Source organism: Capra hircus, chromosome 4 (assembly GCF_001704415.2).
Source record: "Capra hircus breed San Clemente chromosome 4, ASM170441v1, whole genome shotgun sequence".
Taxonomy (NCBI): domain Eukaryota; kingdom Metazoa; phylum Chordata; class Mammalia; order Artiodactyla; family Bovidae; genus Capra; species Capra hircus.
Genome location: NC_030811.1, coordinates 28,418,910 through 28,540,805, shown reverse-complemented (window position 1 = coordinate 28,540,805; position 121,896 = coordinate 28,418,910). Strand labels below are relative to the sequence as shown.

General features: G+C 39.4%; 1 protein-coding gene across 2 annotated transcripts; it reads right to left on the bottom strand.

Annotated features, from left to right (window-relative positions):
• ZNF800 (zinc finger protein 800) lies at positions 14,063-64,549 on the bottom strand. 2 transcript variants are annotated; one of them, XM_018046969.1, is made up of 6 exons: positions 63,892-64,537; positions 63,302-63,420; positions 58,145-58,240; positions 47,585-47,728; positions 43,743-45,435; positions 14,063-15,126 (listed from the first exon to the last, which is right to left on the bottom strand). In XM_018046969.1, the coding sequence occupies exons 2-6, from the start codon at positions 63,360-63,362 to the stop codon at positions 14,940-14,942; spliced, it is 2,181 nt and encodes a 726-aa protein (XP_017902458.1). In that variant the 5' UTR covers positions 63,363-63,420; positions 63,892-64,537; the 3' UTR covers positions 14,063-14,939. The 2 variants fall into 2 exon arrangements, with proteins under 2 accessions (XP_017902458.1, XP_017902459.1); XM_018046970.1 differs by lacking the exon at positions 14,063-15,126 and adding an exon at positions 40,743-42,529 and having other exon boundaries at positions 63,892-64,549.

The window sequence follows — 121,896 nt, the reverse complement described above, 5'->3', positions numbered from 1 at the left end:
ACACCACAACAAGAGAGTCTGGGCGCCACCAGGAAAGATGCAGTGAAGATTCAGCATGCCACAACTGAGACCCAATGCAGCCAGATAAATACTATTAAAAAACAAAATAAAAATAAATAAAACAACACCAATTCATTATCTTACCATTCTGGAGGGATGTGGTCCCAATAGAACTGTGTTCCTTCTGGAGACGCTAAAGGAGAACCAGCTTCCTTGTCTGTTCCAACCTCTAAAGCCTTCCCATGTTCTTTGGTTCATCACTCCAACCTCTGTCTGTCATCCCACCTACTAGGCACTCCTGTCTCCTCTTTTACTTATAAGGACCACTCTGACAACACTGGGCCCACCTGGAGAATACAAAATAATCTTCCCATGAGAAGACCCTTAATTTAATCATCCCCCTTTGACACGGTCCTTTTTGCCACATAAAGCAATTACTCTCACAAGTTCTGGGGATCAGGTATGTATATCTTGTAGGGGCTTGGGGATGGAGGGCTCTCAATTCTGTTGACCCCACCTGGGGAGTGCCTGTGGGCTAGTGGCCGGGAGGTGAGCAGGCAGAGGCAGCCCCACTAGGCAATCTGTGCTCCAAGAGCAAGTCAGAGCAGGTGATGCCTCGTGTCTTCCATTGGCCGGATAACATAAGCAACGTGAGTGAGAGAGAGAATATTCAGGTAGCATGAGGGGAGGAGGCCTCAGAAGAAAGAAGTCAAATGTCACATTTCCCAGGTACAATGGAAGAAGCAAGGAATAAGTTAGATTAGTGCTCTTCGGTCTGAGGACTGGTGCTGGGATCCAGTCTATAATGTTGAAAAAGGACAGAAATTGAAAGTAAGCTTTAAGGAAAATTTTGTAGCAGTTTAACAGAGTAATTTCGTGTTGCAGAATGTGATTATTTAAAATGCAGCTTTATATTTTGCATGTTTTTTTTCATTTTACTAGCAATTCATGTTTATCATATATTTCAAAATTATTGAGTCTATAGCAGATGGGAAATAATTGAAAATTGCTGTTCCTGTTCTCTTTCTCTTTCTTTCACACACACACAAAAAAAATCCTAGTTCTTCATCACAGATTTTTCAAAAATTCATGACTAGAGGAAAGTGCATGACTTACAGAGGGGAATTCCAAATGAGACGGACCCTGGAAATCTCCAAGGAGCTAGAATCAGTTGTAAACACTTGCCAGGCACTCCAGTGAGCTCCACACCAGTTTACAGCACTATTAGTTCACTAAGAACTGCCCCAGTCCCGTCCCCCTTTCTCTGCCCCATATTCCAACCCCAAGGCTATACAAGCTTTGGGGTGGGGGGGTAGGACCACTAACAGGAAAGAGGACAGAAGCCTGCCACACCCTTGTCCTTTTAAATCAAGCTTGAAGTTTTGATTATTACAAGGGACTAGACATTCTAATTAGACATTACTCTGCCAACAAAGGTCTGTCTAGTCAAGGCTATGGTTTTTCCAGTGGTCATGTATGGATGTGAGAGTTGGACTGTGAAGAAAGCTGAGCACCAAAGAATTGATGCTTTTGAACTGTGGTGTTGGAGAAGACTCTTGAGAGTCCCTTGGACTGCAAGGAGATCCAACCAGTCCATTCTGAAGGAGATCAGTCCTGCCTGTTCTTTGGAAGGAATGATGCTAAAGCTGAAACTCCAGTACTTTGGCCATCTCATGGGAAGAGTTGACTCATTGGAAAAGACTCTGATGCTGAGAGGGATTGGGGGCAGGAGGAGAAGGGGACGACCGAGGATGAGATGGCTGGATGGCATCACCGACTCGATGGACGTGAGTTTGAGTGAACTCTGGGAGTTGGTGATGGACAGGGAGGGCTGGTGTGCTGCGATTCATGGGGTCGCAAAGAGTCGGACACGACTGAGTGACCGAACTGAGACATTATAATTAGTAAATTTAGAATATACTCTGTGGTTTAAAATGAATAAAAGACATTTTTCATTGTATGCCAGTGACGAGAAAATTCATGAGATGGGCCCAAGTTTTCATCCAAGGCCAAGGCCAGGACAAGCCCCATGGAACCATTTTAAAGGAAGCGTTGACAAGAATAGAAGCCACTTTATGGTATCATCCCTCGAGTCATGATTGTTCAATCTAATAATTATGTAACTCAGAGATAGAGCAAGTCTTAATATAGAGTCACTCATGTCATGGTTTAAGGCAAGGTTTCTCAACCCTGGATACATTGCCTTTTGAGCTGGGTAAGTTTTTGTTTCAGGGTGGGGAGAGGAATTCTCCTGTGTATTTTAGCAGCATTTCTACCTTATCTCTAATCCCTAGCACTCCCACCCCAAGCTGTGACAGCCAAAAACATCTCCAGACACAGCCAAATGTCTGCTGAAAGGGCAAAATTGTCCCTAGTTGAGAACCACTGTGGTAAGAGAAGCAAGGAAATTCTTTTTCCTTTTCCCACCCAGTAAATACCTCCCTACCAAGATCCAAAGCATCTGAAGTCCATCATTCCACATTCATTGCCATTCCAGAGTATTCTTTTTTTAAATTTATTGGGCCATAGTTGATTAACAATACTGAGCTAGTTTCACATGTACAGCAAACTGATTCAGTTATACGCATATATATTCATTCTTTTTCAGATTGTTTTTCCCCACACTGAACAGTGTGCAGGATCTCAGTTCCCTGACCAGGGACTGAACTTGGGCCATAGCAGTAAAAGTGCCAGATCCTAACCACTAGACCACCAGGGAACTCTCATACATATTCTTTTAAATTCAAAGTCCTCTGAGAAGGGATGCCCAGCTGTTATCAGTTATTGATACATTACTGTAACTGAGTCATCAGATTCCTTTCTTTGACAGATTGGCCCATTTTTAATATACTGGTGGTCTGAAGCTAAGATGAGAGTAAGGCACAAAGATCTGGGAAAACTAGTTGGTTCCTTCCATGTCCAAAATATCCCTTGATCTTCCCCACACCCCCACCACAAATTCTCTCTTTAAGGAGTTCTACTCCTCTCCTGATTTATGGCAATGAATTTTTACCATGTTCCCCCAGTTTCATGTCTCTCAAACTCTTCCTCTGCATTGTCCTTGGACTGATCTTTCTAATCATGCCCAGTCTTAACTCATAAGTCTTTAAAGACTTGACATCATCCAGAGGAAAACATCCAAGCTCTTAATAAGGCACGCACCCTAATTCCATCCATATGAATGGTTCCTAACCCCATGTCTTTGCCCTTGCTGTTCCCTTTCTCTTTCTTTCACTTCCCTTTGTTTACTGGAAAAGCTTCCAAACTTTCAGTTGTAACTCAGACACTCACAGCCTTGAAAAATCCTTCTCTGATTCACTCAGCAATAATTAAGATGCTCCTTTTCCCAGGATGCCAGATAACAGTGAGCATTATCTTTAGTGTAGCACTTACCTCTTTTTAAGTAAGCTTCCCTGGTGGCTCAGATGGTAAAAAGAATCCTCCTGCAATGCGGGAGACTTGGGTTCAATCCTAGGATGAGGAAGATCCCCTGGAGAAGGGAATGGCAATCCACTCCAGTATTCTTGCCTGCAGAATCCCATGGACTAAAGAACCTGGTGGGCTACAGTCCATGCGGTCGTGAAGATTGGGACACCACTAAGTGATGAACCTCCGTCCGTAGTTCATCAGGCACTCCATCTATCAGATCTAGTCCCTTAAATCTATTTCTCACTTCCACTGTATAATCATAAGGGATTTGATTTAGGTCATACCTGAATTGTCTAGTGGTTTTCCCTGCTTTCCTCAATTTAAGTCTGAATTTGGCAATAAGGAGCTCATTATCTGAGCCACAGTCAGCTCTTGGTCTTGTTTTTGTTGACTGTCTAGAGCTTCTCCATCTTTGGATGCAAAGAATATAATCAATCTGATTTCAGTGTCGGCCATCTGGTGATATCCATGTGCAGAGTCTTCTCTTGTGTTGTTATGATTATACAGTGATTATACAGTGTATATGATTATACAGTGGAAGTGAGAAATAGACTTAAGGGACTAGATCTGATAGAGTACCTGATGAACTATGGATGGAGGTTCATGACATTGTACAGGAGACAGGGATCAAGACCATCCCCATGGAAAACAAATGCAAAAAAGCAAAAGGGCTGTCTGAGGAGGTCTTACAAATAGCTGTGAAAAGAAGAGAGGCAAAAAGCAACGGAGAAAAGGAAAGATATAAGCAGCTGAATGCAAAGAAGAGCAGTGAGAGATAAGAAAGCCTTCCTTGGTGATCAATGCAAAGAAATACTAGAGGAAAACAACAGAATGGGAAAGACTAGAGATCTCTTCAAGAAAATTAGAGATACCAAGGGAACATTTCATGCAAAGATGGGCTTGATAAAGCACAGAAATGGTATGGACCTAAAAGAAGCAGAAGATATTAAGAAGAAATGGCAGGAATACACAGAAAAACTGTACAAAAAAGATCTTCATGACCAAGATAATCACAATGGTGTGATCACTCACCTAGAGCCAGACATCCTGGAATGTGAAGTCAAGTGGGCCTCAGAAAGCATCACTATGAACAAAGCTAGTGGAGATGATGGAATTCCAGTTGAGCTATTTCAAATCCTGAAAGATGGTGCTGTGAAAGTGCTGCACTCAATATATGCCAGCAAATTTGGAAAACTCAGCAGTGGCCACAAAACTGGAAAAGGTCAGTTTTCATTCCAATCCCAAAGAAAGACAACGCCAAAGAATGCTCAAACTACTGCACAATTGCACTCATCTCACACGCTAGTAAAGTAATGCTCAAAATTCTCCAAGCCAGGCTTCAGCAATATGTGAACTGTGAACATCAGATGTTCAAGCTGGATTTAGAAAAGGCAGAAGAACCAGAGATCAAATTGCCAACATCTGCTGGATCATGGAAAAAGCAAGAGAGTTCCAGAAAAACATCTATTTCTGCTTATCAACTATGCCAAAGCCTTTAACTGTGTGGATCACAATCAACTGTGGAAAATTCTGAAAGAGATGGGAATACCAGACCACCTGACCTGCCTCTTCAGAAACCTATATGCAAGTCAGGAAGCAACAGTTAGAAGTGGACATGGAACAACAGACTGGTTCCAAATAGGAAAAGGAGTACGTCAAGGCTGTATATTGTCACCCTGCTTATTTAACTTCTATGCAGAGTACATCATGAGAAACGCTGGACTGGAAGAAACACAAGCTGGAATCAACATTGCTGGGAGAAATATCAAGAACCTCAGATATGCAGATGACACCACCCTTATGGCAGAAAGTGAAGAGGAGCTAAAAAGCCTCTTGATGAAAGTGAAAGAGGAGAGTGAGGAAGTTGGCTTAAAGCTCAACATTCAGAAAAGGAAGATCATGGCATCTGGTCCCATCACTTCATGGGAAATAGATGGGGAAACAGTGGAAACAGTGTCAGACCTTATTTTGGGGGGCTCCAAAATCACTGCAGATGGTGATTGCCATCATGAAATTAAAAGACACTTACTTCTTGGAAGAAAATTATGACCAACCTAGAAAGCATATTGAAAAGCAGAGACATTACTTTGCCGACTAAGGTCCATCTAGTCAAGGCTATGGTTTTTCCAGTGGTCATGTATGGATGTGAGAGTTGGACTGTGAAGAAAGCTGAGCACCAAAGAATTGATATTTCTGAACTGTGGTGTTGGAGAAGACTCTTGAGAGGCCCTTGGACTGCAAGGAGATCCAACCAGTCCATTCTGAAGATCAGTCCTGGCTGTTCTTTGGAAGGAATGATGCTAAAGCTGAAACTCCAGTACTTTGGCCACCTCATGCGAAGAGTTGACTCATTGGAAAAGACTCTGATGCTGGGAGGGATTGGGGGCAGGAGGAGAAGGGGACGACCGAGGATGAGATGGCTGGATGGCATCACCGACTCGATGGACTTGAGTTTGAGTGAACTCTGGGAGTTGGTGATGGACAGGGAGGCCTGGCGTGCTGCGATTCATGGGGTTGCAAAGAGTCGGATATGATTGAGTGACTGAACTGAACTGACTGAAGCGATGAACACCTTCACACCACCTCTTTGTTTTAATTATTGTTTTACTTGACTTTTTCTCCACTAGACCTTGAGTTCATTGAAGATAGAAACCATGGTCTGCTGTTTTCCTGAAGTTCCCAACATGGTTTAGGGAGCCCTGTGTGATCAGGCCTCGGAATTCCTCTCCTGTCTTATCTGTTTACAGTGTCCTTCTTGCTTTCACATGCCATACCACACAGACCTTTATTCAATGCTAATTCATCATGTGCTCTCCAACTTCCAACCTCCCCATACAGCCTTCCCTCCTGTTTGCAATGCCCTTTTCCCCCCTCCCTTGAATGCTGTCCCTGAAAACTTGCTCACTGTTCATCGCTCAGCTAAATGTTACTGCTTCCAGGAACTTAATCTGAACTTCCAGACCAAGGGAGGTTCCTCTGTTTTACACTTCCAAGACAGTCCATGCTTCTTTCTGTACCATTTTGCACATACTGCAGTAGTGTGACTCATACCACCACATTCAGGTATAAGAGATGGTACTATGACTTTAATTTTCTAAGTAAAATTCAATCTGATTCTGAACTTTTCACTCATGAGTGTGGGGGGAAAAAATCAGTCATGTTTTTGCAAGGCTCTTAAGAGTACAAAATTCTGGAGGCCTCTGGAAAGCCTAGGACTTGGACTCTAGTCTTTAACTCATTGTGACCCATGGCCACTGCTGAGACACTCATCATCTAATTGTATTTCATTCAAATACAGATGGCTGTGTTGCTTCATGCTAAACTTTCAGGCTCCATGAGGTCCTAGTGAAAAGTGAAACTCATTCAGTTGTGTCCAACTCTTTGCCATCCCATGGACTGAAGCCCACCAGACTCTTCTGTCCATGGGATTTCCCAGGTAAGAATACTAGAGTGGGCTGCCATTGCCTTCTCCAGGGGATCTTTCCAACCCAGTGATCGAATCCGGGTCTCTTGCCAAAGAGGCAGATTCTTTATCATCTGAGCCACCAGGTAAGCCAGGTTTCATCTATCTATCAACCTAACTATCTACCTATCTATCTATAATCTAACTATATGTATATATAGATAGATAATGCTACCTATCATCTAACTCTCTATATATATATATCTCATACCTCCCTGGGTTCTATCACCAAGTGTCACCCTCCTGCCACTTTCCTCTGAGGCCCCAAGACTTTCCAAGTGCCACTGCCCCCAGGATTGTAACTTTTGCTTCTAGCCATCTGAGCACCAATCTCACTTCTAATATTCACAGGGCCAGGACAAGAGAAAAGTAGAAGAATCCTACATCCAAATATTTTCAAAGTTACAAACCAAGCCAACAAACTGTTAAATGATTTCTATTGCTCTATGCGCACATATATGCCCACATAATTTCCTGAAAGGCTACATTCAAGTTAAGAATCCTTGGATTCCTCAGTGTCCCATACTGGAACATGGTAGCCTAATCATAATTGGTCCTTATACCATACCCCAGCTGCATCCCACACTGTGAGGGGCCCCACATACACTGATGTGGACTCCCATCTGCAGAACCAAGCTGTCACACCCTTCAAATAGCCACCCTTTTGCCATCCTTTAGGCCTAAGAGAACTCAAATGGCATGATAGGATGGACTGGAAGAGGCTCCAGAAGGTGAGGCTGTTTAGATTGAGAATCCTGGGTCCCAGGCACCCAGAATGCAGTCTAAAGAACAGTGCTCAGGTTCAGGTGGGCATATTCCCTTAGATACACAAACTCTTCATAAGTGACTGAAAGAGGGCCAGAGCAGGGCCATGTAAAGAGTGGGTCCCAAAGCAATGGTCTCTCTTACCTGGGTCTGATGGTAATTTTGAAATCAAATTGTTAGGTATTGCTGGAACTAACTTCTCAGCACACAAGAAGAGGCTCCAGAAAAGAAACTTATTCGATATGCTAAATCAGTATTAATTCAACTACTACTGACAAATGGAAACCAAGAGAAAGGGCCATCAAGCTGCTGCTAAGTTAATAAACAAAATCAGTGCTTCCTGAAGTTTTAAGAAATTACAGTTCTACTAGAAAAAAGGACAGTATTCTGTAATGAAATGTTTGAAATACAGATTTTTAAAGCAAAATTTTAATGCAGAACTTCTCAGAAGCTTTAATATAAGAATGTGGTCTGTGAATCCAAAATAAGCAAGTAAACTTACATAGGTGTGTGTGTGCCTAGGTGTGTGTGCATTTGTGTGCACACCTGTACACACATGCATAATATATTTCTTGGCTCTAGAATTCTGAAAATGCTATGAATCAAATAAAAGGAAATCACTATATCAGTCAGCGTTCTTGAGTGCCAGTGACAGAAATAAAAGAATTAAATGGAAGATTATTAGGCGACTCTTTAAGAACCAGGCTTAGAAAGCAAGTAGTCCGGGCAGTAGAAATCACAGCAAGAAGAGCCCAATCCTTATGTTACTAATACTGAAATAAATTAATTCCTAACCGTTTCCACTTCCTTAAAGCACTGGGAAATGCTAACAAATAATAACTAAAAAACAAAACCAGGATGCAAAAGAATGAGCCCAATTCTATCCAACGGAAGAAAGAATGAAAGAGGGATATACAGAAACAATCCTAGAAGAAAATATAACAAAATGTTAACAGTGTTTTACTGAGTGACAGTTATAGGTGATCTTTATTTAATGTATATGAATTACATTTATAAGTATAAAAATAAATATTTTTAAAACCAATCTTCCCAAATCTAAAAGAAAACTTGTTCCAATGCCAAAATTTTCAAACGCCTTGTTCACAATTCTCAGATCCTTCCTGATTTCATAAACTTTGATGAGTTTTTCTAATTTTTAGATAATCATTTAAGTTTCATATTACCTGAGGATTTTTGAGGCGATAAACATGATTAAAGCTCTTTTTTGCTTTTTACATGAATAAATAGGATATTATATATAAATCATAGTTCCAGTAAATTATTGACTCTAATGGCATACCAAATCCCTGTTGTCAGTAGCTACTATAGTCACCACTGGTCAGTGCAATTAGTAGGATCTCATAACAAAGAACTCTAGATAATGCTTGCATATAACTTGAGATAACTCAACTTCAAGGATAATTTCACTTTTTTGAAACAAAATTGCCTCTTTATTGAATTAGCAACATAAATATTAATAAATTTATTCTTTATTTTTAAAAATCAGGGTTAACAATAACAAAACCTCACAACACTATCCTAAATAACACCAGTCAAAACAAAATAAAAACAACAATTATAAATCTATTATTTTAAAAATAGCAACAATTAAGAACTATTACCAAAACCTTTAGGATGCAGTCAAAGCTGGGTTCAGAGGTAAATGTATAGACTTATGTGTCCTATTACTAAATAAGAAAGAAATAAAAATTAATGAACTAAGTCATTAATTAAAAAGAAACATTTTGAAAACAACAAAATAAACTCAAGAATACAGAAGGAATTTTAAAAGATTAAAAGTTATATTAATGATGTAGAAAATAGAAAAAATAATTAAATGTTGGTTCCTTTAGAAGACCATCAAGTCTAATAAAAGAAAGAAAACACAACTGAAAAGATTAGAAATGAGAAAAGAGCTATAACTATAAATATAGAGAAAAATATTTTCAAGTATAAGATTATATGTAGAAGACTGGTAAACTGTTAAATTCTATAAAAATGCATGATTTGCTTTAAAGTTGCTATTTTTTAAATTTGATAAGAAATAGTAGTTAACCTAAGCCAAAACCATAGAAGAAAACTTAAAATTTTTGAGTTACCTTCCACTCACCCTGAAAAAAGCTTGGGGCCTAAACAGTGTGGTAGTAAGTTCCTCCAAATCTTCAAAGAATAGATTCCTACACTCTATACTAATCTAGAGCATGGAACAAGACTTTTTTGAAGCTATTTAAGACACAATTTAAGCTATAATCCAAACATATTTGTGAATATAAATGCAATTATTCTAATTAAAATGTAAGAAGCTGAATTCAACAGTATTATACTGAAAGATGAAAACAAACCCACTATGATGAAACAGGATATATCTCATACAGAAATAATCCAATATTAAGAAAATCTATTAATGCAATTTATTATAACAATAGGCCACATGATCATCTTTTGTTGCCCAGAATACATTTAATATAATTCAGCAACAACTTCCAACAAAATGCTTAGAATGCTTGAACCAGGAAACCACTTCTTTAGCCTGATAAAGACCTTTATTTCAATCAAACAGCTAACATTAAAAGCTGGTGAAATATTACTGGTATTCCTCAACAGTCAGGAATAAGAACAAAATTAACATTAATACCACCATATAACATGTGAGGTATTAATATTATAAAGAGAGAAAATCAGTATTAAGTATACTTCAAGTGATTGTCTACTTAGAAGAGAATCAACTAGAAAAAATTAATGAGATTACAGAAAAGTTACCAATTACAGAAATCAATAGCCTGACCCAACAAGGAGCAACCAGTTATAAAACATAACAGGAAAATGATCCCAACAAAGACATAAAATATCTAATGATACAATTAACAAGAAACACGTACCACCTACAAAATTGCTGAAAAAATATATAGGAAGCTTTCAATAATCCTGTCACGTGACAAGTTCCTGAATGGCAAAATAACTATTACGACAATGGGCATTTTCCCCCAATTAATTTATGAGGTTAAAGCAATTCTAAATAAAATGCCAGTTTCTTTTGGAAACTGAGCAAACTATAACTAAAGTTTATCTGGAAGAATAAAAGCACAAATATAGCTGAAAATATTTTGAATAAGAAGAATAATGCTTACTCCATTAAAAAGCTAATCACACAATAAAGCAAATTACAAAATGACAATAATTAAAACATGGTTCAGGAACATAGAAGGATACTCCTCCCCCCAAAAAACAAGCAGAGAAATAATAAATCCAGAAACCATTCAAAGTATATGTAAGAATTTAATTTTTGATAAATGTAGAATTTTCAAAACAGAAGAGGGAGTTTTCAACAAGTGATGATGCAACAACAAAATAAATATTTAGAGCCTTAATCACATCTATATCAAAAAATAAATTCCATTTGGAATAAAGACTTAAATCTAAAAAAATTGAAGAAAAAAATAGACAAATATTTATTTAACATTGAGCTGGAAGAAGACTTTTTCAAACATATCACCAAAAGCAGAAATCTTGAAAGGACAATAGATTTACCTAAATTAAAAATGTAACATTTCTGTATATCAAAAATACTACAAATTAAATTGGTACATATAAGACAAGGGGCAAAATATCGGCAACATATTGAATAAACAAATGGCTAGTGATTTAAATATATAAAGAGTTCTTACATATCAATAAAAATGAACTCCCAACAGAAAAATTGGCAAATGTGTTCATTTATTCAACAGATATTTACTGTTCACCTAATATATGCCAGGTATTGTGCTTCAGGCTAGAAACACAACGTTGAAGAATCTAGACATCCAGTATGGAATCATCCATACTGGAATCATTCATTCCAGTATGGAAACATAGACACAAAAAGTAAATAAACAAATAATTGTACAAATCGAGGTAAGGAATTCAAAGAAACAAATATGTGAGAAAACAAATGGGAGGAGAGAGGTGAGCACTGTGTGCAAACAATGTTCTGGGCAGGCCTTTTTAAAGATGTTATATTTAAGGAGTTATCTAAGGGTTGTTGTTGGGGAGAGGCTAACCAAGGAGAGGAGCTTGGCAGAGATAACAGTATTTACTAATCTCCTGGGACTTCCCTTGTGACTCAGCTGGTAAAGAAACCACCTGCGATACAGGAGACCTGGGTTTGATCCCTGGGTTGGGAAGATCCTCTGGAGAAGGGAAAGGCTACCCACTCCAGTATTCTGGCCTGGAGAATTCCATGGACTCTATAGCCCATGGGATCACAAAGAGTCAGACACAACAGAGCGACTTTCGCTTTCACTAAGCCCCTGCGGGGCAGAAAAGCATGTTGGAGGAACCAGCGTGGCTACATCATGGTGAGCAATAAGAGAGAGGAGCATAGATAGGGTTGGAGAGATAGGTAGGGGTCAGATTGTGCAGGACTCTGTGAGTCATGATAAAGGGTTTAGATTTTATCTTACAATTTACTCAATTCAATTGAGGAGTGAGGTCATTGTCACCACTCTACGAAGAATGTATTTAAGTGGGTCATGGGTCATGAGTGAAAGTAGAGAGAACAGGTAGTCTGGCTGTCACAATAATCAGGTGAGAACAAGCAGTAATTAGACTTAAGTGATGGCACTGAAAATGAAAAGAAGACATTAAAGATACATTGAGGGACAAAATGGTTGTATTATGCTGGTCTACTTGATGTATGGGAGAGATGAAAAGGATCAAGCATGACACATAGGTTTTTAGCTTGAGAAATTTGTTGTATGGTGGCGCTCCTTACTGTAACAGGGGAAACAGGTTTGGGGTGAGAATGAGGAATTAGATTTTAGAAATGTTAAGTTTGAAAGATCTGAGTCAATCAAAGGAAGATATTAATTAAGCAAGCAATTAGACATGTGAGTCTAAAACTTAGAGGAAAGATCAGAGGAATCATAAATTTGTAACTTATTAGCATAAAGCCAGTACTTAAATTCATGGCAATTGATAAGATCCTCCTGGGAAAGAACATAGAAAGAAAAAAGGGACCCAGTGGAGGTCTTAAAAAAACAAAAACTGTCAACTTTTCAAAGTTAGGCAGGAAATAGAGCATAACATTAGGAGCAAACAGTGAAGCAGGAAGAAAATCTGGACAGAATAGTCTTGAATATGAAGAGAGAACCTTTAAAGAAGCAGGGAGTGGTCATGGTGAAGACAGGAAAATATCCTTTTGGATAGGGTAATAGGGCAACTCCGGGAGATGGTGAAGGACAGGGAAGCCTGGCTGCTGCAGTCCATAGGGTCACAAAGAGTCAGACATGACTTAACGACTGAACAATATGGAAGTGGGTGGCAGCTTTAACTGGGCACTTTCAGGAGTGGGGGTGGGGGTGTCACACTGAAAGTGAACAGAAGATAAAAAAGTAAAGACAATCTATAGGATAATTCCTTTAAGAAGTTTGGTCATGAAGGAGAGCTGAGAAATGGCTAATAGATGGAAAAGATGTGCCTGAGGGAAGGTTTGGTTAAGAATACTGGAGCCTGTTTACAGGCTCATGAGAATGATTCATTCAAGACAGAAATTGACATCACGGAAGAAAAGGGAAAGGCTAAGGGAAAAAGTCCTTGTAAAGGCAGGAAGGGTTGAGATCCAAAGTCCAAGAGGAGGAGCTGGCCTTTGAAACTTCCTCCATAGTCACAAAAAGGAAGTTGGTGGTTACCAAGGCAGCTGGGTTGGGAGTGGAGGGTCTTGTGCTGGGAAGATAAAGTTTGTATGTAACATCTATTTTTCAAGGGAAATTTAAAGTAAACAGGGAGGAGGAGATTGGGAAATTTTAAGGAGAGATGAAAAGGTATAAACAGAAGTGGGAAACTGAGACTATAGTAGGAACAATAGCACCAATTTGAGGTTTGAGAAAAAGGATTCAAAGTAAAACTGTGATTTCCTTAAAGAAAATGTCCAGCTGTCCCAGTCAGGCCAATGGAAGGCAGACAGTAAGGTTCATTCAGAGTTGAGATTTTACCAGGAAAGTAAATTGGAAAAAATTGAAGTTTCAAGGATGATAATAGTGATGGGTCACAGGATCTAGGCTAGACGAGAAAGTGACAAGGACTGATAAACAGTGAGGAAAATCAAGTTAATAAATTGTCAGTGAACAAGGGATCCAGGCTGATAGGAAGATGGTGATCAGAGTGGAATGACTGATAAGGTGTTAGCTCAGGTCCTCCTTCAGGTCCTCCTAGAAGGTGGGAAAGATTGAGGGAAGGAGGTGAAGGGTGACAGAGGATGAGATGGTTGGATGGCACCACAGACTCAATGGACGAGTTTGAGCAAACTCTGGTAGATAGTGAAGGATATGGAAGCCTGACATGCTGCAGTCCCTGGGGTCACAGAGAGTCAGACACGACCTAGTGCCTGAATAACCACCACCACTTCTAGAAGCAGACACGGAGGCAGGGTTTAACTTAGAAGACTTTTATTGAGGGGACATCTGTGAAGCAAAGAGGAAAAGAATCAGGAGCAGGGCGGTCTTCATACCATAATGCAAGTGTGACACCTAGAAAAAGAGAGGGAGGTTGGGCAAGAAGAGCCTTAGGCTCATGTAGCACGGTTCTAAGAAAGTTTCAGTCAGGCTGCTGAGGAGTACGCAGACCGAAGCTGCTCGTTGGAGGAGTCTGGCGTCTCACCCCGACTCTGCTCAGTCACAGACTAAGCAGCCCAGGAGACGCACCAACCTCGGTGCAAACCCAGTAGAGGATGCCCTCGGACGGCAAATTACAACCTGGGAGCAAGGGCTGATTCGGAGAGAAACAAATGGTCATTGGGTATGAAGTTACAGGAGGGGACTGGAGGTTGGAATTCAAGTTTAACCACAGTATGGGTCACACGACTCTGGACAGCGCAGGTCACCAGCCTGTGATGATGGGATTTGAGGTAAAGAAGATTAAAATGGGAGCTAGTCTTTGAAGAACTAATAATGAAGGGGAAGGACTAGGAACTCGACAAATTAGGAGGAGGGAAGAGGATGGTACTCTCTGGTGGCAAGATTCTCAAAGAAGCCCGGAATATGGCAGACGGGATGAGGAAGTCCTCGCACCCGCCAGCCCTAAGGCACACGGTCCTCCTGAGGGGCTGCGTGGGACAGAGGTCGGTAAAGCGCGGGGTGACGGCAGGGCGGCGGCAGCTGAGGCCCCCGGGGAGATCGCCGACACCCGAGTGGACTTGAGAGCTCCGGCGGGTGCGGCGGGAGGAGAGGCGCGACGGGCGAGGCCTGAGGTACTGGGCTGCGCGGGGCGCGGCGGCGGCCGGGCGGCGGCGCTCCCGGGGCCGCGGGCTTCACGGGGCCGCGGGCTTCCCGAGGCCGCGGGCGGCGTGCTGGCGCTCCCGGGCAGCGCCGCCGCGGAGCTTGGCGCGGCAGCTGGCGGCGGCCTGGCGCGTGGTGACGGCGCCCGCGGGCGGGCAGCGGCTCCCCGGGGCGGCCGGGCGCAGGGCGGCGGCGCTGCGGGGCGACGGCTTCCCGAGGCTTCGGCCCGCACGGGCGGCAGCGATCCCCAGGGAGAAAGACAAAGACACGCCGGTTAGAAACAGGCCGAACGCGCCGGCGCCTCCCCGCTAATACAAGGAGCCGCCAACCCCAACTCAGCGCGATGCCGTTTCCGCCCAACAGGTTGTTTGTCGTAGACACAGGAGATAAACCTGTGTTCATCAGGGGAAGGCAGCATCCAACTGAAGTGTCATTAAACATGTTCTTAGCTATTTAGGAAAACGTATCAAAACCCTTACATTCTTTTGACCCAGAGTTTTCCTTTAAGGAATAATTATGAATACATGCAAAACTTTCATAACGGGGTATTCACTGCAGTATCTATAACAGCAAAAAACAGGCAAAATGAAACAGCAATTTAAAGAAAAACTGGGACTATCCTATAACCAACGGTAAGATTAAAGTCTTAAGAGCTGATTCAGTTCAGTTCAGTTCAGTCGCTCAGTCGTGTCCGACTCTTTCTGACCCCATGAATTGCAGCACGCCAGGCCTCCCTGTCCATCACCAACTCCCGAAGTTCACTCAAACTCACGTCTATTGAGTCAGTGATGCCATCCAGCCATCTCTAAGAGTTGATACTAACCTGTTATTAAAAGAATACCGGGATATAGTATCTATTCATATGGAAAGGTATACTAGATAGAATTTAAAAAAATAGCTTAATCCTCATTTGTGGTGTGTGGGAATGGGTGTATACATATGTGTGTACATGTGGATACATACACGACACACCATACATGTATAAAATAATGAAAGCACTCCAGACTGTTAAGTGGTTATCTTCAGGTGATGAGGCTACAGGTAATCTTTATGTATTTCCCAAATTGTATCTTTATAATATAAAATTCAAGTAACCTAATAAAAGGCACTTAGTCTATTCTTATGTACCATTCTTTCTACCAATTCAAAATTATGTTTTACATTGTGTAGCAAAGTGATGGACATCAAAAGATTTTAAGAATGAATGAATGATTTCCACAGAAGTAATTTATCCTCCTCAAAAGTTCTGGGTAAATCACAATATTTCAGAGCAGTTTATGCTTTAAACATTATGCAGTGAATCAAAACCACTGTCTTCTGTGAAGTTATACCTTTACTCTATTAAGTATTCCTACTTCAGGTGAAAAAAAGACTTTCTGAGCTTCTAATGAACCTAATTTGATTTGTAATCTCCATAGACTTGGGAACACAAGGTTTGCTGAAGAAAAAAAAAAAGGTTACCACACTTTTGGAACAAATGCTTTAGATAATACCAATTTTTAAACAATGTATTCAATAATTTGCTCTTCAACTTGAAGGAACTTAGTGGGAGCAAAACTTAAGTATTACAATAAACTAGTCAAAACCTTATATCTTGGTCTTCCAGTCATAACAAATTTAAGTTTTTAGCACTTATTAACTAACACCAAGGGAATCTTTCGGCTGATATAAGGCTTTGTTATTGAACTGACAGAAGATCCATTGACACATAAATTCCAATGATATTTTAGGCCAAAGGGACCTCGGAATTGTGAGATTTTCCTTAATTTTCCTGTAATTTTGGATTTTCATAAATCCAAGCTTAGATGTTTATTGGAATGTTGCTTAACCAGAGGATGAGCTAATCAACCACACCACCCTACAAGTTTCCTTCCCTCTGTAGGTAGGTATGGGATAAAACAATCATGTCTAGAGACATTCATTTCTGTAAAATTAAAAAGAATTATCAGAAATAAAACATACAGAAAGAACAAATACTAAGTGGCCAAAAATTTGTGTTAACCAACTGCTGAACAAAAAGTGTGTATGAACTTTTTATAAAGCAGTGTCTCTCCAAAATCCTTATTTTATACCAAATGATAACAGCAGGATTAAATGCAGATAAGACATAAGAACATTTATTTCTGATGCTATCATGCAACTTTCATTTGGTGTGTTGTACAGCAATTTCAATTCAGCATTTTTGAATGTCTGTCTTAAGCACTGTGCTCAGACCAAAAAAAAAAAAGATAACTTGAGATTCCTTCCTTTGAAAAGCTCTATCTAGAAAATTACCTTCAGATTATTCAGAAAACTCCAACCCTAAGGCTAATCTGAATCCCTAAATCACCCTTCAGTCCTGCCAAAGCTTTTCATCTCATTATTCTTCAGATGAGCTTTCTAATTTCCTGTCATTCCTTTGCTCAGATTCATCCAGAGCATCCCATTGTTTCCACACTAGCGAAGTTATTAGTTCTTAACCTTTCAGGGGAGTCAAAGACTAGTGAGATTCTGATTAGACATGGACTTTGTCTTCCAGAAACATGCACAGAAATGCATACATGCACCATATACTTCACTGCACTAGAAACTGATTTCCTGAACATAAGCAATATACAAAAAGCAATATTTACAAAGAAAGGAATCCCTCCTTCATCCTTTCTTACAGGAAAAACAGGGACTTCCTGAAAGAAATTTAAAAATTTTAACAGCTCAATAGTAAATCTCAGTAAAAACTGGCTTGATTTGAAATTCTAATATGGTCTTTGACATAGTAACACATAGATAACCTTTGATAATCAACTGTAACTTTATTCTCCATGGCCATAAGTGTTGAATTCCTTGACTCACAAAGGTACACGAACCAAAGCTGAATTCCATAGAATGCTTTGTCAGATTAAGGCAGCCTGTGTACTAGAACACTTAATTCCTCCCAGAGTTTCAAGCCAAAGTCAAGTCCCATTATTTCCTCTGCCTTCAATTTCAATTAAGACCTCTGGAAAGGCAGCACATTTCTGTCTAGTAGAGAAAAACTTCATATTCTGTTCCCATCTCTTGGCAATACCTCTTAGAAAGGTGGTAACAGCTGCTGACATGGAATAATGAAGCACAATGACATGTGGCTATCCCTTCCTCATCAGAGAAGGAAAACCATGATGCATGCCTGACGTCACAGGTGCACGTCTGACCTCAGAGTGCTATCAAACTTTTTCTGCCATTTGAGTAGTTATCAGACAGTAGGTGAGAGAGATTATTTTGAAGATGTTGACAGCCTTTCCAGTTTCCAAAGAGTCCTAAAATGGAATTTGTGATGACATGAGAAAGCACATGAAAATGTGAAGCCTGATGTACCAAGAGACATCAACAGTTTTATCCAGTTACATGATGAATGGAAATGGCATGGGGCTCGTTAACTCTGGAGTAAATGATATCATTTGACAAGCAGTGCCTCAATTCCCTTTCATGGACCATATTTAAGAAACTTCGCATCAAACCACTTGACTCTCCACTCCCCTAACATGCAATGTCCTCTCCCTCCTCTCATGTATTCAAATGCTCAAGACCCTCAGCCATTCTAATAAGCTTTCCCTGATTAACTGCAGTCTGAAATGACCTATCTATTTTTTTAAATGAATTCCTGCAATATTTTCTATTTATGACTGTCCTAAAATGTGTATTATGAGACCACCAGCTTCAAAAATGCACTATAATCTGTATTTTTACAAACATTACAAAGAACTGTGGCAATTTCTCCAATTTCTCTAAACCTATTTTGCCATTTTTAAAAGAATAACTTCTCCCCAGAATGATGGAGAGGAAAAAGCTGACAACAATTGCTGCTGCAGTGACAGATTAACTGACCTCAATTATTCCTTTCTGTACTCATTTTCACACACAAAATTTGATTTTTCAAGTCTATATTTGCCAGATCTGTAACGTCATTGTTGACTGTTGAGTTTACCACCATTGTACCTCTACCCCTAGATTGTCCAACCATGCCTCCCAATTCCCATGGTCATCCTACTATTCTAAGAATTCAGACCACTTTCAAAATAACTTTATGAAAAAGAATTTAAGCAGAGCTGAAATGAAGATAAACTGATGAGGTGGAAAGGCCTACAACTGACATCATCTATTCAAATAAGATATAAAATTATCTACATCCTAGAGCTGAGCAGTAACTTGAAGATTATCTTTCAATAGATTCACATTATAAATGGAAGAACTGTGGGGAATGGGGTATTTTGGAATAAGAAATTTGAAGTTTAAAAGTATCAGTATTTCAACAACAAAATGATAGCAGAATCATACAGAGCCAAAAAGGACTGGCCTAATTCATTAGCTCATGGATTCAGCACTAATGATAAATGTAATTAAGGAGTTAAAGGAAAAAGAAATTAAACAATGAAAGTAACTCAAAATGTGAAAGATGAGATTGATTAGTAACCTAAAGAAACGGCCCAAAAGATTGTCTTTGACATTAAAAGTATACCAAGGTAACCTGAACTTAACAACAGTTACACTTATTATTGTTTATTGTATACCAGGCATTGGGCTGTTTGACATACATTAGTGCAATTTTATTAAACTCTAATGCAGAAAAACTGCTAAAGGAGAAAGAAATCAAGAAAGCTGGCCATCTGTCTGGATTGTGGTCTACTAGAAAGGGTGCTCTGAAGATTGACGAATATCTAGTCTGAGTGGCAAGTATATTCCTATGGGAAAACTGAACGTATCATACTACCAGAGCTTACAGATAATGGTCACTAAGCTGATTCAATGTTCATCAAGAAATCTTCAGATTATAATTAGTTTTCCATGCATATTTGTCTACTGGGGGAAATTACACTGAACCATAAACAGAAGTCAGTGTCCCTGATATATCTCACGACAAACTTAAAAACTAGTATCTTGGGCTTCCCAAGAGACAAAGGTTCATATAGTCAAAGCTATGGTTTTTCCAGTAGTCATGTAAGGATTTAAGAGTTGGACCATAAAGAAGGCTGAGCTCCAAAGAATTGAGGCTTTCCAATTGTGGTGCTGGAAAACTCTTGAGAGCCCCTTGGACAGCAAGATCAAAGGAGTCAATGCTAAAGGAAATAAATCCTGAATATTCACTGGAAGGACTGATGCTGAAGCTCCAATACTTTGGCCACCTCATGCGAACAGCTAACTCACTGGAAAAGACACTGATACTGGGAAAGAGGGCAAGAGGAGAAGGGGGCGACAGAGGATGAGATAGTTGGATGGCGCCAATAAACAGGAGTTTGAGCAAACCCTGAAAGACAGTGAAGGACAAGGAAGCCTAGCCTGCTGCAAACCATGGAGTTGCAAAGAGTCAAACAAGACTGAGCAACAAAGGTGGCTCGGTGGTAAAGAACCCACCAGCCAACAAGGAGATACAGTTTGATCCCTGGGGCAGGAAGATCTCCTGGAGAAGGAAATGGCAACCAACTCCAGTATTCTTGCCTGGGAAATGCCATGGACAGAGGAGCCTGGCAGGCTACAGTATAGGCAGTCGCTAAGATGTGACTTAGCAACTAAACAACATCATCATTGTGGTAATTATACTTAAATATTTATCTATAAGACTGGCTAGAATGACACAGTCCTTAAGCATCTAGTCATCTTGCTAGTTGAATCAATAATGGCCCTAGATGAACCAACAGGACCAGCTTTAGAAAGCAGTGACCATGTCAAAGTTAAGAGTGAGGCCTAACAGGGAGGCTAGCCTGCCCTCTCTGTCTTGCTGTTCACATCTTCAAATTACGATGCCATGTGATTTCAAACACATGCATACAAGAAAAATTTAACTTGAAATGGGAATAATGGAAAAAGGAGGAACAAAATATAGCACTGTTTCTCCATGTTCCAGTGAAACTTGTGAATTTAGTTTCTACAGCAGAGAAGGCTGAAGATTTATTTTTGTTTTTCTGGCACCAATAAGTAACTGTTTCATCTATTAAAAGAATTAGTCACCTAAGCAAAAAGTAAATGTTCAAGAACTTGGACATATAAACTTTTACTGAAGAATAAATACCAAAACATTTCTCATGTCCACAAATATATGCATATGCAGTTACTTACGGGTTTTGTTCTGTTTGGGGTGTTTTGTCAGTTTTTGTTTTCTGATGACATCTCCAGAGGCGAAAGATCTAATAATATATACAGCCAGGTCCTAACATGACTTATCACAATTCTTGACAAGATGTTCACAGCATCACATCAAGAATTCCAAAGTCAGAATGCAGTTAGGACCCTGTGTCCATGGTCAAGGATAACACACACAGAAGTTGAACCAATGCTATGAACCTCATGGATACAATTTTATTTGTACTACTACTGAATTTTAACTACTGTGGTATCATTATGAAAATACACTTTTAGTCTGATTAACTTTTTTCCAGTCAATAATGGAGTTATAATCAATACTATTTTCAAACAGAATTAGTAAATGATATGTGGAAAAGTACTGCCATCTTTAGGGAGATTGCAGGATTACTAGTAATCAAATATAAACACTTGGCCTCTATGAATTCTATCATGGACACTTGGTATGGTACACTTCTTTTTTTCAATGGATTTGTCTTCTGTGATACAGTTTGGTCCAAAAGATCTAAAATCAAGCAGTTTTAACAGGCCCCATTAATGTATGAAAAATAAAGCAATAATTGCACTGACAGGTAAGCTAGCCAAAATAAAACCGTGAATGATCAAAATTAAGGATGTATTTTTATACAGACGACATGAGTCATCTCAAGAAGATTAAACATGAGTCATCTCAAAAATAAAACATAAACTGTTTTAAGAAACAAATGAAAAAACTATATTTCTGTGATTAGCATATGAAGTTAAGAGATTTTTAAATTTAAAAAATAAATATTTGTACTTTAATATTTATAGCACCACTGCTTATCACTGGCACTGAGATATAAAACTGTTTGGAACATACCATACAGGTTTTTACACAAGTTTACAAGTAAATGATTTCCCTGAAAATTTCACCTACCATTTCTTTTTCATATAGAAAAGAAAATATCCCAATAAGCTCTTTCTGGTAACTAGCAGTAATAATTATTATGCACATTTCACTAATTTTTTAACTTTAATATTTATCATAAAATAAATCAGTGACCATGATCTCTCTGAAAGAAATGTGAAACACCACATTATGTTGCACATGAGGTACTCAATCTGATATGCTAAAAGTAAAGAATAATACTTTGTTCACATTAACAAAAGTTAGTTGTCTGATAGGCTATATAGTAAAATGGAAAGTTCATGGACCAAGGCATAAAAATATATGGGTTCTACAATTTTCAGACTTAATGCTAAAAAGTGGGAAAAAAAAAAACAGAAAAGTGTGTATAGTATGCTTCCATTTGGTAAAGGTGAATATATACATTTATATGATTATATACACATAAAACATCATGAAAGCCCAAGAAAACTGGAAACTAACTTCTTAACTCGGGGAAGAGAATAAGAGAACCAAGAGATAGGGTAGGAAAAAAACTTACCTTTCACAGTACATCTCTTTGTACTGTTTAACTTTGTTAACATGTATACATTATTATCTACTAAAATCATCTTTAAGAGATGTCTGTTTTCTATTCCTGACTTCTTCATTGACTTCATGCAATCACTTACCTCAGTTTTCTCCATTTAAAATGAGGTTAAACTACATCTCTAGAGTTCCCATCTACAATTCAACAGAATTCTGGCTCAAAAGAAGGTATATACAAAATGTATATACGAGATGGCTAAATAAAATAACTATGAGCCTTACTTTGCAGCCTGCTCTGTTCCCATTAGGCTACAAAAGCAGCATAGTAAGCAAGAGTCTGGGAAGAAAATTTATGTTTGTGAACTTGATAAAAGTTTGTCTTCTTTCTTTTTATTCTGTTCCAAAAGTAAAAATCTGGTTAGTCCTGGGAGTTCCTTGATGGCCTAGTGGTTAGGATTCCAGATTTTTTTTACTGCTGTTGGCTTGGGTTCAATCCCTGGTGGGGGAAATGAGATCCCACAAACTACACCCAACAAATACATAAATAATCTGGCTAGTCCTCCGTTTATATACATGCACACACACACATTCACAATTGCTTCTAAGGTATAGATTCTCAAAACATTTTGATACGAGTAAACATTAAAAATAATTATAAAGAGGTAGAATCTTTGTGGAAGCTTTTTAATAGGATTCTGAGGCAGGAAAAAGCTGAAAAATCACCCCTGTATTTCCCTAAAATTGGCCCCAAAACCTCCTAAAAATCCTCATAATCTTCATAAACACAAGATACCAGCAGACCCAGGGTAGCGCAATAGAAGCTTTAGACCAGTAAAAACAGGACATGAAGAGAGGACACTGACATCTGAAGAACAGAAAATGGGGATAGGCCTGATGACCCATTCATTCATAACCTTACATGCTGCAGAGTAAAACTGTTAGTCTTGAGTCTCAGTGGGTTTAGAGTATAATCATGGGGACCCTTTAGTTAAATAATAATGCACTAATAACAAAGGATAAAGAGGGGGAAAAAAGATAAATGTTCCGAGTTCAACAGAGGAAGAGGTCACCATAGGCTGGAGCTACAAGAAACAGATTCACAGAAGAAACAGAACTTAAAATCTATGTGATATGCAAAATGATGATGGAGACATGAACAAAAATAAAGTTTGTTTAGTTTTAGTTATAGTCTGATTTTAAACAGTAACTTGGCAAAAAAAAAAAAAGAATTATGTTGTCATATTTTCTTGATAGAATACGGGAGTGATGACATGCTAAAGATTTATCAAAAGTGACAAACAGGCTCAAATATAAGATTAATATGCATCTAGATACAATTTTCAACAGGGCAGGGTTCTAAAGTATGAGAAAATCATACCTATTCTGGGACATTTGGCCACCCTCTTCCAGTATTTTCTTGCAAGTAACTGGTATTATTTCCTATCACAACCTTCACACTCAAGAGTCAGCTCCACCCAAAATGCACAAAATGAGGAAGTCAAGAGGTGCCAGTTCTACTTTTCCATTGATTAAAATTGTGAGTTGGATCTGGGTAATTGAAAGAGTGATGTTCACTTTACTACATGAAAAAATGTCAAAACAAAACAAAAACTATCCTCTCAAGAGATTCTGTAACCATATGAACTAAGGAACTAACACAGAACCACATCATAACTTTAGGCAAAATATATAAATTCAAGGTATTATTTATGGATACAGTGTATGTGGCTTCTGCTTGATTTCCTCACCATAAATCTTATTTTAACAGTATGATTCAAACTACTCACTTGGTACAGAAGACCTTTCTTGATTTGGCTGTAATTCTTTTCCTTGGTTTATATGGAGTCTCATGTCCTCTGTACCTACCTGGAAAGTTTGCCTAGCTAACTCTTTCAAAACTCAACTTAAAAATGAATGGATGAATTATGAAAAGCCTTTGCCCATTCCAGTGTGCCTTACAATTCCACTTCTGTGTATCCTTATAATGTGTTCCTCTTTCACAGTACTTGAGAAAAGCAACTGCACTTCTCTCTGTAAACCTAGCACCTAACTCAGTGCCTCACACAAGCAGGAGCTCAAAATGTCTACAAAATGGATACAGTCAGCCTAAGACAGTAAAATCTGAAGAATACTCATGAAATTCTTTGACTTTTGAAACCTGAACAGGCTCCATGGGGAAGGGGAGTTTAATTTGCTTATTGTTTCTGGATATTTTAAAATAATTTTTTTCATTTTCCATCCAATAGAAGTTTGCTAAATTAAAATCTTTAATCTTTAAAAGGCAAACAAATACCTCATATATAATACAACTAGTCCTTCAAGTAACAAACACTTTAATTAACATGTGGTACAAAGGCCTGAATCACTCAAGAGGCTAAAAAAGAATCTGGGTTAACTCAACTTAGCAAATAGCTGTTTGCCTGCATGGCTAGGGCACCACCTATGCATTTATAACAGGTAAACAAATCTTAGCTGCCACCACCCTACAGCCCCCAAATCAACTATAGTCATATCAGTGTTAGCATGAGTGTGGGGTAATGCAACTGTTGACTCATATCCTTAGGGAAATAAACGCAAATGGCAGAAGGGAGAAGCCCATTATTATTTCAGAAAAGCCAGAACTACAGACCAAGGTCCGGGAAAATGTAGGCAGCTTCTAAAGCTTGTCTGCCTTTGCTATCTCCTGTTTTCCTACACTGATAAGCTATCTATTATTCATCCACTCATTCAACAAAGATTTTTTAATGTCCCAAGCATTGTGCTAGGCACAGGCTCTATACAACTCTCCCAGTCTCTTACATGAATCTCTCCAGTGGGAAGACACAAACTAAACAAATTAATAAACGTAACTAAAAATTGTATTAGCTGACAGTATGGGAAGGAACATACTACAGAACTATAAGGGAGATAATTTTAGACTGTCTTTATTTAGAAATGAAATTTAAGCTGAGACCTGACAATGAGTAACATAGTTGAGCAGTGAACATACAGTAACAACAGAGCTGTCTGTGTTTTAGGAAGATAGTTCTGACAGCAGCATGGAAGACAGATTAGAGGTCAGTTAAGAGATTACTGCAGCAGTGTAGGTAAGAGATAGGAGTCCTGACTAAACTATTAATACCAAAGGTGGAGATGGCAAAGAGAAGCCAAATGTGAGACACATCCAAAGGCAGGATGGACAGGCACTGACCACTGATCAGGTAAAGTACAGAAGAAACAGAAAGAAGTCAAGGTAATTCCTAGGATTCTAATTAGCCCAGGTCACCAGGAAGGGAGGAGTATAAATAACTGAAACAGGAAACACACAAAGGAGGAACAAGCTTAAAAAGAAGGTAAGTTTGGTTTACTGAGTTTCTGTTGCTTTTAAGTAAGATATGGAGAAATATCCAGGTGGAAATGCCTGACATGTAACTTTGAAAACAAATGGTCTAATAATCAGAATCACTAGACTAGAAAATAGGTCTGGGGTCATCTTCACAGAAGTAATAAGTGATGCTTTAGGAGAGAGGAATCAGCAAAGGAGTATTAAAAAAAAAAAAAAAAAAACAAGAAAATTGAGTAAGGAAACTCTGATCAAGTTTAAAGGCCTAGAAACAAAATAAAAAGTCAGTACCAAGAAAGGAAGAATCAGAACTCACAGAAGTGTTAGTTCAATAAATATTTATCAGCATCCACCATGTTCCAGGGCTTCCCTGATGGCTCAGATGGTGAAGAATCTGCCTGCAATGCAATAGACTCAGATTTGATTCCTGGGTCAGGAAGATCCTTTGGAGAAGGGAATACTCTAGTATTCTTGCCTGGAGAATTCCATGGACAGAGGAGTATACAGTCCATGAGGCTGCAGACACAAATGAGCGACTAACACACACACACATTCCAGAGTCCTTAAGATGCTTAAAGACACAAATAGATAACTTCAATTTAGTTGTATATGGGGCACTATAGGAATACACAAGAGGGAAACCCAGCCAAACCCAGATCAGGATACACTCAACAACAAAAAAAATGATGTCTGAGCTAAAGTTTTAAAATTAAGTGAAATCATGCAAAGAAAACTTATAAGGACAAAAAATAATGAAATCAAGAGAATGCCTCTAGACTTCTGAAATGCTGAACAAGATAAAAGGTTATAGAAAAGAGCTGGAAGAAGCTGAGAGGCTAACATGCATAAACTGCCAAGTGATTTAAATTGTTAAGAACAGTCATTCTTAGAAAAAAGAAAAGAACCAGATGATGAAAAAAGTGGACAAGAGATTTTGGTAGGGGATTCCCTGGTGGTTTAGTGAATAGGAATCCACCTGCTAAGGCAGGGGACATGGTTCGATCCCTAGGCCTGGAAGATTCCACAAGCATCTAGCAACTGAAGCGTGAGCGCCACAACTATTGAGCCCGAGCGCTACAACCACTGAAGCCCACGAGCCCAGGGCCTGCACTCCACGAGAGAAGCCACTGTGGTGAGAAGTCTGAGCACTGCGATGGAGACCCAGTGCAAGCAAAGATAAGTAAGTAAATAAGTGATTTCTAAAAAGAGATTATACCTATATTTTTAAAAAACGTTTTGGTAGGAAGTTCACACATTTTAGGGGAAATGTTACAGAAGGGAGGTTGAGTGAAGCTGCCAAGCTGTATGAGGATTTGGGAAGAGATGGGAGAAAACTTAAATGAAGTCTGCTGAGCTTAATGTAACTGTACCTTTCCATCTTCTTAGAAGATTTCTGTAAAACTGAAAAAGGTTCATCATTTTCCAAAGCTTTGGAAGTCTGTCTGTTTCTTTTGGATGCAATACCATGCTGAGACCAGCCCAAAGTGATCCAGTTATAAGTGACCATGAAAATGTTGGAAACGTAAATTTTTGACCAGCCCAAAGTGATCCAGTTATAAGTGACCATGAAAATGTTGGAAACGTAAATTTTTGTAAGCATTAATGGTCACAGGGGCTTCCCTTGTGGCTCAGCTGGTAAAGAATCTGTCTCCAATGCGGGAGACCTGGGTTTGATCCCTGGGTTGGGAAGATCCTCTGGAGGGGAGAAAGGCTCCCCACTCCAGTATCCTGGCCTGAAGAATTCCATGAACTGTACAGTTCATGGGGTCACAAAGAGTCAGACACTACTGAGCAACTTTCACTTTTCACAACAGTCACAGAGAGGTCAAGTGAAATGGGAAGCAAAAAGGCATTAGGTTTAGCATTTATGTGGTCACTGATGCCCTTCAAGTGAACTTTCAACAGAAATGTAGGGGTAGGAAAAAACTACAGATGATTCATACATGAAGGGTATAGGCATGGCTCAATATTGTCATTCATTCAATAAATATTTACTGAATGCCTACTATGTACCAGGAACTACCCTAGGTGCTGGACAATCGATGATGACCAAGGCACAGGTCTCCTGAGAGTTTGATGGAGAGGGGAGACAACAAAATAGGCAACTACAGTAGTGAAATTAGTGCTAATGTAAAGTATTCTGAGAGCCTAATGAAAGTTTAAAAAACCAAACTACCGCACAACTGCACTCATCTCACACGCTAGTAAAGTAATGCTCAAAATTCTCCAGGCCAGGCTTCAACAGTACGAGAACTGTTAACTTCTAGATGTTCAAGATGGATTTAGAAAAGGCAGAGGAACCAGAGATCAAATTGTCAACATCCATTAGATCATCGGAAAACCAAGAGAGTTCCAGAAAAACATCTATTTCTGCTTTATCGACTATGCCAAAGCCTTTGACTGTGTGGATCACAACAAACTGTGGAAAATTCTTCAAGAGATGGGAATACCAGACCACCTGACCTGCTTCTTGAGAAATCTGTATGCAGGTCAAGAAGTAACAGAACTGCACATGGAACAACAGACTGGTTCCAAATCGGGAAAGGAGTATGTCAAGGCTGTATATTGTCACCCCACTTATTTAACTTCTATGCAGAGCACATCATGAGAAACGCTGGACTGGAAGAAACACAAGCTGGAATCAAGATTGCCGGGAGAAATATCAATAACCTCAGATATGCAGATGACACCACCTTTATGGCAGAAAGTGAAAAAGAACTAAAGAGCCTCTAGATGAAAGTAAAAGAGGAGAATGAAAAATTTGGCTTAAAACTCAACAGTCAGAAAACTAAGATCATGGCATCCAATCACATCACTTCATGGAAAATAGATGGGGAAACAATGGAAACACTGAGAAACTTTATTTTGGGGGGCTCCAAAATCACTGCAGATGGTGACTTCAGCCATAAAATTAAAAGATGCTTGCTCCTTGGAAGAAAAGCTATGACCAACCTAGACAGCATATTAAAAAGATAAACATTACTTTGATGACAAAGGTCCATCTAATCAAAGCTATGGTTTTTCCAGTAGTCACATACGGATGAGTGTTGGGCTCTAAAGAAAGCTGAGCGACAAAGAATTGATGCTTTTGAACTGTGGTGTTGGAGAAGACCCTTGAGAGTCCCTTGGACTGGAAGGGGATCCAACCAGGCAATCCTAAAGGAAATCAGTCCTAAATATTCATTGGAAGGACTGATGCTGAAACTGAAACTCCAATACTTTGGCCACCTGATGTGAAGAACTAACTCATTTGAAAAGACTCTGATGCTGGGAAAGATTGAAAGCAGGAGGAGAAGGGGATGACAGAGGATAAGATGGCTGGATGGTATCACCGACTCGATGGACATGAGTCTGAGTAAGCTCTGGGAGTTGGTGATGGACAGGGAAGCTTGGTGTGCTGCAACCCATGGGGTTGCAAAGAGTTGGACATGACTGAGCAACTGAACTGAACTTAATGGAAGTTTGACAGTGCAAGTAAAGAGGAACAGATGGCAGTAACTAGACCGAAGATAGTCTGGAAGGGAAGTTCACTTACTGATTGAAAGGAATTTGGGCATGTTTGTAGGTCGAGGGGGAGAAGTTTGGGGAAAGGAAGATAGCATGGGGAGAGGACAGAGAGAAGGGTTGCTGGAGAAAGGTTTGAGGAAGACTGACTGGCAAGGGTAGAAGTGTTAGGTTTGGAAAAGAACACATCTTCCTTCAAAGAACCAAAGACAGAAGACAAAAAAATAATTGTGATGCCAAAGGGGAACATAAAGAAATGTTTCCTACTTTTGCCATGATATAGGCAAGGCTGCCTCTTATTAAGGAAGAAAAATAGGGCTGAAGGCTTTAAGAGCAAGGTAAAAGTTCTGAAGAAGAGATGTGAGAATCGGGTAACTGAAATAACTAATTCTAATTCCTAAGATAACAAAAATAAAAGGAGAAGCAATCAACAACTGTATACTTTGTTTACATGTGGGAGTGGAATATAAAAGTGAAATGTGAACTGCATTTCACAGAATTCCATAGACATGAATTAAACAAAGGCAAATCTTAAAAAAAAAATTATCAACAAGTCACTAAATGTATATCCATACAGTGCGGAACTGGTTATAGACTATCTTTAGGGTACACTAGCCATGAAATTAAAAGACGCTTACTCCTTGGAAGAAAAGTTATGACCAACCTAGACAGCATATTCAAAAGCAGAGACATTACTTTGCTGACTAAGGTCTGTCTAGTCAAGGCTATGGTTCTTCCAGTGGTCATGTATGGATGTGAGAGTTGGACTGTGAAGAAGGCTGAGCACCGAAGAATTGATGCTTTTGAACTGTGGTGTTGGAGAAGACTCATGAGAGTCCCTTGGACTGCAAGGAGATCCAACCAATCCATTCTGAAGTAGATCAGCCCTGGGATTTCTTTGGAAGGAATGATACTAAAGCTGAAACTCCAGTACTTTGGCCACCTCATGTGAAGAGTTGACTCATTGGAAAAGCCTCTGATGCTGGGAGGGATTAGGGACAGGAGGAGAAGGGGACGACAGAGGATGAGATGGCTGGATGGCATCACTGACTCGATGGATGTGAGTCTGAGTGAACTCCAGGAGTTGGTGATGGACAGGGAGGCCTGGCGTGCTGTGATTCATGGGATCGCAAACAGTCGGACACAACTGAGCGACTGAACTGAACTAGGGTACACCGTCAATACAGCATTCCCATGAAACTGAACCTGTCACCATTACTTAGTAGCAACAGCAGAAGTTAGGAGGGTCAAATAAAAGAGTCAGGAAACAGAAGCCATCAGTATCAGAAACAAAGAGAAATACACAGGTAGAGAAGCTATATAGATTAGAAGATGAGGAAACAGGAAAATAAACTTATAAGCGAAGACATATTGTGGACTAAAATAAGCCTGAAAATAACTGATGTAATGTTCCTGCTTTCTTTCTTTCCTTCCTTCAACATTCTCTTAGCACCAATTATATGCCAGGCACACTGGGAGGCATCAGTGATACAAAGACAAGATGTAATTCTTACTTGTAAACTCAGAATATGTTCTTGTACCCATAGCCTAATGTTTACAATAAATAATAAAACTGAAAGCTGTTCTGAGTTTTGCTACTAAAAATTATGCTTTGCTCTATAAGATATTAATCACAAAGAAGCAGAATTATATCAAAAAGTTTAACAATTTCTTGAACAATTAGAAAAAGGTGCTGCCAAAAATAAGCCACCCATAAAATAATATGCTCTAACTTAATAAACCCCTGTCCATCTTGACTTTATCACAGACGTTACATCTGACTTTTTCTTGAACGGTTAGATTAATACCAACGAAAAGGCAACAAATATCAAATGGCAAAGTAAGATAACAGAAACTATTTGCCAAGTGCTGGAAAGTATTTTGGCAGCAAACTCACAGCAATTGTAGTGATCACTGTAACCGAATTAACATATATTTATTGAGCTCATGAGCCAGGCATTGTGCTAAGTATACTACATATATCATTAAATTTTTATAAATTCCCACAACAAATCTATATACACCATAGTTTCTAATACCATCATTTTACAGACAAAAAAACTGAAGCTTAGGAAAACTAAGTAACTTGCCCAAACTACAGTTAGTAAGCAAAGGAGACATAGCTTGAACTCCAGTATGCCTGATTCTTGAAAGTCCATGCTTTAACCACTGTGCAATTCTGTTTTCCCAGAAGGAAATGGTGCCAGATACATGATGACACTCAGTAGTGCCTGTCGTTGAAGGAATGAATGAGACGATATAAAGCAGCTATTGCAGAGTATGCCCAAATGTGGAAAATACAAGAAGAGCAGAAGCAGTACTTTAAGGATTCACTAAATCACCAACTCAAATTGTGCAGCATAATTGTGGGTGTCTGGAAAATCGCAGCAACTGACAGAACGGCCTAATATGCTATTACAGGAAATGGAATGGCTCTTTTTGAGTAGAAACTCCAGGCTGTCTCTGAATCTACAAAGCCAAAGATGGAAACAGCACTGGTTCAGGAAAGGAACTGCAGGTGCTGATCAGAGAACATTTCTCACATTTTTCTCAGCATGCAAAGGATTGTTGATGCTATACTAACAGTCAAGACCAGAGGTTACCTTCAATTCTATCACCTTTAAAGTGGAAGAAAATCATGTAGACTGGAAAGGTTATAACATTCTGAAAGTGAAATACTGATCCCTCTTTTAGAAGACTGGCACCAAAAACTCCCTTTCACTGGGTCCAGGGCCATGTTTTATGGCACTGACTCTGCTATCACAATCACCAACAGCAGGACCAACATTCCCAGGAACAGCCAAAGTATGGCCAGCAACCCACAAAGAGGCCTGGCATGGGAGATTTGCCCAACAAGAATGCAGCTAATGGAACCAATCAGATTGTCTCTTTTAGCAGGCTAAATTCAAGCTATATGGAGAGGGAAAGTAGCTGAAAAACACAGAGAAGACAAGCAGCAGAAGTAACGAGGCAGTTATGTACCACACTAAGATGTCAAACGAGGTAACAGGTTGTGTTTTTTTTTTTTTTTTAAGGTAAAAGCACAGTCTGAGAAGGGCTAATAGCAGCCGAGAAGCCATACTCCTGCTGCTAAGAGGGTAACACCCAGGCACTAGAGTTGCATTACTTTTTCCTGGTTTCTCTAGTACTTAGTTGAAATCTACATGGTGAAGCCAGTCTGTATGATTATTCCTAGACTTTCCTAAGGCCGAGCCATTTCTCTCTTATCCCCACAATGCTCTCAAGGAAACCTCTCTTTACCAGCTATGGATCAATTTTAAAACTCTGCTTGCAACAATAAAAAGAGTAGCATGATGCTTTATAAAGGGTGCACATGGATTCACATATGTGCAATCAGATGACCTGGCAAACTGAGTGGTGGCTGGGTCTCACTTCCATCTTGCAGAATCTGTGGTTTGAAGACATTGTGTTCTTTAGCTCCAGTTAACTGTCTGAGGAAGAAATGACCTTCAAAGTATCTTAAACCTTACAAATTAATAATTCATATCATTACAATTATAGTTAGAAACTGAAAAGAGATCCAGGGCAGATAAAGGCAACAAAACCATCTCCTTTAAAAGTTTCTTCCTCTGGTGTTTGTTTATGTATCCAGATTTCAAGGCAAATAAGTGGTTTTGTCCACTTATAAGGAACAACAGGTAGTTAGTCAAGACAGCCAGGCAAAGAAAGGATAAATTGGAAAATTATGAAAACGTGGTGAGGAAAGTTTAACTTGGGGATATAAATACCGAAGATGACTCACAAATTTCACTAAGTGCATTGATGCCTAACTCTAGACAATCCCATTAGCCCATCTTATGCCCTCAAAGCCTGCCCATTCAAAGGAAAGAAGAATGAAGCTCAGAAAGTCTCAAACATCTACGACTGTCCAAATGTTGGATTCCAAGGAACTCAGTAAATAATCTGAAGAGCAAAAGGCATGAAAATGGCATGGCCACTCTCCTACAGAAGCTTATATAGAATGATCCTAACAATTTATATGTCAAAACCCCAAGAATACTACAAAAAACTCTTCTCCTCTGAAAGTTATTTTTTTCATATAATTCAATCACTTGTTCACACAATGTTCCTAGTATTTGGCTATTTTTTTTTCTTAGAAGTATTCCTCACTTTTTCTTCCCATCCAAAATAAAAACTACCAGACACAACCAGGTACTTCGAAATTTAGATCTATCAAACCATCAATATAGCCAAGAAGAGTCTCAACTTTTTAAAAATATTATTTTTGCACAGCTTAGAAAGAAACTCTGTCTAAAAGCCACAGTTCCATTTCTCAGAGCTAATTTCTTTTCAAGATAATTCCACAGATAGAAGGAATTAACTAATATTCAAAACCTGAGTTGTAAAAAGAGTTCTATGCATTTAGGCTTCACCCTGGTATAATAATTTCTCCTCTGAAAATAACACTAGTACACGCTCTTACACAGAAAGTGTTACCTGATTACATAGAGCAGGACACCCAGGCTGCAAGTTACTCAAGCATTCAAAGTGGGGTTATTTGTTTGTTTGGGTTTGGCTATGTTTTTCAACCACATCATTCTACTGCTTAAACATTACAATGTTTTGTATACCAGGAATATGCTCAGATACCTGACGGAAGAATTTGACTGTCAGAGTCATGAAGCCAGACAACCCAAGAATGGTAACCCTAGCACTTGATCTGTAGTTCAAATAAGAGTTTATCCAAACTGAGGGACAAAGGTTCTCTGGTGTTGCGATTATCCCCATACACAAAAATTTCTAAAATTGTCATCTTATGGTTAATAAAAACATGATCAATAACAGGCAGGTATGCAACTGAAATCTCTCAGCAGATAATTTAACAGTGCTTGGGCCTCAGCTGAAATGTGGAATACTGCCACTAATGACTATCACTGGCAAGACCTGTGAAAAGTACCGGTACTTATCTCTTCACGACACATTCACCAAAGCAATTCCTGACTTAGCCCAAATCATGTTCTCCTGAAGAATCCACTCTTTCTACAACTAAATACTTGCTTTTAAATAATTAGTTCATAATGTTTCAACTATGTTACTCAATATTCGCTCTATGTCAATATTTCACACATGCCCAAAACCAAAATATTGTGTGATATAACAGATACTAATGAGAATTTTAGGACAGATGGGTTGTTCTAAGGAGTAATGATAAAAACAAGCCTAACTTAACAATGAATGTGTTTAAAACTACCAATACCTTTTTCAAGATAAATGAAAGACACAGGAGTAGGAATGATAAGCCAGTAACATCAGATTAGAAGAAAACTGGTAGCAAGTAATAATATAGTTGGTTGTCATTTACCAATTAAACACAAAAGCAGCAGCTAAAATCTAATATATAGCAATGAACTCTCTTCTAAGGAGACATTTTCATTTAAACTTAACTTTACAAGGTAATAAAAAAAAATCCCACATTTATACTGTGAAATCCCACATTTATACTGTGATTACTTATGGCAATCATATCTAACAATTACTGTAACATGACAAGGACCATCCTAAGTGTTTTACACGGATCTTTGGTTTTCTTCTAAGAACAACTCTATCAGGTAAGAAATATTATTGTCAATTTATAAATGAGGCTAACTAGGATGTAGAATGTTTAAATAACTTAGCTTGCACAATATCACATAATTAATTTGTGGATCCAAAAATTTCACCAGTGAATCTACCTCGAGACCGTAACACCAAGCTGCCAACAAGTAATGTAGTCATACTTTGCAAACAATAAAATCTGCAAGTATAAGGTGCACTGATTAAGGCAACCCCATTTGTAGTCATACTTAGAGTCAAGTCTTAATTCTGTTTACTAGCTATGTGAGCTTGAATAAACCTAAACCACTGAACTTCTCTAAGCTTCTATTTTCTATTCTGTAAAGTGGGGATAATAAAGGAATAGTTCTTACTTCATAGAGTTGTTGGTGGATTAGAGGCATCAGGCATGTAAAAGATTAGCAAAGTACTTGGTATATAGTAAGCACTCCATGAATGCTATTTATTATCGGCTAATACTAAGAAATTCTCCTTATTACTATAAACTCTCATTTTAGTGCTGGTGGCACTTTCTAAAATAATTCAAATCTATCAATAATGAGATAAAAGTTTAGGAGATTAAGACCCAAACGTCTCAAAGTATATGACAGCACAATTTAGATGGAAAAGGTTACTACTTACTGTAACATCAAACATGTACTTATAGTGCCTGGGTATATATGAAAACGTTTAAGACACTAAACAAAATTATCAAGATGTAGTTAAAAATACACAGTCAGGCAAATTAATTCTGCTGTGTGCACAGGCAGTAAAACCTCCAAGCCTGAAGCAGATGCATCTTCAGTATTCAATAAATTCCCCTCCGTTTGTGGCATGAGAGTGGTGAATATATGCAGAGAAAAGAAGCCTGAAAAATAATAAACCTGACAAACTGAGTACAGATTGATAAAGATTCAGGAAGAAATGAGCTCTCTTTCCACCCTTTTACCTTCTTAAAAATATGTTTTAGCAATCTTGGTACTAATGATCTGTTAATTAACCAGAAGAGAAAAAAGAAAAGATAAGAGCTAAAAGCTCAGCTCAGTCTATACCCCAACCAGTAATGCTGAAGAAGCTGAACAGTTCTATGAAGACCTACAAGACCTTCTAGAACTAACACCCAAAAAAGATGCCCTTCTCATTATAGGGGACTAGAATGCAAAAGTAGGAAGTCAAGAAACACCTGGAGTAACAGGCAGATTTGGCCTTGGAGTACAGAATGAAGCAGGGCAAAGGCTAACAGAGTTTTGCCAAGAGAATGCACTAGTCATAGCAAATACCCCCTTCCAACAACACAAGAGAAGACACATGGACATCACCAGATGGTCAACACTGAAATCAGACTGATTATATTCTTTGCAGCCAAAGATGGAGAAGCTCCATACAGTCAGCAAAAACAAGATCAGGAGCAGACTGTGGCTCACAGTGAATTCCTTATTGCCAAATTCAGATTTAAATTGAAGAAAGTAGGGAAAACCACTAGACCATTCAAGTATGACCTAAATCAAATCCCTTACGATAATACAGTGGAAGTGACAAACAGATTCAAGGGATTAGATCTGATAGACAGAGTGCCTGAAGAACTATGGACAGAGGTTCGAACATAGTATAGGAGGCAGTGATCATGACCATCCCCAAGAAAAAGAAATGCAAAATGGCAATATGGTTGTCTGAGGAGGCCTTGCAAATAGCTGAGAAAACAAGAGAAGTGACAGGCAAAGAAGAAAAGGAAAGATATACCCATTTGAATGCAGAGTTCCAAAGAGCAAGGAGAGATAAGAAAGCCTTCCTCAGTGTTCAATGCAAAGAAATAGAGGAAAACAATAGAATGGGAAAGACTAGAGATCTCTTCAAGAAAATTAGAAATACAAAGGGAAAACTTCATGCAAAGATGGGCACAATAAAGGACAGAAATGGCATGGACCTAACAGAAGCATAAGATATTAAGAGGTGGTAAGAATATTTCATGACCCAGATAACCATGATCATGTGATCACTCACCTAGAACCAGACATCCTGGAATGCAAAGCCAAGTGGGCCTGAGGAAGCATCACTATGAACAAAGCTAGTGGAGGTGATGGAATTCCAGTTGAGCTATTTCAAATCCTGAAAGATGATGCTGTGAAAGTGCTGCACTCAATATGCCAACAAATTTGGAAAACTCAGCAGTGGCCACAGGACTGGAAAAGGTCAGTTTCGATTTCAATCCCTAAGAAAGGCAATGCCAAAGAATGCTCAAACTACCACACAAGTACACTCTTCTCACACACTAGCAAAGTAATGCTCAAAATTCTCCAAACCAGAAGTCCACAGTACATGAACCACGAATTTCCAGATGTTCAAGCTGGATTTAGAAAAGGCAGAGGAAGCAGAGATCAAATTGCCAGCATCTGCTGGATCATCGAAAAAGCAAGAGTTTCAGAAAACCATCTGCTGCTGCTGCTGCTAAGTCACTTCAGTCATGTCGGACTCTGTGCGACCCCATAGATGGCAGCCCACGAGGCTCCCCCATCCCTGGGATTCTCCAGGCAAGAACACTGGATCACAACAAACTGTGGAGAATTCTTCAAGAGATGGGAATACCAGACCAGCTGACCTGCCTCCTGAGAAATCTATATGCAGGTCAAGAAGCAAGTTAGAACTGGAAATGGAACCAAAGACCGGTTCCAAATCAGAAAAGGAGTACATCAAGGCTGTATTTTGTCACCCTGCTTATTTAACTTATATGCGGAGTATATCATGTGAAATGCCAGGCTGGATGAAGCATAAGCTGGAATCAAGATTGCCGGGAGAAACATCATTAACTTCAGATATGCAGATGACACCACCCTTATGGCAGAAAGTGAAGAAGAACTAAAGAGCCTCTTGATAAAAAAGAGGAGAGTGAAAAAGTTGGCTTAAAAGTCAACATTCAAAAAACTAAAATCATGGCATCTGGTCCCATCACTTCATGGGATACAGATGGGAAAACAGTGGAAAGAGTGTCAGCCTTTATTTTGGGGGGCTCCAAAATCACTGCAGATGGTGACTCCACCCATGAAATTAAAAGATGCTTCCTCCTTGGAAGAAAAGTTATGACCAACGTAGACAGCATTAAACAGCAGAGACATTACTTTGCCAACAAAGGTCCGTCTAGTCAAGGCTATGGTTTTTCCAATAGTCACATATGGATGTGAGAGTTGGACGCTAACAAAAGCTAAGCACCAAAGAACTGATGCTCTTAAACTGTGGTGTTGGAGAAGACTCTTGAAAGTCCCTTGGAATGCAAGAAGATCCAACCAGTCCATCCTAAAGAAGATTAAAATTGGAAGGACTGATGTTGAAGCTGAAACTCCCATACTTTGGCCAGCTGATACAAAGAACTGACTCATTTGAAAAGACCCTGATGCTGGGGAAGACGGAAGGTGGGAGAAGGGGACGACAGAGGATGATATGGTTGTATGGCATCACTGATGCGATGGACGTGAGTTTGAGTAGGTTCTGGCAGTTGGTGATGGACAGGGAAACCTGGCGTGCTGCAGTAGTTCATGGGGTTGCAGAGTTGGACACAACTGAGCAACTGAACTGAACTGAGAAGCTCACAACAGAGGTCAAAGGAAAAGAGTGCAGAAACATTATAAGCGAGAAGAAGAAAGAATCTGGAAAGTTAGAAAAGCCAAAGTAAGTGTTCTTGTTTAGTTGCTGAATCGTGTCCAACTCTTTGTGACTCCACAGACTGTAGCCCACCAGGTCTCTGTCCATGGATTTCCCAGGCAAGAATACTGCTGGGTTTGTAATTTCCTCCTCCAAGGGATCTTCCTGACCAAGGGATCAAAAAGCCTCTCCGGCACTGGCAGGTAGAGTCTTTAATGCTGAGACACCAGGGAAGTCCAGTTTAAATGAAACACATTTTTTCCTACAATTCTGTCATGGGCCAAATGCCTTAGAAACCAAACAACTACTAGCCAATCTCAAGACTGCTGACACTTACTCCTCTTCCATCTTGAGGTTTCCATTAGCTTTGAAAGTCAGAGAAGACAGAAAGAATACCTCAAAATAGAAAAGGATTTTGCCTAACAGCACAGACAACTTCACACTGCCCATATCTTACAGCTCAGCCAGAGGTCAACTACGAGACCCTGTCTGAATCATAACCCTGGTAATCTAAAAGATTCTGTTAGAAAAGTAAATTCTAAAACTCCTAAGGACCTAGATTATTTCCCTAGGCCACTACAGGAAATCGGGAGACCTAATTTCTGCAGTTACAGAAGCATTTCAAATCTTTCTCAGTGGTCATGCCATTTGAAGACATCTTTTGTAACTTCATAGCAGGAAATGATACTTACTTGGGCCTATATCTCCATTATCTACTTGCCGTAACAACTACTGGGAAAGTTCTCTCTCTATACACAAGGTCAAACCCATAGCAAAACCATACAACTCCCCCATTACTGCATCCATAGGCTCTCTGACCATAAAGCAATGTAACAAACACACATTCCTAAAGTAAAGGTACTTTTCAACAATACAAGCAAGGTGTCAACTGAAAATTTGTTGTGTATTGTGTGTATAAATACATAAGCCAAATTTTATATATATGGGGGTGTATCTATATGAGCCAAAATTTATATACGTGTATACATATATATATATATGAGCAAAATGCTATCTTTATGTGTGTATATAAAAATAAAACTAAGCTAAAAATTAAGGATGGATAATTTATTACTCTTTAAGAATGTATACACTGTTTAAAAAGTTTCTGTTCTTGAGGCAGGGAGAAAGCGGGGGGAAAGGAACATGAACCCCAAAAATGGTTACTGTGCATTCAAAGTGTATCTGCAATGTTAAACAATCAACACCTGCTTAGGGAATTCCACGGCAATCTAATGGTTAGGACTCCACACTCTCACTGCTATGGGCCCAGGTTTGAAACCTGGTCAGGGAACTAAAATCCCACAAGCAGCAAGGCATGGTCAAAAAAATAAAAATAAAACCACCTGCTTAGTGTCAGCCATACTCATCCAGTTCTCACTTGCACTTTACAAACTTAAAAAGTTGAAGTCAAGCCATACCTTTTATTGTTTTTCCTCTTCCACCAATATGATTTAGGAGTAAAAGATATCTTCAGGAAAAAAGAAGTTGAATTCTATAGAAAAACTGTTGATCAAACAACAGCAAAGGTAGATATAATTTGTACCCAGAGATAGATCTTAAAGTAAGGCATATTTGATAGTTCTTTACCTGATTAACCACTGCTGCCCCTCACTCCACAACAAAAAATGCTACAAATACTTGCTTATACAGCCTACATGCAAAAAGCTCTGGCACAAATTTCTTAGGCCTTTTCTCAAAAGCCTCATCCTCTTGAGATGACAAAGCCCAAGAGTCAAAATAAAATCAAAAAGTTAAGGATGAAGACCAGAAAGGAATACAAAGAACAAAGACTTTCTAATCACTTCTTACATGTTCATTCTACTCTTCTTAACTGGTCCGAGTTCTCTAACTCCTATGTCTCCCATGATCCATTAATTTAGCTACTATGATAAAATATTCTTATTCTCTCCAGGCCCTTCTAATCTGAACAAGTCCTGACATAGTGGCCTTTTTTTTAAACGCTATGACCCCAATGAGATCTTTTTATAGCCCTTGGAACCCTGATGCTCCCTCCTAAATTCCTGCTCTGTGACCCTAATGTTATGACAGAGGAGACAAACTATGTGAATGGTCCTGTGAAAGCAACTGAGTGGAGGAAGGGGATTGCTGCAATTGGGCTCCACAAGCATCAGGCTATTTCTGTTTCTTCCCTACAGAATTTAAGAAGTAAAGTAGAAAGGAAAAGGCTGGCATACACATGGGAAGTTGCAGCAAAGAGCTACCCCAAGGTTTTTAGGAATCCTCATTATCTTTCCATTTGTTATAGGCAGTTAAGTCTGGAGAAATATCTTTGGAATGTCTTGTGTGTAGGGATGCATAAAAGATAACACCTTGCAAAAGTCAAACATACAGGTTTAATAATGTGCCACTAATGAAGATGGTTTATAAATGAAAAAACACCTACACATTTAGTTCCCTAAATATATTATGCTATTAATCATTAAAGTTAGACCTATAAGTACAAGTTTTCCATATGTGGAAAAGTAAATCTGTTTTTAAATTAAAGAGAAATTATCACTCTAACTCTTAAAAATAAAACGATCAGGATAAATTTCAAGTGTAGCCGCTCAGTCATTGAATAAATTTAAATTTGATAATAAAACATTTAAGTTTCAACCAATGCACCTTCGCTGAAGCACATTTAGCTGAAATAACTTCGAGTCTGGTTTATTTCCATCACATATAGTACATTTTTCCAACAAGAGCATGTACATTCAATATAGAACATTTCCAGCAAGTTACAGTCTTTCTACTTTCCTTTCACAGTATATTTTAGTGCAAAGCACTGGGAAGGGTAAATGCTTTTCTAGCTATAAAATCATTTTATTATGACCTTGTGGATCTTCAACATTTTAAAATTTTATATGAAAAGTATATAGATGGACAGGGTCCCTCCTAAGTTTACATGTGAAACTATATAAAAACACGGTATATTCTCCTGCTGTACCTTTTAAAATTATAATTTGACAAAAATTACTAAAAATTATTTAAAAATAAAGTATTCCCTAAAAAATACAAAATATTGATACACAAAAACCTGCCCAATATTTCATTAAAGATAGACGTACTTCTGTTTTCCCTAAAATCTTGATTACAAAAATGGACAAAAATTTATTATTTTTTAAATTTTTCAGTAGGAATCAAATATTATCTAAAGTGGTCATCTAAGATTTTACTTGGGAGAGGGGGAAAAAGCAGGGTATACACCCCAATCTTCCTTTTTTAGCAATATTTAAAGAAATAAACTAATATTGTAAAAAATGGTTGTGCAGGGATTGTCTGCATCCATAAAATTTCAGTAAGCTATTTACTACTGCCTTCATATTAACATCAGTAAATGTGCGGTCTTTAAAAAAACCTGAAAATTTAAGTTGCATCTATCATTAAAGTGCTTTGAATGAAATTTAAAGAAATACAGGGGAATGTTTAATTTTCATAAAAACCTCAGATGTTTACAAATGAAGAACGTGATGATCCATGGGAGAAAATGAACTGCAACTTTTCTGTAGTATAAATTTTAGAATAAAACCTGCAAACATTTAAGTGCTGTAGAACAAGTTAGAAATAAATGGATGTAAAAATAATTACAAATATTTAGCAGGCTAAATATCTATAATGTGCTGATATTAATTTATCTTTTGGTCCTAACATACACTCACTAGGAAATTATGTATCTGTACAATCCAAATAAAAATTCTGCCAAATGAAGCAGAACAAAACTAAAATCGCTAAGATAAAGTCTTTGTTAATTAAAAATCACCAGTGGTGATATTTTCTTCAGGTTGTTGATCACTTTAATCAACAAACTGTTGGAAAACAAAATTTGCACCATTTGTGTAGAAAACATAGACCAAATGCACAAAGGTGGTTAGTTGATGGATTGTGATGACAGTACTTAATGTCACAGCTACTTGAAAGTGCTGGAAGAGGCAGTGCCTTAGAAACAAGTGGTTAGATGGTTATTATTTTAGTCAGAAAACAGCAGTTACAGTCATATATTTATCAAAACTTTTTCTTTTTCCTCATAGTACCATTTGAAGATGTTTAGTGGTTCTAACACCAATTTAAAGTCTTTCCACAAAAATGAACTCCAAACCTTTTCGTACATCACTTGAAGTTATCTGAGGAGAAATGGGAATAAATGAACACTTTTGAGTTTACCAATAAAACCTTATTTTTAGAATTATACAATAAATGACTTCTAAAGAATGGTTTCATCTCAAGTTTTCCACACACAAAAAAATGTGATAGTCAAACCACATTTAACCTACTCAGCACTCAAACTAAGTATACTGCTTTAGAACCTGAATCCAAAACTACTTTAATACTAATTAAATATATTAAATGCCTTAATACGAGGGACACAGGTACTGAAGGTAAACTTTTAAAAATACAGGGAGATTTACGAAAACAAAAGGGAGTCTACACCTTATTTTACATTGCATTTTAAAAATCTACATTTGTCCCAAAACCCTCTAAAAAAGTAATATTATTTTCTTTTTCCCCAATAGGGATTTTACTTTTCAACACACAACCATAAAAAAAAAGAAAAAAACCCTACTTAATAATATTAACTATGTTGAAATGATCACCAAAAGTTTATTTAAACAAAAAGGTAAAAATAAAGAGGATCTGGGACCTAAACAATCACTTTCCATAGATCAAAACTAAAACACAGTAACTAACACATACTTCCAAGGAAAAGGGAAAATAACCCAAACTTTTCTTTATCGAGTCTTCCCCTTTGCCTGGAAGCACTATGTTAAATGTAACTAATAAATGCTAATTGTTCTAAATTCAATTTGGGGGTTGTATTTTTTCTGAGTGCAGCACTTTATTTAGCCGTCACAGATTAATTTTTACAGTAATTACAGTGCCTCAAAAGACGTTTTTCCTATAATTATCGCCTTCACAAATTCATTCTAATATACTTAACTTTCCCACAATGTATTAATTAGTAGACTAAGTCACTGAATCAAATTAAACCTGTGCAAAGTTAGTTAAACAGAAGACTTCTATTGTAAACATAAGCCAATATTAATGTATATATTTTACAACATTGAGAGGAAATCACTGACCCTGTGCCATCTATCTATGACTATATTGCATTGTCCTGTGGAAGATTAAGTTCTGAAGTTAACTTTTGTTCCCAAGCCACTGGAATAAAGGTCACTGAAGAGGTAAATGCAATATGCACATCACTCTTGCAGTTCCCACTGCCATAAGATATATGGAAGCAAACGTGTTAAAATGGAACCAGCTATAAATTATGGTCAAATGATTTTTTTAGTTCGATGGGGGGAAATAAAGCAAAACTCTGTAACTGTTCCTCACCAGACAAGAGCCTTAGATCTTGTACTTCGGCCTTTGGTTTTGTTTCCTTCAGGTGAATTGGAAGCATTTGCCTTATGAGTTTTCTTATGATGTTCAAGATAAGTCTTTTTGGCAAATGCCTTTCCACATTTATTGCATCTGTGAAGAGAAAAGTTTTTTGTGACTTTTACTTCAATACCAACATCAGCTACTTCATACTTTTTACTAGGAGAGTTAGAAGTGCCATCATGTTTTGCATCACTATGTTTTGCTTCGTCTCTTGAAGGGCCTCTTTTTGTCACTTTATTTAGAACGAAATCAATGGGCTTTTTTATAGCTCTGATCTCTAAACTGGCTGTTATTTTCCCAAGATAACGGGATGACTTTTTATGAACCACAGTTATATGTCGTATCACATCACGCTTCCGACGAGTTTCGTAAGTGCAAAGAGGACACTTGTAGAATTTAACATAAATGTTATTCCCATCTGTGTGCAATTCAATGTGTTTAGTCAAGTTCTGTTTCGAAGTAAACTGACGTTTACAAAGTTTACAGTAAAGTTGCTTAAAATCAAAGCCAGCTGAAAGTTTTGGTTTCCTGGTTTTTTGCTGGCCACCTGCAGCAGACAGACTAGTTGATTTAGGGCTTTCAGAGTCTTGTTTAACTTTATTTTTCTGTGCTGCCGGTGTGTTCTTTTTTTCATTTGAATGATTTGTTCCCTTTAATTCATTCTGTGGAGAATGGGTAATGGAAGGGGGTGAAGATTCTACAGAATCTGCTGGTTCAACTTTAACTTTTATTTCTGAACTGCTGGCAGTATTATTGGGGCCTTTCTCTCTTTTAGAGTTTGTTCCAGAAAGAGTTATCTTGTGGACAATTTGCATATGTCTTTTAAGCATTATTTGTGAACTATATTTCCTCTTGCAAAGAAGGCATTTGCATGCAGTTAAATTGTATTCAGCCTTTGAAGACGACTTTTGTTTTCGAGTCTTAAAAGATTTTTTAGGAGAAACAGAATCCAGGAACAAAGGTTGCCCAGGCTTTGTTGCTATATCAGGAGTAATTGAATCCCTCCTTAGTCCTCTATGAACTTCATCAAAATGCCTCCTTACATTCGCTTTTGTAGCAAATGATTTACAACATACTGGACAACTCCTACTTAATGGAACTAGAACATTCTTACTGCGTCCTTTAGAGGACTGGTTTGGATTCTTTCGTGTTTCAATGTACTTTTTTAGTTCTTCCATCTTTTTCTTGTGTACTTTTCGAATGTGACGACGAACACCTCGTCTGGAATTGAAATCTTTTCTACAAAGACAACATATCAACTGGTGACCAAAATCAGAATTGTCAGAAGTTTCCAAGTCAGCCTGTGATTCCTGCGGTTGTTCATCAGATGGAGGTGCAATGTCATCTGCAACAATTTCAACAGGAGGGGGCTCTACAGTTTCCACCTCTGTGTCTGTAACTGGAACTGTTTTAGACTGTTCAGTGCTAGTTTCCTGTATTTGAACTTCAGGCTGTTCAGGAGTACTGCTTGACTCTGTGACTTCAGTGGGATTATCAGTCCTTGAAATATATTGAAACACTGCATTTTGATTAGTTTCTATAGGTTCTAGTTTAATAATGTATTCTCGCTTGTCCACACTTGGATATATGGCTTCTAGGAGGTCGTTTATGGCTTGGCTTTGTTTATCATTTACATCAGGAAGGTCTGTTAAGGAAAAAACAACATTTTAATCTGAAATAATTAGCCTGCTCTAGTCCTCTAATATTTTTAAATGTATTATTAACCTGTCTTAAAATTTATTATTAATTTGTATTTATTTTTATAAGACTATTATCTACTTCTCAGTATTTTATGAGGCTAAAAAACTAGTACTGATTAAATTAAAATTTGCTTTAATTTAAAATCTCATCATGGTACGCAAATGTTAAGGAATAGATACAATCTGAAGAGCTACTTAATATAAGGGCCCTTAATATAAAATATTTAAGCAGATGGGTATCCCAAACAATAAAAATAATACTTCATATTTTTAGGCTAGCAAAGGAAAGTCAAAAGTTCTCATAATCCAAGATGGATAAAATACCATGAAGTATGTTAGTATAAAAATCATTTTTTTTCTTTTTTTTTAGAAAACATAACAGCATTCCTATTAATTTAATCCATAATAATCTAATCTAATTGTATGGGGACATTTGAACATCTTATGGAAAATGAAAAAGATTTTATAGGAAAACTTAGAAACATAAATGATGATGTATAGAAGTGTTGGTTAAATTCAGTCCTATTACATGTCTTAACATGGCACAATTCTATTAAACCAATGATTAAAAACTATAAATTAATTCCAAAAACAGAGCTAGTTTTATTTTCTTGTGCAATATAATTACTCTGTCTATAGGCAACCTAACATTCCTATGGTAACAGAGTTGGCTAACACTGGTTATGTTCCTACATACAACGCTAAAATCTAGCTACAAATACAGTATTAAATCTGATAACCACTTAGAAATCAAGAAATGACTTATCATAATTCTTCTGGTCTACTAATCTTTCTTTTTAAAATGGATAAAGTAGTGTCTGTAAGAATACTTTCACAGAAGAATTTCTAGAATAAGTATCACAGAACAGTATACAGTAATCCAGCAAATCCATTCATCTATTTCCCTCTAAAATTCAACTAAACTTTAGTTCACACCAAAAACTAACACAGAATAACTACCAGAAAGTTAATTAAATTCCTACTAGTTCCTTAATTGCAAGGTTAGATTTGAAACTCATTTCTAGACTGCCTTTTCATTTACATCTCAAGGATAAAAGAAGTATAGTAAGATCTAACAGGGGTAGGAAAAACTTCAAGACAAATATGAAATTTTTGTTTCATCTATTTCCTATATTTTAAATCACTTCATACTAATAATTAAAGTGGTACTTTTGCTATTTGGAGTTTTGCACTCCATTCCCATCCCCAAAAGGTTAAGTTGAAAAATGCACAAAGTCCACAATGCAACTGAAATATCAAACTGACAATATAACTTCTACATTTTGTTAAGTCCACAGAGTTAAATCCCTGAACAAAAAACAATGAAAGTAATCTATGACTCAATAAAATGTTAAGGAATTTATGTTAGCTCTTTAAAGCAAGAAAACAGTATCATTATATACACTGCAACTTAATCATACACACACAATATACTTAACAAACATTTGGTTACACAAAAACTTCATTACCTTACTACCTGCCTTCATTACATAAAGCTATTTCAGATTTCAGGTTAGCTTGTAACACAATCCAATTTCTGATAAAACTGAGAATAAAACTGATCTTCAAATCAAGACCCAGAAAACATTAGAAACATTATCAATTATTTTTTAATGCTCTCCACAATACCTCCAAAATCAATTTATTTACTCATTCTTTGCTCTATTTTCAACCTTCTCATTTACTTAAGGAGAATCTAAGTAAACAATGAGTCATATCTGATAACAAGCTGCTAAGAAGTAAAAATACAAACACCCCCATCAAGCATCAATATTTTAATTTAAAATCCTGAATATAAACTGTATAGTTCACATAAACAATCAAAAATAATATCCAATGTTTTAGTACATATAAATGTAGTAAAAATCTAACTTCATTTATCTTTAGCAAAATCCAAGGGACAGATATTAAAAAATAGATATTAAATTATCTCTTTTAAGAAACCAAATATATAACACTGAGTCAAGTATTTTATTTTGTTCTCCATCACTAAGTCATCTGTAACCAGATACTGATACCACTCTAATGTGAATGTGCAGCTACAGTATAAGAACACACAGTAAACGCATAAATGAACATATGAATAAAACTTACTGTCATCCATCTGCAGACTTGGTGGGCAGTAGAATTTTTTATGGGTAATTAAATTTGGCAATCCTCTGAAGAGACTGCGGCATAATTTACATTCAAAAATAGTGTCCACGTCTTTTAATAAAATATGCTTAAGTTGTTTAGTTCCTGAGAAAAAAAAGAAAGCACAAAGGTAACTTTAACATGTACTTTTAAACTGGAAAATCACTGCTGACAATCCAAAAGTGTGGTTTTACTCTTTAAAACAAAATGCAGGCACTGCCAGTATCTACCACACTATACTCAAAAATAAGTTATAAACTACATTCTTTTTTTTTTTTAGTTTTTTATTTTTTAAATTTTAAAATCTTTAATTCGTACATGCGTTCCCAAAATAAACTACATTCTAAGCAAAATTTTATCACTTGGATGTTAGGACACCTGAAACTGATGGTCTTTTTCTAATTCAGCAGCCAATCAACTCCTGGAATGTCTTGGCAATGGTTCTAGTATCTGCTTGATCGTCACAATGACCTGGTAATAAAAATGTACATGACCCACTCCTGGAGATTCTGATGCAACAGACCTGGAGTCGTACAGAAGAATTAAATGCCACCTCAACCCAAGTTTTTGGCTTGTTCTTCCAGCTCTCTTTTGTACTACGAAGTAAACATGAAGTAACACATTTCCCCCTGATTACTTAAAGAAGGTCAAAAAAGTCTCACAAGATTATCTGTGCCTTTCTTTTTAAATTCAGCTCAAACTACTTGCGGTTCTGGGCCAACATGGGATTATTATCATTTAGCAGACAGTACAGAATCCTTGGTCCATGGTTTTGAATTTTGCTTAGGTCTCTTAATACTACTAGAAATTTATTGAAAGCCTTTCTCCCTCAAATACTCACCCTAATTGCAATTAATTAAATAGTGACAGAACTACTAGTTTAAAGCCTGTCTGCCACTAGACTATAAATTCCAAAGTGGCCAAGACCAAGCCTGTCTTATTTACAAAGTTCTCAGTTCTAACAACACTGAATAAATATTCACTGAAGAAAAGCCACTTATCTACAGAATCTAAGCATTATGATAGAACATCAAAAGGCAGGCAGAAAATAAACAGCAACAAGCCCTCCTGAAGTATTTAAAATAAAACACAAATAGAACCTCTTTTGTCACTGCTTCCTACTGGTGGTTGACACAGGTAAATGGACAAAATTGATCTCTGTTCACTAATTAATGAGCCTTCAGTTTCTTCAAAGAAATACAAAAAAGGAAAATAATATTGAATTAAATAGGAAAAAAACAAAAGTGTCCTAAAAAATACCATGAAGGCTATCCAGGTACACAGTGACTATTAAGCTTTGGGACTACCAGAGAATAAACACAATCTCAGTGGCATAATTAATACTGTTCAGTTCAGTTGCTCAGTCGTGTCTGACTCTTTGCGACCCCATGAATTGCAACACACCAGGCCTCCCTGTCCATCACCAACTCTTGGAGTTCACTCAGACTCACGTCCATTCGAGTCAGTGATGCCATCCAGCCATCTCATCCTCTGTTGTCCCCTTCTCCTCCTGCCCCCAATCCCTCCCAGTATCAGAGTCTTTTCCAGTGAGTCAACTCTTCGCATGAGGTGGCCAAAGTACTGGAGTTTCAGCTTCAGCATCATTCCCTCCAAAGAAATCCCAGGGTTGATCTCCTTGCAGTCCAAGGGACTCTCAAGAGTCTTCTCCAACACCACAGTTCAGAAGCATCAATTCTTCTGTGCTCAGCCCTCTTTATAGTCCAACTCTCACATCCATACATGACCACTGGAAAAACCACAGCCTTGACTAGACAGACCTTAGTCGGCAAAGTAATGTCTCTGCTTTTCAATATGCTCTCCAGGTTGGTCATAACTTTTCTTCCAAGGAGTAAGCGTCTTTTAATTTCTTGGCTGCAGTCACCATCTGCAGTGATTTTGGAGCCCAAAAAAATAAAGTTTGACACTGTTTCCACTGTTTCCCCATCTATTTGCCATGAAGTGATGGGACCAGATGTCATGATCTTCGTTTTCTGAATGTTGAGCTTTAAACCAACTTTTTCACTCTCCACTTTCACTTTCATCAAGAGGCTTTTTAGCTCCTCTTCACTTTCTGCCATAAGGGTGGTGTCATCTGCATATCTGAGGTTATTGGTATTTCTCCCAGCAATCTTGATTCCAGCTTGTGCTTCTTCCAGCCCAGCATTTCTCATGATGTACTCTGCATAGAAGTTAATTAAGCAGAGTGACAATATACAGCCTCGACATACTCCTTTTCCTATTTGGAACCAGTCTGTTGGTCCATGTCCAGTTCTAACTGTTGCTTCCTGACTTGCATATAGGTTTCTCAAGAGGCAGGTCAGGGGCTCTGGTATTCCCATCTCTTTCAGAATTTTCCAGTTTATTGTGATCCACACAGTTAAAGGCTTTGGCATAGTCAATAAAGCAGAAATAGGATCCATAAAAGTTAAGCATTTCTGATTCAATCTTTTGCAATTTGTTTACCTTTAATTTTTAATTTTCATCATGTTGCATTTTATCATCATTTTAAAGATGTTAGCCTTCAAATTTCTATTGCAAAATGATTACCACATTATCATAACTTTACTAAGTCTTCAGAGATTCCAATTCTGATATCATCTAGCTGTGTGACCTTAAAGCTGTGTGCACTTTGGTTTATTCATCTTATGAAACAAACCAAACCTATCTTTGGAGAATATGAAAGAAAATATGAACCTAAATTCCAGAAGAATTAAAATATATATATATAATGAAATCGTTTCTACCACTTCCCAAATCCAATTCAAAGTTTATTTCACGAGATCATACTACCACAAAACCAGAAAACATATTTTAAAAGATTCAGAAGATAACTTGGGTATTAGTCATTGTGTAAAAGTAAGTTCACACACACACATACACTTCTCTAGTCTATTTCACATTACAAAATATATTGGCAATAAACTGCTTATATATTTAGTTCATAGTTAACCTCATAAGTAATTGACAAACTATGAGAGGTAGGCTGATGATAAAGAACACTTTAGATAAATTTCTGTAATTGATCTACATATAATTCTTAGTAAGTATAGGTGGGTGTATTACCAGACAGAAGAAAACATAGGGAAATTTTGCATATTTTAATCCTAAATTAAAAAACCAGCTAGACCCATACTACAAATTCAATTCTGCCTTTAAAGATACTAAACTGTTTAAAAGGATTGAAGGACACAGAAATAATCTGAATGAGGTTTAGCTATAACTAGAAACTACAACATGAAGTTATACATAAAAAACATTACTTGTAAAAACTTAAAGACTGCACCCCTAAATCAGATATCATCTACCAGGTTATCTCAATCAACCATAACAAAAAAAAAGGTATTTGATTCAACCTTGACTAATTAATCTTAATTATCAAATCACAAAAAACACTCTACCACCCTCACACCACTTATGCGCGCGCGCGCACACACACACACACACACACACACACACACACACAGTTGTATCGATCCAAGCAAACCAAATTTCTTACAGGTCCTTGGATTCACCAAATTCTCTCACTTTTCAGGCCTTCTCCTATGTTTCTTTCTCTCTGCCTATAACATTCTCCCCATTTCCCTCGTCTGGCCCACTTCTAATAATCCTTCAGATTCCAGGTTAGATGTCATTTCCTCCAGGAAGCCTTCTTAGACCCTCCTGTTTCCTGTTAAGAATTCTTCCCCTATACTCCTGGAGTACCCTGTACACCTATACCATATTATCTCACTATTTTGTGACTAGATACTTTAATCTTCATTAAACTGGAAACTCTAAGGGGACAGAAAAGATACCTTTGATGTTCACCACTGTATTCACAGCTTTCAGGATCACGCCTGATGGGTATTTGTTAGACATACTGGTGAGCTCTCTCCATGTTTAAGAAAATCTTCCCTATGAATTTTTTTTAAAGTCTCTATAAAGTTAACCAGAAAATAAAAAATGGGACCTGAGTGATTTTCCAATTCTGCTTACATGTATTACAAATGAGAAAAATAAGATTTGTCCTCATTCCATAAACACAGGCAAAAATTATTCCTTAAGTTGGTTTCAGTTACCATTTAAGGTTTTGCTGGTTTCCCACGGGGACATAATGGCTTTATTCTAATCAGCTACCATTTTCTGATTGCTTTGCTCACTAACAGTTTGACACAGCCAACCAACTGTGCCTCTGGCAATAGTTAAAACCTACTATAACCTGAAAAAAGAGACAAGACAGCAACCAAAGTTCACCCAGACAGCAACAAAAATTCCTCCACAACTCTTAATCCTGAGAGAAAGAGAGCCGTGCTGCCTTACTCCTAATTATTCCTTTTCCTATACTGATAACTCTCTCACCTTACGTTTCGCAGCACTGTTTATAATAGCCAGGACATGGAAGCAACCTAGATGTCCATCAGCAGATGAATGGATAAGAAAGCTGTTACATATACACAATGGAATATTACTTAGCCATTAAAAAGAATACATTTGAATCAGTTCTAATGAGGTGGATGAAACTGGAGCTGATTATACAGAGTGAAGTAAAGTATGCCAGAAAGAAAAACACCAATACAGTATACTAACACATACATATGGAATTTAGAAAGATGGTAACGATGCCCTTGTATGCGAGACAGCAAAAGAGACACAGATGTATACAACAGTCTTTTGGACTCTGTGGGAGAGTGAGAGGGTGGGATGATTAGGGAGAATGGCACTGAAACATGTATAATATCATATAAGAAATGAATCGCCAGTCTAGGTTTGGTGCAGGGTGCAGGATGCTTGGGGCTGGTGCACTGGGATGACCCACAGAGATGGTATTGGGGGGGGAGGGGTGCTCAGGATTGGGAACATGTGTATGTATGCGGATTCAAGTTGATGTGTGGCAAAACCAATACAGTACTGTAAAGTAAAATAAATAAAATAACATAAAAATTTAAAAAAGTCATCTCAGAAGTCACTACATACTACTTACATACCGTTTACATAGATCATCAATTCAGTATCTTTTGAAAAACCAGCCCTCCAAAGAGAAGGCTTTTGATGCCTGTAATTAATTAATGAACATTTCAGATTCTCACACATAATGGGTACTCAATAAAATTTAGTTAAACCTCATCGAAGGTTTAATCCTGTGCTATCAATTAAAGTAAAATACACTGTATATACTGATATAAAGGTTTAAAAAATTTTCTTTTCAAAAAGGATCAGTATTCAATTTCATATTAAGTTGTATGTCAGATGCTTGACATAACATCATATTAATTCTAACTCTTCTGTGCTAAGAGACAATCCTCTGAAGAGACTGTAGCATAGTTTATATTCAAAAACAGTGTCCACATCTTTTAATAAAATATGCTTAAGTTGTTTAGTTAACACAAAGTGAAAGTGAAGTCTCTCAGTCCAGCCTGACTCTTTGTGACCCCATGGACTGTAGCCTACCAGGCTCCTCTGTCCATGGGAATATCCAGGCAAGAGTACTGGAGTGGGTTGCCATTTCCTTCTCCAGGGGGATCTTCCCAACCCAGGGATCAAACCCAGGTGTCCCACACTGCAGGCAGATGTTTTACCATCAGACCCAGCCCATCAGGGAAGCCCAAAGAGAAGCTTTCCTTTTCTCCCTTAATATACTGATATATTGGTGAATGACCCTTTTAAGTTGCAGCAACAACAGTTTTTAAATAGTATATTGTATGCTTTATTGTTGATTCACACATGAACTCAGTTTCTTTAGGATGAGTGTTAAACCACAATATCATTCCCAACACTGCAAGCAAATCTGTAATTCCTGTCACACCTGCTGAATTCCAAGACCAGTATGAAGGGAATTTCTAACTGATCATCCATCCTTAATATAAGAAAACTTCAAAATTGTTCTCTTAAAACCACTACCTACAAGGGTTGGTTAAAAAAAAAATTACTAAATTAATTATGAACACTGCAACATGCTACAATATATTTATAAGCAGAATGAAATTATTTTAGTGCCTATCTGGTGAAACATTTGTTTAGTCTAACACATATTTACTGAACACCTATTAAATACCAGGTATAATATTATTCACTGAAGACACGAAAGTGAAGGATATGATCTATGCCCTTGAGAAATTCCCAAACCAATATGAATGGCTGCTCTCCTAGCAACACAGCCTCAGGTGAGATGCTTTGAAGGTGAATGTAAAAGCAAATAAAATAAAGCTACATTTTTCTTATCTATCCCCAAAATATGCAATCTGATTTTAAATTTCCTACAATGGCTATGTATCAACTAAAAGCAAAAAAATTCCATCATATAATACAGCAGATATGTACCTCTGGTAAGTCAAACTTTCATCCCAAGCTTTTGCTTACAGAATCAGGACTTAGGCATCACCATCCAGTCACAGTTTACATTAACTGAAAGAAATGTCACTTTAGCAGTAAAAAAAAACAAACAAAATCTCTAACAAACTAAAGACCAAACAAATTTAGTTAGATAACAACAATAGCGAAAATCACACAAAGCCGATTCTCACTTTTCACTATAATTTACTTCTCCCTAAGTTGGAGAAGACTCTTGAGAGTCCCTTGGACTGCAAGGAGATCCAACCAGTCCATTCTGAAGGAGATCAGCCCTGGGATTTCTTTGGAAGGAATGATGCTAAAGCTGAAACTCCAGTACTTTGGCCGCCTCATGCGAAGAGTTGGCCCATTGGAAAAGACTCTGATGCTGGGAGGGATTGGGGGCAGGAGGAGAAGGGGACGACAGAGAATGAGATGGCTGGATGGCATCACTGACTCGATGGACGTGAATCTGAGTGCACTCCGGGAGTTGGTGATAGACAGGGAGGCCTGGCGTGCTGTGATTCATGGGGTCGCAAAGAATTGGACACGACTGAGCGACTGAACTGAACGGAAAATTAACAGAGAGAGGAATGGATTTGGAGTTTGGGACTAGCAGATACAAACTATTATATATAGAATAGATAAACAAGATCCTATTGTATAGCACAGGGAATTATATTCAATATCCTATAATAAATCAAACTGGAAAGGAATATGATAAAGAAGGGATATATATACACACATATATAACTGAATCACTTTGCTGTATACCAGAAACTAACACAACAATGTCAATCAACTATATTTCAACTTCAATTTTTTTTTTAAGTTAATAGAAAGGAGGGAAAATTGGAAGACAAAAAGTCACCAACATGATCCTAGAAGGACTGACAGAACTACAGAAAAACTCAAGCAAAGGGCAGGGCACAGTCCAGGTAGTACCTGAATCCTGGCTTCAGAGCTAAGAGCCTGTCTCAAGTTACCCAAGCATTAGAGATTCCAGAGTAGAAAAGCTGTAGGTAGGTGCAAAACAGGTAGCCTTCTAAAAAATATGGGATATTTATATATGGACAGATGTCAAACAACAGTAGAATGTACTGTTTAAAGCCAAAGATACCTAAATACCCAGTCAGCTACCATTTGTATCAGGAAGAAAGTTAAGGGATATATGTTCATATATGGGTAGAAACTCTCTGGAAGAAGACACAAACCATGTATTAGTACTATCTGAGCAAAGACACTTATTTCTATATTTCTGTATATCCTTTTATACCTCTGTATTATTATTTTTAAGCCACGGGTATATATTAAATACTCCCAGGTGGCTCAGTTGAGTCTACCTGCAATGCAGGAGACACTGGTTCGATTTTTGGATTGGAAGATCCCCTGAAAAAGGAAATGGCAACCCACTCCAGTATTCTTGCCTGGGAAATTCTATGTACAGAGCCTGGCGGGCTATAGTCCATAGGGTTGCAAAGAGTTGGACATGACTGAAGCCACTTAGCACGCACACACACATGTATCATGTAGTCCAAAAAGAAAAGTCTATTCAGATTAATTTTTAAGTCAAGCAGATAAAAGCAGAGATTAGAAGTCAAGAAGTATTTGTAATTTAAAGTGAGGGAAATAGTCCAAAGCTTAAGTTGAAGTAGGAAGCAAAGAAAATGAGTCAAAACTGGTCAAGCAGTCAGTACAACCAGTCAGTACAGCACACATGAGGCTGGTGGACCTAAAAAAGTTAAGTCAACGCCTTCCTCAGCCTTTTATGAACGTCCAGCTTAGGTAGGAATTAAAACCAGGTCATAGAGAGCCCCATATAGGCAGAAGACCATAAATCCCTTAAACAGAGCTGATACAGGAGTTGAAGACAACTATCTGAGCTTGAAGATAAAGAGATATCCTAACACATCATTACTGCACAACCTGGCTGAGCTTCTGAATGTTAACAAGAGGAAAAGCATGACTTCAAAGTTCTATCTTCAAATACCTGTCAGATACAAAACACCACTATAGCTCTTTAAATGAAATGTGTATGACCAACCCATAATGGAAACAGCCTAGAAAGAGATTAGTTACTGAGGGGCTGCTTGGGAGAAACTTAGAAGTCTCAGAATGAGAAGGTATCTTAGACCCTGTCATGTGGTCCAAACTTCCATCTCATCCTCCCAAGGTTTCAGTCAGCAGAGGCTTAAATACCTCTCTGCTAAAGAAGAGCTACCTTAGGAGACTTGAGATTATCCAGATAGGTAAGAGATTACTATCCTCAGGAAATCAGAATTACTTAGCTATGAGATACACTAGTAAAGTAAAACAGTTCTTTTTTAATCCAAAATTAGTTTCTTTGTACCATTTAGCATATTTCTAAACCATCTCTAATTAAATAATTGAGTACTTAGAATTTATATTATTTTCAAAATTTGTTAAAAAAAAAAAAAAACTCAGAAGGCAAATTTGCCAGAGACATTTTAGAAAGAGCACATTATCCATTTCACAATCCTTTCCTTAATCTTAGTAAAGAAATGGCAAACACAGAAAACCAATACAATCACAGTGCAGTGAGAAAACAAATAATTTCATTTTTAAATATTCACCTTCCAAGGTTAAAAAAATATATAGATTTTGGGTACAAGATCTTGTTGAAAAGGAATTTTTTTCAAGATAAAAGCACAAATAAATGAAACAATTCTAACTTCTTAATCAAATAACATTGTAATAAACTGAAATACTAAAATTTCAAATTGCAAATTTTTAAAAAAGAAACCTAAGGCAAAGAATATAACTAAGTGTGAAGTTATAATCTTCATTTCCACGATATGAGAAAGAACAAAAAGAATTTTTATCTCTGTACTAAAAGTAGCTAACAGAAACTCTTACTGCAATTAAAAACTAACCATTTTTCTGTTATGCCAGAAACATACTTAAATGTTGCCTCTAACTAGTAAAATTTTAACTGTATTTACCATAGGAGAATTTGACCTATTAGTTATTTCTGTTAACCAAGGGCAATTATCACAAGTAAAAAGCAATAAAAGAACACAATAAAATATGTTATACCACCGTCCAGCATGAGGACAGGTATTTGTTATAGCATACATGAAATACTGATATAAATACATAAAAGCAACGCCATGAGGATTATAGATGAAAAGTGTTAAGAAATGACTCTCAAGAGTCAGAAATTAACTTAAAGGAATAATCTGTTTTTTAGAATCCTAAAATAAATCAAATGTATACTATTTCCCTTTAAAAAGATTTAAAAACAAGCACCTTAAAAAATTTCTGATCAATACAAGTGGTTTCATACAAATTCTCTAAATCTCAAAATTTTTTCATTAAGATACAGTAACCTTTAAAATAATAACAAAAGGTATTCTAATCCTTAAACTTAGGATGTCCATCACTTAGGTGTCCTAAGTGGTGATGGACACCACTTAGGTGTCCATCAGTCATGTGTGTTTGCTAGTTCATACTTGATTTAACACCCTACAATGTCAAAGAAGCCAAATCCACAAGTGGTAGACAAGCGGATATAAGAATCACAACAACCTACTGACAGGACTTCTAATAGTTCTCAACCATTTATACTTAGTGAGCAATACCCATTTTAGAGCGCTGGATTGTAACTGCACAAATATACTTATTATATATCCATTATTATAGTAATATAATGGAAAGAAAAGCTAAACAAATATATCTGAAGATATCAGGGCTAGAATAAGTCTTTTTTTCTATCACATGCTCTACTTAAGATACTGAAACTCCAGGGTTAGGTAGGAGATGGTGAGTTACATAAACAGAGATGATAAAGTAATTAATCTAGAACAAGAGACATCTCAGACATTCCGAGTAAATAATCTACCCTGCCAAAGCTCATAAAGACCTTGTATAATTTAGTACTGTCTTCTGAGAGTTTACAAAGACCATGCCAAAAAATAACAATGAATCTTTAAGAGACACTTTACCAGCAAATATACCATCTATTTCTTTAAATCATTCTAAACACTTTTAAAATTGTATATAATAATATAATACTGAAAAATAATTTCTAATCAAGCAATATTTACTCGTCCACTTTTTAAAAATGACAATCAAAAGTATATTATAAAGAAAATCAATGTATATATTTCATTCTTAAAAAATTATTTCTAAGGACTTCTAGGTAATTTTAAGGTACTATGCGAAGATTGAAAATACATCCTAAAACATTCATACCTGATCGAAAGCACTCAATTATTTGCTGAATACCAGATTTGGATGTCTGTAGTGGTTGCTGTAACAAAGGAGCATCTCCAGGTTCCAGGATATAAACTACATGGAAGACAAATACCCACCCCAAACCCCACAAAAAAGGGTTATTTAAATCATTTACTATTGAAGTAAAACAATGGTTTGCTATAATCATGTTAAATGACAATCACACTTTTTTGTATGTATTTCACCATTAGCTTTTTAAGGCAAAATAAAATAATGGTACACATATAACTACAATTTTTCTCAATTCAAGGTAAAACTAAGGCTGCTGAGGCTATGCATTAAGTTCAACTGCAAAGATCTTACTATTTTGGTGTTATTTAGTACATATTAGTCGTACTTGCTTTTTCTATTCCCCTTGAAGAGGAACTACTACATTTAACCAAAATTCTAGGGCAATAATAGCCTAGCCACCCCTCATAAACCATTCCAAAACTCCCCAGACAATCTAGTACAGCTCTCTGGCACTTATGAGAGCAAAACTCAAGAACCACTGCCTAAGGAAAGAACTGGTCAAGTGCACAATGACAGATGTATAAGAATGTTCACTACAGCACTCTGCAGCACTATAAATAATTGAGAAAAATTTCAAACAACTTAGAAGTCTCTCAAAAGGAACCAGACTAAATAAACTATGAAATATCCATACAACAGAACCTCTCACGGCTGTTACACAGCATGAGCTAGACCTACCTACATGTGCTGACAACAAAGGATGTCAATAATACATTGTTAAGCAACACAAGCAGGTTATAAAATATGATCTCAATTATACTAATATATATTTCAATAGCTACAGAAATAAATTTAATATATATGTGTGTTTATGTATAAATGCTAATATAAACACAAAAAGTCTGGTGGGACAGTGGGATACCAACAAAACTTAACAAAGGTTCTTTCTGTTGGGTCGGGTTTATAGAGGTGAAAAACTTTCTGCCTCACACTTCACTAGCCCAGGCTTTTGGAAGTATGCATTTTAGAAAGAACGCATTTCTTATAATAAGTAAAAATAATATTCCCATTGTAAATATACAGAGGTCTACATCATCTCTGCTTGCCAACACCCCCAGATTATTAGTATAAATATATAATAAAAAAGGTTGTAGTAATAAGAAACAAGGTAACTGAAAAAGAAAACTGAGTTTTCCATTAGCCATCAGGTAGAGACAGTTGTGGTGGAGAAAAAGCAGTCATTTTAACCACCTCTTTTAGACATCAGGTAGAGACAGTTGTGGTGGAGAAAAAGCAGTCATTTTAATCACCTCTTTTTTCAGTATGTTATGTTTTACCATTTTAACCCAGATGATGTTTTACCATCATCTGCTCAGTGTTGAGAAGATAAGGAGGGTTACTTCAGTAATGGGTGCTGCTACTGCTTCAGAGCCTGGGCCTGGAAAGCTCTCAACTGTCTGATAAGGGGGATAAAGCCTGCTGCGCTATGTGTATAGACACAACCTTAAGAGTCTCTTCTAGGCTTCAACTCTTAAGTTCAGTGTACACAAACAGGAAAAACTATGTCTCAGGAACAAATCATTCCATTAACCAAAATTTTCCCAATTTTGAGACACTTTAGGGGTATTTTAAAAAACATACACACAAATACAACTCATTTTGAGAACATGTAACATTGGCACTAACTGCAGTAGTTAAGAAAACATTCCAGACCTGGACTGACTGTGCTGAAATTCTTTTTTTTGCCATTTACTAGATACAGCTAGGGCAAATTACACTCTCTATTTCTCTATTCTCATCTCCAAAATGTGAATATTAAAAGTACCTAAATCATAGAGTTGTGTGAGGATTATATTAGCTAATGCAGGTTCCTGGTTAAATCGGAGCCTGGAATACATGTTTTATCACCATTATCATCATCTACAAGTCAACTGCTTTCCTGACACCAAAAATGAAAAATCTCTTTCAAAATCTAAGAGAAGTAGAATTCAACCCCTCAGAGAAACAGCAGCAAACGTTTGTAAACAGAGTGATGATATCACTTATTTGGATTAGATGGATCTCTTTCTAGTATCTGTACATTCTAACAACCAATAACTGATTACAAAAACTAATAAAAGATAGGGTGGAAATTATACAATTTTTAAAAGTCCCAAGGTCTGACTCTCCAACTGGCAAAAATTCTATAAAGCAAGAATGAAAAAAGAGTAACAAATAAGGGAGAAATATGATTTAAAAAATGGAAACTTCTCTTCAGCACCCCCTTTCCTCATTTAGGTACATGCTCCAGAAACCTTCCACTAATTTCCACTTCCACATGACAACATCATTTTAAAGCTAGAGCAAAATTTTGTTACCCATCACCATCACTGGTACCACCAGAATACATACACATCCTGAGACACCATTCAAAATAACCCCAGGGTTAGTTTTGTTATGAGTGGAATATCCACCTGGTATACACATCTGTATAGGTCCCATTTCTTTCTTCATTTGAAAACATATTCTCAATCCTAAAAAAACTTTTTATGTCAATATTTTATAAAATTTCTTCTTGCATATCTATCATCCCTCCCAAGATCAGGTCACATAACCATTAAGGGAAAAAACAGCACCTCCCTCCAGCCAAAAACCCTAAAGTCTCAGAGGTTAACATCTTTCTTTACATCCTTCCAAGAACACACCTCCCAGAATCACCTACTTGCGTTAAGAGTCTCTCCTCCCTTAAAACAAGCCTCTTAAGATATTCTTCAACCTAAGATGCCTGAGATTTGCTTACAAATAGTAGTGAGCAGGGGAGCAGTTGGAAGAGAGAAGGAACTGTGGTGAGGGGAGAATACAGATCAAAAGTAATTGTCCACATACTCACATACTGATAACCGATGGACCTGTGTGTTGGTTACGTAAGGTTCCAATAGCATTCTACCTTTGAATGTTTGAAAATTTTTCTAACAAAAAAACTTTCTTAAAACATAACTAAGAATATACTTTAGATACGGGCTTATAACACCACCACTCACTACAAATTGATCTAGCCTATCAAGACCTCCCCAGAAACACATTGCTCTCTCTCATTGAGGAACTCACCTACTATTCATAATTCAAACGGAGGACAGATCTCTCAGCAGAGTTCATTAAAAGAACTTCATAAACATAATGTCATCTTCTTCCCTCCATCTGAGGGCACCCTCTTTTTAAAACTACCATTTCTATTCCTCTCAATACTGGAAACATCCTCTCACTTGGCCCTTTACCTTCCGGAGAAATAATGACAATTAAAACTACCTCATAAGTTACACTTCTACCTTTCCAATGAACTAAACCCTCAGAAAGTGTTTACTTCTAACTAAAAAGCAAAGAAATACCAACCACTTTTGACCTAACAGTCTGAAAAATAAACTGCATGGGAAAAGTTTCTGGCAAAATAAAGCTGAATTTTTAAAATTAAAGCAACTTATCTGACTTTGTGTTAATGAGGGAGGAAAAGAAGCACAAGTTTCAACACAAATTTAAAAGTTCATCTCTGGAAAATATCTTCAAAGTATCTAGAAAACTTTATCAGAATACACTAAATAAGGTATGGTCACAAATTACCTTATCTGTGTACTTATTTACATCCATCCCTTTCCACTCAAAGGTTCCATAAAGGAGCAAAATTATCTGTTGTGTTCAGCACTTATATCCACATTGCCTTGAACAGTGCCTAGCACCTAACTGGTACTCAATAAAGACTTGTCAAAGAACTAAATGAATGACAAAATACATCTCTTCCTAAGCAACAAGGTTTAATATGATTTAATTAACTAATTCAACTTAAAGACTTCTCAGAAAAATACGGAATAAAAAGACAGTGGAAGAGACTGTCTTCCAGTGGAAAAAAAAAGAGTGGAAGTATAAGAAATCATTCACAGTTTTCTACTTCAAAACTAGTAAAATCCATTCAACAATTGGTAAAATATAAGGGATATATATTCACTTCAAATACACAAAATGTGCAGTAGAAAGGATGATGAAAGGTAGGCAAATCAGGGAGCAAGTGAATAAACAGTGGATTCCACTCTGGGATTGCCTGTTTTATTAGCAGAGGTTATTATATTCAGCAAATTAGTGGGGATAGGGTCATAGCACAAATTTTATTCTAACATGTACCAAAGTTTCCAGACAATAGAAGTTCTTCCCCTTTAACACCACCATTTTTTTCCCCATTAATCAAAATGTACTCTAAATGAATTTCACTGTGACAAAACCAAGTACACTGGGTGCAGTTAAAATACCCCAACAAGAAACAAGCAAAAGTACTAAAAAGTCCTAGAACTTTTACATCAAAAATAATGCTCAACAACTGCCTTTGAACTTAACAGAAAAGCCTTTTGTTGGTTTAGTGACAGTGTATACTCAAGGATTCTCTTTTAAGCTGTACCTCTAAATGTTTCTAATAATGCACAAACTTCTAACAAGCAGAAAAACTATCACTAGTTTATACATCACATTTTATTAGTGTTCTAATACTCCTTGTGAGATTCCAAAAAATACCTTTTTAGTTTCATAACGTCAACTAAAAAACATCCCTCTGAACAATATCCTAAAAATATTTATCTTAAATAATCAGATTTTGCAATCCTGTGTTCTGTCCAAGATCTTTAAGAGGTCGCACTTAATACCTCATTCTCCCAACGAGTTGACTTCCACAAACTTTCCTTAGCCCAAACTAAACTCATTCTTAGGTTTAAGCATTATTCTCTCTTTCAATACTATTTAAGCAGAAGAAATTTCTAGTTTTTAAAAGTTTAAATGAAACAGCTTTCATAAAAATAAATGGCAGTATTCTAATACTACCTATTTTTTCCTTTCGCTTCGGTTTTAACCATTCACAGAGCATGAGGGTATACTACTAGCTACAAGCTGCCTTGAAAGGGAAGGAAAAGGGATTGAGTAATCGATCTTGTGGAAAAGATTTAAGGTGACACCAGCAGTACCTTTTTGAAGGGATCAAGCAAGGGAGATCTCTTGTTTGTACAAGCTTTTAGCTTCATAACTGGTTTTATGCTAGGGGAAATTATAGCCTGCTTAGTTAGGAATGACTTCTTGGGCAGGAAGAAAAGAAAACAGAGAGCAGAGTGGCTCTGATGGAGACCAAAGCAACTGGAGAAGAAAGGGGTATACCTGGTTCACAGCATCCGTGATGATGGTGGTCAGTCTGACAGTATTTGTCCCTTAAAGGCATTTTCAGTGGGCGCGACCTACTTTCCTTTCACTGTAAGAAGCTCTTCATTGCGGCTTGGCTGTTGAAAGAAGCACAAACCCGTCACTCACCCTGAACTTCCTGGGGGGGCTCTCGCTGCATTTTCCAGAAACGTTCCCATCACCCACCCTCTGCTTCCCCTCCAGCGCCCTGCACCTTCCTCTCCAACTGAAAAATAAAAACGCACGAAGGCTTCACCAGCCCGAACTCCCGCACAGGTTCATCGCCCTACCCGGAAACGCAGCCCCGGGCGCGCAGCGCAGGGCGAGGGCCTGGCCGGCTGCGCGGGCGGCGGCGACGGCCTCGCCTTCCCGGGCGGGCGCGCGCGGAGATGGAGGCGCGGAGCGCAGCGGGCACGGCCAGCGCCGGGGCCCGCGGGGCGGGGGGCGCGGCGGCAGCCGAAGGGTAGCTCCCGCCAGCGGCCGGCCCACACCGGCCCTCCCGCTACGCACGTGCGCAGGGGTCTCCCAGGCAGAGCCCCGGTCCCCCAAACCAAGTGCGCCCAACTTACTGAACTCCTGGGGCGGGCCGGCGGGCGGGCGGAAGGAAGAAAGCAGGCCGGGCGGCCGCGGGGACAGCCTGGCGTGGGAGGCGGCTTCGGGCCCCACCTGGCGCAGCCTCGGCGGACCGCGCGAAGGGACCGGGGTTCGGGCCCGACGCGCTCCCAAAGAGTCCCCGCCGACGCTGACGCGGAAGCGCCACAGCTCACCACGTCCCTCCGCGGCCCGAGGCGACGCGGCGGCTCACGGCGTCCCTCCGCGCTGTGGAACTGGGCGGGCGGGCAGCGCGCGGGCGCAGGCAGTTGACAGGAGGAACCGCCCCGCAGCCGCTGCTGCCGCCACCGAAGGAGCTGGAACCGAAGAGGGCAGGACCTGAGGCGCCCCTCGCCCGGGCAACGGCTGCCGCTGGAGCCCGGCTCCCCCCCAGCGTCGCTCCACCTGCAACGGTCCCTCAGGCTTTTGGAGAGGGGCGCGAAAGGATGGGGGTTTCTCCCCACCTTGGGCCCTTTCTGGTAGTAGTTGTTGTTTCAGGAAACTTTATTAAGTCAGTCTCTCGCTTTCTCGGTCTCCCCCTCCCCGAAGAGCCTGAGCTACCGCCGCGGAGCGAGTAGGAAGGGGGAAGCAGAGACTCTCCGGCAGCGACAGGGAGCGAGTGACTGACCCCGGACGGAGATGGGGCGAGGGCAGGAAGTGACAAGCTCTCGGAGTGGGTGGGGGGAGTGTGGCCGGCACGCCCGGGAGCGTCACGCGCATGCGCCCGGCCCGGCGCCCCCGCCGGTGGGGAGGCGACGCGCGGCGGCTGGGCAGGGAGAGGGAGACCGGGCTGGCGGCGCGGGGCTGACAGCCGGTTGTCTTCCACTCGCGGCTCTCGCAAGCGTCCCCGGCGGACGAGGGGCCGAAGTCCTGGGCTTCGCGGGCCAAGAGGTGCGAGGCCACTGGTGCGGTGGTTGGGGCCGGGAGACGGGCTGCTCGGCAACCAAACTGTTGCTATCGCTTTGGAACCGAAACCGGGAGGCTTGGAAAAGCGGGGGAGAGAACTGTAGGAAGAGGCTTGGCAAATGCGTAAGCCGTAAATCGTGGTGATTCCGAAAAAGTTGTCAGCGCATTTATAAAGGGTACAAGTGAAACTTTTTTTTTCTCTAACCCAGCAATTTCCGAAGTGTTTTTCTCAGAGCTTTATCAGGTCTTTGGGAGGAAAACAGTCTAGTCCGTGGAAGATAGGTATTGATCGCAGCTGCGCTCGGCGTCTGGCATCTGAAAGCGAAGTTGGGTCACGTGGGCAGTACTCACTTTTTCTTCTCTTCGGCGCTTATCCTGCTTGGAAAACCCCCCAGGATCGCAGTGGTCTGTCAAATTCTGCAACCCCGTGTGCCGGTGCTCGGGGGTGGGAGAGCCGCTTCCCCCGCCTTCTCCCCGGCTCCAGAAGCAAAAATGAAAATTTTAAGAAAGAAAAAGTCCATTTAAAAAATCTCCACCCGCCCTCCCCCAGTATCCTTCTGAAAACTTTCGTGGTTAAGTTGCCGGTTTTCGGATCCGTGAAAACGTTTAGTAGACAGGCTCTGTATGTATTTTGGAAGAACAAACGAGTGACTGAAATCTATTTTCAAAATTCAGAGTTTGTATTAGGTCCAGTAATAAATATGTTACTGTAAATACACTGAATGGAGTATTTGCATAGATCTGAGTGATTTTAGCAGCCAAATAATAGGGGTGACAGGAAAATGATACAAAAATGATCTTTTTAAAAAGGAATTCCACCTGTTCATTCTGCACACTTAACTGGTCAGCATAGTATATTTGATCATTTTTATCTGTCCTATTGTTAAGAAGCAACACAAACTAAAATGAAATGGATCTAGGTGGTCAGGGGGGCGGTCAAAGAGGGGATATGTGGGCATATATATATATACACACACACATATAGCTGATTCACTTTGTTATATGGCAGAAGCTAACAACATTGTAAAGCAACTATTGTCCCAATTAAAAATGAAATGCCACAATTTCTAAAAGTAAAGTAAGCTGCATCCACATGATAGTGTTTGTCATACAACCAGTAAAATATTTTTCTTATATTTTCATGCTAAGTCTCTTCAGTCCTGTCCAATTCTTTGCAACCCAAGGGACTGTATCCCACAAGGCTCCTCTGTCCATGGGATTCTCTAGGCAAGAATACTGGAGTGGGTTGCCATGCCCTTCTCCAATCTTCCTGACCCAGGAAGGGAATCTGCATCTCCTGCAGCTCCAGGCACTGCAGGTGATTCTTTTACCACTGAGCTGCAGAGGAATATGCTTAGGTAGAAAAAAAATTTTAATGTGACCCTTAACAGTGGAATTTTTATTTTAACACTGGAGATCCTTGGTAAAATTTGAGGTGAAATATTTTTAAGTTTTGGGAGATCTACTTGAATAAGCAAATTTATCATGGGCTTAAAAATGAATATACAATTTTAAATTTTTCATGAACATGAAAAAGCGTTACTTCAGATAAGTGAAAGTTACAAATGTTTGCTGACCAGATGTGAATTAAAGATGTTTATATTTCAAAGTGGTCATCACTAGAGAGTCCTCAAAATTGTATGCTAATAGAATAAGTTTTAAGCATTCTGAAAAATTAGAATTATAGACAAAATTGGAATGTGCATATGGGTAAAACAAATATTGAACACACTGAATCATAGAATTTTAAAGATGAAGCCATGGAAATTATCTGGTAACATTCCTTACTTTATAGATAGAAAACTGAAACCCAGAGAGGTTAACTGTGTTTTCTGAAGGTCACATAGTAGCAGAACTGAGTCTAGAACCTAGATCATTCCCTTTATAAAATAACAATATTAGTATCTGATATGTTTTGAGTAATTAATGTTTTAGGTTCAGGCATGAAGTCATTTAATTATATCAACAATCCAATGAGATTTTGTTATCCTCCATTCTTCAGGGGGAGAAACTGAGGCACAGAATGGTTCAGTTCAGTTGCTCAGTCATGTTGGACTCTTTTAGACCCCATGGACTGCAGCATGCCAGGCTTCCCTGTCCATCACCAACTCCCTGAGTTTACGCAAGCACAATTGTTTACTCAAATGTCCCAGTTGAGTTTATACAAATGTCCATCGAGTGGATGATGCTATCCAACCACCTTATCCTCTGTTGTCCCCTTCTCCTCCCACTTTCAATCTTTCCCAACATCAGTCTTTTCAAATGAGTCACTTCTATCACAATGAGTCAGGTGGTCAAAATGGAGTTTCAGCTTCAGCATCAGTCCTTCCAATGAATATTATCAGGACTGATTTCCTTTAGGACGGACTGGTTGGATCTCCTTGCAGTCCGAGGGACTCTCAAGAGTCTTCTCCAACAACACAGTTCAAAAGCATCAATTCTTCAGCGTTCAACTTTCTTTAGAGTGCCAGCTCTCACATCCATACATGACTACTGGAAAATACATAGTTTTGACTGGATGGACCTTTGTTGGCAAAGTAATGTCTCTGCTTTTAAATATGCTGTCTAGGTTGGTGATAGCTTTTCTTCTAAGGAACAAATGTCTTTTAACTTCATGGCTGCAGTCACCATCTGCAGTGACTTTGGAGCCCCCCAAAATAAAGTCTGTCACTGTTTCCATTGATTCTCCATCTATTTGCCATGAAGTGATGGGACTGGATACCATGATCTTAAGTTTTCTGAATGTTGAGCTTTAAGCCAACTTTTTCACTCTCCTCTTTCACTTTCATCAAGAGACTCTTTAGTTCTTCACTTTCTGCCGTAAGGGTGGTATCATCTGCATATCTGAGGTTTTTGATATTTCCGGCAATCTTGATCCAGCTTGTGCTTCATGCAGCCCAGCATTTCACATAATGTACTCTGCACATAAGTTAAATAAGCAGGGTGACAATATACAGCCTTGATGTACTCCTTATGCAATTTTGGAACCAGTCTGTTGTTCCATGTCCAGTTCTAACTGATGCTTCTTGACCTGCATACAGATTTCTCAGGAGGCAGGTCAGGTGGGGTGGTATTCCCATCTCTTGAAGAATTTTCCACAGTTTGTTGCGATCCACACAGTCAAAGCCTTTGGCACAGTCAATAAAGCAGAAGTAGATGTTTTTCTGGAACTCTCTTGGTTTTCCAGTGGAAAACCATCCATGATCCAATGGATGTTGGCAATTTGATCTCTGGTTCCTCTGCTTTTCTAAATCTGGCTTGAACATCTGGAAGATCACAGTTCACATACTGTTGAAGCCTGGCTTCGAGGATTTTGAGCATTACAATGCTAGCATGTGAAATGAGTGCAATTGTGTGGTAGTTTCAACATTCTTTGGCATTGCCTTTCTTTGGGACTGGAATGAAACTTCCTCTTCCAGAATGGTTAGATAACTCATCAAGGTTACAGCTGAAAGGCAGCTGAAGCAGCATTCTAACCCGAAGGGTGTGGCTCTGAAACTCATGACTTTAGCCATTGTGTTCTATTGGCTATATTGTGTTGCCTACACTGTACCATATTGCATAGGAACCTGGAATGTCAGGTCCATGAATCAAGGCAAATTGGAAGTGGTCAAACAAGAGATGGCAAGAGTGAACGTCGACATTCTAGGAATCAGCGAACTAAAATGGACTGGAATGGGTGAATTTAACTCAGATGACCATTATATCTACTACTGCGGGCAGGAATCTCTCAGAAGAAATGGAGTAGCCATCATGGTCAACAAAAGAGTCCAAAATTCAGTACTTGGATGCAATCTCAAAAATGACAGAATGATCTCTGTTCGTTTCCAAGGCAAACCATTCAATATCACAGTTATCCAAGTCTATGCCCCAACCAGTAACACTGAAGAAACTGAAGTTGAACAGTTTTATGAAGACCTACAAGACCTTTTAGAACTAACACCCAAAAAAGATGTCCTTTTCATTATAGGGGACTGGAATGCAAAAGTAGGAAGTCAGGAAACACCTGGAGTAACAGGCAAATTTGGCCTTGGAATGCGGAATGAAGCAGGGCAAAGACTAATAGAGTTTTGCCAAGAAAATGCACTGGTCATAGCGAACACCCTCTTCCAACAACACAAGAGAAGACTCTACACATGGACATCACCAGACGGTCAACACTGAAATCAGATTGATTATATTCTTTGCAGCCAAAGATGGAGAAGCTCTATACAGTCAACAAAAACAAGACCAGGAGCTGACTGTGGCTCAGATCATGAACTCCTTATTACAAAATTCAGACTCAAATTGAGGAAAGTAGGGAACACCACTAGACCATTCAGGTATGACCTAAATCAAATCCCTTATGATTATCCAGTGGAAGTGAGAAATAGATTTAAGGGCCTAGATCTGATAGATAGAGTGCCTGAGGAACTATGGAATGAGGTTTGTGACATTGTACACAGACAGGGATCAAGACGATCCCCATGGAAAAGAAATGCAAAAAAGCAAAAGGGCTGTCTGGGGAGGCCTTACAAATAGCTGTGAAAAGAAGAGAGGCAAAAAGCAAAGGAGAAAAGGAAAGATATAAGCATCTGAATGCAGAGTTCCAAAGAATAGCAAGAAGAGATAAGAAAGCCTTCTTCAGTGATCAATGCAAAGAAATAGAGGAAAAGAACAGAATGGGAAAGACTAGAGATCTCTTCAAGAAAATTAGAGGTACCAAGGGAGTATTTCATGCAAAGATGGGCTCAATAAAGGACAGAAATGGTATGGACCTAACAGAAGCAGAAGATATTAAGAAGAGGTGGCAAGGATACACGGAAGAACTGTACAAAAATATCTTCATGACCCAGATAATCATGATGATGTGATCACTAATCTAGAGCCAGACATCTTGGAATGTGAAGTCAAGTGGGCCTTAGAAAGCATCACTACAAAGAAAGCTAGTGGAGGTGATGGAATTCCAGTGGAGCTGTTTCAAATCCTGAAAGATGATGCTGCAAGTGCTGCACTCAATATGCCAGCAAATTTGGAAAACTCAGCAGTGGCCACAGGACTGGAAAAGGTCAGTTTTCATTCCAATCCTAAAGAAAGGCAATGCCAAAGAATGCTCAAACTACCGCACAATTGCACTCATCTCACATGCTAGTAAAGTAATGCTCAAAATTCTCCAAGCCAGGCTTCAGCAATACGTGAACCGTGAACTCCCTGATGTTCAAGCTGGTTTTAGAAAAGGCAGAGGAACCAGAGATCAAATTACCAACATCCGCTGGATCATGGAAAAAGCAAGAAAGTTCCAGAAAAACATCTATTTCTGCTTTCTTGACTATGCCAAAGCCTTTGACTGTGTGGATCACAATAAACTGTGGAAAATTCTGAAAGAGATGGGCATACCAGACCACCTGACCTGCCTCTTGAGAAATCTGTATGCAGGTCAGGAAGCAACAGCTAGAACTGGACATGGAACAACAGACTGGTTCCAAATAGGAAAAGGAGTGCGTCAAGGCTGTATATTGTCACCCTGCTTATTTAACTTATGTGCAGAGTACATCATGAGAAACGCTGGACTGGAAGAAGCACAAGCTGGAATCAAGATTGCCGGGAGAAATATTAAGAACCTCAGATATGCAGATGACACCACACTTATAGCACAAAGTGAAGAGGAGCTAAAAAGTCTCTTGATGAAAGTGAAAGAGGAGAGTGAAAAAGTTGGCTTAAAGCTCAACATTCAGAAAACGAAGATCATGGCATCTGGTCCCATCACTTCATGGCAAATAGATGGGGAAACAGTGGAAACAGTGTCAGACTTTATTTTTTGGGGCTCCAAAATCACTGCAGATGGTGATTGCAGCCATGAAATTAAAAGACCCTTACTCCTTGGAAGAAAAGTTATGACCAACCTAGATAGTATATTCAAAAGCAGAGACATTACTTTGCTGACTAAGGTCCATCTAGTCAAGGCTATGGTTTTTCTTGTGGTAATGTATGGATGTGAGAGTTGGACTGTGAAGAAGGCTGAGAGCTGAAGAATTGATGCTTTTGAACTGTGTTGTTGGAGAAGACTCTTGAGAGTCCCTTGGACTGCAAGGAGATCAGCCCTGGGATTTCTTTGGAAGGAATGATGCTAAAGCTGAAACTCCAGTACTTTGGCCACCTCATGCGAAGAGTTGACTCATTGGAAAAGACTCTGATGCTGGGAGGGATTGGGGGCAGGAGGGGAAGGGGACGACCGAGGATGAGATGGCTGGATGGCATCACGGACTCGATGGACGTGAGTCTGAGTGAACTCCGGGAGATGGTGATGGACAGGGAGGCCTGGCGTGCTGCAATTCATGGGGTCGCAAAGAGTCAGACACAACTGAGCGACTGAACTGAGCACTGTACCACAGCTGTTTTGGATCACATCATATGTGAAAGATGAGTGAGTAGATCCTGTCATTTGTGAGAGGTATTAAAATGCCATGTGTAAGCTCATGAAGTGGGAATGGAATTGCTAGAATCACAAGAATTTAATTGAATTTCACAAAAAGACTGAACATCACCTAGAATTTCACCCTACCTCTAAAAACACTATGCACAAACCATCACAGAAAAATCATTTGTCTCCCTTTTGTTGTTCACTGCAGCAACCTAGGTGACACATCATTACAGCTTTAAGGAACTCTTTTATACTTAAAGTCTGGAAGTGCATAGGTAATGATTAACATATCACCTTCAAGGCTGGAGAATACACACGCACACATATATATATACATACACACACGCATGCATGCATATGCACATATATTATTGCAGCACAGCAAACCACCCTAGAATCAGTGCCCGAAAGCCATTTTAGTCCGCCCTTGTCTGGGAGCATGCACGTAGCTGCTACAGTCATCTGGCAGCTTGACTGGGTGCTCTCATGGCTGGCAGTTGGTGTTGACTATTGGCTGGACCTCTCTCTCCCCCTGTGGACTTTCATCCTCAATATTATCCTGGGCTTTTTCATATCATGGCAGCATGCCAAGCAAATAGAGTGGGAACTGAAGGAACTTGATACCACTTCCACCACATTCTATTGGTAAAAGAAAGTCAGAAGGCCAGCACATCTTCAGAAATTGGTGATGTATGGTGGAGTCTCTCAGTCGTGTTCGACTCTTTGCGACCCCATGGACTGTAGCCTACCAGGCTCCTCTGTCCATGGGATTTTCCAGGCAATAGTACTGGAGTGGATTGCCATTTCCTTCTCCAGGGAATCTTCCCAACCCAGGGATGGAACCCAGGTCTCCCACATTGTAGACAGACACTTTACCATCTGAGCCACCAGGGAAGATAAATTTCCCTTCTTTTTAAAACTTTTTAAATTTAAGTATAGTTGACTTACAGTGTTGTGCCAATCTCTGCTGTACACCAAAGTGACTCAGTTTTATGTATATACATATATATATACACACACACACACACACACACACACACACATATACATACATATTCTTTAATATTCTTTTCCATTATGTTTTATCCCAAGAGACTGGATATAATTCTCTGTGCTATACTGTTTTATTGTTCATCCATTCTGAATGTAATGCTGTAGTTTGCATCTGCCAACCCCAAATTCCCAGTCCCTCTTCCTCCCTTCCTCCTTCTTGGTGACAAGTCTGATCACTATGTCTGTGAGTTTGTTTCTATTTTGTGAATAGGTTCATTGGTGCCATGTTTTAAATTTCTCTTCTTGATGGGAGGAGTAGCCAAGTCACATTTCAAAGGGATATGCATATAGGAATGGAAGGAATTATTGCGATGATCTTTGCATGAAATCTATCACAATATATAATTATTTCAAGAATAATACTGGCTAATTAAAGCTGCCGGGTTGCCTTTTTTTTTTTTTTCAATGATTGACGATGCCTTTAAGAATAACAAAACAAGGAAACACTAGTCAGACCAATTCTTTAAACTAAGTGGGTCAGTTTGCTGGCACTGTATAGATACTTTGGTGATTCCTAAATTTTTTTCACAATTTTGTTTCTTTCTTTAAGATTTTCCCATCTGTTCTAAACAGATCTCTCTAAAACACAGTATGAACACCTAACAACAAGTAGAAGCAATTATAGGACATATATATTCAGGTCCAGATTTTGCTAGCTTTGATTATGATGTGGCATTTTACAACACAAATTCATAACTTTTAAAAATCAGATTATGGGCCAAAATAGAGGCTGAAAGTTTAGAAAGGGTCATGGAAAAATTGATTTTGAAAGACAAATATTAAACTGTTGACATATTATCAATTATAGAACTTAACACCTAAGGACTGTGCAAGCAACAGAATAAAAAAAAAAGATAATGCTTTGCCTAAAATGTTTATTTTAAGGACACTAGGGAGTAGGTTGTAACCTGGGTTGCTGCCCTGGAGATACGTTGCCTGCTAGGACCCCCTATATAGACTTACAGATTCTATTCCTGATGCTAAAGGCACACTTAGGTCTTGCTGACCAGGTGGCACAGTGCATGTACCATGCTCCCATGTGGGCACCAAACCATGCCTTACAGGTCTCCCATTCAAATGCATTTCAGATAGCATTTAGGTGAATTCCATTTTTAAAAATTACTTGTTATAATGGAGTTTGTTCACAAATTAGTCTGTACTATAAGAATAGCTGGGCTTTCCAGGTGGCACTAGTGGTAAAGAACCCACCTGCCAATGCCAGAGACATGAGAGATGTGGGTTTGATCCCTGGGTCAGGAAGATCCCCTGGAGGAGGGCATGGCAATCCACTCCAGTATTCTTGTCTGGAGAATTCCATGAACACAGGAACCTGGAAGGCTACAGTCTGACAGGCAAAGACTCAGACACGACTGAAGCGACTTAGCACATACACATGTAATAATAGCTAAAGATGATTTTGTCATTTATTGAATTCAGAGAAAGTGCTAAGTGCTTTCTGGTTTTTCACGGAATCCTTACTAAGATCCTAGGTTAGATGTTATCCCAGTTTACAAATTCAGTTCAGTTTAGTTGCTCAGTCATGTCTGACTCTTTGCGACCCCATGAACCGCGGTATGCCAGGCCTCTCGTCAATCACCAACTTCCGGGCTCTACCCAAATTCATGTGCATCAAGTTGTTGATGCCATCCAGCCATCTCATCCTCTGTCGTCCCCTTCTCCTCCTGCCCTCAATCTTTCCCAGCATCAGGGTCTTTTTAAATGAATCAGCTCTTCACATCAGGTGGCCAAAGTATTAGAGTTTCAGCTTCAGCATCAGTCCTTCCAATGAACACCCGGGAATGATCTCCTTTAGGATGGACTGGTTGGATCTCCTTGCAGTCCAAGGGACTCTTAAAAGTCTTCTACAACACCACAGTTCAAAAGCATCAATCCTTAGGCACTCAGCCCTCTTTATAGTCCAACTCTCACATGCATACATGACTACTGGAAAAACCATAGCCTTGACTAGATGGACCTTTGTTTGCAAAGTAATGTCTCTGCTTTTTAATATGCTGTCTAGGCTGGTCATGACTTTCCTTCCAAGGAGTAAGCATCTTTTAATTTCATGGATGCAGTCACCATCTGCAGTGATTTTGGAGTCCACTGTTTGCACTGTTTCCCCATCTATTTGCCATGAAGTGATGGGACCAGATGCCATGATCTTCGTTTTCTGAATGTTGAGCTTTAAGCCAACTTTTTCACTCTCCTTTAGTCAAGAGGCTCTTTAGTTTCTCTTCACTTTCTGCCATAAGGGTGGTGTCATCTGCATATCTGAGGTTCTTGATATTTCTCCCGGCAATCTTGATTCCAGCTTGTGCTTCTTCCAGCCCAGCATTTCTCATGATGTACTCTGCATAGAAGTTAAATAAGCAGGGTGACAATATACAGCCTTGACGTACTCCTTTCCTGATTTGGAACCAGTCTGTTGTTTCATGTCCAGTTCTAAACTGTTGCTTCCTGATCTGCATACAGGTTTCTCAAGAGGCAGCTGGTCTGGTATGCCCTTCTCTTGCAGAATTTTCCACAGTTTATTGTGATCCACACAGTCAAAGGCTTTGGCATAGTCAAGAAAGCAGAAATAGATGTTTTTCTGGAACTCTCTTGCTTTTTCCATGATCCAGCAGATGTTGGCAATTTGATCTCTGGTTCCTCTGCCTTTTCTAAAACCAGCTTGAACATCTGGAAGTTCACAGTTCACGTAGTGCTGAAGCCTGGCTTGGAGAATTTTGAGCATTACTTTACTAGCGTGTGAGATGAGTGCAATTGTTCGGTAGTTTGAGCATTCTTTGGCATTGCCTTTCTTTAGGATTGGAATGAAAACTGACCTTTTCCAGTCCTGTGGCCACTGCTGAGTTTTCCAAAGTTGCTGACATATTGAGTGCAGCACTTTCACAGAATCGTCTTTCAGTATTTGAAATAGCTCAACTGGAATTCCATCATCTCCACTAGCTTTGTTCGTAGTGATGCTTCCTGAGGCCCACTCGGCTTCGCATTCCAAGATATCTGGCTCTGGGTGAGTGATCACACCATTGTGATTATCTTGGTCGTGAAGATCTTTTTTCTATAGTTCTGTGTATTCTTGCCACCTCTTCTTAATATCTTCTGCTTCTGTTAGGTCCCTACCATTTCTGTCCTTTATCAAGCCCATCTTTATTCTGTCCTTTATTGAGCCCATTTACAAATTAGGAAACAGATAATTTATGTTTGATATTAGATTTGAACATAGGACTGAGTCCATGTCCTATGCTTCAAGTTACATATATTCTGATTATTCCTAAAATTTTATCTCCAGTTCAGGCCTGTCCCTGAAGCATCTAAGCTCTAACTACCCACTAAGCACACAATCTGCATTTCCCCAAACATCTCAAAATTAGCAGGGCCCAAACTGAACTTCTCTTCTCACAAAACCTGTTCTTCCAAATTTTAATCAACAGTGTTGCTATCTATTCAGGCTATCAAGGCAGAGGCCTTGGAGTCAAAAAGAGGAGCACATGCAAAGATGTAAAGTAATGCAAGTTACTTTGGTTTCTCAGCTCACTTAACCCCAACATGCAACCTGACACCATGGACAACTGGTTATATTTCAGAAAGGTTTAGGAAATAGTGACCTCTCTCCATGGGCACCATCAATCTTCAAGTCTAAACCCTCACCTCTGAACCACTGCAAAAACTACCTCCATGGTCTTCCTGCCACCATCTCTGCCTCCCTCCATTATTCCACACTATCAACAAAATTATAGTTTAAAAAATAGTAATAATATTACTGCCTAATTTAAAATCTCTGTCGACTGCTCATTTTCTACATGAAGAAGCCAAATTTCAATGAAAAGTAGAAAAAGCGTGTATTTTGGAGTTGGAAAAATTGGGTATACTAGTAGTTGAACTGGATAGGGAGGGAGTGTGGAACATGAGGGAATTTTAGAGAGAGATGATTAGAAGTGCATATATGGATATATATTCATTAGCTAAAGCAACTATTAGGGACTTCCCCGGTGGCACGGTGGATAAGAGTCCACCTGCCAATGCAGGGGACTCAGGTTTGATCCCTGGCCCAGGAGGATGCTGCTGAGCAACTAAGTCCATGAGTCACAACTACTGAAGCCCAAGCTCTAGAGACCACAAGCCGCAACTACTGAGCCTGCATATCCTAGAGCCTGCATGCCACAACCAGTGAAGCTTGCTTGCCTAGAGCCTGTGCTCCACAACAGAACCCACTGCAAAGAGAGGACCATGCCCTGCAACAAAGAAGAGCCCCTGGAACCAGAGAAAGCCCACACAGCAGCGAGGACCCAGCACAACCCCAAATAAATAAAATTTAAAAGGTAAATTTTAAAAAAATTTAATAAAACAGTTATTAAATAATAGAATAGTAGTTTGCTGAGCGGGTTGGGAAGTGTACTAGGGGTGACGATTTGGGGATTCCTGACCATTTTATCAATTTTCACCACATAATCATTACAATTATATTTGCTTTGTAATAATTCAGCAAGCTGATAGTTATGTTTTATGCACTTCTGTAAACAAGTATAATATTTCACTATAAAAATATTTTTTAAAGCAAATGACCTAGGTTTTAATCCCTCTGAATTATATCTGGTATCAATTAAAAATGAGTATATAACTTTTCAAGGCTTTGTTGCCTTTGCGCATGTTACTCCTCACACCTGGAAATAAATATCCTGTCCACCTGGAAAACTGCTACTCATCCTTTAAGACTTGCTTTAGATATCACTTCTTCTGAGAAACTACTTCCCACAGACAAATGACAGCTCCATTTTCCTGCACCTGTAATAAATCATTCTAATTAAATGATTGACTCTCCCGTTAGTCTGAATCCATCAAGAAACACAGCAAAGCATTCCTCATTGTTTGCCATCACCTGTTTCACTTCTTGGCACGTAATAGACAACCATTAAAAGTTACTAAATGGGCTTGAGGGAATAAATTCTGATTTCCATTGGGCTAAAGAAGAAAAACAACGTTCACTCTTTGCAATAACCATGATAAGAAAAAGTTTAGTACAACAAATCAATTTTAGTGGTTTGGGAAAAATCAGTTTTAGCCCTTGGCCTAATAGGACATTCATTTTCAATGTAGAGCACAACCATGGTGGTGGTGGTGGTTTAGTCGCTAAGTTGTATCCAATTCTTGTGACTCCATGGACTGCAGCCTATCAGGCTCCTCTGTCCATTGAATATCCCAGGCAAGAATACTGCAGTGACTTGCCATTTCCTTCTCCAGGGGATCTTCCCAAACCAGGAATCAAACCTGCGTCTCTTGCATTGCAGGCAGATTCTTTACCAACTGAGCCACCAAGGAAGCCCAGAGAACAAGCATACAGGGACAGTTAAAGGAGCCTATTGCACAGAATTAGTAATACTGTAGAATATATGCCGTAGCTGGACACTTGAAACTATTAACCATTCATCATGATTGTGGTTTTGTTTTTATAAGGGGTGATTATTTTTGTTTAGTTGGCTTTTTTTTAACTTGCAAATATTGACAAATGGGATGCTTTTTAAAGCAATTTTGCATTTTTAGAAACCATTTTTGGCCTTTTAAACTTTTTATTTTGAAGCACTTAAAATTTGAAAGCAAACAAAAGGACTTCCCTGATGGTCCAGTGGTTAAGACTCTGCACTTCCACTGCAGGAGGCAGGGTCCCCATTGGGGGAACTAAGATCTCACGTGAAAGAACACAATTCCCATCCTCTACCCAGATTAACCAACTTTTAATATTCTGTCCCATTTGTTTGCTTGCTCTCTCAATCTATCTATATAGATGATAATTTGAACCATTTGAGAGTAGATTCAAACATACATCCTTCTTCTTTATCCCTAATTACTTCAGTGTGTGTTTCTCAAAGCCAGATTTTTATTATCATACATGAGCACAATACAGTTATCATATTCAGGAAATTTAACATTAATGCTTTTATTTAGACTACAGTCTATGTTGGGGCTTCTTGGGTGACTCAGTGGTAAAGAATCCACCTGCCAATGTAGGAGAAGCAAGATATGCAAGTTCCATCCATGGGGCAGGAAGATTCCCTGGAGTAGGAAATAGCAACCCACTCTGGTATTCTTGCCTGGAAAATTACATGGACAGAGTATCTCAGCCAAGCTACAGTCCATGGGGTCGCACAGAGTCGGACACAACTGAGCACCACCACCCCCTGCCCCACAGCCTATGTTATAATTTTGTCAGTTATCATGATAATGCCTTTTATTGACTTTTTTCCCTTTAATATAAGAACCAATCCAGGATCAGTTCAGTTCAGTTCAGTTGCTCAGTCATGTCCAACTCTGCAACCCCATGAACCACAGCATGCCAGGCCTCCCTGTCCATCACCAACTCCCGGACTCTACCCAAACCCATGTCCATCAAGTTGGAGATGCCATCCAATTATCTCATCCTCTAACATCCCCTTCTCCTCCTGCTCTCAATCTTTCCCAGCATCAGGGTCTTTTCAAATGAGTCGGATCTTTGCATCAGGTGGCCAAAGTATTGGAGTTTCATCTTCAGCATCAGTCCTTCCAATGAACAACCAGGACTGATCTCCCCCAGGATGGACTGGTTGGATCTCCTTGCAGCCCAAGGGACTCTCAAAAGTATTCTCCAATACCATAGCGCAAAAGCATCAATTCTTCAGTGCTCAACGCTCTTTATAGTCCAACTCTCGCATCCATACATGACTACTGGAAAAACCATAGCCTTGACTAGACAGACCTCTGTTGACAAAGTAATGTCTCTGCTTTTTAATATGCTGTCTAGGTTGGTCATCACTTTCCTTCCAAGGAGTAAGCATCTTTTAATTTCATGGCTGCCAGGATCACATATTGCATTTAGCTGTTATGCCTCTTTACTTTCCTTTAACCTGCAGCAGTTCTTCAGGCTTTCTTTGTCTTTCATGACAATGACATTTTGTTCAATATAGGCCAGTTATAGAATGAGTCAATTTGTACTTGTCTGATGCTTCTTCATTATATAGAAGGTTTATATTTATTGAATGAGAATATAACAAGTGATGTGGTGCCTTTCTCAGGGTTTCACATCCAGAGGCTTGTAATATCTGATTGATTGTTCTTCATTGCTCAGTCTCTAAGCTGTGTCCGACTCTGCAATCCCATAGACTGAAGCACACCAGGCTCCTCTGTCCTCCACTATCTCCCAGAGTTTGCTCAAATTCATGTCCTGTGAGTTGGTGATGCTATCTAACCATCGCATCCTCTGTCATCCCCTTCTCCTCCTGCCTTCAATCTTTCCCAGCATCAGGATCTTTTCCAGTAAGTTGGGTCTTTGTATCAGGTGGCCAAAGTATTAGAGCTTCAGCTTCAGCATCAGTCCTTCCAATGAATATTCAGGGTTGATTTCCTTTAGGATTGACTAGTTTGATTTCCTTGCGGTCCAAGGGACTCTCAAGAGTCTTCTCCAGCACCACAGTTCTTCAGCACTCAGCTCTCTTTATGGTCCAACTCTCACATCCATAAGTGACTACTGGAAAAACCATAGCTTTGACTAAGGTGGTCCTTTGTTGGTAAAGTGATGTCTCTGCTTTATAGTATGCTGTCTAGATTTTTCATAGCTTTCTTTCCAAGGTAAAAGTGTATTTTAATTTCAGGGCTGCAGGCACAATTTGCAGTGATTTTGGAGCTTAAGAGACTAAAACCTGTCACTGTTTCCACTAATCCTTTTTTTTTCCTGACCTCCATAGCTTGCCCTAACTAACAATGAGGCCACCACGGAACTCCCAGTAATTCTTTCTCTTTTTTTAATTGAGGTATAATTGACATGTAACATCATGGTAGTTTCAGGCATACAGCATAGTGATTCAAATATATTTGTATATATTGCAAAATGATCCCCACAGTAAGTCTAGTTAACACCCATCACCACAGAATTATGAACCTTTTTTTCTTATGATGAGAATTTCTCAAGATCTACTCTCTCACCAATTTTCAAGTATACAAAACAGTATTATTAACTATAGTCACCATGATGTACATTACATCCCCAGGACTTACTTATTTTGTAATGAAAAGTTTGTATTTTTGTGTTTTTGTCCTCTTCATACATTTCACTCACCTCTTCTCCCACCCACCACCCCACCATCCCTACCCCCGCCCTCAAGCCCCATCCTACCCCCCAACTCCATCTCCTGTCCCCCAACCCCCCACCACCCCTACTGCTGGAAACCATTCTACTTACACACACACACAGATTGATGATTTAGGCTGTCTCCATGTCTTGGTTATTGTAGATAATGCTGCAGTGAACATGGAAAAACAGATATGTTTGATATTAATCTTGCTCACTGGTTTAAGAGGTTATTCAGCCCTCCACTGTATAGTTACTCTTTTTCCTTTTATTATGAATAAGTAATGTACACATAGATAACAATGATTATATTACAGAGATTTCTTTTAACTAGTGATCTTAGTGGGCTTCCCTTGTGACTCAGTGGAAGAGAATCCGCCTGCCAATGTAGGAAACACAGGAGATGTGGGTTCAATCCCTGGGTTAGGAAGATTCCCCTGGAGGAGGAAATGGGAATCCACCCTAGTATTCTTGCCTCGAGAATCTCATGAACAGAGGAGCCTTGCGGGCTACAGTCTATGGTGTCACAAAGAGTTGGACATGACTGAGTACACACAATGATCTTAGTCATCTTATTTAGGTTTTAGAAACTCTCAAAGCAAAATTAAAGAGAATAAAAGTTAATCGGTGCTATAATATAATTAGAAACTGTGGTCAGTCGTGTAAGTAGAAATTGTTTTTTTGGTGTACTCTTACATGATTAAAATTTAGAAAAAAAATGTATTACCCTGGGTGTTAATTTATTATCAGTAAATCCATTCAATCAGCATTCACTGTGTATCCACTGTATTCCAAATGTCATGTCAAACTGAGAATATGAGGATAAGTGGGACCAAGTCTCTTCCCTTTAGTCAACGAAAATTTCTTTAGTGCCAATGCACAGGTACAGGGAATACATCCATAAGCAATGTAGGAAGTTCCTGCCTTCTTGGGGTTTACAGTCTAATCATTGAGGAGCTTTCGATGTCATAATGGTGGCAGGTAAAACTTGTATTGTTTTATGATAATCACATAAGACAGGCACATGAGAAATGATTACAACCATGGATTTACAAGGTCTATACACAAAAGAAGCAGGGAGGCAGAGGGGAGAGGGCATTTGCAGCATCAGGTTTTTAACCCACTTGAATTAGAAAGCTATAATAATAGATTATGAATAATCATTTTTTCCAAGAAATTTTGAAATTTTACTAAGACCTATTTCTTTAGGAGAGCTGACCAATAGATTATCTATTATTATATATTAACAGAGTAGTTCATCCTCAATCATATGTTGTAAATGCTATGTTATTCAGTTTGTAAATGTTCTGTGATCTAGTCATTGAAGAGTTTTTCATGTGATACTATATCATCATCAAAAAGGCATTCTGAGATTTTCATTCATTTTCCCAACTGCTCCTCCTTATGGCCACGATTTATTTGCAAGACTGAAAATAAGGCTACAGTTCAGAACTGTGGAACAGAATTAAGTTAGCTCTTTTACATATAACTTCATTAGGATCTTGATCTAAAATACCAACTACAAAATCTCTAGAAAAGTGAGATGATGCCTCATCTCTAACAACAAAGTATCAGAAGAAACGTATATTTTTGTCTTATGAGAACTGAGTCAATACGTATGTCTTAGGTCTTAATTCCAGTTGAATACATGAACTACCAGCCCATAAACTACAACAAAATACTGTATTAATGGAACATTTTAAGAAACCGATTGGTATCTACACTTATTCTATTGATCTGAGATTTTAAACAAGTTCCAAAATAATTTCTACAAAATAATCACATTTTTATCTTAAATTGACACTAATTTTTCCCATTCAAAAGTTCTATTTTTTCCTAATGAAAGTTGCATATTTTGCATCTGAGAAATCTCTAGATTTAGAGCCTATGCCAGTAAGCCATCTTTCAAAAAATCAGGAAGCTTTCTTGGGTGTTTCTTGTACCTTCAAGTGATCAGACTATTAAAGCAATTTCTGTGTTACAAAGATCATACATGGAGTAAGGGAAAAGCTAGGTTGGTAACAATTTTGAAAAAGAGCATCAGGACTTTTTCCACTTAGGCAGAAGAGTTTCTAGTTGGGAGAAAGCCCCATAGGATACAGTGTCAAGATCCTTGTTAAGACCTATGTTGCTAGGCAGTATACTAAGTTGCCTAGTGACCCCTAGATGCTAGAGTTAACATTATTGATTTCAATGCCATAGGATGACATTTACTTCTTAGTACTTTGTGGGGGAGTACCTAAATCCATTGTCACTCTCTTTTATAAAATAAATGTCTTTATAAAAACACTAGTCAAAATTCAGTGTGTTTCTAATCATCTTATTGCTAAAGGAGATAGTGTGCCAGCTGTCAAGAATGGCAGTTTCATTTACAGGAACAAAGTTGCTTTACATTTCTCAGAATTTTACTTTTAAAGGAACAATTGCTGTAGTATATTCAAAAATTCCCCTATCAACATTAGTTCTCTTTTCTTAATCACTTGTGAAACCGGGAACTATAATATAATAATCTGAGAAAATATCTAATTGAAACCCTTCTTTTAAAAATATTATTGAAGTATAGTTGACTTACAGTGTTGTGTTAATTTCTGCTGTATAGCAAAGTGATTCAGTTATACATACATATTCTTTTTCATTAAGGTTTATCACAGGATGTTGAATATAGTTCCCTACGCTATACAGTAGGATCTTCTGTTTATTCATCCCATATATGCCAGTTTCATCTGCTAATCCCAAACTCCCAATTCCATCCTCTTCCCACCCCCTGCCCCTTGGCAACCACACGTCTGTACATAAGCTTCTGTTTCTTAGACTCATTTGTGTCGTATTTTAGACTCCACATTTAAGTGATATCATATGGTATTTGTAGTTTTCTTTCTGACTCATTTTGGTCGGTATGATAATCTCTAGGTCCATTCATGTTGTTGAAAATGGCATTATTTCATTCTTTTTTACGTCTGAGTAATAATATTCCATTGTATATATGTAACACATCTCCTTTATCTATTCATCTGTTGGTGGACATTTAGGTGCTGACTATTGTAAATAGTGCTGTCATGAACACAGGAGTACATGTATCTTTTTTGAATTACAGTTTCGTCTGGATATATGCCCAGGAGCGGGATTGCAGGGTCATATAGTAGCTCTATCTTCAGTTTTTTGAGGCCCCTTCATACTGTTTTTCATAGTGACTGCACCAATATACATTCTATCAATGGTACAGGAGTGTTCTCTTTTCTCCACACACCTTGCAGCATTTGTTATTTGTAGAATTTATTGATGGCTAACTGGTGTGAGGTGGTATTCCACTGTAGTTTTGATTTGCATTTCTCTAATAATTGAAACCTCTCATTTTGTAATCCTGTCTTTCTAGCCTTAGGAAGCTCATTTCTGTACAAAAAACTGCTAGATGAATGAAGAGGCAAAATAGTACATAAGTCGACTAAATGAATAAAATGAATGTGTAAAGATTGCTTAAGTGTTATATTTTATTCTGAAAACATTTGAAACATTTCTATCTCATCTAACTGTCCCTTAGGATTTTACTTAAAGCAAACAAAGCACTCATGTCTTCTGGGAATTAAAAGTCTATAGAAAATACTGTATAATCTTCTTGTTCATTTCTACATCATTGTTGTGTTAAAAGAGAAAGGGAAAAATCCAAGAAAAAATATAAAAAGGTAGAGAAGGGAAAGGAAGAGTTAGCTAAGATTTGTTGAATCTGGACCAGACACCATTCTAAGCACTTTAGATTCATTATCTCACTTACAAGCAAAGCAAAAGTAAGAAAAATAAAAATACTAGCCTTTTTATGTGCCTTGATCATGGAGATGAAAGGAGATACATATTCTTTATTGGTTTTTTAAATTTATTTATTTTAGTTGGAGGCTAACTACTTTACCATATTTTGGTGGCTTTTGCCATACATTGACATGAATCAGCCATGGCTGTACCTGTGTCCCCCATCCCGAACCCCCCTCCCACCTCCCTTCCCATTCCATCCCTCTGAGTTGTCCCAGTACACCAGCTTTGAGTGTCCTGTTTCATGCATCGAACTTGGGCTGGTGATCTGTTTCACATATGATAATATACATGTTTCAATGCTCTTCTCTCAAATCATCCCACCCTCACCTTCAGCCACAGAGTCCAAAAGTCTGTTCTTTATATCTGAGTCTCTTTTGCTGTCTCACATATAGAGTCATCATTATCATCTTTCTAAATCCCACATATATGTGTTAATATTCTGTATTGGTGTTTTTCTTTCTGACTTACTTCACTCTGTATAATAGGCTCCAGTTTTATCTACCTCGTTAGAACTGATTCAAATGCATTCTTTTTAATAGCTGAGTAATACTCCATTGTGTATATGTACCACAGCTTTCTTATCCATTCATCTGCTGATGGACATCTAGGTTGCTTCCATGTCCTGGCTATTTTAAACAGTGCTGCAATGAACATTGGGGTACACATGTCTCTTTCAATTCTGGTTTTCTCAGTATGTATGCCCAGCAGTGGGATTGCTGGGTCATATGGCTGTTCTATTTCCAGTTTTTTAAGGAATCTCCACACTGTTCTCCATAGTGGCTGTACTAGTTTGCATTCCCACCTACAGTGTAAGAGGGTTCCCTTTTCTCCACACCCTCTCCAGCATTTATTGTTTGTAGACATTTTGATTGCAGTCATTCTGACTGGCATGAGATGGTACCTCATTGTGGTTTTGATTTGCATATCTCTGACAATGAGTGATGTTGAGCATTTTTTCATGTGTTTATTAAACATCTGTATGTCTTCTTTGGAGAAATGTCTGTTTAGTTCTTTGGCCTGTTTTTTGATTGGATCATTTATTGTTCTGGTATTGAGTTTCATGAGCTGTTTGTATATTTTTGAGATTAATTCTTCATTAGTTTCCCAATGCTTTTTACATGATCTAAGGGAAAAAAAATCACTTTGCCCAGTCTAAATGCTCTGGCTCTGACGCTTACATATGGGAGACAGAAATGTTATTACAGTTTCATAGGAATTGTCACTAAAATCCCAGTAGAAAATATCTAGGACACTCCTGACTATCTACAAATCCAATATTTGACAAGAATGTAGTTGCTACACATAAACCACATTTAAAATATTGGAATTTGTCTGGACACTACACTTCAAAAGAGACCCAAACAAATAGAGGCACATTCACTGGGAGAATGATCAGGGAAGGGAAGAGATGTGAAATCATGTCCTATGTGGAGAGTTCATACAAACTGGGGAAATTTTGCTTAGCCACCAAAGACTCCAAATATATACTAGGGTAGACTTCCCTACTGGTCCAGTGATTAAGAATCCACCTGCCAATGTGGGGGACATGGATTTGATCCCTAGTCTAAGAAGATTCCACTTGCCGTGGGGCAAGTAAGCCTGTGCACCGCAGCTCCTGAGGCCTACATGGCCTAGAGCCCATGCTCTGCAACAAGAGAAGCCACCACAGTGAGAGGCCCACACAGCCCAGCTAGAGAGTAGTCCCCAGTTGCTGCAACTAGAGAAAGGCTTCGCGCAGCAACGAAGACCCAGCACGGCTAAAAACAAAGTACGTACGTAGATACATAGTACTGAGTCGCTTCAGTCAGGTCCAACTCTTTGTGACACTATGGACTGTAGCCTGTCAGGCTCCTCTGTCCATGGGCTTTTCCAGGCAAGAATACTGGAGCAGATTGCCATTTCTTTCTCCATACTTACATACATAAAATTCAAACAACACATATGGGTTGTCAGATGGAAGAGGAAAAACAGGTGTTCTATATACCCATCTTTGCTGGGTGTGAGAAGTACAGGAAGGCCAATTTCAATATGATAGAATAAAGAATTTTTTAAGCAAACTGTCCTTAACTGGAAGGAATTGTGTCAGAAGCTGTTAAATTCCCTATCACTTGGAAATGTTCAAAGTTTGGTGAAGCCCTTGGCAGAAATATTGTAAAGGAGATTCAAACTTTGGATGGAAGACTGGGTTTAAAAAGATGATTCTGCAGTGATTTCCAATCCAGACACTGTGCACAAATGACTGGTGATTGAACCAAACCTCATGCCTCAGAACTCAGAGTTCAAAATACAGTAAATTGGAATGAACTTTTCCCACATGAACCATGCAATAAGAAATCAGATTCTTCTTACCCTTAAGTCCAGTTCCAAGTGAGAATATTCCACTAATTTCAAGTGAGACTATACAAGTGAAAATAATCCCAAGTAAGAATATATAATTCCTAATTCCAAGTGAGAATATATAATTTTACTAATTCCAAGCAAGAAGATACAATTTTACTCACCAATTTCTTTCATAAATGGAGACACAAATCAACAACTTGACCTGTTAATGCCAACACTGTGGTCAGGCACCATTAGTTTACCCTCTAAAAATATCAAGGACAGAATTAGAGTATTTTGATTCATTTATGTAACAGCTATTTATTGAGCACCTGCCATATGCCAATAACAGTGCTAGGGTTTGCGGTGGGAGATATAATGATGAACAACAACAACAAATGTGATCTCTACTCTCATGAAGTTTATGCAGTCTAGTATAATCACTGTCTCCCTGCAGATCACATGAAGTCTATTGTTTCCATGCATACGCTTGCATTAATTTACTTTCTGATTAAAAATGTCAAATTAATTGAAAGAGAAAAAATATTTCCTTCTATTAAACATTCAGCAGAAATATGATGATTAACTTAGAAGGACTTAATTTATTCAGTACATAATTTGTGTGTATGTGTTAGTCACTCAGTCTTGTCTGACTCTTTGCAACCCTATGGACTGTGACTTGCAAGGTTCCTCTATCCATGGAATTTCCCAGACAGGAATACTGGAGTGAATTGCCATTTCCTACTCCAGTGGATCGTCCAGATCCAAGGACTGAACCTGGGTCTCCTCCACTGGCAGGCAGATTCTTTACCATCTGAGCCACCAGGGAAGCCCTCATATGTGATTTGAGAAATCATATTTCTAACAAAGTACATGTATATTTATGGAGTTAGTACAAATATGCATAATATGAAAGAATGTCCTTTGCTATGATTAATTTATATTGACAAATTAATTCGCATAAAATGTGACTCATTAAGAGAATATGATTATTTGAATAATCAAAATCACTTACGAAAATTAATTAGCTGATGTTTTGCAGTTTTCAGTTAGGTACTATGGTCTAGATAAGCATTAGAAAACTTTGTGGTTAGTATGTCTAGTTCTTACATAGCCCAGTAGCTTGATTTGCTGCAATATTAAACTTATAATTGAACTAGAAGTTTATAATAAGATTTAGATTAGAAGCTAAAAAAAAAAACTTAACAAGATTAAGTCATGTGATTTAGTTGAGTGACATTACCAAGAATAACATCAAAATTCTGAAGGGAAAATCTAGGAAGCTTTAAGTTGCTACTATATACAAAGCTATGAAGTTAAAAGACGCTTGCTCCTTGGAAGAAAATCTATGACCAACTTAGACAGCATATTAAAAACCAGAGACATTACTTTGCCAACAAAGGTCATGTAGTCAAAGATATGGTTTTTTCAGTAGTCATGTATGGGTGTGAGGGTTGGACCATAAAGAAAGCTGACTGCTGAAGAATTGATGCTTTTGAACTGTGGTGTTGGAGAAGACTCTTGAGAGTCCCTTGGACAGCAAGGAGATCCAACGAGTCCATCCTAAAGGAGATAAGTCTTGAATATTCATTGGAAGGACTAACACTGAAGCTGAAACTCCAATACATTGGCTGCCTGATGTGAAAAACTGACTCATTTGAAAAGACCCTGATGCTGGGAAAGATTGAAGGCAGGAGAAGAAGGGGACGACAGAGGATACAGTGGTTGGATGGCATCACTGACTCGATGAACATGAGTTTTGAGCAAGCTCCAGGAGTTGGTGATGGATAGGGAAGACTGGTGTGCTGCAATCCATGGGGTTGCAAAGATTCAGACACGACTGAGCAAGTAAACTGAACTGATATACAAAGCCACATTATGAGATGAATTCCTACATTCTTTCAGGCCTATTCAGAATTGTTTGCAGGTAAAATGACTCCTGCCTTTTTAACCATGGTTGATTAAACCAGTTATCATTTCACAAGTCACAGGCAACAACAGTATATGGTCTGGCACACAGTAGGCACCCAAGGAACATTTTAGAATGAATGAACAAATGGGCAGAAATGGAAATAAACCCAGAAGTGGTATAACAAAGATTAAATAAAAAGAACATGACTCACTTGGTAACTCATTCAATAAACATTTTCTCATCTATATAAACAGATCAGACACTGTACATCAGATACTGTCCCAAGGTATATAGGTATAAGCAAGACCAGACATGATCATACTACTCCTCAAGTAGAACAGTGTAGCTGAAAAGACAGATATTCATCCAAAGGCCAAAGGCCACCCATTCAAATGCAAATATATGTATAATGTGACAAGCGGCATGGTAAGAGGTATGCTATTATGAGAGGATATACAGAAGGGTCTGACCTTGTCAGGGAGGTCAGGGAAGACTTGCTAAAGGATGTGACAAAGAACTGAGGCTTCCCGGATGACGTTAGTGGTAAAGACTCTGCCTGCCAATGCAGGAGATGTCAGAGATGTGAATTTGACCCCTGGATCAGGAAGATTCCCTGGAGGAGGGTATGGCAACCCACTCCAGTGTTCTTGCCTGAAGAATCCCATGGACAGAGGAGCCTGGCGGGCTACAGTCCCTGGGGATGCCGAGAGTCAGACATGACTGAGCACACACATACACAAAGAGTGACAAAGAATTACTCAGAACTTCCCTGGTGGTCCAGAGGTTAAGAATCCATCTGCCAATGCAGGTGCCATGGGTTCAATCCCTGATGCAAGAAGATCCCACATGCCTCAGAGCAGCTAAGCCCCTGCACCACAGCTACTGAAGCCCGCGTGCCCTAGAACCTGTGCTTTACAAGAAGAGAAGCCACCATAATGAGAAGCCCATGCACAGCAATTAGAGAGGAGACCCCACTGGCCACAACTAGAGAAAGTCTATGAGCAGCAGTGAAGACCCAGAGTAGCCAGAAATAAATAAGCAAGCAAGTACAAGGCTTCTGTGCATCCCTGATTAAAAAAAAAAAAAAAAGAATTACTCAGGGGAAGTGAGGCTAAAGGAGTAGGGTCTGGCAGGTGCAAAAATCTCACGGAAAAATGAAGGCAGGGGCATGGTGTGAGGTGAGGCTAGAAAGACCCTTGAAGGCCATGAGTAGTGGTCCTTTAGCCTTCAAAGCAAAGTAAAATATCTCAGTGTGTACAGATTAGAGATTTAAGCACTACTCTCAAAACATGCACACAAAACCGAAGGTCATCTCATTAAGTATGTGTATACAATGTGTATATATGTATATGTACACACACACATATATTTTTAAATTGAGATATAGTTCACATTGCATAACTGATATAATCATCCTGTTAGAATGAACAATTCAGTGGGTTTTAGTATGTTCACAGCCGCCATCACCACTATCTGATTTCAGGCCCTTTTCATCATTCCAAAAAGAAGTCCTATACCGACTAGCAGTCATTCTCCGTTCCCCTCTCCCCCAGCCTCTGGCAACCACAGACCTACTTTCTGTCAGTGTTGTTTTTGCTCTTCAGTCACTAAGTTGTGTCCAGCTCTTTGCTCCTCCATGGACTGCAGGCTGCCAGGCTCCCTTATTCTTCACTGTCTCATGGAGTTTGCTCAAATTCATATCCATTGAGTTGGAGATCTATCTAACCATCTCATCTTCTGCCTCCCCTTTCTCCTTTTGCCTTCAATCTTTTCCAGCATCAGGGTCTTTTCCATTGAGTTGGCTCTTCCCATCAGGTGACCAAAGTATTGGAGCTTCAGCTTCACCATCAGTCCTTTCAATGAATATTCAAGGTCACTTGTGTATTTGCCTATCTGGACACTTCCTATAAATGGAATCATATACTTATGTGTCATGGCAAATAGATGGGGAAACAGTGGAAAGAGTGGCTGACTTTATTTTTCTGGGCTCCAAAATCACTGCAGATGGTGATTGCAGCCATGAAATTAAAAGATGCTTACTCCTTGGAAGGAAAGTTATGACCAACCTAGACAGCATATTAAAAAGCAGAGACATTACTTTGCTAACAAAGGTCCATCTAGTCAAGGCTATGGTTTTTCCAGTAGTCATGTATGGATGTGAGGGTTGGACTATAAAGAGGGCTGAGCACCAAAGAATTGATCCTTTTGAACTGTGGTGTTGGAGAAGACTCTTGAGAGTCCCTTGGACTGCAAGGAGATCCAACCAGTCCATTCTGGGGGAGATCAGTCCTGGGTGTTCATTGGAAGGACTGATGTTGAAGCTGAAACTCCAATATTTTGGCTACCTGATGCAAAGAGCTGACTCATTTGAAAAGACCCGGATGATGAGAAAGATTGAGGGCAGGAGGAGAAGGGGACAGTAGAGGATGAGGTGGTTGGATGGCATCTCCGACTCAATGGCATGGGTTTGGGTGGACTCTGGGAGTTGGTGATGGACATGGAGGCCTGGCATGCTGCGGTTCATGGGGTTGCAAAGAGTTGGACATGACTGAGTGACTGAACTTAACTGATACTTATGTGTCTGGCTTCTTTCACTTAATATTATGTTTTCAAGATTCATCCAGGTTGTAATGTGTACCTCATTTCTTTTGATTGCCACATAATATTCTATTGTATGGATGTACCACATTTTATTTATCCATTTTATCATCTGATGGACATTTGGGTTGTCTCCATTTGGGGCTATTATAAATAATACTGCTAAAACATTTATACACAAGTTTTTGTGTTGATATGTGTTTTCGTTTCTCTTGCTTATATCCTTAGGAGTGTAACAGCTGGGTCACATGGTAACTTTATGTATAAGTTTTTGAGAAAATGCCTGGGGATTGTTTTGCATAGTAGCTGCACCATTTTTCAATCCTATCAGGAATGAATGAAGGTTCCAATCTCTCTATATTCTTGCTAACATTTGCTATTGTTTGTTCTTAATTATTGTTATTATAAACATCCTAGTTGGCATGCAGTAGTATCTCATTGTGGGTATTTGTTGTTGTTGTTGTTGTTGGTTTGGGGGGGGGGGCGCACTGCACAGCATGGTGGGATCTTAGTTTCCCGACAAGGCATGGAACCCGTGTCCCCTGAATTGGAAGCTGGGAGTCTCAACCGCTGGGCGCCTGGGAAGTTCCTTCATTGTTGTTTTGATTTGCATCACTCTGATAGCAAATGATGTTGAGCATCTTTTAATGGGTTCATTGGCCATTTGTATATCTTCTCTGGAGAAATACCATGCCCACCTTTTGAATACTCTACTAGACTTTCTTAAAGGTGAAAAAATTGGTTATAATTATCTGAGCTTAGAATTTAACTCCAGGTCACATATAATCATGAAATATTTTTGCACAATTTTAACATGCTATGAATTCCAGGAAGATGACTACCAGGTAAATTGAGTATCAACCGCACCATGTTATGTTTGGAAGCTTAGCAAGATCTGTTCATCATTATCTGCAAAAAACTAAATATTAAAATTAGTTTAAAATGGTCTGTTGTCTTTCAGTCTTTTATGTTCCCAGCAGCCTGGCAAACAACCCTCTTGGTAGTCTCTTCCAATATAGTATTATTTTCCAATCTGTTTTCTTCCTCTTTGCCTAAGGATATAATATCCAAGGCTTTATAAATACCAAAGATTGGGTGCACTGAGATTTTAAGACAGGAGACAAGTTTTGTGTGTGTGTGTGTACATGTTTGTGCACTATTTCATCACTGTCTGTCTGATGTTACAGTGAAGGGAAGTATTCTACACTGTACTAACAAATAAGAGCAAATTCATGTGCATGAATGTAATTCTTCCTCATTTTCTCCATTTGAGCTGTAGTAATTTGTCTTGGCTCTTCCCTACACTTCAGTCACAGTTTTTCCCTCTTTCTCTCATCATATACAAATTAGTCTGATCCTGGTCTGTATTACACATCCTCATTCTAGTTGATATTTTCATTTCCACTTGGACTTTTGCTCTTTCATCTTCTGGTATTTCTCGTACAGAGGAATTTCTTACTTCTCTCAAATTCAAACTTTTTCATTATACTGAAACTCAAGCATCTGACCCCTCCAGGATATCTTCTAGTCTAGGCATGCCCAGGCATTTACATATGGAAAGGTATTATTTCATAATAAATTACTTCTCCTTTGTCTCCCCTTTATATTATACCTATGTTATTATATTGATTTTTTTGAATTCTATGTGGATATAATCTATATTACCTATGATTCCCAATTCAGGATAATAAAGGAGGCATTAGGAAACATTACCTGTGGAAACAGGACATTAGATTTTAAAGGGTTGAGACCCACTGCTCTGTGTCATATCCTCATCCACCCCGGTCAGCAAGCCTCAAGGCCTGACTATCTTCCCTACATCAGGCTCTATGCTCTCAAGTGAATAGGCTTGGTCTGTGATACACTAAAGGAATTCAGATCATCATCTCTAGCCTAAGCCTGGTTTCAAGATTAAAGAAGTCAGTTAACTTCCCTTTCATCTCCAGAGCTGTAAACCTTGAGCCTCAGCCTCAAAATGAGGAAGATGATAAAACGCATGATGTAAGGGACAAATTTAAATATTATTTTAATTATCACTAACTATAAATATTTAAAGCAAGGTGGGACGTAACATGGTCATGTTTGGTCTCTATATAAACTGCAGATATTGTGCAGATAATTGACTGTGAGAAGTTCATGTGTTGATTCAAGACAAATGCAACAGGCTTTCTGGTTTTCTTCGAAATCTAATGCAAATGTGGCCAGTGCCCCCCCAGGCTTCCCCATGGTGCAGGTATCATTAAATTAATCTTTTATCACTAAAAGTCTTCTGGGACCTTAGGGGATTAACAGCATAATAGTATAATGTAGAAAGACATCAAATGTATAGTTGAGGAGTGGCCTAATATCTTAAGAATGTAATTCCTTTATATCCTAACTTTATGTGATTGTTTCCAAGTAGCATGACTGCTCAACTGTGGTCTTGGTCCTTGCAACTTCTAGCTAATAAAGGCAGGTCTTAGAATGAGAACCCAGTTGCTGCCATATGAACTAGAAAACATAGAGGCTTGATGCATTCTTGCTTTCTGTCTCTGAATCCTCCCATTGTATTTCAATTTTAATATATGATTCAATGAAGTTAAATTATACCCAATATCAAGACATCTCTTATATTATCATGGGGCATTAATGGCTATGAGAGTTACATTGGTCCATTGATCCAGTCACCAATGTGGCTATGACATTCCAGAATGGAGAGAAAGGAGTCATCAACAGCCTCAAATTATTTGGGGGAGGTAGTAAATATAAATTAGGTAGCATGGAATACATTACTCAAGATGGCCAAAAGAAAGAGATTCCTCAGAAAGACTATAAAATATTTTCATGGGAAATAATCACGAAGAAAAATACATGTCTGTTTCAGTTAGAAATGGACAGAGGAGAAGACTGGATGTACCGGGTTTCTTTGTTTCTTTCAGGCAGAGGATTCTGTGATTCATTAAGAATTATAATTAAAATAAAAGGTTTTAAAGTTTTGGGGGTCATTTGCTGGCTGACAACCCCTTGGACTGCAAGGAGATCCAACCAGTCCATTCTAAAGGAGATCAGTCCTGGGTGTTTTTTGGGAGGAATGATGCTAAAGCTGAAACTCCAGTACTTTGGCCACCTCATGCAAAGAACTGACTCATTGGAAAAGACTCTGATGCTGGGAGGGATTGGGGGCAGGAGGAGAAGGGGATGACAGAGGATGAGATGGCTGGATGGCATCACTGACTCAATGGACGTGAGTTTGAGTGAACTCCAGGAGTTGGTGACGGACAAGGAAGCCTGGTGTGCTGCAATTCATGGGGTGGCAAAGAGTTGGACATGACTGAGTGACTGAACTGAACTGAACTGAACTTGATTAAAGGTGCTAGTTTGGGACTTCTGTTGCAGGCTAGTGGTTAAGACTCTGCTTTTCCACTGCAGAGGGTGCGAGTTCAATTCCTGGTCATTGAACTAAGATCCCACAAGCTGCACTTCACGGCCAAAAAAACAGAAGGAAAAAAGTTTTAATAAAGTAACATTGCTGATTTACTCAGTGCACCTCAGTAATGCCTGCTTTCTGTTTCTTTTCTCTGTTCTGACCAGTCACTTAATAAAATGGAGTATCTTTATGGGCTTCCCTGTTGGCTCAGTAGTAAAAAAAAAAAATCCACTTACACTGCAGGAGACGTGGATTCAGTCCCTGGGTCAGAAGATCCCTTGGAGAAGGAAATAGCAACCCACTCCAGTAGTCTTTTCTGGGGAATCCCATGGACAGAGGAGCCTGGTGGGCTACAGCCCATGGGCTGCAAAGAGTCAGACTCTTCAGACTGAGCAACTAAATATATGACTTCTGATGGTACAGATTCAGCAATTCTTTTGCTTACTCAGTTAGTTTTCTAGGGCTGTCATACAAATACAGCAAACTGAGAAGCTTAAACAATAGAACTATTGTCTCGCGATTCTGGAGGCCAGAAGATCAAGGTGTCAGCAGGATCATACTCCCTCTGAAGAAAGTAGGGAGGGACCTGTTTCAGATCTTCCTCCTAGCTCCTGATAATTCTTTGGGTCATAGAAGCAGTCTCTGCACGGTGTTTCCCCTGTGTGCATGCCTCTGTGTCCAAATTCCCCCTTTTCATAAGAACACAAGTCATAATGGGTTAGGGATCCACCCTGCTCCAGGAGGACCTCATCGTAACTGTTACTCTGCAAATCTCTATTTCTAAATAAGGTCACACGCTTATATAGAACAGACTTGTGGTTGCCAAGGGGGAGGGGGTTGGAGGAGGGATGGAATGGGAGGTTAGGATTAGCAGACGTAAGCTATTATACATAGAATGGATGAACAACAAGGCCCTACTGTATAGCGCAGGGAACTGTATTCAACATTCTGAGATACATGATAACAGAAAATATAAAAAGGTATGTATACATATAACTGAATCATTGTATACAGCAGAAATTAATGCAACATTGCAAATCAGGTACATTTTTTTTAGTTTAACAATTTTTTAAAACTCAATAAATAAGTAAGGTCACATTCTGAGGTACTAGGGATTAGGACTTCAACATATAATTCTGGAGTGGTGGGGGAGGGGTGTGGGTGGGCTGGTGGAGGGACCAATTCAACCTATGGCATTTACCTTTTCACTTAAAGCAATAATGCTTTGCCTGTGAAATCATGGCTGTGGGAAAGGAAGTTAAAGAGTGGTTTTGATGAGTGGTATGGCAACTGTGACTTCTAGTTTCAATTTCTAAGTCCTCCAGCTTATTTTCCTTCTTGATTTTGAGGAAGAAAAATACATAGGTCTTGGACAACTGTAAGTGTCTATAAGTCATTTTAAGCATTTTTAATGAGACCTGATATAATAGCAATAGAGATACAACTACTTGTCATAGAAGAATATGCAAAATCACCAGCCAAACTTTACAGTGTCAAGAAATTGTTACTTTTACTTAGAGCACAAATTATGGTTGCGAGGGGGACTATAACCCACCAAACTCTTCTGTCCGTGGGGACTGTTCAGGCAAGAATACTGGAGTGGGTTGCCATGCCCTCCCCTCCAGGGGATCTTCCCAACCCAGGGATCGAACCCAGGTATTCCCCACTGCAGGCAGATTCTTTACTAGCTGAGCTACCAGGGAAGTCCAACAAGGACCTACTTTATAGCAAAAAAAAAAAAAAAAAAGAAATTGCTACTTTTAGATTTGAGCATATACACATTCCTGATGTACGCCTCAGCTTCCCACTGCCATTTTCCTCAAGATTAAGAATTTTCAAAGCAAAACCCAGCCCAAGCAAAATTATGAAGTAAAGGAGAACTGCCTTTTGACTATTCCTTCCTCTTCTTCACCTTGTTTCCTGCCCGTAAAGCACCTGCCTCAGGCACTTCCTTATCTTATCTGCCTTTTCTGACGAGGATTCTCTGGGGTCCCTTAAACACTCTGCCAACCTTGCTGTGTGACCCATCCCATCACAACCATTCAGGATGTGTTATGAGGAATTCATCTTCAGAAATAGGCCAGTTTTGAATTTTCTCGGGATCAGACTCTCTAAAATGCCATCTCTCATCACATTTGCAAAATTAAAGAATTTGATCCACAATAATGTGGTTATGGGAGACAGATTAAGAATCTTTCCACCTCTTGTAGGAAAATCTATGCTGAGAAGAAAAAACTTCTGAAATAATGGCAGATGCATCTGTTGTATAATTCAGCATCGTGGCTTCTTCTGGGATTTTCAAGGAGGGATGGCTACATAATTTGCAAGATCAGTGCAATGTGAAAATGCAGGGCCCAGAACCAGTGTCCCAATTCACAGAGGACAAGAATGCTCCAAAGGATTATAGCCTCCATGCCAGTATATAGTCAACACCTGGATTGGGGCTGTTCAACAGGACTCCTCCAATCACTTTCCAAATGTACAGGGTGCTGCCACCTCCCAAGATACCACACTGCTGGGCCAGGCAGAGGGAGGCATTAGGGCAGAGAGGGCAAAGCACACCCAGGGCACCAAGGGGCAGGGAACAGGCAGTCAAGACCCTCCCCCACGGCAGAGAAGGGCAGGTGGCACTGTGTGTGAACTAAGGCTCCAAGTCCCCAGAGGATGTTTTGTTGTCCCAACAGACTTCACTTCCAAACCACAAATTCAAAGACAAAATTATTACCGGGTTTCAAGATGGTAGCCACAAACCCAAAGGCAAGGACTCCATAGACTAGGGCACAATATTTTCATACAGGTAGATCTTTGAAATGGTCCTTATTACATGGTATCAGGACACCAAGACATGGTGCAAACAACATAGGGTTTGGAATGACAAGATCCAGATTTGTGTCTTGAGTTTCTGGTTTACTAACTGAATTAGATTATTATTAAACTTCTCAAAACCCTACTATTGTCAGTATGATGGTACTGTGAAGTGGTCTCCTATAAGGGCTAAGTTCAGTAAGGTTCACGGGACAAAAATCACAGGCTAGCCACCAAAATCCACCCAGCTCATCTCTGGGTGCACAGCTAGGCAAAGTTTCCTGGTCTTTCTTACAGATAGGTGGAGCCATCTGACTAAGTTCTCTACAACAGCAAGTGAGCAGAAGTGATGCAAGGCCAGGCCGGGAAAACCTCCCACAGCTACTCCTCCAAGCCTTCCCCATTCTGCAGGCTGCTTGTAAATGATGATGAAGCCCTAAATGCAGGAATTCTTAATCTGGGGTCCATGGAGCTCAAAGGATCCACAGATAGAATTCAGGGAATCTATGATTTACATGAGGGAAACCTTGAAATCTTTGTTTCCACTAACCTCTATTTGAAATGTAGCATTTTCTTTCATTGTTAATGTAGGCAGCAAAGCACAGTCCTATGAACAGTAACTGGGCCTTTCACCAATAAAAGTCACCAATACTACAGCTGCTGGAGAAATCTGACATACAATATATGCTTGTCACTATTTTGATAGTATAGTCATTATTAAACCCACTGCTAGACCTTCTTATTTAATGTACTAGTTAACAGCATATATTGGAGAAGGAAATGACAGTCCACTCCAGCACTCTTGCCTGGAAAATCCCATAGATAGAGGAGCCTGAAAGGCTGCAGTCCATGGGGTCGCAAAGAGTCAGACAGGACTGAGCGACTTCACTCACTCACTCACTCACTCTAACAGCATATATACCACTATATCACAAATTAGCTCTTTCAATAATTTAATGATTTTATTTCAACATAATTGTCATTGTTGTCTAGTTGCTAAGTCGTGTCTGACTCTTTTGTGACCCCATGGAAAACTATAGCCCACCAGTTTCCTCTGTCCACAGGATTCTCCAGGCAAGAATACTGGAATGGGTTGCCATTTCCTTTGCCAGGGGATCTTCCTGACCCAGGGATTGAAACCATGTCTCCTGCATTAGCAGGTGGATTCTTTACCACTAAGCCACCAGGAAAGTCCTAATTTTCATTAGGTAATCTTAAATTACCTAATTTAATTTAATTTAAATTACCTAATTTAAGGCAGGAGGAAAAGGGGACAACAGAGGACGAGATGATTGGATGGCATCACCAACTCAATAGATGTGAATTTGAGCAAGCTCTGGGAGTTGGCGATAGACAGGGAAGCCTGGCATGCTACGGTCCATGGAGTCACAGAGTTGGACACGACTAAGCAACTGAACTGAATCTGAAATAATTTATTTCACACATTTTAAACATTATTCCCAGAGAAGGCAATGGCACCCCACTCCAGTACTCTTGCCTAGAAAATCCCATGGACAGGGGAGCCTGGTGGGCTGCAGTCCATGGGGTCGCTACTAGTCAGACACGACTGAGTGACTTCACTTTCAATTTTCACTTTCATGCATTGGAGAAGGAAATGGCAACCCACTCCAGTGTTCTTGCCTGGAGAATCCCAGGGACGGGGGAGCCTGGTGGGCTGCCGTCGATGGGGTAACATAGAGTCGGACATGACTGAAGCGACTTAGCAGCAGCAGCAGCAGCAGCAGCAAACATTATTCCAAGAAAGAAGTTTGGTAGCTCAAACAGACTGCCTAATTGACCCATGACACAAAAAATTTAGGACCCTGGTAGGATTATACTAAGGAGAAAAAAAAAAAACCTAGACACAGAAGGCTGTTTACTATGCGATACCATCTATAACACATTCTGGAAAAGGCAAAATTTATAGGGTCAGAAATCAGTGGGGAGGCAAGGAGATTGATTGCAAAGTGGCATAAACTGCTTCAGGACTGATGGACATGTTCTAGATCTCAAATGTAACGGTGGTCATACAACTGTATGTGTTCATCAAAACTCACCGAACTGTATGCCTGAAGAGGAAGAAATTCACTATATGTAAATTATACCTAAATAAACCTTGCTTAAAGGGGAAAAAAAAGCAGCTAGAGGACAGCAGAGCCTCAGAGGAAGGGAACCTTCATGACAACACAGAGGAGAGTAGCCCCTGACCCACACAAATGCCCAAGGCTGCCATTGGAGAGAGAAACAAATGCTATTGTGTTGAGTCTAGGCTTGTGTCTAATTGATACCACAGTTGAGACCACCCTGACACAGTTAGTAAGAGTATTTTGTGAACTATAACATATAATACATAAGTTCAGTTCAGTTCAGTTGCTCAGTCATGTCCGACTCTTTGCGACCCCATGAAACGCAGCACACCAGGCCTCCCTGTCCATCACCAACTCCCGGAGTTCACTCAGACTCACGTTCATTGAGTCATTGATGCCATCCAGCCATCTCATCATCTGTCATGCCCTTCTCCTCCTGCCCCCAATCCCTCCCAGCATCAGAGTCTTTTCCAATGAGTCAACTCCCTGCATGAGGTGGCCAAAGTACTGGAGTTTCAGCTTTGGCATCATTTCTTCCAAAGAAATCCCAGGGATGATATCCTTCAGAATGGACTGGTTGGCTCTCCTTGCAGTCCAAGGGACTCTCAAGAGTCTTCTCCAACACCACAGTTCAAAAGCATCAATTCTTCGGTGCTCAGCTTTCTTCACAGTCCAAATCTCACATCCATACATGACCACTGGAAAAACCATCGCCTTGACTAGATGGACCTTTGTTGGCAAAGTAATGTCTCTGCTTTTAAATATGCTCTCTAGCTTGGTCATAACTTTTCTTCCAAGGAGTAAGCATCTTTTAATTTCATGGCTGCAATCACCACCTGGAGTGATTTTGCAGCCCCCCAAAATAAAGTCTGACACTGTTTCCACTGTTTCCCCATCTATTTCCCATGAAGTGATGGGACCAGATGCCATGATCTTCCTTTTCTGAATGTTGAGCTTTAAGCCAACCTTTTCACTCTCCACTTTCACTTTCATCAAGAGGCTTTTTAGCTCCTCTTCACTTTCTGCCATAAGGGTGGTGTCATCTGCATATCTGAGGTGACTGATATTTCTCCCGGCAATCTTGATTCCAGCTTGTGTTTCTTCCAGCCCAGCGTTTCTCATGATGTACTCTGCATAGAAGTTAAATAAGCAGGGTGACAATATACAGCCTTGATGTACTCCTTTTCCTATTTGGAACCAGTGTGTTGTTCCATATCCAGTTCTAACTGTTGCTTCCTGACCTGCATATAGGTTTCTCAAGAGGCAGGTCAGGTGGTCTGGTATTCCCATCTCTTTCAGAATTTTCCACAGTTTATTGTGATCCACACAGTCAAAGGCTTTGACATAGTCAAGAAAGCAGAAATAGATGTTTTTCTGGAACTCTCTTTCTTTTTCCATGATCCAGCAGATGCTGGCAATTTGATCTCTGGTTCCTCTGCCTTTTCTAAAACCAGCTTGAACATCTGGAAGTTCACAGTTCATGTATTGCTGAAGCCTGGCTTGGAGAATTTTGAGCATCACTTTACTAGCGTGTGAGATGAGTGCAATTGTGTGATAATTTGAGCATTCTTTGGCATTGCCTTTCTTTAGGATTGGAATGAAAACTGACCTTTTCCAGTCCTGTGGCCACTGCTGAGTTTTCCAAATTTGCTGGCATATTGAGTGCAGCACTTTCACAGCGTCATCTTTCAGTATTTGAACAGCTCTACTGGAATTCCAACGCCTCCACTAGCTTTGTTCGTGGTGATGCTTTCTAAGGCCCACTTGACTTCACATTCCAGGATGTCTGGCTCTAGGTGAGAGATCACACCATCATGATTATCTGGGTCATGAAGATCTTTTTTGTACAGTTCTTCTGTGTATTCTTGCCACCTCTTCTTAATCTCTTCTGCTTCTGTTAGGTCCAGACCATTTCTGTCCTTTATCGAGCCCATCTTTGCATGAAATGTTCCCTTGGTACCTCTAATTTTCTTGAAGAGATCTCTAGTCTTTCCCATTCTGTTGTTTTCCTCTATGTCTTTGCATTGATCGCTGAGGAAGGCTTTCTTATCTCTCCTTGCTATTCTTTGGAACTCTGCGTTCAGATGTTTATATCCTTCCTTTTCTCCTTTGCTTTTTGCTTCTCTTCTTTTCACAGCTATTGGTAAGGCCTCCTCAGACAGCCCTTTTGCTTTTTTGCATTTCTTTTCCATGAGGATGGTCTTGATCCCTGTCTCCTGTACAATGTCACAAACCTCCGTCCATAGTTCCTCAGGCACTCTATCTATCAGATCTAGGCCCTTAAATCTATTTCTCACTTCCACTGTATAATCATAAGGGGTTTGATTTAGGTCATACCTGAATGGCCTAGCAGTTTTCCCTACTTTCTTCAATTTAAGTCTGAATTTGGCAATAAGGAGTTCATGATCTGAGCCATAGTCAGCTCCTGGTCTTGTTTTCGTTGACTCTATAGAGCTTCTCCATCTTTGGCTGCAAAGAATATAATCATCTGATTTCGGTGTTGACCATCTGGTGGTGTCCATGTGTAGAGTCTTCTCTTGTGTTGTTGGAAGAGGGTATTTGCTATGACCAGTGCATTTTCTTGGCAAAACTGTATTAGTCTTTGCCCTGCTTCATTCTGCATTCCAAGGCCAAATTTGCCTGTTACTCTAGGTGTTGCTTGACTTCCTACTTTTGCATTTCAGTCCCCTATAATGAAAAGGATATCTTTTATGAGCATTAGTTTTAAAAGGTCTTGCAGGTCTTCATAGAACCATTCAACTTCAGCTTCTTCAGCGTTACTGGTTGGGGCATAGACTTGGATTACTGTGATATTGAAGGTTTGCCTTGGAAACGAACAGAGATCATTCTGTTGTTTTTGAGATTGTATCCAAGTACTGCATTTCAGACTCTTTTGTTGACCATGAGGGCTACTCCATTTCTTCTGAGAGATTCCTGCCCGCAATAGTAGATATAATGGTCATCTGAGTTAAATTCACCCATTCCAGTCCATTTTAGTTCGCTGATTCCTAGAATGTCGATGTTCACTCTTGCCATCTCTTGTTTGACCACTTCCAATTTGTCTTGATTCATGGACCTGACATTCAGGTTCCTATGCAATATTGCTCTTTACAGCATTGGACCTTGCTTCTATTACCAGTCACATCCACAACTGGGTATTGTTTTTGCTTTGGCTCCATCTCTTCAATCTTTCTGGAGTTATTTCTCCACTGATCTCCAGTAGCATAATGGGCACCTACTGACCTGTGGAGTTCCTCTTTCAGTATCCTATCATTTTGCCTTTTCATACTGTTCATGGGGTTCTCGAGGCAAGAATACTGAAGTGGCTTGCCATTCCCTTCTCCAGTGGACCACGGTCTATCAGACCTCTCCACCATGACCCGGCCGTCTTGGGTGGCCCCACGGGCATGACTTAGTTTCATTGAGTTAAACAAGGCTGTGGTCCTAGTGTGATTAGATTGACTAGTTTTCTGTGATTATGGTTTCAGTGTGTCTGCCCTCTGATGCCCCCTCACAACACCTACCGTATTACTTGGATTTCTCTTACCTCGGACGTGGGGTATCTCTCGGCTGCTCCAGCAAAGCACAGCCGCTGCTCCTTACCTTGGGCAAGGTGTATCTCCTCACCACCGGCCCTCCTACCTTGAATGTGGAATAGCTCCTCTAGGCCCTCCTGCACCCATGCAGCCACCACTCCTTGGACGTGGGGTTGCTCCTCCCGGCCTCCACCCCTGGCCTCAGGTGTAGGTGGCTCCTCCCAGCTGCCGCCCCTGGCCTCTGACATTGGGTAGCTCCTCTCGGCTGCTCCTGTGGTGTCGCAGCCTGGCACTCTCGGCCACTGCCCCTGACCTCGGACATGGGGTAACTCCTCTTGGCTGCTGCCCATGGGCATGGGGTCTTCCTGGTTTCTCCCCCTGACCTCGGACCTGGAATAGGTCCTCTCAGCTGCGCTATGTGCGCTGGTCGCAGCCGGCATGCTTTTCAGCAAATGCCAATACAAATGTTAGAATGAGAATATTCATATTCAGGTCCTAACAATGTCACTTTGGAAGTTTTGCATTATTGGGACAACCACTTGACTTCTCTAAATTTTTATTTCTTCATTCACAGAATGGGTAGAATTGATAATACTCCCTTTGCAATATAACAACGAGAGACAACATAGACTTTAGCCTAGAACACCTAGTATACAAAGAACAATTAGCGGTAAGTAACACCTACTCTGGAAAATCCCATGGACAGAGGAGCCTGGTAGGCTGCAGTCCATGGGGTCACTAAGATTCGGACACAACTGAGTGACTTCACTTTCACTTTTCACTTTCATGCATTGGAGAAGGAAATGGCAACCCACTCCAGTGTTCTTGCCTGGAGAATCCCAGGGACGGGGAGCCTGGTGGGCTGCCGTCTGTGGGGTGGCACAGAGTCGGACACGACTGAAGCGACTTAGCAGCAGCAGCAACACCCACTCTGATGGTGTTTGGAGCACAATCCAATGCATTTGTAGTCCCAGCTCTATAATATATAGCATTACGCATTCCTTTGTAAAACTATTTTATGGAAATTTAGTCCTCTGCTTTATCAAATGGTTTACAAATCTCATAGTTAGATGGGATATTCAAGACCATGCACTCCATCCCTTTCATTTCCTACTTCCACTTAGGGGAGGTACAACTAAAGCAACAGTAGGGCTTTAGGTTTTGAGACACAGAATTGGCAACCAAGACCCAGAGATGAAAGAAAAGGTCCAGAAAATCCCCACATTCTGAGTCAAAGCCAAAGTTGTTGAAGAGACGGCAGCATCCCATTGGGCTTGTGAAGAAGTGCCATGTTGAAAGAACCAAGAATAGAGGAACTGGAAAAAAAGAGGTCATGATTTGGGAGGCTATAGCCTGGAAAATCCCATGGATGGAGGCGGCTGCTGTCCATGGGGTCGCTAAGAGTCGGGCACGACTGAGAGACTTCACTTTCACTTTTCACTTTCATGCATTGGAGAAGGAAATGGCAACCCACTCCAGAGTTCTTGCCTGGAGAATCCCAGGGATGGGGGAGCCTGGTGGGCTGCCCTCTATGGGGTCGCACAGGGTCGGACACAACTGAAGCGACCACGCAGCAGCAGCAGCAGCTTTATTGAAATGAGGCTATTCTCTTCCTTTACCTCCTGAAAACCAAAGAAAGATGATCATAAAGGTCAAGGATTCTCAAACTCTCTTCCTCAACTACACTGGGGCTATAGATAAATACTTTATCTAAGAGGGGATTGGGGATTGGAGTGGCCAAGTACCTGATGCCACTTCAGAGACAGAGGATAGATCTGAGGGAAGACTTGTCTGGGAGAGGTAACCTCATTTCTACTCTTTGGAGCAACAGGGATTCTTTAGTGTCTCTGGGTGAAGACATTGCTGAAGAGGTCTATGTGCCTGAGTCATCTCCCATCAGCTTACTGCACTGAACAATCACCTAACAGTTGATGGGACTCCAAGTGATGTGGACCCCAAGTGAAGTGGCAGAGGCTGAAGCCATAAGGGCTGGAGTCCAAGCCAGATCCTTCATACTAGGGCCTGGGCAAAGAGAGGTCCCTATCAGCACCCTTCAAAGAATCGACAAAGATACCTCAGAAAGAATAGTGTTTGGCTGTTAACACAAAATGCAAATGTACAGGTGCCAGTCACAAGCTGCTACTTAATTACACCCCATTCTATATGAAGATCTCTGCCTTCCCTACTTGTTTCCCACCCCAGCCCCGTAAGGGAAGCAGTGAGAAGGCAGGGGTAAGGGGAGGTGCCTCAGATAGTGTCCACTGTGTGCTCTCTGTCCACTCCAGAAAGCCAGGCTACAAACCACTGCTCCGGTTTCTACCACCACCAACAACCACCACTACGATTCCCCTTACCACCACCCTGCCCACCACCAGCACTACCAGCAGCAAGCAGCTAGAGGCAAAGGTCTTACTTGTTTGGGCAAGGATATGACCACAGATTTGGGTCAAGGATGTGTTTAATATGAATATATTTTTACTTTTGAATGTATATGAGTTTATTATTTTTAAATAGAGCTTCCCTGGTGACTCAGACAGATAATAATCCACCTGCCAATGCAGGAGACTTGGGTTCAATACCTGGGTCAGAAAGATCCCCTGGAGAAGGAAATGGCAACACACTAATATTTTTATCTGGGAAATCTCATGGACAGAGGAGCCTGGTGGGCTCCAGTCCATGGGGTCACAAAGAGTGAGACACAACTTAGTGACTAAACAGCAGCATTACTTAAAACATGATTGCTGTGTGTGTGTGTGTGTATTAGTCACTGTTATGTCTGACTCTTTGTGACCTCACGGGCTATAGCCCACCAGGCTCCTCTGTCCATGGAATTCTCCATCCAGGCAAGAATACTGGAGTGGGTTGCCATTCCCTTCTCTGGGGGATCTTCCCAAACCAGGGATCGAACCCAGGTCTCCTGAATTGTAGGCATGTTTTACCGTCTGAGCCACTAGAGAAGCTCCATTTAAAAACATGATCAATGGACTAGTTTAATAACTATGTGCCTTTAAAGTTGTAGAATTGCACTGAAATGCCTCAAAGGAGCCCATGACCCAGAGGCAGAGCATAACTTGAGAAGGTAAAAATCATTTCACGATTATATTCACAACGAATTGAGACTTTTGATAAAATGAATAGCAAATTGACACTTTTTGATCACCAAGTACATCCCAAGCATTAAGTTTATTAAACATGATCTTTTTTCATACCCGAGAGAACTTCGTTGCTAAAACAGCTCCCAAACTAAGGTAAGATAACATGTTCTTCTCAACTCTAAAGAAAAAAGTATTGTTCTGCCAATACACTATGTTTAAACACATTTTAACAAGTACATTTACTGATCTAGAAATCATTAGTGTGTCATGAATTAAGAGCGTGCGGCAGAAACAAGAGGTGCAAGGGATCTCAGAGCTTTGCCAGGCAACTGCTCATGAAGGCATTAATTTATCAGTTAATGGATGTCCACATAGCAAAAAACATGGAATGTTAAAATCGTTTCTTCCCATTAATGTATCTCATTTGCGGGTGATCACTATTCTTTTGCAGAAAGTAAGGCCATCAGTCCTGAGACAGATGTCAACACAAAAAACAAACCCATAATAGCACCAGTGAATAAACCAGATCTTATGGAGCCAGTAATTCCCAGAAAACAAGCCAGGACTAAGTAAATCTGTAAGCATTTAAAAATGTACTCTCTCGTGTATACCTGTGGCAGATTCATGTTGATGTATGGCAAAACCAATACAACATTGTAAAGTAATTAACCTCCAGTTAAAATAAATAAATTTATATTTTTAAAAAATGTACCCTCTCAGATTTCCTTAGCGGTCCAGGGGTTAAGAATCTGCCTGCCAATGCAGACAGGGGACATGTGTTCAATCCCTGGTCCATGAAGGTTCCGCATGCCTCGGGGCAGCTAAGCTGGTGTGCCACAACTACGGAAATCCTCACTCCTAGAGTTCATGCTGTGCAACAAAGAGAAACCATCACAATGAGAGGCCCACAGACTGCAAGTAGAGAGTAAGCCCTCTTGCCACAACTAGAGAAAGCCTGTGCACAGCAAGGAAGACCCAGAACCACCGTAACAAATAAATAAATAACATTTAAAAGATAAAATGAAGTGTGCATTCTCATCTCATTAATAACTTCCTTATATTGTTTATATGTTGAAATAACTTGGAATATATTGGGTTAATGAAATACAATGAAAAAAGTTTAAAAACAAAACGTACATTCTCACATCAAATAGTGGTGTGCGAATCATTTTGTTTGACATGATTGATGCCGCTGCTTCTCTCTGGGTTTCAGTGGTGGTAATGGAGGTAGTGTTTTGGGTTTCTTTTGTTTTTTTGGTTTTGACTCCCCAAAGGTTCACCATGAAATGACTCACCAAAACAGAAACTGAAATTCCATTAAAGATAAATTGCTCATAATTCTTCATCCAACCCAGCAGGAAGAAAGGCCAAAACCGCATGCTTAGCCATTGTTATGAACTAAACTGTTTCCCTGCAAAATTCCTGTGTTACTCCTAGCACATCAGAATGTGACTGTATTCAGAGATAGGGTCTTTAAAGAGGTGAGTAACTTAAATTAGGTCATTAGGGTGAGCCCTCATCCAATATGACTAGTTTTCTTATAAGAAGAGGAAACTTGGACACAAACAGAGAAAAAATCATGTGAAGATACAGGAAGGAGACAGCCCTACCAGAGAAGGAGAAAGACCTCAGAAGAGGTCTGAGGTCTGATACCAGCTGATACCCTGATATCAGACTTCTGGTCTCCAGAACTGTGAGAAAATTAATCTCTGTTGTTTAAGCCACCCAGTCGGTGGTACTTTGTTATGGGAGCCCTAGAAGACTAATAGAGCCATCATTATTTTTCAACTATATATTTTACTTAAAATCATAGCACTGTGCCCAAAGCATCAATTAAGTGCCTGAATACCAATTATCCAGCCCAACTCTATCATTCTATGTATAGTAATAACAACTAGCAGTATTGGGTGCCTGCTGTGTGGCAGACACTGGGATGGAGATACATCTATCCATCTATCTATCTATCTATCTATCTATCTATATAAAATCAGCATGTTGAGTTTTACACCCACCCTGCTCTGTGTATATATTACTATTATCCCCATTTTTATAGATCCCCAGAGCCAGTGACCACCAGAAAACCAGGGTTCAAAGCCAGGTCTGCTAGGACCCCAAAGTCCTGAACTCCTGGACACATGACACAGTAATTACCAAGTTGCCTGTGCGTGTACGTGTGCTCAGTGATTTCAGTCATGTTCACCTCTTTGCCACCCTTTGGACTATAGGCCGCCAGGCTCCTCTGTCAATGGGATTCTCCGGGCAAGAATACTGGACTGGGCTGCTGTGCACTTCTCTGGGAGGATCTTCCAGAAACCCAGGGATCAACCACCTGTCTCCGGCATTGCAGGCAGATTCTTTACCTCTGAGCCATCAGGGAAGCCCACCAGTTTGCTTACTGGTAACCAATGTGCCTGCTGTTCTGAGTCACAGCAGAAGTAGAGCTGCAAAGGAGGTCACCTGATACCCATACCGTATCCTGCCTTGATAACTGCAAAAACATTTTGAAATGCAAAGCTTTAAAGAGTTCACGCACCAGTGTGGGTGACTTGACAAAGTGCTGAGACCTTCTGGATCTTTGATTCTTTTTTTAAAGTTTTTTCTTTTTTTAATGTGGGCCATTTTTGAAGTCTTTATTGAATTTGTTACAATATCGCTTCTGTTTATTTTTTGGTTTTCTGACCGCCAGGCACGTGGGATCCTAGCTCCCCAGCTAGGGACCAAACCCACACCCCCTGCTCTAGAAGGTGAAGTCTTAACCACTGGACCATCAGGGAAGTTCCTGGATCTCTTGCTCTTATCTCATGCTCTGCAGATGCTTTACACAGCATCAGAAGATTGGAGTACTACAGAGGAAGGGTGAGGCTTCTAGACTAGGAACATCTGTGAAGGTAACTGGATATTGATTGTGGGTAAGAGAAGCAGCAGCGTCATGCTACTGAGGCTTAGGGGAGGGTTGTTGTTGTTAGGTTGCTCAGTTCAGTTCAGTAGCTCAGTCGTGTCCAACTCTTTGCGACCCCATGAATCACAGCACACCAGGCATCCCTGTTCATCACCATCTCCCGGAGTTCACTCAGACTCACGTCTGTTGAGTTGGTAATGCCATCCAGTCATCTCATCATCTGTCATCCCCTTCTTCTCCTGCCCCCAATCCCTCCCAGCATCAGAGTCTTTTCCAATGAGTCAACTCTTCACATGAGGTGGCCAAAGGACTGGAGTTTCAGCTTTGGCATCATTCCTTTCAAAGAACACCCCAGGACCAATATCCTTTAGAATGGATTGGATGGATCTCCTTGCAGTCCAAGGGACTCTCAACAGCCTTCTCCAACACCACAGTTCAAAAGCATCAATTCTTCGGTGCTCAGCTTTCTTCACAGTCCAACTCTCACATCCATACACGACCACTGGAAAAACCATAGCCTTGACTAGATGGACCTTTGTTGGCAAAGTAATGTCTCTGCTTTTCAATATGCTTTCTAGGTTGGTCATAACTTTCCTTCCAAGGAGTAAGCATCTTTTAATTTCATGGCTGCAATCACCATCTGCAGTGATTTTGCAGCCCCTCAAAATAAAGTCTGACACTGTTTCTACTGTTTCTCCATCTATTTCCCATGAAGTGATGGGACCAGATACCATGATCTTCGTTTTCTGCATGTTGAGCTTTAAGCCAACTTTCTCACTCTCCTCTTTCACTTTCATCAAGAGTCTTTTTAGTTCCTTTTCACTTTCTGCCATAAGGGTGATGTCATCTGCATATCTGAGGTTATTGATATTTCTCCCGGCAATCTTGATTCCAGCTTGTGTTTCTTCCAGCCCAGCGTTTCTCATGATGTACTCTGCATAGAAGTTAAATAAGCAGGGTGACAATATACAGCCTTGATGTACTCCTTTTCCTATTTGGAACCAGTGTGTTGTTCCATATCCAGTTCTAACTGTTGCTTCCTGACCTGCATATTGGTTTCTCAAGAGGCAGGTCAGGTGGTCTGGTATTCCCATCTCTTGAAGAATTTTCCACAGTTTATTGTGATCCACACAGTCAAAGCTCAGTTGTGTCCAGCTCCTTGCGACCCCATGGACTGCAGCATTCCAGGCTTCCCTCTCCTTCACTATCTCCCAGAGTTTGCTCAAATTCATGTCCATTGAGTCAATGATGCCATCCAACCATCTCATCCTCTGTCCCCTCTTCTCCTCCTGCTTTCAACCTTTTCCAGCATCAGGGTCTTTTCCAATGAGTCGGCTTTTTGCATCAGATAGTCAAAGTATTGGAGCTTCACCTTTAGCATCAGTCCTTCCAATGAATATTCAGGACTGATTTCCTTTAATATTAACAGGTTGGATCTCCTTGCAGTCCAAGGGACTCTCAAGCATCTTCTGTAGCACCACAGTTCAAAAGCATCAGTACTTTGACACATAGCCTTTTTTATGAGCCAACTCTCACAACCGTACATGACTACTGGAAAAACCATAGCTTTGACAATACAGACCTCTGTTGGCAAAGGGATGTCTCTGCTTTTTAATATGCTGTCTAGGTTTGTCATAGCTTTTCTTCCAAGGAGCAAGTGTCTTTTAACTTAATGGCTGCAGTCACTGTCCACAATGATTTTGGAGCCCAAGAAAATAGTCTTTCACTGCTTCCTTCTACTCCATCTATTTGCCACAAAGTACATTTATTTTATTTTTTAAGAAAGGCAGACAGCCGCTTGTAGAGCCTCAATTGCATGTATTTAAAGTCTTCATAGCTTGAGTGCTGTCTGTTCTCCTACAAATGGGCCTTGAGAGCTTGTTTGGAGGTTCTAGCAGCAGGGCATAGCCACCTGCATATATCTGACCTAAGAAAGATGCTCCAGTATCTAGGAAGATCGCTCTCCACCAGCGTGCTGCTTCAGTGGATAGGAAGGATAAAGACAGTTAGGCAGCTGCATCAGCCCAATCAATCCTGGCAATCAATGGGGTAACAGATGTCACAGCCAGATGACCCTCAATGTTTAGCACGTGAAGAGGAAAACTCAAATTGTTGGGGTTGAAAACCTGAGAATATGAGAGTTCCAGAGAAGAGCAAGGAGAGATAAGAAAGCATTCCTCAGCAATCAGTGCAAAGACATAGAGGAAACCAACAGAATGGGAAAGACTAGAGAGCTCTTCAAGAAAATTAGAGATACCAAGGGAACATTTCATGCAAAGATGGGCTCGATAAAGGACAGAAATGGTATGGACCTAACAGAAGCAGAAGAGATTAAGAAGAGGTGGCAAGAATACACAGAAGAACTGTACAAAAAAGATCTTCACGACCCAGATAATCACAATGGTGTGATCACTCACCTAGAGCCAGACATCCTGGAATGTGAAGTCAAGTGGGCCTTAGAAAGCATCTCTACAAACAAAGCTAGTGGAGGTGATGGAATTCCAATTGAGCTATTTCAAATCCCTAAATGAAACCAGGAGCTCATCACTGTGGTATGAGACATCTTAAATGTGCTTAGTTGTTTCCGATTAAATGGAAGATGCTAAACTGTAAAGGATGACACTCTTTTTTGCAATGACACTCTTTTTTGCAACGTTAAGGGAAAATTGCCTCTTCTAAGTTGTGTTCATGTGAGTAGTCTCTGTATCAGTGATTCTCAAAGTGTGGTTCCCTGGGCCAGGGGCACCATCATCACCAGAGGTGGTGACTGGCTAGAAATACAAAGTTTCAAGCCCCACCCCAGACATACTGAATCAGAAACTGGGAAATCTGTGTTTTGGTAAGCCTGCCCAGGTGATTCTGATGAGTATGTACGTTTTGCAACACTGCTCTATAATAAATATTTTTATAACTTTGAAAAATTCTTAAATAGTGAACTACGAAATCTTTAATCAGTAAAATGATTAAAAAATGAAAGCTGTCAGAATGATCCAAGGCAATTACTAAATCATGTTCTGTCAAAGGCTCAACACCACCTATTGAAGTGATCCGTGTATTCTGGCCTCTTGGGTACCTTTCAACACTTAGAGTCCATGAGCATTGAAAGAGAACAATCTCCTGATTGAATAATTGCATAATTACAAATAACTGGCACTTTAACTTTTTTCAAAGATTTGATTTCCCACATTCTTATAAGTATTCCCATGAAAATATCCTCCTGAAGCATAACCTATTCCATTTAGCATTCTCAAATCCAGATAAGCAATACACCAACTTGTTAAAAGTGGGCAGAGGAATTATGGATGAATTTTCTTGTCTTTATACTGTTGTATTAATATTTTTTTTCTTAAAAATATTAAGGTAACATTAGAGTGTCCCTGGTTAAGAATCTGCCTGCCAATGCAGGGGACCCAGGTTTGATTCCTGGTCTGGGGAGATCCCACATGCCTCAGGGTAACTAAGCCTGTGCACCATGAATACTGAGCTCACACCCTAGAGCATGTGCTCTGCAACAAGAGAAGCCACGGGAATGAGAAGCCTGCACACTGTGACAATGAGTAGTCCCTGCTCACTGCAACTAGAGAAAGCCTATGCGCAGCAGTGAAGACTCGGTACAGTCAAATAAATAACTCTTTAAAAAAAAAATTAAGACAAGGTTAGATAAGCATGGAGGAGGGCATGGCAACCCACTCCAGTATTCTTGCCTGGAGAACCCCATGGTCAGAGGAGCCTTGCAGGCTATAGTACATGGGGTCATAAGGAGTCGCACATGACTGAGTGACTGAACGAACGTAGATAAGCATATGGTTATCAAACCTGAGAGAAATCCATCTTTATAATGTTTGTAGCTAGATACACTGTTTATAGGCAAAGAAAGATTTTTCTAAATTGACATTGAATGCATTTCCAATGAACAAGATTGAACAGAGACTTTTTTCTCCCTATCAATTTTCTCTTTTACTTCTGACATGAAAGACAAGCTGACTACTGTATATTACATAGGAATTAGACTGGACTTAATTCTAGGGGAAAAGTCCAAATAGATGTATTTTAATTGTAACAGAGATTTTTTTTTCAAAATTGAAATGCTTTCTGCACTAAATAAAGAGTGTGCTTTGGAATCTACAGAGAAAATCTTTTTATAATATAGAGCATCACTGTATATAACCCCTTGTCATGCTTAATGGTCCTCAGCACCACGGGCTGTTACTCTCTTAGGCTGATTGGCAGTTATACTGTAATGAAAAGAGATTCATATTTTAGCTACTCACTCTTTATTGCCACAACTAAGATTGGAGTTTTTTATTTTCCTCACTTCGATTCTTTGAGATGTGTTTTCCTTAACACAGATCTATTGTTTTTATTTTTAAATGTTTTTCGTTTAAATTTCCTTTAGGTACTTCCCGTGAATTTTATGGGCCTCCATTCTTATGATTGCTATGCTTGTCATTTCTGAAATCAATGAAGCACAGCTTTTTATAGGGCTGCCATGTACCAATCTAGTGAGCTAGAAGAAAGTTTGGCATTCTATTTCTCTACCGTTTTCTACCCAATAATGACTCTGTATGTAATGTTGCTAAACTAATTTTTTTCAATCCTAAATACGGTCTTTTTCCCTTATATACATTTTTGTCACTTTCCATATATTGTGCTAGTGTCTTCAAGATACTGGTTTAGTGAAGGAAGCACAGAGGTGGAGTCAAAAGTCTTGGATTAAATTCAATTTCCAGCAGTTACTGATGCTATCAATCACCTGTTTGTAATCCACATTTTTCAACTATATGATGTGAATGATATTAACTACATCACAGGGATTAAAGAAATAAGTAATAGAGAGACCATAAAATTGTAGAGTACTTATGGTTTCTGCCTTGACTCAAGAGCTAGGAAGCATGAAGTAACTAAAGAAGGCAATGGAAAAAGTATAATTCAGGAGAAATAAAATTGGCCTTCATAATGAAGCATACACCTTACCTTGGTCACATTCTCTCTGCCACATACACACCCTTCACTTACATACTCTGTGTTTTTATCAGTTCACAGTGGCTTGGTTGGGAAGGTTTTTAATCAGCACTGGGAGGAGTTTCTATAGGAGTTCCTATACAGCTTGAGTTTCTAGGGTGGGGTTGGAGGCTGGTGGTAGGAAAAAAAAAATCCTAGAAGGAAACAAAATCTAAACACTCCCCTAATGCTTCAAATATCTGTTCAACCTGTATGTTTTCCCTCGAAAAATCGGTGGTACAACCTTTCCTCAAGCCAGTTTATGGATAAGATAGGGATTCTGAAATGGGGTAAAAAGAGATGGCTATGCAGGTGTACATTTAGGTATATATAGGGTCAGTCTCCTGGGGAAATATGGAGTGTTAGAAATTAAGGAACAGATGAACCTTAAAGACACAGTCCCAGAGCAACCTCTAGGTTTAAGAAGTCAGACAGGACCATGTGTGGAGGAAGGTCTGATTCTTAGGGTAACTAGAGAAGGAGAACAAAAGTAAGAGCTCTAGACCATGAGCTGGGGAATTTGAAATGGGTTTGACAATAACAGGATGGTTGGTGATAAGTACAAATATAGCAAGGATTTCTGTGTAGTGGTTAGTCTCTTTTATTTCACTTCTTTTTCCTTTGCTAATTAAACCTTTGTCCATCAGAGGATACTTCAGTTACCTTCTAGTCTCTGTGTTAAAAACCTGTTTGATTTTCCCATAATTAAGAAATTGTTTTGAACTGACTACAATTAATAATAATGTAAAACAGTATTCCATCAAAAGTACAGATAGATTCTGCTTACCGAAGAGAAGAATAAGCAACTCTATGACACTAATGATTCAACACATTCACTGCAAACATGGTACCAACTTACTCACCTATATGCAGAAGATAAAAATACTCATTTTATAGGGGTGTTACCCAGTCCTTTGGCCACCTCATGCAGAGTTGACTCATTGGAAAAGACCCTGATGCTGGGAGGGATTGGGGGCAGGAGAAGAAGGGAACAACAGAGGATGAGATGGCTGGATGACATCACCAACTCGATGGACATGAGTTTGAGTGAGCTCTGGGAGTTGGTGCTGGACAGGGAGGCCTGGTGTGCTGCAGTTCATGGGGTCGCAAAGAGTCGGACGTGACTGAGCTAATGAACTGAACTGAACTGATGACAATGAATGGACTAATGCTTATACAGCACTGAAAATACTGAAGTCCAATTTCTTTTTATATGTTTTTCCATGATGTTTGTGTATGTGTGTTATGTGAAAAACACCTTGTAAAGAAAAATGACAATGTCTATTATTGGCCCAATAGACAAAGATTAAAGTACTTCTTTCTTTTTTTAAGCTGTAAGGAAGTACTAACTATCATCTAAGAACAGCAGGAAATGGCAACCCACTCCAGTATTCTTGCCTGGAGAATCCCATGGACGGAGGAGCTTGGTGGGCTACAGTACATGGGTCGCAAAGAGTCGGACACGACTGAGCAACTTCACTTTCACTTCAAGAACAGCAAAGGGTTTTATGTTATTCAGAAACTAATGGAACTACTCTATTTGTTCTTTTATTAGGCCCCAGTAACAGTAATTGAGAAAAATTAATTCTCTGATTCAAGAAAAACTTATTAAGCACCTACTAGGCAATATCCTGGTCTCTGGAGATCTGATTTATTAAGAAGACACAATTACTGTCCTTGATATAAAGAAGTCTATTAACGAAATTCTCTCTCATTTCAAAACAATGAAAAAAATAAAATGTAATCATGCATTTCAAAGCTTATTCTGTGGTCTATGTAACAAAGATATAGTTTGTTCACAGAGAAGAATAATTCTGTTCATCTACCCATATTAGTTTAATAAACACCATACTTCCAGATCTAAACATTCCTGAAGATTAAATGTTTCAAACAAACAAACAAACAAACAAAAATTTTATGTGATTTTTTAAAAAAAAGAATATATGTGATATACAACCAAGAAAGACTGTCTAATAGATTATAAGTAACAATATTGAATCAAATATCAGCTTTAATGCTATTGAAATAAAAAACAAAGAATCCTCAAAAAACAAGTTTTGCTGAAGCTCCAATCCTTTGGCCACCCTATGCGAAGAGCTGACTCATTGGAAAAGACCTGATGCTGGGAGATATTGAAGGCAGGAGGAGAAGGGGACAACAGAGGATCAGATGGTTGGATGGCATCACTGACTCAATGGACATGAGTTTGAGCAAACTCCAGGAGATGGTGAAGGACAGGGAAGCCTGGCGGGCTGCAGTGCATGGGGTAGCAAAGAGACACAACTGAGCGACTGAACAACAACAACAATAAATCTGTCATTCATGAAAATAAGCCATTAAAAAGAGGCCATTTGAGGGCCATTACTGACATCTAGCAAGACCAAATAAATAACAACCATTGCAGGTAACAGTAAGGGCTTCCCAGATGGCGCTAGTGGTAAAGAATCTGCCTGCCAATGCAGGAGATGACAGAGATTCAAGTTCCATCCCTGAGTTGGGAAGATCTGAAGTAGAAAACAGCAATTCACGCCTGTATTCCTGCCTAGGAAATCCCCACGAGGCTTTTGGTGAGAGCTTGGTGAGCTATAGTTCATGGAGTTGCAAAGCGTCAGACATCACTGAGCATGCCTGCACACTCAGGAAACAAACATGAATGTCCCAAGATAAATGTTCAGCACTTTTAGGTAGACTCATCTGTCAATAAAATCTTCGAGAAGAGAGTGCCACACCAGCTCGAGGGACATCCAACCACATGACTCACTAATTGGTCCACACCTAGGACCTCTCAGTAGCACACCGCAGATGATACAGTAGGCTTTACATTAAAATAAAAATATCATTTCCACCAAGGTTAACAATATATCTTTCTGGGCATGGGAGTGATTTAGGAAACACATTAGCAGCACCCTTGCCAATCCCAGGCTTCATACACCAAATGATGGAGCTTCTTAATAGGAGAAATAGACCAAAGTTTAGATTTAGTCCCTCAGTCATGTTCGACACCTGTGATCCCATGGACTGCAGCCCTCCAGGCTCCTCTGTCCATGGGATTCTCTAGGCAAGAATACTGGAGTGGGTTGCCATTTCCTTTTCCAGGGGATCTTCCCGACCCAGGGATCAAACCTGGGTCTGCGGCATTGCAGGCAGACTCTACCAACTGAGCCACCAGGGAAGCCCATATATCCCTATAATTGAAAACCAGATAAGTCTATTGGAGCAAACCATTCATTGGAGGCTGAGGATGAGCTTTCAGTTAGACACCAACCTTCAAGATCAGATGGTTCTAGTCACTTTAAAGCTACTAAATGTGCCACGATAAGTCAAAATATCATGAAATCACCAGCATCAACAAACATTTCTTCAGTGCCTAAGTAAAACATAATGCCTGATGTTACAGCTATGGTTTTTCCAGTGGTCATGTATGGATGTGAGAGTTGGACAATAGAGAAAGCTGAGCACCGAAGAATTGATGCTTTTGAACTGTGGTGTTGGAGAAAACTCTTGAGAGTCCCTTGGACTGCAAGGAGATCCAACCAGTCCATCCTAAAGGAGATCAGTCCTGGGTTTTCGTTGGAAGGACTGATGTTGAAGCTGAAACTCCAATACTTTGGCCACCTGATGTAAAGAGCTGACTCACTGGAAAAGACCCTGATACTGGGAAAGATTGAGGGCAGGAGGAGAAGGGGATGACAGAGGATGAGATGGTTGGATGGCATCACCAACTCAATGGACATGTGTTTGGGTGGACTCCTGGAGTTGGTGATGGACAGGGAGGCCTGGTGTGCTGCAGTCCATGGGGTTGCAAAGAGCCAGACACGACTGAGCAACTGAACTGAACTGAACAGAACAATACATGATGTTAAAGAAATGGAACACAGTATCTGACCTCAAAGAATTTATAAGATAATTGAGAAAGAGAACATAGACATTAAAAGTGAAGTGAAATACAAGGTAGTGAAACAGGTTACAGCATTAGATGAGCAGTGGAGCTGAAGTCGAGGTGCACAGAATTTAACTAAAGTCCATTATAATATCCTTAAACCAATCACTGACCAGCATACTGTACACAGTTTCATGCTTAATTTGGATTTTAAGAAAACAGACTCTATCCTCTAAGGAAACAACCCAATATTTAAGCAAAACTTCAGGCACAGGATGTTCCAAAATATTATTCCTCACCATTGAATAACTGGAAGCAACCTAAACACTTAATAGAATTTTGCCTCAACTACACAGAAAACTTATACCGTTATATATAGCCATTAGAGGAGATGTTTACAAATCATTATGAGAAAATGCTAACTAGTATACTAGTGTGTGCATACATGCTGAGTCACTTCAGTTGTGACCGGGTCTTTGCAACCCTATGGACTATAACCCATCAGGCTCCTCTGTCCATGGGATTCTCCAGGCAAGAATACTGGAGTGGGTTGCCATTTCCTCCTCCAGGGGATCTTCCCGACTCAAGGGTTGAATCCCCCATCTCTTTTTATGGCTCTTGCATTGGCAAGTAGGTTCTTTACCACTAGCGCCAGCTGGGAAGTCCCTGGTATACTAGTACACTAACTAAAAAGAAATACAGAAACTATATGCCTTATGATCTTAACTTTGTACCTTAAAAAAACTATGAAATACTTACTCTGAAATTTAGTAAAAAGAGAAAATCATTAGGCACTCAGCCTGTCATTTTAAGAGGGAAGAAATGCACGAGGGAAAGTTATTTTATAGAGACCAACTCTAGCTAAAAAATATAGAAAGAATAGAATTAGAAAAATCACCATTTTTAAATCCCCAGTGAAATAATTAACTCAGGCAAAAATCTCAGTGGATGCTGACAACATTATGTGAAAAGATGATGAGGGACTGGATCTTATTTGAAAGTGCCAAAATTTCACACCATAGATTACTTGCTGATCACAAAGAGAAAAAAAATGGAAGGATGTGACTGCATCACTTTAATTAGGAAATCAAACAGCACGGCTCCTAGTGAGACAATTTGATATTTTATGTCTCTTGACATGAACTAACATGAGCTACACAGCATCACCTGTGAAAGAGTCTTGCAAAAATGTTAGCCACAGCCTTAGATCTAACTTCCTGTCTGCAGGAAACACAGGGAACAGAACAAGTTTAAATATTACCTGGAAGAAGCATCACCCACCAAAATGTGAGACATTCTACAAGCCTGGTTCTCATCAAAAGATGATGTCATGAAAAGAAACTAAAGAAACCTTATAACCCAATGGCCACCCTTGACTGGTTTGGAAAACCAAGAAATTATAACCCCCATCCAGGGGAAACTGAGGATATTTTTAAACACAAATTGGGTATAAGATTATATATTGAAGCTATTTTTAATTTTGATGATGTTATTCCTGTTACAGGAGAGAATATTTTTATATTTGAGGAAGTAAAGAAGCATGGCTTACTCTTCTAAAAGAGCAACAGAGATAGAGAGAGATGGAGAGAGTTCAGAGAGACAAAGAGAGCCATAAGGGACAGAAAAGGAATTATTTATGGAAAATTCTAATAATTCTACTAATCATTGAATCTAGGTGGGAGGTTTATGCATCAGCCTTTCTTTTTTCCTTTTTTTTTTTCCTGTATGTTTAACACTTCTATCATAAAAACTTGAAAAAATATGTATAGAAAAAAGACTAAGCAGAAATATACCAAAGTATTCACAGTGATTATGTCAGCATAATTATAGGTGATTTCCCTCTCAATTTAAAAATATTATTCTGCAATTTCAAATTTTTCTTATCATATATTATTTTTATAATCAGAAAAGGTGAGTAAAGGAAATGCAGGCATTAGGTAGAATTGTGTGTGGAAAAAGAAAAAGTCCTAAGCCTATCCATTTAAGGCAATTGTGATGTGGGCTATTGTTGCTCTGGTTCTGACGTTATTTAATATATTAATAGCTTACAAAAGGAAGTTCAAGGCATATTAGGTCATATTTCAAACAGTATCTTGGCAAATCAATAGGCGGGACTACAAAAACAGGTCAACCCAGACACAAATTGTCCATACAGTTCATTAATAAAGAAGGACTTTTTTTTTTAAATCTTGAAAAAAATTCAATCTAATACCTCTGGGGAAATTCTTTTCTGCATAGTTATTCAATAATAGAGAAGCCTGGAAAGCAACAAATGCAAGGAGGAGCAGCAGCAGAGAAATGCGGGAGATCTTGGAATGATAATGGAAAACAAATTAGAGATTAGTTTCAGCGACGTCAGCGAAAAACAGGTCAGTGCAGATTTGGGCTGGGTGTCCAGGCAAGACTATCTTTCCTCACTGCTGGCTGACATTGCCTAGTTTCAGGTAATATTCCAATCGGGAACACAAGAAACCCGTGAACAGTGCTTCTAGCAAAGCATATAAATAGGAGCCTTCAGAGATTCATTCATTAAAAAAAAAAAAAAAAAAAAAACCAGCAAGAAATGAAATATACAAGACTTGCCAAGAGATGACAGAGTGAAGATAGAAAGTTACAAAAATATGTAAAAGATATTAATGTCAGAAAGTAAGAGAAAGCATTGAGCCTGGAGCTTTAGATGCAACTGAGCAGTTTAATAGTCATATACTCTTTGTCTCAATGATTTGCATGGGTTAATGCTCTTTCCTTTTTACTCAGAGAGTGGCTTACACTCAGAGTTCTTAAATAATAGTCTAGTACAGTGGTGCCCAAATCTTGGGCACTGTACATGAGGAACACTGGGGGAATTTTTTAAATCCCAGAGACCAGGTTGCATCCCATTACTGTTAAACTGAAACATATCTGAGTGGGAACCAAGCATCAGTATACTTAAAGATCATCAGAAGATTCAGCGTATACCAGGGTTTGGGAAGTACTGATGTGTGTATGCAGAGGCAAATGCTGAGAACTGTGCTAATTACAGAGTTCATGCTGATTGAAATACTTTAGGCAAAACCTCCCCGACACTTGCTAACAGCCCAGTCAAGTCTATATACTGTCTATATAAGAAGAGGCAAAAATTGTGATACAGTAGGCACAAAAGTCTAGAACAGAGAGAGTCAGCGACCAGGAGTGGAAGCTGATGAATTGTCCCACAGGTTCAGCAAGGTGAGAATGTTGTAAGGACTGATTCCAGACTAGTTGAAAATAAATGGAATGTCTTTTTTCACCCAAATTTATGGAAAGCAATCAAGAGCCTATCTACTCTGTTATCATTTAAAACCAACTGCATGAATTTTCATTTCTAATTGATGTTGGTTTTATTTTAGAACATGAAACCCAATTTGAATTGTTTCCATTTCTTTTTTGTTTTCTGATAAAGCGCTTGTTAATACTCCCTACATAACAATTTGGAAGCTTTCTTGAATCACTGTAATTTTGAAAAATACATGAAGTAGGACTTTCCTGGTGGCCCAGTGGTTAAGAACACACCTGCCAATACAGGAGACATGGGTTCCTTCTCTGGTCCAGGAAGATTCCACATACAATGAGGCAACTAAGCAGGGTGACAATATACAGCCTTGACGTACTCCTTTCCCAATTTGGAACTAGTCTGTTGCTCCATGTCCAGTTCTAACTGTTGCTTCCTGACCTGCATGCAGATTTCTCAGGAGGCAGGTCAGGTGGTCTGATATTCCCATCTCTTTCAAAGTTTTCCACAGTTTGTTGTGATCCACACAGTCAAAGGCTTTGGCATAGTCAAGAAAGCAGAAATAGATGTTTTTCTGGAACTCTCTTGCTTTTTCCATGATCCAGCAGATGTTGGCAATTTGATCTCTAGTTCCTCTGCCTTTTCTAAAACCAGCTTGAACATCTGGAAGTTCATGGTTCACATACTGTTGAAGCCTGGCTTGGAGAATTTTGAGCATTACTTTGCTAGCATGTGAGATGAGTACAACTGTGTGGTAGTTTGAACATTCTTTATTGCCTTTCTTTGGGATTGGAATGAGAACTGGAATGAAATTTGGGATTGGAATGGAGTGATCAAAGAATTGCAATTTAAAATGAGATACCACATTTGCCATCTACACTGGTTCTGGCTTTATTGTGTAATTCCATACTGTACACACACACACACACACACA

What these genes read in the sequence shown, in the direction of transcription:
- ZNF800 (XM_018046969.1), bottom strand. Translation starts at nt 63,362, where the DNA reads ATGCCTTTAAGGGACAAATACTGTCAGACTGACCACCATCATCACGGA. An exon ending in TCACGGATGCTGTGAACCAG is followed by an intron (nt 58,241 to 63,301) that starts GTATACCCCTTT and finishes TCTTCCATGTAG; the next exon opens with TTTATATCCTGGAACCTGGA. An exon ending in AATTGAGTGCTTTCGATCAG is followed by an intron (nt 47,729 to 58,144) that starts GTATGAATGTTT and finishes TTTTTTTCTCAG; the next exon opens with GAACTAAACAACTTAAGCAT.